General features: G+C 42.3%; 1 protein-coding gene across 1 annotated transcript; it reads left to right on the forward strand.

Annotated features, from left to right (window-relative positions):
- Positions 1-9,867: 9,867 nt before the first annotated feature.
- On the forward strand, positions 9,868-121,393 carry LOC128643593 (integrator complex subunit 6-like; the record flags this gene model as incomplete). Its single annotated transcript, XM_053696438.1, has 4 exons — positions 9,868-10,112; positions 23,152-23,304; positions 86,439-86,571; positions 121,299-121,393. Coding segments are annotated over exons 1-4 (597 nt in total), but the record flags the coding sequence as incomplete, so codon positions are not given.
- Between the last annotated feature and the right edge of the window lie 17,027 nt (positions 121,394-138,420).

A 138,420-nucleotide genomic window follows, 5' to 3' on the forward strand; every position in this document is an offset into this window, starting at 1 on the left:
TTGCCATTTCCTGTTGGGGAAGAGAATATCCCACAAGTAAGGATGACGCCGTGGACCGGACACACCGTTGGAGAAAGTAATTTATCAGGTAAGCATAAATTCTGTTATTTCTACATTTAAATTTAAGCTTGAAAACCCTGGCGTGTTACTTAGGGAGGTTTTAGCTGATCTGAATGACTGTGATACCATTGCAGTGCCAGAGAAATTTTGTAGACTGGATAAATGCTTTGCAGTGCCGGTGTGTACTGATGTTTTTCCAATACCTAAAAGGTTTACAGAAATTATTAATAAGAAATGGGATAGACCAGGTGTGCCGTTCTCTTCCCCTCCTATTTTTAGAAAAATGTTTTCCAATAGACGCCACCACACGGGACTTATGGCAGACAGTCCCTAAGGTGGAGGGAGCAGTTTCTACTCTAGCAAAGCGTACTACTATCCCTGTCGAGGACAGTTGTGCTTTTTTAGATCCAATGGATAAAAAATTAGAAGGTTACCTTAAGAAAATATTTATTCAACAAGGTTTTATCCTACAGCCCATTGCATGCATTGCCCCTGTCACTGCTGCTGCGGCGTACTGGTTTGAGTCTCTGGAAGAGGCTTTACAGGTAGCGACTCCATTGGATGACATATTTGGCAAACTTAGAGCACTTAAGCTAGCCAATTATTTTATTTCTGATGCCATTGTTCATTTGAATAAACTAACGGCTAAGAATTCTGGTTTTGCTATACAGGCGCGCAGAGCGCTATGGCTTAAATCATGGTCAGCTGACGTGACTTTTAAAATCTAAGCTACTTAACATTCCCTTCAAGGGGCAGACCCTATTCGGGCCTGGTTTGAAGGAGATTATTGCTGATATCACGGAAGGAAAAGGTTGTGCCCTTCCTCAGGACAGGTCCAAATCTAGGGCCAAACAGTCTAATTTTCGTGCCTTTCGAAACTTCAAGGCAGGTGCGGCATCAACTTCCTCTAATAATAAACAAGAGGGAACTTTTGCTCAATCCAAGACGGTCTGGAGACCAAACCAGACCTGGAAAAAAGGTAAGCAGGTCAAAAAGCCTGCTGCTGCCTCTAAGACAGCATGAAGGAACGACCCCCTATCCGGTAACGGATCTAGTAAGGGGCAGACTTTCACTCTTCGCCCAGGCGTGGGCAAGAGATGTTCAGGATCCCTAGGCGTTGGAAATTATATCCCAGGGATATCTTTTGGACTTCAAAGCTTCCCCCCCAAAAGGGAGATTTCACCTTTCACAATTATCTGCAAACCAGATAAAGAGAGAGGCATTCTTACACTGTGTACGAGACCTCCTAGTTATGGGAGTGATCCATCCAGTTCCAAAGGAGGAACAGGAACAGGGTTTTTACTCAAATCTCTTTGTGGTTCCCAAAAAAGAGGGAACCTTCAGACCGATTTTGGATCTAAAGATCTTAAACAAATTTCTCAAAGTTCCGTCGTTCAAGATGGAAACTATTCGTACCATCCTACCACTGATCCAGAAGGGTCAATATATGACTGCAGTGGATCTAAAGGATGCTTATCTTCACATTCCGATACACAAAGATCATCATCGGTTTCTCAGGTTTGCCTTTCAAGACAGGCATTACCAGTTGTAGCTCTTCCTTTTGGATTAGCTACAGCCCCAAGAATCTTTACAAAGGTTCTAGGGTCGCTTTTGGCGGTCCTAAGGCCGCGGGGCATAGCAGTATCCCCTTATTTTGACGACATCCTGATACAGGCGTCAAACTTCCAAATTGCCAAGTCTCATACGGACGTAGTACTGACATTTCTGAGGTTGCATGGGTGGAAAGTGAACGAGGAAAAGTGTTCTCTATCCCCACTCACAAGAGTTTCCTTTCTAGGGACTCTGATAGATTCTGTAGAAATGAAAATTTACCTTGACGGAGTCCAGGTTATCAAAGCTTCTAAATTCCTGTCGGGTTCTTCATTCCATTCCCTTTGGTGGCTCAGTGTATGGAAGTAATCGGCTTAATGGTAGCGGCAATGGACATAGTGCCGTTTGCACGCTTACATCTCAGACCGGTGCAACTATGCAGGCTCAGTCAGTGGAGCGGGGATTACACAGATTTGGCCCCTCAACTGAATCTGGACCAAGAGACCAGGGATCCTCTTCCCTGATGGCTATCTCGGGTCCATCTGTCCAAAGGTATGACCTTCGCAGGCCAGATTGGACTATTGTAACAACAAATGCCAGCCTTCTAGGTTGGGGTGCAGTCTGGAACTCCCTGAAGGCTCAGGGATCGTGGACTCAGGAGGAGTCTCTCCTTCCAATAAATATTGTGGAACTAAGAGCGATATTCAAGGCTCTTCAGGTTTGGCCTCAGTTAGCAACTCTGAGGTACATCAGATTTCAGTCGGTCAACATCACGACTGTAGCTTACATCAACCATCGAGGGGGAACAAGAAGTTCCCTAGAGATGTTAGAAGTTTCAAAAATAATTCACTGGGCAGAGATTCACTCTTGCCACCTACCAGCTATCCATATCCCAGGTGTAGAGCACTGGGAGGCTGATTTTCTAAGTTGTCAGACTTTTCATCCGGGAGAGTGGGAACTCCATCCGGAGGTATTTGCACAACTGATTCTCCGTTGGGGCAAACCAGAACTGGATCTCATGGCGTCTCGCCAGAACGCCAAGCTTCCGTGTTACGGATCAAGGTCCAGGGATACCAAGGCGACACTGATAGATACTCTAGCAGTGCCCTGGTCTTTCAACCTGTCTTATGTGTTTCCACCGTTTCCTCTGCTCCCTCGACTGATTGCCAAGATCAAGCAGGAGAGAGCATCGGTGATTCTGATAGCACCTGCGTGGCCACGCAGGACCTGGTATGCAGATCTAGTGGACATGTCATCCTTTCCACCATGATCTCTGCCTCTGAGACAGGACCTTCTACTTCAGGGTCCTTTCAACCATCCAAATCTAATTTCTCTGAGGCTGACTGCCTGGAGATTGAACGCTTGATTTTATCAAAGCGTGGCTTCTCCGAGTCAGTTATTGATACCTTAATACAGGCACGAAAGCCTGTCACCAGGAAAATTTCCCATAAGGTATGGCGTAGATATCTTTATTGGTGTGAATCCAAGGGTTACTCATGGAGTAAGGTCAGGATTCCTAGGATTTTATCTTTTCTCCAAGAAGGTTTGGAAAAAGGATTGTCAGCTAGTTTCTTAAAGGGACAGATTTTTGCTCTGTCTATTCTTTTGCACTAGCGTCTGGCATATGTTCCAGACGTTCAGGCATTTTGTCAGGCTTTAGTTTGAATCAAGCCTGTGTTTAAACCTGTTGCTCCACCATGGAGCTTAAACTTGGTTCTTAAGGTTCTTCAAGGAGTTCCGTTTGAACCTCTTCATTCCATAGATATCAAACTTTTATCTTGGAAAGTTCTTTTTTTTTTTGGTAGCTATTTCTTCGACTCGTAGAGTCTCTGAGCTATCTGCCTTACAATGTGATTCTCCTTATCTGATTTTTCATACCGATAAGGTAGTCCTGGGTACCAAACCTGGGTTCTTACCTAAGGTGGTATCTAACAAGAATATTAATCAAGAGATTGTGGTTCCATCCTTGTGTTACACAATCTGGATGTGGTCTGTGCTTTAAAGTTTTACTTACAAGCTACTAAAGATTTTCGTCAAACATCTGCTTTGTTTGTTGTCTACTCTGGACAGAGGAGAGGTCAAAAGGCTTTGGCAACCTCTTTTTCTTTTTGGCTAAGAAGCTTAATCCGCTTAGCCTATGAGACTGCTGGACAGCAGCCTCCTGAAAGGATTACAGCTCATTCCACTAGAGCTGTGGCTTCCACTTGGGCCTTTAAAAATGAGGCTTCTGTTGAACAGATTTGCAAGGCGGCGACTTGGTCTTCGCTTCATACTTTTTCAAAATTTTACAAATTTGATACTTTTGCTTCTTCGGAGGCTATATTTGGGAGAAAGGTTTTACAGGCAGTGGTTCCTGCCTTGTCCCTCCCTTCATCCGTGTTGGTTTGGTATTGGTATCCCACAAGTAATGGATGATCCGTGGACTGGATACACCTTACAAGAGAAAACGCAATTTATGCTTACCTGATAAATTTATTTCTCTTGTGGTGTATCCAGTCCACGGCCCGCCCTGTCATTTTAAGGCAGGTAATTTTTAAATTTAAACTACAGTAACCACTACACCCTATGGTTCCTCCTTTCTCGGCTTGTTTTCGGTCGAATGACTGGCTATGACAGTTAGGGGAGGAGCTATATTACAGCTCTGCTGTGGGTGTCCTCTTGCAACTTCCTGTTGGGAATGAGAATATCCCACAAGTAATGGATGATCCGTGGACTGGATACACCACAAGAGAAATAAATTTATCAGGTAAGCATAAATTGTGTTATTGTACCAAAATTCCATCAGATATATGTAGAAATATGAATTTATGAATACATAGAACATATTCTGCTATGTGAAGAACATTGGGATGTGAAATATTCATGACTTTCCCCTCCACTTTTTTTGCTCCATTGACTTCTGTGGAGGAATACGTTATGGCGCATGCAATATTCTAAGTTGGGCTTTTTACGTGCAACTGGTTAGCTTGATTAATTTGTAATACGAGCGCTACCCAGTGCACACAAAGAGCTTACTTCTATTAGAGTTAGTGCTCAAGTGGCAGCGTTAAATACCGATCCACTTGTAATCTGGCCCGGTATGGAGAATACAAGGAATATATGTGTAGCCACCAATTAGCAGCCATCTCCCAATTGCTGTTGCTAAATTTACCTAGATATGGTTTTCGAAAAAGGATAACTAATGAATGAAGTTGTTTAAAAGTGTGTGCTTTATCTGAATAAGGAAGTTTCATTTTGACTTTGTCCCTTTACATATCTAAACATCCTTCTGCACTCTTAGTTAAGTTTGATCAGTAATTGCGTAATTCTAAAAAACAAAACAAAAAATAATTCACCTGCCCTCCTATACACTAGGAAGAGGTGGCATGCTATACTAAAGTGTGTTAAAGCACACTCTGTGGGTATCTAGCACCCACTCTGGCATTAAAGTGGTACCAGCTGTCAGTAACCAGAACCCAGGCTTCACCAGAAGAGATGGCATAGTACATTTCAAATTTGGCTGAACTACAAGGTTCTTTTAGCATGAACAAACAATTTGATAAATACATATATAACCTCTCTTAAGTAACAAGAAAACAAAATGTATGCTTACCTGATAAATTATTTTCTTTCCTGGCATGGAGAGTCCACAAATCCATTCAATTACTAGTGGGAATTCAACTCCTGGCCACCAGGGGGAAGCAAAGAACAACCCAGCAGAGCTGTTAAGTATCTCTCCCACTTCCCATAGTGCCCAGTCATTCAGGGACATGGAAAGAGAAGATGACACAAGGGTATAGAGGTGCCTGAGGTTTAAAATAGAGAATCACTGTCTTAAAAATAAATTAAGGGCTGGTTGTTGACTCTCCATGCCAGGAAAGAAAATAATTTATCAGGTAAGCATACATTTCCAAAGGCATGGAGAGTCCACAAATCTATTCAATTACTAGTGGACACAGAATGGAAGGGAGGGCGAATACGACAGGCGTACCTAAACAGAAGATGAATAATGAAATCCGGGGAGTCAGTTGAGTATAAGTTAAAAATTCTTTATTTGATCTACAATTAAAAATACGCTGAACAGCGTTACCAAACATCCACTGATCCTAAAGCACCCGGATGGTGCCGGTAGCGTCACAGGTCAGCTGACGCGTTTCGGCCAATGTCCGTAGTCATAGCTGTATGACCTGCCTATCCAGAAGTTAATGCGAGAGGTTAAAATTGTAATGACTCTGCCGACCCAGCCCACTCCACTGGAATCCTCTGACAGTATGTTAATACCAATGAGCTTAAAGGGAAACTCAATCAAAATTAAACTTTCGTTATTCAGATAGAGCATGCCATTTTAAACAACTTTCCAATTTACTTCCATTAACAAAATGTGCACATTCTTTTTATATTTAAACTTTTTGAGTCACCAGCTACTACTGAGCATGTGCAAGAATAAGTATGTATGCATTTGTGAATGGCTGATGGCTGTCACATGGTACGTGTATGCATTTGTGAATGGCTGATGGCTGTCACATGGTACAGGGGGAGTGGAAAGACACTTAACTTTTAAAATTGTCAGAAAAAAAAATATACTCCTCATTTGAAGTTCAGACTAAGTGCTATTGCATTGTCTTGTTATATTGCATTTGTTGATTATGCAAATCTACTGTGTTGACTGGTCCTTACATTTAGTATTTGTATCATTAGACAATAGGGCTGGGAGCAAATTACTATCAGTGGATTACAATTTATATTCAAAAGCATGTAGAAAAACCTTTTGTTAATAAATTTGGAGAATGAGGTAATGTGAATATTTTATTATGCCAACGTTGTCAGTATGTTTTCAAAAAATCCTAATAACGCATATCAGCAAATATATCTCTATGATACGGTATACATAATGTTACCAGTCATCTATATTTTATAGGTCTTAATACATGGCAATGTATCTTTTCTGCTGACTGAGAACTAGTTGTAGTCAAATGTATTGATTAAATGTATTTATTAATTATTTCTAGGGGATACCTCACGTCGGATCGAACGTGAGGTATAATACAAACCAATCCAAAATGATGTGGGTGGATGTCACTTAATTCTTTCAAAACCAGAGATATGTCACAAGTTCAGAATGTATAATTCAGTATAAATTCCCAAATTTCATTTAAACTTATTAGAGTAGTTACTTTTTATTCAAACCATTAAAGGGACAGTATACACTCATTTTCATATAACTGTATGTAATAGACACTACTATAAAGAATAAGATGCACAGATACTGATATAAAAATCCAGTATAAAACTGTTTAAAAACTTACTTAGAAGCTCTCAGTTTAGCTCTGTTGAAAAGGTAGCTGGAAAGCCCACTGCAAGTGGGAAATAAGACACTCCCCCCTCCCCCTTCTTTTGCATATGAAAAGACCATTTACACAAGCAGGAGCAAGCTGGAGAAGGTAGCTGACAGTATTCACATAAAACTTTGGGGCTTGGTTAGGAGTATGAAAATCAGAGCAATGTTATTAAAAAATAAGCAAAACTATACATTTTTTTTTTAAAAAAAAAAACCTTTATGGGCTATATAAATAGATCATCTACAAAACATTTATGCAAAGAAAAAATTAGTGTATAATGTCCCTTTAATGCAATGTAAAAATGTAGTAATGTTCAAATGTATATGTATACATATTCAAAAGTGCTGGCTAAAATAAAGATACTTTGCTTCATTTACTAGCGCTGCGGAATCTGTTGGCGCTCTACAAATAACCAATAATTATAAATTTACTTGGTTTATGTTATTGCCAAAATTTCACTAAATCAAATTCCGAGATTAGTCCCTGGGGCATCCTAGTACCCAGCTTGAAAATCCAGAAGACTTTTCTTTTAGCAAGGACATAATCCAAGTCACCCCTCTGTTTTTGTCTAACTTTTTCTATCAGAGTCCATATCATTGTGTCTGGGGAGCTAAGATGTTTAATTTTAAAATGTTGAATCAAAGGTGTTGTAAGTTTGCCTGCCTCTATATTCGTTATGTGTTCACATATCCTCGTTCTTACTTCATTACTTCACGTGTAGTCAAGCCAGTATATTGTATCTGGCATTGGGTACTTTAGCAAATAAATTACATTGGTAGATCTACAATTCAAGACACTTCTTTGTATTCACATGTCATACCGGTTGCTTCACTTTTAAATTCTTTCTCTGGTGTTAGAAACTCGCATGCTTTGTATGTGCGGTTGCTGCACAGATATAACCTTGTGAGTCAACCATGACCCTCTAGTAGTCGTCTTATCCGGGAGTTCTGTAGGGGAAACAACATTTCCTGTAGTTTTAGCTTTTCTACTTGAGAATCTACACCCCTTAGAGATGGTGTTTACAATGTCATCATCCGCTGAGAGCAGGGGAAGGTGCCTTCTAATGATTCTGCAGATAAAATCGTACTGTTGGCTATAATTAGTCACGAACGTGACCCCTTCAAATTGTTGTTTCTTAGAGCTCTTTTTCTCTCTTAGAAGCTCATTTCTCTCTACTCTCATCACTTGTTCTGTCATATTATGTACCATTCTGGTGTCATAACATGTTGAAGGGTATACCTCTTATGACTGTTGTACCTAAACAGAAGGCACCACCGCTTGAACTTTCCTCTCAAAAGAAACCTCAGCTGAGTCAAAGAAAATATTGAATTTGGAAAGGAATGCAGCGAGGACCAAGTGGCCGCCTTGCAGATCTAATTCACAGAAGCCAGGTCTTTAAAGGCCCAGGAAGAAGAGACAGCCCTAATGAAAAGAGCTGTAATCCTCTTAGGAGGCTGTTGTTCAGCTGTCTCATAAGTCAACCAAATAAGACGTCTCACCCAAAAGGAAAGAGTTGAAGTGGCCTTCTTGCCCTTACAACCCTCTGCTCGAACATATAATGAGCAAAATTAAATATAAAAGGAACCCACAGCCCATTCCGGTTCAAAATAGACTAACCCCAGGGGTTTACACTGAGGCTAAAAATCAAATTTACATGTTGAATACAGACATCCTTGTTAAGATATATAGTCCCTTAAGAGGGAAATCAGACGTCATTGGGGTTATTAGCTGCTGAGCCCCTGCACAGTATTCTTAAAAAAAAAACACAAGTTCTTAATGCCCTGATACGCTGCCCAAAACTATATCCCCAATTTGAAGAGATATTAACATTGTACCATGACTCCACCAAAGAGGATTTTAACCCCCAAGTGTCACCCCCAAGTGTCACAGCCTTCTCATCTAGAATGTAAAAAGGCACTTACCTGTGGAGCTCAGCTGCAGGGCAGGAACAGCTTCTTATGTATGCCAGACTCTGACAACCTCTGACAGGGACCTGCAGATACAAGAAAACCAGTGTAACCAACCCTGGTTTTCTATATAGGGGTAGCATAAGTTCTGGAAGTTAAGCAAAGAATACCTTGCTGTCTTCCAACTACTAAAAGCCACCATTACTCTTATTAAAGAGATTAACATGGACACATCATTGCCCCAATCCTTGCTTGCAGGGAAAAGTACCCATTAAAGGATTAACAACTTGATTTTCTTCAGACACCATCTTCACACACCCCCTTATGATGTACGAAGCAAAGAATGACGGGAGTTATGGGAAGTGGGAGTGATACTTAACAGCTCTACTGGGGTGTTCTTTGCTTCCCCCTGGTGGCCAGGAGTTGAATTCCCACTAGTAATTGAATGGATTTGTGGACTCTCCATGCCAATGGAAAATAAATGTTTTGGTTTTTTTTTAAGTTTTTGCCACCCATTACCAAACCTATACATTCTCTGGTAATAAATTATCTATCTATAAATCTAATAGAAATCAAGTATGGCGCACAAATGAGCGAACAGTGAAATTAACACAAATAAAATATAGAAGTGGATTTAAGTTAAAAAGAAACAAACCAAAAAAAGCCATTTAAAATAGGATGCAGGTCTCTCAGACTCAATATGCTATATACCAATAACATGACTGATAGTAACATTAACCTTGTAATTCATTTAAAAATAATGACTTGGGGATTTCTGGTAAGTGAATGCATACATTGCCTGTCCTGATACATCTGAACAATATTTTAAACTGGTTATGAGTTTTTTTAAAAAATAGTTGTTCTTGTAAACAGTTGATTAAAAGGTTTACAGATTGCATATGACAAAAAACAAAATAATTAAGGGTGGATGTTGTTAAGCTCGCCTAGCTAGAAAACTGCTGATTCAAGCGATATATGCTTAATTTATTTATACTAAATGCTTTGTTGATTTGGAATAGTAAGATATTTTACAAATGGTAACCTTTAAAGATTAATGTAAATGTTGTTTTTTTCCTCAAGTAATTTTTCCTGTCCATTTTCAATCTCTGCAGATGGTCCTTTAGATGCACTGAGACCTGCCAATTCTTTTGCACCACAAGCATGGCATAGCTGTCACAAGCTTATCTATGTGCGACCTAATCCAAAAACTGGTGTTCCTGTGGGACATTGGCCAGTTCCTGAATCCTTTTGGCCTGATCAAAATTCCCCAACACTGGTAAGTTGATTTTCTTTTCTTTCTTTTTTTTTTTTTTTTAAGTCATTTTAAAGCTTTTAAAAACTTTGTTATTGTAGAGGCTAAATTGCTATGTATCTTAAATATGTTTTATTATGCATCTATAAAGAAAGGTAACCTACAAACAGCAAGGATCAGTATTTCAATACTTGCAGCACTGCACCTTTAAGGGTAATCTACTTGATTTTTTTTTATTGTTTAAATAGAGAGATAACACCTTTACTACCCATTCCAAGCTTTGCATAACCAACATTGTTATATTAATATGCTTTATAATATCTACGTTTACTTCGAAGTATGTCTTTTCAAAGCTATTTCTTAGTGTATGATGTGGAATAGTGGAAATTGCTCCCATTTTATAACTTATTTTATACATATTAGTGTTACTGAGTTCGATTCCCTTTAGGAAGGTTTTTTTTCTAAATCCTTATGTAAATGTATCCAACTCATGATTATATTTGCATATGTGTGTGTGTAGGTTTATTTGTATAACATTTTTAAAAAAATGCAACAAGGTTTGTGTTGCAAATGGTATTATGTGTGTGTGTGTGTGTATATATATATGTATGTGTGTATGTGTATATATATATATATATATATATATACATGTATATATATATATATATATATATATATCACATTCACACACACATGCACTAATTTCTAATGGCAGTGAGAGTCCACACAATCCATTAATGAAACCTATGGGAAATACTTCACCTAGCCACCATGTGGAGTCAAAAACTCCCCAAACAGAGCATTAAATACACACACCCCCAAGACACACACACTTTCCCTACCCTCCTAGTAGTTATTTGCCTCATTTCATGGAGGTAGGCAGAAAGAGGTGCTCTTCTGAAGGTTCTGATTTTTTTTTTTTTTGTCCTCAATGGATTGTTTCCTGTAAGAGAGGACAGGGGAGTTGTTGAAAGCCATATAATTATTTTGGTAGAGTTTTGGCGAATATTAGCTACTGGTGGTCACAGAGAAGTTCCTATGCCTCCCCCAGTTTTATTATGCTATGCTCCCTGTTAGGCAAACTATGTTAGTTACACTGATTTTCCACTTTGTGTTTCAGGACTCCTGCAGACTTAAGAAGTTGCCTAATGAGCTAGGGACAGTGAACAGAAATACAACTGCTGTTTTAGGACCCTAGATACTTAAAGGGACAGTAAAGTCCAAAAAAAACTTTCATGATTGAAATAGGGAATGTAATTTTAAACAACTTTCCAATTTACTTTTATCACCAATTTTGCTTTGTTCACTTGGTATTCTTAGTTGAAAGCTAAACCTAGGAGGTCCATATGCTAATTTCTTAGACTTTGAAGACTGCCTCTAATCTGAATGCATTTTGACCACTAGAGGGTATTAGTTCATGTGTTTCATATAGATAACATTGAGCTCATGCATGTGAAGTTACCCTGGAGTGAGCACTGATTGGCTAGAATGCAAGTCTGTCAAAAGAACTGAAATAAGGGGGCAGTTTGCAGAGGCAAGGTAATTACAGAGGTAAAAAGTATATTTCTATAACTGTGTTGGTTATGCAAAACTGGGGAATGGGTAATAAAGGGATTATCTTTCTTTTTAAATAACAAAAATTCTGGTGTTGACTGTCCCTTTAAGGAGGAATACAGAAAAAGCAGGCTGATACCGAGATACCACATGTACCCTAGAAGTTTTATTAGAGGGCACACAGACTAGTATCCTCAGGTTGAGGACAGGACTTCGCATAACTAGAGTGTCTGACACTACATAGACGGCACTGGGTCCTCCTACTGGACTTGTCGTCCAGACCCAGTACACACTACTGCTGTGTATTGCCATTCGGATGTAGGATGCTGTTAATGAGTGCTCCCATTTAACACAGCGACGTGAAAGAGCCGGGTGGACTGAAGGTGGTGAGATCCTCAAACAGAGCATTCAACACCAGAACTTGGGCATCTTGTTCTATGGGCTCTGTTGGAGTCTATACATTCTATTGATATTAAGTTACTTTCTTGGAAAGTTTCGTTTCTGTTAGCTATTTCATCTGCTCTTAGGGTGTCAGAATTGTCTGCCCTCTTGTGTGACCCGCCTTATCTAGTGTGCCATTTGGATAAGACTTGATATAAATAAAAATCCAAACTTTATTAGAATCCAAATCCATTAAAAGTTTGGGTACTGTATAAATGTGATCTATATTGCTAATAGCTTTAACTTGCAGCATGGATATAAACAATTCAGCCCAGTAGCTATTGAGTTGCTTTTTGTTCACATTATTTATATAAATTACTATATGCTCTGATGCTTATTTACTATTTTAACTAGCCTTCCACTAACTAGGATTATTTAAAGCATATTTCTTGAATTTAATTTAAATTTTTTTTTGTTTGTTTCATTTATGATAGTAAAATATTTATGCAGCTTAAAAGGTTAACTTTTGTTCTCTTGCAAAGGAGTGAAGGGGAAGGGTGTGTTATGTTTTAACCAATGGGGATCATTTTACCTTTGTAAATACACCTGTATGAATTTATGTCTATGATTACGGCTATACCTTGCCGAAACATGTAAGACTTATTCGTCTCTCCCCCTATCTTTGATGTTACTCCATACACTTTTAATGGATTTGGATTCTAATAAAGTTTGGATTTTTATTTATATCAAGTGGGAGCTTTCTGGACTTATTTTTTCTACTTATCGAGAAGGGTAAGGAGCCCTTCTGTCTAATAGTGCCCTGCAGCCGTGGGTTGTTGTATGCGCCCTGGGGGACGTTACGATGTGGAGGATGGTAATGTAGTAAGGATCGTTGTCTACAGCTGACGCCGGACTACGTCATCAGGAAGTGCCGGTGCGCTGAGTCATGCAGCCTCGAGGAGGGAGAAGGCACAGAACGCTGAACTGGCTTGCCGGTCAAGGAGTAATCCGGTTATTACTACCTGGAGCAGGACCGGCTGGATGCTACTGTTTCCTCGTCGAGCGCGTGCGCCTACATTCCTGTAAGTAGCGAGTTCCGTTTTTTGCCAGCATCAAGACACAGCAGTATTATTGCTACGATACCCTCCACTATTTGAGATATTACCCCCCAGGGTTTGTTTACTATATATGCATACAATTTTGTCTTTATACCCAGCACCATCATTTGTTTACTGGAGAACTTTGTACGTTTGTACCCTTTAATTTGGATAAGACTGTACTTCGGACAAAGACGGGATTTTTACCTAAGGTTGTGTCAACTCACAATATCAATCAGGAAATGTTTGTTCCGTCTTTGTCCTAATCCTTCCTCTACCAAGGAGAGATTATTGCATAATCTGGATGTCGTTAGAGCTTTAAAGTTTTATCTTCATGCTGCCAAGGAATTTCATCAATCATCTTTCTTGTTTATGCAGAAAGCAACAGCTGTTACCCTATCCTTCTGGTTCAGAACTTTGTTTCATATGGCTTATATAGAAATGGGTCAGCAGCCTCCATCACGGATTAAGGCACGATCTACTCGTGCGGTGTCTACTTCCTGGGCCTTCAAGAATGAGGCTCCAGTTTAACAGATATGTAAGGCTGCTACTTGGTCTTCATTATATACTTTCACAAAATTTTACTGACTTGATGTTTGTGAGAAAGGTTGTTCAAGCAGTGGTGCCAAGTACTCAGGGCTGTTTTCCCTTCCTTTCCCTCCCTATTTTTTTTGTGTGGACTCCACAGATTGGGTATTGATTTCCCATAGGTTGTGAATGTATTTTGCTGACTCCCTGCCATTAGAAAGAAATCAACTTTTTTATGTGTATTTGTGAAATGTTAATATGAGGACGTGAATATTGCATTAAACCAAGTAACCAATAAGGACTCAACTGGACATTTAAAAAGACAGATGATTCAACAGATGTTACACCTTGAAAAAGTCGACATAGAGAAACGTATGTTGGAGTGTTGATTCAAGGACTGACGTTACAGGAGGCGGGACTTTACAAGCTGTATTGCTCATGCCTGTTCCAAGATTGGTTTAGTTTGCCGTGTGTATGGTACAACTTCACCGTAGAACTTGCTTTGGAGTACTACTTAGTAGTCCTACTAACCCTTGTTTGTGTAACCTTGGTTTTTAAACAATAAATTGTTTTTATATTAAGACACAGTTGATGTCCATGGTGTTTTGCCACAGAATCTTTTGGTATAATCACACGCTGTCTTACCTGACAGCTCATTTATAGCACTATTCTATGTGAGTAAGGTTCTCCCTCATGCTGGTATTACCTATATGATACAAAACTTCACTATATACTATTTCTCTTTGAAGTCCGCAATCTAACACAGGATTGGAAGATATCAGTTTAAAGAGACTGTATGCTTTCAAGTTTTGAACACAGTGGAGTGTGCATTCATAATAATTTCTGACACAGTGTTTGCACTAATATATATTGTTTCTTTTTTGTTATAATCTCTACGTGTGCCCTTTTCTTAGCCCCTGCAGGCTGCCTATTATCTCAGTGCTTTTAATTTGCTTTTTAAATATTTTACAACAGCTAGACAGTGCTAGTTTGTGTGCAATATAGCTAACATTGTGCTCACTCCGTGGAGAATGATAATGGTTAGGCAAGAACCAGCACTGAGATAAGGGGCAATCTGTGAAGCTTAGATACATGTAATCATAGAGGTAAAAAGTATATTAATATAACAGTGTTGATTATACAGAATTGGTGATGTGCAATAAAAAGATGTCCTTCTTAATACAGGGAGAGTCCACAGCTGGATTCATTACTTGTGGGAAATACAGAAACTGGCCACCAGGAGGAGGCAAAGACACCACAGCCAAAAATACCTCCCCCACTTCCTTTATCCCCAGTCATTCTTTGCCTTTCGTCACAGGAGGTTGGCAGAGAAGTGTCAGAAGATTTCAGAGTAGTTCCTCAGGAAGGTTATCTACCCTTCGATATGGGACTGGAGTTTTAAATAGTCTTGTCAGCCTTCTCAGTGAGAGCATTGATGAAAGTTAGAGTCTGGAGATGCAGGGAGAGTCTTTCTGTGAACCCATCCAGACTCATGTTAACAGCTCCTAAGCAATCAGCGTTGATGAGTTTCGCTAACTGCTTTTCATCACTCAAGTCCATGCTACAGTCTGTCACACTTGAAGGACCGTGTTTCAGTTCCACGGCATAGATTCCGGTAAGATCGTTTAATTTTTTACACATCTGTTCACGCTAGAAGACAGGGTCACAGTGGGACTCCTTTTTATCTTTACGGAATCAAGGGTTAATATCTCATTAGGGGGATTGTTGAACAATGGGGTTTTATCATTTATTTATGTGATTTCTGCTGCTTTATGTGTGTGAAAAGTTTTTTGGGCTCATAGACTGATACGGAACGTACAGGTTGCCTTTTTTACTTAAGAGCTACACAGTTTTATTAGGCTTGGCGTGCTTTTTCCTTTAGCAGGGGCGGTCCTGCATGGCTCACTGTGTGACTGGGAGTGGTTACGGTTTCCATTTCCTATTTCCTTCCAACTACAGAGAGGAGCGAGTTTTCTCTATACTGTCTAGGTCATAGGAGGTGGTGAGTGCCCCAGCCATTGGGGGTCTAAGGTGCAGGTTGTTTTTCACTGTTAATTAGGGTTATCCAAGTTTATGGAGGATTCTGAATTTTTAGAGGGGGATTCCTCTACGATAGAATTCGATACCTGTGTATATTGTGAGGAGGCCGCAACAGGGTGTTTTCATCATCCAATGTTAAGATGCTAGATGCCACTGAGCCTTCCGCCTCTGAGGACTCTTCGTCCCGTGAGGCGTGTCCCCTAAAGTCATCTGATCCTACACATACAGCTTCCCCTGGTACCGCTAATCCTCTGCGGCCTTAGCGGTTTTGCCTCGTACTGCTATGCGCAAATGAAGGGTTAATCCATGCACTCCTGCCCAGGGAGCATCGTGTAAATTGTCGGTTGTATCTGATCAGTCATCTGGGGATGCAGGTCTTTCTGAGGCTTCAGAGGACAGACCTTCTTGGTCGGAGACTGCTGCTTCTATTCCTCCGGCAGAGGAGGATTTTGCCTTTTAGATTTAGAGTGGCACGCCTGCGCTTGCTTCTGAGAGAGGTTTTGGCGATTTTAGAGATTTCTAGGACTGATCTGCCAGTCGAATCTCAGATCTCTAAATCAGATAGCGAACTTGATTAAGACCGGTGGAGTAGGATGGGATCCTATTCCTTTTTTAGTCTGTTTCTTTTTTCTTTTCTTTTTTTAAGTATCCCAGTTCCGGGTTCTATGGGGGGTTGTGTTGTTGCACATTCCTAATTGGCTATCACTCTTTTTGTGCCCTTGCTTATTGCTTTTCCTATTCTGTTTTAAGGATAGTTATTCTTAGAGTTTTTGATTGAGGAAACTCTTTTTAGGACGATGTTTTCATCATATGGGATATTTATGTACTGAAGACTTAGGTTGTCGCAATTTCTGGAAACTTCCTGTTGAAGCATCTCTGTCTCGATTCGAGGTGATGTTTCCCTCGATATTTTCAAGAAGAAATTAAATCTTTAGATCTTATAATTCTTTATCTGGATTATTCGCGGACTTCTAGCCCCTAAAGTTGGGGCTTCAAGTTTTTTCCTTTTTTGTTTAGACCTTGAATCGCTCTTGACAGATATGACTCCTAAGTTCACTCTTTCCTTCTGCTTGAGAGAGAGTTAATTTGGTTCCGCTATTCTGTGGGTTTTACAGGTTTTTGATAACCTGAGCTATTCAGGTGGTTTGGGAACCAACTCAGTCCCGAAATAGATCCAGGCAGAGCAGGCCCATCTAACCTAGATGACAGGAGGGACCTGTGTCAGGTCCTACTTTGGATCGTGTTGGGGTCTGACTATAGCATTTTTTTGAGGCGCCTGATCAGGATCGTATAGGATCCAGTGGGGTTGTATCATTTATTTATGTGATTTCTGCTGCTTTATGTGTGTGAAAAGTTTTTTGGGCTCATAGTCTGTTACAGAACGTACAGGTTGCCTTTTTTACTTAAGAGCTGCGCAGTTTTATTAGGCTTGGCACGCTTTTTCCTTTAGCAGGGGCGGTCCTGTATGGCACACTGTTTTAACGGGAGTGGTCACGGTTTCCATTTCCTATTTCCTGACCGAGTAACTACGGAGAGGAGCGAGTTTTCTCTATACTGTCTGGGTCATAGGAGGTGGTGAGTGCCCCAGCCATTGGGGGTCTAAGGTGCCGGTTGCTTTTCTCTGTTAATTAGGGTTACCTAGTTTATGAAGGATTCTGAATTTTTAGAGGGGGATCCCTCTACGACAGAATTCGATACCTGTGTATATTGTGAGGAGGCCGCAACAGGGTGTTTTAATCATCCAATGTTGAGATGCTAGATGCCACTGAGCCTTCTGCCTCTGAGGACTCTTCGTCCGGTGAGGCGTGTCCCCTAAAGTCATCTGATCCTACACATGCAGCTTCCCCTGGTGCCGCTAATCCTCCACCTGGAGGGGGCCTTTTTCCACCAAACGTTACTGTGCAGTTCTGTATGACCATTTCTGCGGCCTTAGTGGTTTTGCCTCGTACTGCTACGCGCAAATGATGGGTTAATCCATGCACTCCTGCCCAGGGAGCATTGTGTAAATTGTCGGTTGTATCCGATCAGTCGTCTGGGGATGCGGTCTTTCTGAGGCTTCAGAGGACGGACCTCCTGGGTCGGAGACTGCTGCTTCTATTTCTTCGACAGAGAAGGATTTCACCTTTAGATTTAGAGTGGCACGCCTGCGCTTGCTTCTGAGAGAGGTTTTGGCGAATTTAGAGATTCCTAGGACTTATCTGCCAGTCGAATCTCTAAATCAAATAGCGAACTTGATTAAGACCGGTGGAGTAGGATGGGATCCTATTCCTTTTTCATCCATTTCCTTTTTTTTTTTTAAGTATCCCTGTTCCGGGCTCTACTATTCTGTTTTAAGGATATTTATTCTTAGAGCTCTTGATTATTGAGGAAACTCTTTTTAGGATGATGTTTTCGTCATATGGAATATTTATGTACTGAAGACTTAGGTTGTCGCAATTTCTGGAGAATTCCTGTTGAAGCATCTCTGTCTCGATTCGAGGTGATGGTTCCCTCAATATTTTCGAGAAGAAATAAAATCTTTAGAGCTTATAATTCTTTATCTGGATTATTCGCGGACTTCTAGCCCCTAAAGCTGGGGCTTCAAGTTTTTTCTTTTTTTGTTTAGACCTTGAATCGCTCTGACAGATATGACTCCTAAGTTCACTCTTTCCTTCTGTTTGAGAGAGAGCGTTAAATTGGTTCCGCTATTCTGTGGGTTTTTTTTTTTTGATGACCTGAGCTATTCAGGTGCTTGGGGAACCAACTCAGTCCCGGAATAGATCCAGGCAGAGCAGGCCCATCTAACCTAGATGACAGGAGGGACCTTTGTCAGGTTCTACTTTGGATCGTGTTGTGGTCTGACCCCCAAGGCAGAACATAGAGTGATCTGAGATGTCATCACAGAAAATGCAGCATGTCTGCAGAAAGAACAGGAGCTGTTAGCACTTTTCAGCGCTGCTCCACATTAGGCTGTTCTTTTAAAACAGAGCTGTTCTCTGGCTGCATTGTATAAGTTTTCCTTAACACAGTGCATCCAGAGCAAAGTACTGTTTGAAGACATCAATCAAATATGCAGTAGTGCTGCAAAACAGCAGTGCATTGATTGTTGTCTGGCTCTGAGATTTTTGCAAGCTTGTTCCCTAGCTTTTCACAGTCTGCAAGCTGTTTTTTTCTGAATGTAAGATGTTTGTATGAGCAATGCACCTTTTTATTACTACATTTCTGTTAAACTAAGAGAAAAGGAAACAAATTAATTCAAGAAACATTTTACAATTCCTTTTTTTGTCTGTAGCTAATATGCAATGCAATTTTCAACTACTGCACTAGATTATAAAACTTAAAATATTGCTTTATTATCCAGTTAACCAACACATTGCAATGGATCTGGTGCTTTAGTGTAAATGACAAATTTACAATTTAATTTAAAAATTGTCTGCAGAAAAAATTTCACAAAGAAAATCTCATCGCAGAAAGTGAAAAAAAGTTCTGTCTCTGGGGGTCTGACTATAGCCTTTTTTTCAGACGCCTGATCAGGATCGTATAGGATCCATGGGTCCTAGAGGTCAGAGCTAGGCTTCAAATCATGCCTTCCAGGACAGTTTTTCCTTCTCTTGATCCTGTCTTTCCGACAGAGAGAGGGAAGCCTTTTTCAAGTGGGTGCGGGTTTTTTGTTCTCTTTTGGAGTCATTGTTCCAGTGCCTATCGCAGTGTGAGGTTTGGGATACTACTAAAACTGCTGTCATTTCATGGTCCAATAGAGGGTGGGATATCCCGTCCTATTTGGATCCTATAGTACTTAAGCAAGGCTTATCAGGTCTCCTTGTTCCAGAGGGAGACTATAAGGTATACTCTACCTTTTGTACGGGAGGAACAGTGCAGGATCACTGTCGAGGAAGGATATCATACCTTTTTCATTCCTCCTTTGGGAACTTTCCTGTTTCTAAGGACCGGCTTTTCCAGTACTTTGGTTTTCAGTTTTCGCTACTGATTCTAATTATTTTCTTTTAGGATCTGGGGTTTTATTTTGGCAGTGGTAGTTTCCCTTGTATTGACGATTCTGGTTTCATTTCCATGGTCTCGTCTGATAGAAGGCTTTTAGAGACTTCATCTGTCTCCCTCGATCCTCAGAGATGGATCTAGACCAGAGTTTCTCTGATGTGGGCGCCAGGGTGGATTCCTGGATGCCAAGTTAGCTTTCTTAGCCAGGTAGATTTTTCTTGGGGTTAGCTTCTTCAGGTCGTGCACTCCAATCCTCCTTCAGGCCATCGCTGGCACTGTGTTCGGGGGTGATGACTTGTCATGGGGTCCATATTGGACTTCATTCCTTTTGCCAAGTCTCATCCCAACCGAGGTTCGGTGTGTGCTGAGGCAGTGGTAGGGAGCTGTTTCGACTCTGTATTTGCATATTTATCTGGACTACTGGTTGAGCGAATAGCTGTCCAGTGTCCTTGTCAAGATCTCCCTGTCCTGTGGGACATCCTTTTTTAAATCAACCGGGGTGGTTTTGACTTCGGTCGCAAGTCCGACAGTTTGGTGGGGGCGTGCCTAAGGGGGCCAGGAAACTCCAGAAAGTTTTCCCTCCCATTTATCTTTTTGGATCTTCAGGCAATCTTTTCTGCTCTCAGGATTTAGTCTACTGGGTTTGTCCCAGTGTAGGGATTCTAGTCGGTCTTACCTTTGCTGGCTTGGATCTCCTTTTGAGCACAAGAGACTCCCTATCGTTGAGGGTAGTATCTTGAGTTTGGTAGTTTGCAGAGGTTCACTGCTGCTCGCTGTCTGCGACCATCTCTCCGGGGGTGATCACCCGGGACGAATGTTATTTAGAGAAATTCCTTTTATCTGAATTGTAACTGGAAGGGGACGCCGAATGAGAATCTTGGGACGTCCCGTTTCTATTCCAGTTTACCCATTATGGGTCGTGGTTCAGGGATCCTCAGGCGGAGCTAATGGCTACATTGGCCGGTGCCTTGGAGGTTCATTACAATTTTTCCTTTCCTGCCATATCACTCCTTGAATGGTGGCTTGAATCTAGAAGAGACAGGCATCAATGATACTGCTTACTCCGTTGAGGCTGCATAGATCGTGGTCCCGGATTAGTGGTTTCGCCTCTATGAGGGTTACCTTGTCGCAGGGATCTGCTGGAACAAGGTCTTTTTGCTTCCTCAAATCTTTTTTCTCCGAGGCAGACTGTGATATGTCGCTTAGTCTTAACCGAAGAGACGTTTTTTTCTGAAGAGGTTATGGTCCTCTCATTAAAGCGTGTTGGCTGGTCCCTCGTCATCTATCATAGGTGTGGAGGACCCCTTCGGCTGTAAAGAGAGTGGTTCATCCTGGCACACTATTCAGTCCTGCCAGGATTCTTTTCTTCCTCCAGAATAATCTGGAGAAGGGCTTCTTAGCTAGTTCCTGGTTGGGACAGGTTTGGTCCTGTCTGTTTTTAGGTTCTAGAGGCTTGTTGTAGTTCTGGACACACAGTTTGGTTAGGGCTCTGACTGCGTTCAGGCTGGTGTGTAGTTCTGAGGCTCCGTCTTGGAGATTTTGATCTTGTTTTATGGTTTTGGCATCGGGCTACCTTTGCTCTTAGAAGACCCATTACGTCTAAATATTACTTTTGTGTGCAAAAAGTCTCTGAGTTTACGGACTTGCTATGCGACCCTCCTTATCGGGTGTTCCACGATAGTAAGGCTGTTTTGCGAACTTAGTTGGATTCCTCCTAAGGTTGTGTCAAATCGCACCTTCAGTCGAGAATTTGTGGTCCTTTTTATATCCTGTTCCTTCTTCGCAAAGGAAAGTTTACTACATTTTATGGAATCGTGCCTTAAGGTTTTATCTTCAGGCTATCTAAGAATAGACAGTTTTATCTGTTTACTATCTATCTGGGAAGCGTAAGGGTCAGAATACATCTTAGACTTCCTTATTTTTTAGTTGAGGAGTATTTTCCGCTTGGGACAAGCGTTAGCGGAACGTAAGCCTCCTCTGAGGTTTACGGCTCAGTTTTTTAAGCAGTGACAGTCTCTGGGGCCTCTAAAATGAGGCCTCTATGGATCAGTTTTGTTGGATGGATTACTTGGTCTTACATTCTTTTTCCAAACTTTGATTTTTTTTTTGCTTCTGTTGAAGCAGACTTCAGGAGAAAGGGTTTTGCAGGCTGTGTTGCCCTCAGATGGTGTCCGCCTCTTCTTTTTTTTGCCCTCTTGTTAGTATTCAGTGTCCTCTGTAGCTTGGATATAATTTCCCACAAGTAATGAATGCAGCTGTGGACTCTCCCTGTATTAAGAAGGAAAATATAAATTATGCTTACCAGATAATTTCCTTTTCTTCTGTACAGGGAGAGTCCACAGCTCCCGCCCGTGTTCTCCATTGGGCGACCCTAAATTTTAATTTGTTCTTCTGGCACCTTTTCACCCTGATATTTATCCTACTATTCCTTGTTCCCTAGACAGAATGACTGGGGGATAAGGGAAGTGGGGGAGGTATTTAAGCATTTGGCTGGGGTGTCTTTGCCTCCTCCTGGTGGCCAGGTTCTGTATTTCCCACAAGTAATGAATGCAGCTGTGGACTCTCCCTGTACAGATGGAAAGGAAAGTATCTGGTAAGCATAATTGTATGTTTTTCGCTCTTTTTTAAAAAAAAAATATATAAAAAATTGAAATTGACAGTAGTCTGTCCCTTTTAAAAGTCTTTTCACTTCCATAATCTATAAAGGTGTTTCTTTAAAATGTACCTGCCCCTCTCTATCCTGTAATTTTTCAGTTAAAAAAAAAAAAGATAACAAAAATTGTATGTTAGTTGAACTTCTATAAAATAATCAGTAAAAATGCACTTACTATCTTCATGTGGGGTAGTATGTTAAATGTGTCATTTTAATTGAAATAATGCGTCTTGTCACCCTTATAGCTAGCTAACACATACTTTGCAGCTGCGATTTAGTTATTTCAAAATAAAAAACTTTTTTTTTAACATCATGGTGTGTGCATCAACATATATACACAAATATATAAAACAAAGACAAATAATTGACTATAATGTACCTTTTAAACTATTTCTGCTTCCTTATAAATGTAGTTAGCATATTTTAAGAATTGCACATTTTAAAGGGACACTAAAGACCAAATTAAAGTTTCATGGTTCAGAAAGAGCATACAATTTTAAGCAACTTTCCAATTTACTGCTATTATCAAAAAGTGAACAATCTTTTTATATGCATGCTTTCTGAAGCACCAGCTTTTACTGAGCATCTGCAAGAGTTCACAGTATATACATATATGCATTTGTGATTGGCTGATGGCTTGCACATAATACATGGGGAGGGGAAATATAAGTAACTGATATCTGTAAGAAAAAAATCTTTTTCTCATTTGAAATTCAGACTGTTACTGATTTGTCTTTCTATTATACATTCATTGGTTATGCAATTCTACTGTACTTTCTGGTCCTTTTAAGCTAATTGTATATACTTGTACATTTTGTTTTCTATATTGAAGCCACCGCGCACTGCTCATCCTGTGGTGAGGTTCTCCTGTGTGGACTGTGAGCCGATGGTTATTGACAAGCTACCATTTGACAAATATGAGCTTGAACCATCTCCTTTAACACAGTACATCTTGGAACGGAAGTCTCCTCATACCTGCTGGCAGGTTTGTAACTAAGTTTTAATGTTAGAATGATAGTCCTGCTTACATTGTGACAAGTCAAAAGCACCAAGGAATTTATCCAAATGAAAAGCAAAACACACTATGTAAGTCTACAAATGACTACACGTGCAATTGGAGTCACAGTGAAAGGAGAAAATGGTGATATCCTTTTTCAATGTTATTTTTTATATTTATGGGATATTTATTGTTGTCTTCTTTTAAAATTCTACAGTATTATTTCTCTTGTAAGGTGTATCCAGTCCACGGATCATCCATTACTTGTGGGATATTCTCATTCCCAACAGGAAGTTGCAAGAGGACACCCACAGCAGAGCTGTAATATAGCTCCTCCCCTAACTGTCATAGCCAGTCATTCTCTTGCAACTCTCAACAAGCTAGGATGTTGTAGGAGAGAGTGGTTAAATATAGTTAGTTTATTTTCTTCAATCAAAAGTTTGTTATTTTTAAATAGTACCGGAGTTGTGCTATTTTATCTCAGGCAGTAAATAGAAGAAGAATCTGCCTGAGGTTTCTATGATCTTAGCAGGTTGTAACTAAGATCCATTGCTATTCTCACATATGTCTGAGGGGATTACACAGATGAGGTAACTTCAGCGAGAGAATGGCGTGCAGTTTATTCTGTTATCAGGTATGTGCAGTTATAATTTTTTCTAGAGATGGAAAACACTAGAAAATGCTGCTAATACCGGATTAATGTAAGTTAACCCTGAATACAGTGATTTAATAATGACTGGTATCATGCTTACTCCCAGGGGTAATACCCTTATGATATTGCAATATAAACGTTTGCTGGCATGTTTAATCGTTTTTATATATGCATTGGTGATAAAACTTTATTGGGGCCTAGTTTTTTCCACATGGCTGGCTTAAATTTTTGCTAGAAACAGTTTTACTGAGGCTTTCCACTGTTATAGTATAAAAGTTACAGTTGGTGCAGTTAAAATTACAAACTGTGACATCCAGCTTCCCTCAGGAGTCCCCTGTATGCTATAGGACATCTCTAAAGGGCTCAAAGGCTTTCCAAAGTCGTTTATTGGGGAAGGTAGGACCACAGCTTGCTGCGGCAGTTGGTTGTGACTGTTAAAAAACGTCTATTTCGTTTTTTTGATCCGTTTTTTGAACTAAGGGGTTAATCATCCATTTGCAAGTGGATGCAATGCTTTGCTAGCCTATTACATACGCTGTAAAAATTTCGTTTGATTTACTGCATTTTTTCACTGTTTTTCAAATTCTGACAAAATTTGTTTCTCTTAAAGGCACAGTACCGTTTTTTATATTTGCTTGTTAACTTGATTTAAAGTGTTTTCCAAGCTTGCTAGTCTCATTGCTAGTCTGTATAAACATGTCTGACATAGAAGAAACTCCTTGTTCATTATGTTTAAAAGCCATGGTGGAACCCCCTCTTAGAATGTGTACCAAATGTACTGATTTCATTTTATGCAATAAAGATCATATTCTGTTTTTAAAAAAATTATCACCAGAGGAATCTGACGAGGGGAAAGTTATGCCGACTAACTCTCCCCACGTGTCAGACCCTTTGACTCCCGCCCATGGGACTCACGCTCAAATGGCGCCAAGTACATCTAGGGCACCCATAGCGTTTACTTTACAAGACATGGCGGCAGTCATGGATAATACACTGTCAGCGGTATTAGCCAGACTACCTGAACTTAGAGGTTAGCGAGATAGCTCTGGGGTGAGACAAAATGCAGAGCATACTGACGCTTTAAGAACCATGTCTGATACTGCCTCACAATATGCAGAAGCTGAGGAAGGAGAGCTTCAGTCAGTGGGTGATGTTAATGACTCAGGAAAGATACCTGATTCTAATATTTCTACATTTAAATTTAAGCTTGAACACCTCCGCGTGTTACTTAGGGAGGTTTTAGTTGCTCTAAATGACTGTGATACCATTGCAGTGCTAAAGAAATTTTGTAGACTGGATAAATGCTTTGCAGTGCCGGTGTGTACTGATGTTTTTCCAATACCTAAAAGGTTTACAGAAATTATTAATAAGGAATGGGATAGACCAGGTGTGCCGTTCTCTTCCCCTCCTATTTTTAGAAAAATGTTTTCCAATAGACGCCACCACACGGGACTTATGGCAGACAGTCCCTAAGGTGGAGGGAGCAGTTTCTACTCTAGCAAAGCGTACTACTATCCCTGTCGAGGACAGTTGTGCTTTTTTAGAGCCAATGGATAAAAAATTAGAAGGTTACCTTAAGAAAATATTTATTCAACAAGGTTTTATCCTACAGCCCATTGCATGCATTGCCCCTGTCACTGCTGCTGCGGCGTACTGGTTTGAGTCTCTGGAAGAGGCTTTACAGGTAGAGACTCCATTGGATGACATACTTGGCAAACTTAGAGCACTTAAGCTAGCCAATTATTTTATTTCTGATGCCATTGTTCATTTGAATAAACTAACGGCTAAGAATTCTGGTTTTGCTATACAGGCGCGCAGAGCGCTATGGCTTAAATCATGGTCAGCTGACGTGACTTTAAAATCTAAGCTACTTAACATTCCCTTCAAGGGGCAGACCCTATTCGGGCCTGGTTTGAAGGAGATTATTGCTGATATCACGGGAGGAAAAGGTTGTGCCCTTCCTCAGGACAGGTCCAAATCTAGGGCCAAACAGTCTAATTTTCGTGCCTTTCGAAACTTCAAGGCAGGTGCGGCATCAACTTCCTCTAATAATAAACAAGAGGGAACTTTTGCTCAATCCAAGACGGTCTGGAGACCAAACCAGACCTGGAAAAAAGGTAAGCAGGTCAAAAAGCCTGCTGCTGCCTCTAAGACAGCATGAAGGAACGACCCCCTATCCGGTAACGGATCTAGTAGGGGGCAGACTTTCACTCTTCGCCCAGGCGTGGGCAAGAGATGTTCAGGATCCCTGGGCGTTGGAAATTATATCCCAGGGATATCTTCTGGACTTCAAAGCTTCCCCCCCCAAAAGGGAGATTTCACCTTTCACAATTATCTGCAAACCAGATAAAGAGTGAGGCATTCTTACACTGTGTACGAGACCTCCTAGTTATGGGAGTGATCCATCCAGTTCCAAAGGAGGAACAGGAACAGGGTTTTTACTCAAATCTGTTTGTGGTTCCCAAAAAAGAGGGAACCTTCAGACCGATTTTGGATCTAAAGATCTTAAACAAATTCCTCAAAGTTCTGTCGTTCAAGATGGAAACTATTCGTACCATCCTACCACTGATCCAGGAGGGTCAATATATGACTACAGTGGATCTAAAGGATGCTTATCTTCACATTCCGATACACAAAGATCATCATCTGTTTCTCAGGTTTGCCTTTCAAGACAGGCATTACCAGTTGTAGCTCTTCCCTTTGGATTAGCTACAGCCCCAAGAATCTTTACAAAGGTTCTAGGGTCGCTTTTGGCGGTCCTAAGGCCGCGGGGCATAGCAGTAGCCCCTTAATTTTTTTTTATTTTTTTTTTTATTGAGGTAATAATTTGGCATACAAACACGAAATTGCAGCAGTATACAATAGAAATCTAAATTTGCTTATAACAGGATACAATGTGTAGGTTACAGATTAATAATCATTACACGGGATCTCAGTTGCACTAAACAGAGCAAAAAACATAATCACCTGTTGCAAAAATAAAGGAGATAAAACAACAATTCAAGAAAATGCCAATAAAAGTTTTGAACCTTCTTGTTTATCTACGAGGCCACTCTTGGACCCCAGAACAAAAATAATAAACAACTATAGCAGAAGGTTTCCTCAAGGGTAAGAGGCCTCTCATGGACCTCATAATGAAAACCTCAGATTTTAATTTTATTGTGCTGTATATTTGTTAAATAGGGGAAAAATGAAATTTATTTTCAGTGGAGTGGGTTTACTATAAGAGCCTAGAATATAAGGACACAACTGAGCAGTATTGAGTCATAGATTGGAACATATGTCTCAGGACATGTAGGGTTATAATGATAAAGTGTTGAATAGTTAGCAGAGCCTGAAGGGCATACACCTGAGCATTGTAGTCTAGAAAGAAACAAATAAATAAATGTTTAGGGGCAATTGCTGTGGCCAATAATATAATTCACAATTTGTTGGTAGGAGTATCCCTAGTGGGGACAAAGGGAAAAAATACTTCACACTTAATGCTTACCCTAGTATTATTATTATTATACTAAGTTGAGGCTTCATGGTAAGTATCAATATTAAGACAACTATCAGATTGATATAAATCTAGACATGAAATATATATCACCCAAACAAATATGGGATCTCGCGATCTCGGCCGCAGACAGCGAGACCCAGAACCTTCTAATAGGTGAACATGAGATAGGTGCAACTCGGCAAACCAAAATAGGAGAGAACATTAGCAAAATTGGTACTTCAAGATGAAAGTACATATGTTTGACCAGCAAAACATAAATAGAAATAGGTTAAATTTCTGTATTTATATTTACCCCAGATATCCTTGGTTTGCTACTTTATTCACCTTTCAAAGCTTAATCTAGTAAATGCTATATAAATACATATATAGAGTCACAGCTATATTGAGCCTTCAGGGAGTGGATTAAATGCACATTCAACTTCTAATGTTATAAATTGAGCCTTCAGGGAGTGGATTAAATGCACATTCAACTTCTAATGTTATAACCAGCAGATCTGGGTAAGACAGTCCTCTTCAGTTTGTTGCTTTAAGTATTTTATAAGGACACAAACTAGTAAGCGCAAAATTGTTATAAAAGATGGAAACAGCAAAGTATATAAAATAGAGTCATGAGCTATGCATCATAACCATTATAGATATGTTCATTTGTCCCATAAATATATATTAGTTAAGTAACATGTAATACAGCAAGCGCCCTATATGTAAAAAATGCCTGTAGCAGCCTGAACTGACAGCCCTGATTGAGCTCTAACTAAGAGGTATACTGAAAATATCAGGATTGTGAACAACAAAACAAAAATGCAACTAGTGAAATATACACAAGACTTTACGGTATAGAGAACTTTTTTTTTTTTTTTTTTTTTTTAACTCAGCAATGTCCCGATCATGACCATACAAGTCCGGTTATCTACCTAGAGCCAATGCTCAACATCCCTGGCCATCTAGTGTCTAGCCCACACCTGATTTGCAAGACTCAAGTCCAAGGTGCTGTCTGTAGTGTTGGAAGCTGGCGTAGCCCAAGAGGCTAAGTCCAGAATGAAGTGGGAGTAGGGCCGGGATTGCGACCACCACGAGTGTATACCTCACGTCTTCCAGAAACATAATGCAGCAGGACTGGGGATATAGATCTCCACAGAAGTCCAACCAAGCTTGACCGTACCTCTGAAAGAGTCTCTTCGTGGTAGGCGGGTAGTACTCATAACAATGCAGGATCCCCGCTGTTTCGTTACTCTCAGTGAGCACTCGCCATTCTGCCCCTGAAGTCACTGTAACCAGCTGTAGGACTGCTGTAGAAAAGGGATTACGCTGGACCTCTTGGGTTTTCTGAGTATCTCGGCTCGCCGGTCTCATAGGAGTTGAATGTGGAGCAGGGAGGGAGTGGATTGCAGCGACAGAGTTAGTCCCGGTCTGAGCAAGACACTCAGCGTTATCTAGTGCTAGGACTCTCTCCCAGTGGCCCTTATCCATTTGTGATATCTCACTCTCTTTCACTAAAAGGTTCTCCTCCTTGAAAGGCTCCAGGCTGGGCACTACCTCATGAACTTTGTCCACATTTTGTTGCAGGACTGCTCCTCCATCGTGTCCCCATGCTGTAACTACGGCGCTTGTGAGCCGTGCAAAATGTGCCTCAAGAATGTCAGCGATCCGCTCTAGTGGTATAGCTTCTTCGAGCTCCATCTGGAATGCTTGATAGGTTCCCCCACTGTAATTGGGTAGGATCAGTACCCTCAGGGTACTTCTTAACGACAGAGGCCCGAAAGCGCTCCGCCGGGGGGTTAGTTGGGAGGCCTCAACCTCAAAAAAGTCTCCGGTTAACTGTAGCTGGCTCCGATCAGAATAATAATTGGTTCTAATTGAAGGGCTTTTTCAACTGAGTCTCTCAGGCTGTGTATAAATGAGCGATGAGAAGCTTAAAAGGTTGATTTTAGTTAGATTGGTGCAGAAACCTTTAGCAGCTAGCAATTAAGCAGCCTGTCATGGCCGCCGCCCGGAAGTTCCCCCCATAGCAGTAGCCCCTTATTTTGACGACATCCTGATACAGGAGTCAAACTTCCAAATTGCCAAGTCTCATACGGACGTAGTACTGGCATTTCTGAGGTCTCATGGGTGGAAAGTGAACGAGGAAAAGCGTTCTCTATCCCCACTCACAAGAGTTTCCTTTCTAGGGACTCTGATAGATTCTGTAGAAATGAAAATTTACCTTGACGGAGTCCAGGTTATCAAAGCTTCTAAATTCCTGTTGGGTTCTTCATTCCATTCCGCGCCCTTTGGTGGCTCAGTGTATGGAAGTAATCGGCTTAATGGTAGCGGCAATGGACATAGTGCCGTTTGCAACTATGCAGTCTCAGTCAGTGGAGCGGGGATTACACAGATTTGGCCCCTCAACTGAATCTGGACCAAGAGACCAGGGATCCTCTTCCCTGGTGGCTATCTCGGGTCCATCTGTCCAAAGGTATGACCTTCGCAGGCCAGATCGGACTATTGTAACAACAAATGCCAGCCTTCTAGGTTGGGGTGCAGTCTGGAACTCCCTGAAGGCTCAGGGATTGTGGACTCAGGAGGAGTCTCTCCTTCCAATAAATATTCTGGAACTAAGAGCGATATTCAAGGCTCTTCAGGTTTGGCCTCAGTTAGCAACTCTGAGGTACATCAGATTTCAGTCGGTCAACATCACGACTGTAGCTTACATCAACCATCGAGGGGGAACAAGAAGTTCCCTAGAGATGTTAGAAGTTTCAAAAATAATTCACTGGGCAGAGATTCACTCTTGCCACCTATCATCTATCCATATCCCAGGTGTAGAGCACTGGGAGGCGGATTTTCTAAGTCGTCAGACTTTTCATCCGGGAGAGTGGGAACTCCATCCGGAGGTATTTGCACAACTGATTCTCCGTTGGGGCAAACCAGAACTGGATCTCATGGCGTCTCGCCAGAACGCCAAGCTTCCGTGTTACGGATCCAGGTCCAGGGATCCCAAGGCGACACTGATAGATACTCTAGCAGCGCCCTGGTCTTTCAACCTGTCTTATGTGTTTCCACCGTTTCCTCTGCTCCCTCGACTGATTGCCAAGATCAAGCAGGAGAGAGCATCGGTGATTCTGATAGCACCTGCGTGGCCACGCAGGACCTGGTATGCAGATCTAGTGGACATGTCATCCTTTCCACCATGGTCTCTGCCTCTGAGACAGGACCTTCTACTTCAGGGTCCTTTCAACCATCCAAATCTAATTTCTTTGAGGCTGACTGCCTGGAGATTGAATGCTTGATTTTATCAAAGCATGGCTTCTCCGAGTCAGTTATTGATACCTTAATACAGGCACGAAAGCCTGTCACCAGGAAAATTTACCATAAGGTATGGCGTAGATATCTTTATTGGTGTGAATCCAAGGGTTACTCATGGAGTAAGGTCAGGATTCCTAGGATTTTATCTTTTCTCCAAGAAGGTTTGGAAAAAGGATTGTCAGCTAGTTTCTTAAAGGGACAGATTTTTGCTCTGTCTATTCTTTTGCACTAGCGTCTGGCAGATGTTCCAGACGTTCAGGCATTTTGTCAGGCTTTAGTTTGAATCAAGCCTGTGTTTAAACCTGTTGCTCCACCATGGAGCTTAAACTTGGTTCTTAAGGTTCTTCAAGGAGTTCCGTTTGAACCTCTTCATTCGATAGATAGATTTATCTTGGAAAGTTCTTTTTTTTTTTTTTTTTTTTTGGTAGCTATTTCCTCGGCTCGTAGAGTCTCTGAGCTATCTGCCTTACAATGTGATTCTCCTTATCTGATTTTTCATACGGATAAGGTAGTCCTGCGTACCAAACCTGGGTTCTTACCTAAGGTGGTATCTAACAAGAATATCAATCAAGAGATTGTGGTTCCATCCTTGTGTTACACAATCTGGACGTGGTCTGTGCTTTAAAGTTTTACTTACAAGCTACTAAAGATTTTCGTCAAACATCTGCTTTGTTTGTTGTCTACTCTGGACAGAGGAGAGGTCAAAAGGCTTTGGCAACCTCTTTTTCTTTTTGGCTAAGAAGCTTAATCCGCTTAGCCTATGAGATTGCTGGACAGCAGCCTCCTGAAAGGATTACAGCTCATTCCACTAGAGCTGTGGCTTCCACTTGGGCCTTTAAAAATGAGGCTTCTGTTGAACAGATTTGCAAGGCGGCGACTTGGTCTTCGCTTCATACTTTTTCAAAATTTTACAAATTTGATACTTTTGCTTCTTCGGAGGCTATATTTGGGAGAAAGGTTTTACAGGCAGTGGTTCCTTCCATTTAAGTTCCTGCCTTGTCCCTCCCTTCATCCGTGTACTTTAGCTTTGGTATTGGTATCCCACAAGTAATGGATGATCCGTGGACTGGATACACCTTACAAGAGAAAACACAATTTATGCTTACCTGATAAATTTATTTCTCTTGTGGTGTATCCAGTCCACGGCCCGCCCTGTCATTTTAAGGCAGGTCATTTTTAAATTTAAACTACAGTAACCACTACACCCTATGGTTCCTCCTTTCTCGGCTTGTTTTCGGTCGAATGACTGGCTATGACAGTTAGGGGAGGAGCTATATTACAGCTCTGCTGTGGGTGTCCTCTTGCAACTTCCTGTTGGGAATGAGAATATCCCACAAGTAATGGATGATCCGTGGACTGGATACACCACAAAAGAAATAAATTTATCAGGTAAGCATAAATTGTGTTTTTAATTCACCCTATAGCATTAAATAATAAAGAGGGCTGGATTCAATTTCAGATCCTAAAACCTCATGTATTCAGATGAGTATACAACTCTTCCCTTTGCTGCCACATACTAACTTTATTGGCCCTTTAAAAAAATTGCAAATAACTAGATTAAAAATGCATTAATGACTGAAGAATAAAAAAACAGCAACGGATACAAACTTGACATGAGATATTTAAAAGACTTAATGCAGTGGAAAGTAATTATCCTATTGATTATTTCACAAGCTGCAGTTTTGGATGTCTGTTTCGGGGGGGGGGGGGGTAGGTTCAGTATAGAGAAATTTTTTAATTTTTAAGACTACACGCATTATTAACTTATAACTTATATTGTAGGCTCTTTCTAGGGACACTGAATACTGTAATTTACATTTGAAACAGCAGTACGCTGTTGTCTGGTAACTAAAGATATATACTATATGGCTAAAAATATGTTGATACCCCTATTAATTGAGTTAGGTTTTTCGCCCACATCCTTACTGCCTTGGAAGCAATATCAGCACAAGATCTGTGGATCTGGAGCTTCATGTAATGGTTTCCATGGCTGCACAGCTGTACATAAACCTCACACCAGCATGCAAAATTCGAAATTTAATCTGGAGTGGTGTAAAGCAGTGTTTCTCAACCTCGGTCCTCAAGTATTATAGCTGAACCAGTGCACAGGGGAAGTAATCAGATGATCAGTAACACCATGGTTACTAACCAGCTCTCACCCATCAGATGATTATTTCACCTGTGCACTGGTTCAGCTATAATGAAAACCTGGCCTGTTGGGGGTACGTGAGGACCGCAGTTGAGAAACAATGGTGTAAAGCACACCACCACTGGACTCTGGAGCAGTGAAAACATGTTCTCTAGAGTGAGTAATCACACTTCACTGTCTGGCAATCTAAAGGAAGAATCTGCCTGTAGCAAATGCCAGTATAATGCTGCCTACCAGAATGCATAGTGCATACTGTAAAGTTTGGTGACGGAGAGATAATGCTCTGGGGCTGTTTGGTTTGATGAATTTGGTGCAGAGGAACTCGAGTGGCCTGCACAGATCTCTGAGCTCAACCCTATTGAACACTTTTGGGAATCATTTGGATTGTCGCTTTTGAGCCAAACCACCTCATCCAACATTAGTGCCTGACCTCACAAATGCTCTTTTGGCTGAATAGGCATAAATTCCCATAAAGACAACAAAATATTGTGGAAATAAGATGTCCAAAAAGCTCAGATGTCCTCCTTTTGGCCATATAGTATATGTTCCCATTGCATAGCACTTTATTTGCAGAATGCAAAGAAAGTTATATCAGTTACTTACCACTGTAACATGATAATATAAATACATTATGCACAGATTTCTACAGCTTCATGATTGGCTTAAATGTGATGAAAAAGTAACCACACAGCGAGTAATATCATGAATACTCAGCAGAAATATTGTTGCTACAAGAAGGGGAATTGGTGTCAATAAGGATGTAAAGACGCACAATATGGCTTATACAGCATACAGGCAGAAGACTTCCCACAGACCCAACACACACACACTGCTGACAAATGAAAACCCACTGTTCCTGTACACAGACTATGCAGGGAGCAGATGACTTTGTATTGGTAGTGGCTTACGGTTCTCCCTACAGCACCACTGCCATCAGCTCCTGTTAACCTCTAGAGCTGGCATGTTTTCAGTACAGGGTCACTCCCAATCAAGTTTCCTGACAAAAGGGCTCAGTCACTTTCTTCTGGGGAATTACACAATAAAGCCTAAGGTTATGGAGAATTTTCCTTCCTAAGATAGGCTTCATTCCTTACTGTTGGGAAATACAACACCTGGCCACCAGGAGGAGGCAAAGACACCCCAGCCAAAGGCTTAAATATTCCTCCCACTTCCTCATTACCCCAGTCATTCTGTGCCTTTCGTCACGTTAGGAGGTGGCAGAGAAGTTTCAGAAGAGGATTTTCTCAGCAGGCAATCCTTCCATCCAGGGGAATGGTCTCTCCATCCCGAGGTGTTTGCAGTGATATGCACAAGTGGGGGACGCCAGAGATAGATCTCATGGCGTCCCGTCTCAATACCAAGCTACCCAAGTACAGGTTGAGGGATCCCCAAGTGGATCCAATAGATGCACTAGCAGTGCCCTGGAGGTTCAAACTCATATCTTTTTCCTCCATTACCTCTTCTTCCTCGAGTAGTGGCCCACATCAAGCAGGAGCGGGTATCCGTAATCCTGATTGCTCCATCGTGGCTGCAAAGGCCATGTTTCGCGGATCTAGTGGGGATGTCCTCATCTCCTCTGTAGAAGTTACCTTGTCGCAGAGATCTGCTGATACAAGGTCCATTTGTTCATCAAAATCTAGATTCTCTGAGGCTGACAGCGTAGCGCCTGAACGCTTACAGGTCTATTTAACAAGGGCCGAATGACCCCGTTCTCCTTGTTTCCGCGCGATGCTTCAGGCTCGCCAGAAACAGGAGTTAAGAAGCAGCGGTCTTAAGACCGCTGCTCCTAAACTCATACGCCGTCTCTGAGGCTGCGTATAGCAATCTGTACGATCAGGCTGATTGACACCCCATGCTAGCGGCCGATTGGCCGCAAATCTGTAGGTGGCGGTATTGCACCAGCAGTTTACAAGAACTGCTGGTGCAATGATAAATGCCGACAGTGTCTGCTATCGGCATTTATCGATTAGCGGCGGACATGGTTTGCTATAGCAGATCATGTCTGTCCGCACATATATAAATAGACCCCATAGTCTTAGCCAAGAGAGGTTTCTCGGAGAGTGTCATTGATACTCTTAATCAAGCTCATAAACCAGTTACTCTGCGTATCTACCACAAGGTGTGGAGGACCTACTTATTTTGGTGTGAACAGCGTGGTTTTTCCTGGCACAGAATTAAGGTTGCCAGGATCTTATATTTTCTCCAGGTTGGGCTGGAGAAGGGCCTTTCTGCTAGTTCCCTGAGGGGATTTTGGCCCTGTCGGTTTTATTGCACAAGAGACTGGCTGAGCTTCCAGTTGTGCAGTCCTTTGTTAAAGCTCTGATTAGGATCAGACCTGTGTTTGGATCTGGGGCTCCTACTTGGAGCCTAAATCTTGTTCTTCGGGTTTTGCAACAGGGTCCGTTTGAGCTTCTGCATTGTCGCTGCCCTTCTATTCCTTTAACTATGCTGCATGGATGCAGGGTAGAGCAGAATGGATTAATGTCCTGCAAGTGGGAGAGGTGTGAGTTATAGCCGCACTTCTGAAAGTTGCTTCTGCCGACTATCTCCCTTTCCGTGTGCTTTTATCTCCCCAGCATGTCAGTGAAGTGTAGCGGGAGCAGGGGGGGGGGGGGGGTTGGGGTCTGGTCTTTAACCCTGATTTCAGCAAGATCTTAGAGAGTTCTGATTTGTTTAAAATTTATTTTCTGTGACCTCTGTGTCCCTCAGACAGGCAGACGGTATTTTGTTCAACAGTTAACCCTTCTTACATAAAACTTTTGATGCTGTAAGACTCAGGAGTTTGATATAGAGCACCAACTTCAAAGCAAATATTTAGATGTGTTCTAATAATTTGTATTAAAAAAAAAATAGTGACTGTTGCCCTGTATTTTCAGAGGAGTTTTGGTTTTAGTCACAGCTTTACTGAAACAGTTTTCATTAAAAGGCAGACAAGCTGTAAATCAGTCCCTTCTAGTCTTGTATTCATGAATGTTAACCCCTGCATGGAAAGCAGGATTTGTTGCTTTTTGTTCCCTCCCGTTATTCATTCAGTGTCCTCTGGAGCTTGGTTATAGTTTTCCCAACAGTAAGGAATGAAGCCGTGGACTCTCCCTATCTTAGGAAGGAAAACATAATATATGCTTACCAGATAAATTCCTTTCCTCACGGATAGGGAAAGTCCACGGCCCCTGCCCATTTCTCCAACATAGGTGTGTCCGGTCCACGGCGTCATCCTTACTTGTGGGATATTCTCTTCCCCAACAGGAAATGGCAAAGAGCCCAGCAAAGCTGGTCATATGATCCCTCCTAGGCTCCGCCTACCCTAGTCATTCTCTTTGCCGTTGCACAGGCAACATCTCCACGGAGATGGCTAAGAGTTTTTTGGTGTTTAAATGTAGTTTTTATTCTTCAATCAAGTGTTTGTTATTTTAAAATAGTGCTGGTATGTACTATTTACTCTGAAACAGAAAAGAGAAGAAGATTTCTGTTTGTGAGAGGAAAATGATTTTAGCAAACGTTACTAAAATCGATTGCTGTTTCCACACAGGACTGTTGAGATGAAGTAACTTCAGTTGGGGGAAGCAGTTGGCAGACTTTTCTGCCTGAGGTATGATGGCCACATTTCTAACACGACTTGGTAATGCTGGAAGGCTGTCATTTTCCCTATGGGGACCGGTAAGCCATTTTCTTAGATTAAGTATAAGAATAAGGGCTTTATAAGGGCTTAAAAAACTGGTAGACATTTTTCTGGGCTAAAACGATTACTTGCTAAGCATATTTGACAGATTATAGCGCTTTATAGTTATTATAATCTTGGGGATTGTTGTTAAAAAACGGCAGGCACTGTATGGACACCTTTTTCAGATGGGGGCCTTCTCTAGTCATAGGCAGAGCCTCATTTTCGCGCCACTAATGCGCAGTTGTTTTTGGAAGGCAAGGCATGCAGATGCATGTGTGAGGAGCTAAGATCCACTGAAAAAGCTTATAGAAGGCGTCATTTGGTATCGTATTCCCCTCTGGGCTTGGTTGGGTCTCAGCAAAGCAGATTCCTGGGACTGTATAGGGGTTAAATGTAAAAACGGCTCCGGTTCCGTTATTTTAAGGGTTAAAGCTTTCAAATTTGGTGTGCAATACTTTTAAGGCTTTAAGACACTGTGGTGAAATTTTGGTGAATTTTGAACAATTGCTTCATATTTTTTCGCATATTCAGTAATAAAGTGTGTTCTGTTTAAAATTTAAAGTGACAGTAACGGTTTTATTTTAAAACGTTTTTTGTGCTTTGTTGACAAGTTTAAGCCTGTTTAACATGTCTGAACCATCAGATAAACGATGTTCTATATGTATGAAAGCCAATGTGTCTCCCCATTTAAATATATGTGATAATTGTGACATGGTGTCCAAACAAAGTAGGGACAATGATGCCACAGATAATAATAGTGCCCAAGATGATTCTTCAGATGAGGGGAGTAAGCATGGTACTGCATCACCCCCTTCTGTGTCTACACCAGTTTTGCCCACACAAGAGGCCCCTAGTACATCTAGTGCGCCAATACTTATTACTATGCAACAATTAACGGCTGTTATGGATAATTCTATTGCAAATATTTTATCTAAAATGCCTACTTATCAAAGAAAGCGCGATTGCTCTGTTTTAAACACTGAGGAGCAAGAGGACGCTGATGATAACGCTTCTGACATACCCTCACACCAATCTGAAGGGGCCAGGAGGGAGGTTTTGTCTGAGGGAGAAATTTCAGATTCAGGAAAAATTTCTCAACAAGCTGAACCTGATGTTGTAACATTTAAATTTAAATTAGAACATCTCCGCGCACTGCTTAAGGAGGTATTATCTACTCTGGATGATTGTGACAATTTGGTCATTCCAGAGAAATTATGTAAGATGGACAAGTTCCTAGAGGTTCCGGTGCCCCCCGATGTTTTTCCTATACCCAAGCGGGTGGCGGACATAGTAAACAAGGAATGGGAAAGGCCCGGCATACCTTTTGTGCCTCCCCCTATATTTAAGAAATTATTTCCTATAGTCGACCCCAGAAAGGACTTATGGCAGACAGTCCCTAAGGTCGAGGGGGCGGTCTCTACTCTAAACAAACGCACTACTATTCCCATAGAAGATAGTTGTGCTTTTAAAGATCCTATGGATAAAAAATTAGAGGGTTTGCTTAAAAAAATGTTTGTTCAGCAAGGTTACCTTCTTCAACCAATTTCATGCATTGTTCCTGTCACTACGGCAGCGTGTTTCTGGTTCGAAGAACTAGAAAAGTCGCTCAATAAAGAATCTTCGTATGAGGAGGTTATGGACAGAGTTCATGCACTTAAATTGGCTAACTCTTTTATTCTAGATGCCGCTTTGCAATTAGCGAGATTAGCGGCGAAAAATTCAGGGTTTGCTATCGTGGCGCGCAGAGCGCTCTGGCTAAAGTCTTGGTCAGCGGATGTGTCTTCCAAGACAAAATTGCTTAACATCCCTTTCAAGGGCAAAACACTGTTTGGTCCTGATTTGAAAGAGATTATTTCAGACATCACCGGAGGAAAGGGCCACGCCCTTCCTCAGGATAGGTCTTTTAAGGCTAGAAATAAGCCTAATTTTCGTCCCTTTCGCAGAAACGGACCAGCCTCTACTTCTACATCCTCTAAGCAAGAGGGTAATACTTCTCAACCCAAACCAGCCTGGAGACCGATGCAAGGCTGGAACAAGGGTAAGCAGGCCAAGAAGCCTGCCACTGCTACCAAAACAGCATGAAGGGATGGCCCCCGATCCGGGACCGGATCTGGTGGGGGGCAGACTTTCTGTCTTTGCTCAGGCCTGGGCAAGAGATGTTCAGGATCCTTGGGCACTAGAAATAGTTTCTCAAGGTTATCTCCTGGAATTCAAGGAACTACCCCCAAGGGGAAGGTCCCACAGGTCTCAATTATCTTCAAACCAAATAAAAAGACAGGCATTCTTACATTGTGTAGAAGACCTGTTAAGGATGGGAGTAATTCATCCAGTTCCAATAAGAGAACAAGGGATGGGGTTTTACTCCAACCTGTTCATAGTTCCCCAAAAAGAGGGAACATTCAGACCAATTCTAGATCTCAAGATCCTAAACAAATTTCTCAGGGTTCCATCGTTCAAAATGGAAACCATTCGAACGATCCTTCCTACCATCCAGGAAGGTCAATTTATGACCACGGTGGATTTAAAGGATGCGTACCTCCATATTCCTATCCACAAGGAACATCATCAGTTCCTAAGGTTCGCTTTTCTGGACAAGCATTACCAGTTTGTGGCACTTCCATTCGGATTAGCCACTGCTCCGAGAATTTTCACAAAGATACTAGGGTCCCTTCTAGCGGTTCTAAGACCAAGGGGCATTGCAGTAGTACCGTACTTGGACGACATCCTGATTCAAGCGTCGTCTCTGTCAAAAGCAAAGGCTCATACGGACATCGTCCTAGCCTTTCTCAGATCTCACGGATGGAAAGTAAACATAGAAAAAAGTTCTCTTTCCCCGTCAACAAGAGTTCCCTTCTTGGGAACAATAATAGACTCCTTAGAAATGAGAATTTTTCTGACAGAGGTCAGAAAATCAAAACTTCTAAGCTCTTGTCAAGTTCTTCATTCTGTTCTTCGTCCTTCCATAGCGCAGTGCATGGAAGTAATAGGATTGATGGTTGCAGCAATGGACATAGTTCCTTTTGCACGAATTCATGTAAGACCATTACAACTGTGCATGCTCAGACAGTGGAATGGGGATTATACAGACTTGTCTCCGACGATTCAAGTAGATCAAAGGACCAGAGATTCACTCCGTTGGTGGCTAATCCTGGACAACCTGTCACAGGGAATGAGCTTCCGCAGACCAGAGTGGGTCATTGTCACGACCGACGCCAGTCTGGTGGGCTGGGGCGCGGTCTGGGAACCCCTGAAAGCTCAGGGTCTATGGTCTCGGGAAGAATCTCTTCTCCCGATAAACATTCTGGAACTGAGAGCGATATTCAATGCTCTCAAAGCTTGGCCTCATCTAGCAAAGGCCAAATTCATAAGGTTTCAATCAGACAACATGACGACAGTTGCATATATCAACCATCAGGGGGGAACAAGGAGTTCCCTGGCGATGGAGGAAGTGACCAAGATAATTCAATGGGCGGAGGATCACTCCTGCCACTTGTCTGCAATCCACATCCCAGGAGTGGAAAATTGGGAAGCGGATTTTCTGAGTCGTCAGACATTCCATCCGGGGGAGTGGGAACTCCACCCAGAAATCTTTGCCCAAATAACTCAATTATGGGGCATTCCAGACATGGATCTGATGGCGTCTCGTCAGAACTTCAAGGTTCCTTGTTACGGGTCCAGATCCAGGGATCCCAAGGCGACCCTAGTAGATGCACTAGTAGCACCTTGGACCTTCAACCTAGCTTATGTTTTCCCACCGTTTCCTCTCATTCCCAGGCTGGTAGCCAGGATCAACCAGGAGAGGGCTTCAGTGATTTTGATAGCTCCTGCGTGGCCACGCAGGACTTGGTATGCAGACCTGGTGAATATGTCATCGGCTCCACCATGGAAGCTACCTTTGAGACAGGACCTTCTTGTTCAAGGTCCATTCGAACATCCGAATCTGGTTTCTCTCCAACTGACTGCTTGGAGATTGAACGCTTGATTTTATCAAAGCGTGGGTTTTCAGATTCTGTAATTGATACTCTGATTCAGGCTAGAAAGCCTGTGACTAGAAAAATTTACCATAAGATATGGAAAAAATATATCTGTTGGTGTGAATCTAAAGGATTCCCGTGGAACAAGATAAAAATTCCTAGTATTTTATCCTTTCTACAAGAGGGTTTGGAGAAGGGATTATCTGCAAGTTCTCTGAAGGGACAGATTTCTGCGTTATCTGTTTTACTTCACAAAAGGCTGGCAGCTGTGCCAGACGTTCAAGCGTTTGTTCAGGCTCTGGTTAGAATCAAGCCTGTTTACAGACCTTTGACTCCTCCCTGGAGTCTTAATCTAGTTCTTTCAGTTCTTCAAGGGGTTCCGTTTGAACCCTTACATTCCGTAGATATTAAGTTATTATCTTGGAAAGTTTTGTTTTTGGTTGCAATTTCTTCTGCTAGAAGAGTTTCTGAGTTATCTGCGCTGCAGTGTTCTCCGCCCTATCTGGTGTTCCATGCAGATAAGGTGGTTTTACGTACTAAGCCTGGTTTTCTTCCGAAAGTTGTTTCCACCAAGAATATTAACCAGGAGATAGTTGTACCTTCTTTGTGCCCGAATCCAGTTTCAAAGAAGGAACGTTTGTTACACAATTTGGACGTAGTCCGTGCTCTAAAATTCTATTTAGAGGCCACTAAAGATTTCAGACAAACTTCTTCTTTGTTTGTTGTTTATTCTGGTAAAAGGAGAGGTCAAAAAGCAACTTCTACCTCTCTTTCCTTTTGGCTTAAAAGCATTATCCGTTTGGCTTATGAGACTGCCGGACGGCAGCCTCCTGAAAGAATCACAGCTCACTCCACTAGGGCTGTGGCTTCCACATGGGCCTTCAAGAACGAGGCTTCTGTTGACCAGATTTGTAAGGCAGCGACTTGGTCTTCACTGCACACTTTTGCCAAATTTTACAAATTTGATACTTTTGCTTCTTCAGAGGCTATTTTTGGGAGAAAGGTTTTGCAAGCCGTGGTGCCTTCCATTTAGGTGACCTGATTTGCTCCCTCCCTTCATCCGTGTCCTAAAGCTTTGGTATTGGTTCCCACAAGTAAGGATGACGCCGTGGACCGGACACACCTATGTTGGAGAAAACAGAATTTATGCTTACCTGATAAATTACTTTCTCCAACGGTGTGTCCGGTCCACGGCCCGCCCTGGTTTTTTTAATCAGGTCTGATGAATTATTTTCTCTAACTACAGTCACCACGGTATCATATGGTTTCTCCTATGCATATTTCCTCCTGTACGTCGGTCGAATGACTGGGGTAGGCGGAGCCTAGGAGGGATCATATGACCAGCTTTGCTGGGCTCTTTGCCATTTCCTGTTGGGGAAGAGAATATCCCACAAGTAAGGATGACGCCGTGGACCGGACACACCGTTGGAGAAAGTAATTTATCAGGTAAGCATAAATTCTGTTTTTTTTGCTTGTCTATGGGCGGTCCCCTATTATTTATTTTATTCTTCTGGCACAATTTATACCCTAATGTTTCTCCTACCTTTCCTTGTTCCCTCGGCAGAATGACTGGGGTAATGAGAAAGTGGGAGGGATATTTAAGCCTTTGGCTGGGGCCAGGTGTTGTATTTCCCAACATTAAGGAATGAAGCCGTGGACTCTCCCTATCCGGAAGGAAAGGAATTTATCTGGTAAGCATAAATTATGTTTTTGGCCTTAGTAGCCAATCAGGCAGTAGTTGCATTGCTCATAATATCTAGCCCAACTAGATACAGGCCGATATGAAGTCATTAGTTGCCAGGGGGTATAACTGAAAAATCAATGCATTGCAGACAGCAAAGAAGAAAGGAGCATGAGGTGCTGCACTTACAAGTAGCGCTTTGTAAGGCAGTCCCACAGTAAGTGCTCAAGAGTTTGGGGCTGCTGTTATATTGATTCATATATATTTAAAAAGATTAAAGGGACATGATACCCTATTTTTTATTTTATTGTTATTAACCAAAAATCCAAGGTGTAAAGCTGTTTTGAAGTGAAATGTGTCTGGAAGTCGAAAAACTTGAAGAGCAAAACTGAAACTGCTAATGAAGTACAGAGACTATGATTCTGAACTTCTATTTCTTCTAGTTAAAGGGCCATAATATCTAAACATTGAATCATATGAAAGTGATGCAGCATAGCTGTAAAAAGCTGACTATGTAAAAAAGAAAGATATTTTACCTCAAAATGTCCTAAGTATTCACACCCCATTGTAAAGGACTTTATCGCAGCAAATCAGTATGCCTATCCCAGGACCTGCAAGGGAGCATGCTTCATGTTATGTCCCTATTCAGTTTAAGGAAGTTTACTATGAAAACTCATGAGAGTTAAGTGAAATCTCATGAGATCACAGTAAAAAATTCCATGACCTCAGCACTGCTGATGCTGATTGGCTGCTGTTCATTTCAGCTTTTTTTTTTTTTTTTACCTGCAGCTGGACAGCAACTGAAATATAACTTTCTCCTGTTAAGTGTAGTCAGTCCACTTATGGGATTATATCTCCTCCCTAACAGGAAGTGCAAGAGGATCACCCAAGCAGAGCTGCTATATAGCTCCTCCCCTCTACGTCATACCCAGTCATTCTCTTGCACCTAACTAATAGATAGGACGTGTGAGAGGACTGTGGTTATTAAAATTAGTTTTTATATCTTCAATCAAAAGTTTGTTATTTTAAACAGCACCTGAGTGTGTTGTTTTTTCTCAGGCAGCATTAGAAGAAGAATCTACCTGAGTTTGTGTATGATCTTAGCGGTCATAACTAAGATCCATTTGCTGTTCTCGGCCATTCTGAGGAGTGAGGTAACTTCAGAACAGGGGACAGCGGGCAGGGTTCACCTGCAAGGAGGTATGTTGCAGTATATTATTTTCTAAGGAATGGAATTGACTGAGAAAATACTGCTAATACCGATATAATGTAAGTGCAGCCTTAAATGCAGTAGTAGCGACTGGTATCAGGCTGATATGTATGTATGTTTACACTGAGGTATTTCTGGGGAATGGAACTTCACTAAGAAAATACTGTATACATTTAACTTTTATTTGAGCCCCCACTGCAGTGAAAGCGACTAGCAGCAGGCTTATTATTATCATTTCATAATTTTATTTTTAAAACGTTTACTGGCATGTTAATCGTTTTTCTCTGAGGTACTTGGTGATAAAACTTTTTGGGCATTATTTTTCCACATGGCTGTCGTTTATTTATGAATAAAATCAGTTTACTGAGCTTCCCCACTGTTATAATATGAGTGGGAGGGGCCTTTCTTGGCGCTTTATTGCGCAGTAAGAATTCAGTCACAGTCTTCCTATTTCTTCCTCCATGATCCAGGACGTCTCTACAGAGCCCAGGGGTCTCCAAAACTAGTTTTGAGGGAGGTAATCACTCACAGCAGACCTGTGAGACTGTGCTTTTGACTGTGATAAAACGTTTATATTATTCTGTTATCCGTTTTTTGGGTACTAAGGGGTTAATCATCCATTTGCTGGGGAGTGCAATCCTTTGCTAACTTAATGCATTTACTGTGAAAATTTGGTTGCTATAACTAATTTGGTTCATTGTTATTTCAACTGTGACAGTTTCTTTGTGCTTCTTAAAGGCACAGTAACGTTTTTTATATTGCTTGTAAATTTATTTTGAAAAGTATTTTCCAAGCTTGCTAGTTTCATTGCTAGTTTGTTTAAACATGTCTGACACAGAGGAAACTCTTTGTGCAATATGTTTAAAGGCCAATGTGGAGCCCAATAGAAATTTGTGTACTAATTGCATTGATGCTACTTTAAATAAAAGCCAATCTGTACATGTAAAGAAAATTTCACCAGACAACGAGGGGGAAGTTATGCCGACTAACTCTCCTCACGTGTCAGTACCTTCGTCTCCCGCTCAGGAGGTGCGTGATATTGTGGAGCCAAGTACATCAGGGCGGCCCATACAAATCACTTTGCAAGACATGGCTAATGTTATGACTGAAGTATTATCTAAATTGCCAGAATTTAGGGGTAAACGCAACCACTCTGGGGTGAGAACAGAGTGCGCTGATAATATTAGAGCCATGTCTGATACTGCGTCACAATTTGCAGAACATGAGGACGGAGAGCTTCATTCTGTGGGTGACGGATCTGATCCAAGTAAACTGGACTCAGACATTTCAAATTTTAAATTTAAGCTTGAGAACCTCCGTGTATTGCTAGGGGAGGTATTAGCGGCTCTGAATGATTGTAAAACGGTTGCAATTCCAGAGAAAATATGTAGGCTGGATAAATATTTTGCGGTACCGACGTGTACTGACGTTTTTCCTATTCCTAAAAGGCTTACAGATATTGTTAACAAGGAGTGGGATAGACCCGGTGTGCCTTTTTCACCCCCTCCTATATTTAGAAAAATGTTTCCAATAGACGCCACCACACGGGACTTATGGCAGACGGTCCCTAAGGTGGAGGGAGCAGTTTCTACTCTGGCTAAGCGCACCACTATCCCGGTGGAGGATAGCTCTGCTTTTTCAGATCCAATGGATAAAAAGTTAGAGGGTTACCTTAAGAAAATGTTTGTTCAACAAGGTTTTATATTACAACCCCTTGCATGCATTGCGCCTGTCACGGCTGCGGCGGCATTCTGGTTTGAGTCTCTGGAAGAGACCATTAGCTCAGCTACATTGGATGAGATTACAGACAAGCTTAGAGTCCTTAAGCTAGCTAATTCATTTATTTCCGATGCCGTAGTACACTTAACTAAACATACGGCTAAGAATTCCGGATTCGCCATTCAAGCGCGCAGAGCGCTGTGGCTTAAATCCTGGTCAGCCGATGTGACTTCTAAATCTAAATTGCTTAACATACCTTTCAAAGGGCAGACATTATTCGGGCCCGGGTTGAAAGAAATTATCGCTGACATTACTGGAGGTAAGGGCCATGCCCTGCCTCAAGACAGAGCCAAACCAAGGGCTAGACAGTCTAATTTTCGTGCCTTTCGTAACTTCAAGGCAGGAGCAGCATCAACTTCCTCAGCTCCAAAACAGGAAGGAACTGTTGCTCGCTACAGACAGGGCTGGAAACCTAACCAGTCCTGGAACAAGGGCAAGCAGGCCAGAAAGCCTGCTGCTGCCCCTAAGACAGCATGAAGTGAGGGCCCCCGATCCGGAAACGGATCTAGTGGGGGGCAGACTTTCTCTCTTCGCCCAGGCTTGGGCAAGAGATGTCCAGGATCCCTGGGCGTTAGAGATCATATCTCAGGGATATCTTCTGGACTTCAAAGCTTCTCCTCCAAAAGGGAGATTTCATCTTTCAAGGTTGTCAGCAAACCAGATAAAGAGAGAGGCGTTTCTACGCTGTGTACAAGACCTTTTACTAATGGGAGTGATCCATCCAGTTCCGCGGTCGGAACACGGACAAGGGTTTTACTCAAATCTGTTTGTGGTTCCCAAAAAAGAGGGAACCTTCAGACCAATTTTGGACTTAAAGATCCTAAACAAATTCCTAAGAGTTCCATCGTTCAAAATGGAAACTATTCGGACAATCTTACCTATGATCCAAAGGGGTCAATACATGACCACGGTGGATTTAAAGGATGCCTACCTTCACATACCGATTCACAAGGATCATTATCGGTACCTAAGGTTTGCCTTCCTAAACAGGAATTACCAGTTTGTAGCTCTTCCCTTCGGGTTAGCCATGGCTCCAAGAATCTTTACAAAGGTTCTGGGATCTCTTCTGGCGGTTCTAAGACCGCGAGGAATTTCGGTAGCTCCATACCTAGACGACATTCTGATACAAGCGTCAAGTTTCCAGACTGCCAAGTCTCATACAGAGTTGGTTCTGGCATTTCTAAGGTCGCATGGGTGGAAGGTGAACGTAGAAAAGAGTTCTCTATTGCCACTCACAAGAGTTCCCTTCTTGGGGACTCTTATAGATTCTGTAGAAATGAAAATTTACCTGACAGAAGACAGTTTAACAAAACTTCTAAATGCTTGCCGTGTCCTTCATTCCATTCAACACCCGTCAGTGGCTCAATGCATGGAGGTAATCGGCTTAATGGTAGCGGCAATGGACATAGTACCTTTTGCACGCCTGCATCTCAGACCACTACAATTGTGCATGCTAAGTCAGTGGAATGGGGATTACTCAGATTTGTCCCCTATGCTGAATCTGGATCAAGAGACCAGAGATTCTCTTCTATGGTGGCTTTCTCGGCCACATCTGTCCAGGGGGATGCCCTTCAGCAGGCCAGATTGGACGATTGTAACAACAGACGCCAGCCTACTAGGTTGGGGCGCTGTCTGGAATTCCCTGAAGGCTCAGGGATCATGGACTCAGGAGGAGAGTCTCCTTCCAATAAACATTCTGGAATTAAGAGCAGTTCTCAATGCTCTTCTGGCTTGGCCTCAGTTAGCAACTCTGAGGTTCATCAGGTTTCAGTCGGACAACATCACGACTGTGGCTTACATCAACCATCAGGGAGGGACAAGGAGTTCCCTAGCGATGATGGAAGTCTCAAAGATAATTCGCTGGGCAGAGTCTCACTCTTGCCACCTGTCAGCGATCCACATCCCAGGCGTGGAGAACTGGGAGGCGGATTTCCTAAGTCGCCAGACTTTTCTTCCGGGGGAGTGGGAACTTCACCCGGAGGTATTTGCACAACTGCTTCGGCGTTGGGGCAAACCAGATCTGGATCTCATGGCGTCTCGCCAGAACGCCAAGCTTCCTTGTTACGGATCCAGGTCCAGGGACCCGGAAGCGGTTCTGATAGATGCTCTGACAGCACCTTGGGTCTTCAACATGGCTTATGTGTTTCCACCCTTCCCGATACTTCCTCGACTGATTGCCAGGATCAAACAGGAGAGAGCATCGGTGATTCTACTAGCGCCTGCGTGGCCACGCAGGACCTGGTATGCAGATCTAGTGGACATGTCGTCCTGTCCACCATGGTCTCTGCCTCTGAGACAGGACCATCTGGTTCAGGGTCCTTTCAAACATCCAAATCTAATTTCTCTGAGGCTGACTGCATGGAGATTGAACGCTTGATTCTATCAAAGCGTGGATTCTCTGAGTTAGTGATTGATACCTTAATACAGGCTAGGAAACCTGTTACCAGGAATATTTACCATAAAATATGGTGTAAATACTTGCATTGGTGCGAATCCAAGAGTTACTCATGGAGTAAGGTTAGGATTCCTAGGATATTGTCTTTTCTACAAGAAGGCTTAGAAAAGGGCTTATCTGCTAGTTCGTTAAAGGGACAGATCTCAGCTCTGTCCATCCTTTTACACAAACGTCTGTCAGAAGTTCCAGACGTTCAGGCTTTTTGTCAGGCTTTGGCCAGGATTAAGCCTGTGTTTAAAACTGTTGCTCCGCCATGGAGCTTAAACTTAGTTCTTAACGTTTTACAGGGTGTTCCGTTTGAACCCCTTCATTCCATTGATATCAAGCTGTTATCTTGGAAAGTTCTGTTCTTAATGGCTATTTCCTCGGCTCGAAGAGTCTCTGAGTTATCGGCCTTACATTGTGATTCTCCTTATCTGATTTTTCATTCAGACAAGGTAGTTCTGCGTACTAAACCTGGGTTCTTACCTAAGGTAGTCACTAACAAGAATATCAATCAAGAGATTGTTGTTCCTTCATTGTGCCCTAATCCTTCCTCAAAGAAGGAACGACTTCTGCACAATCTGGACGTCGTCCGTGCCCTGAAATTCTATTTGCAGGCAACTAAAGATTTTCGACAAACTTCTTCCCTGTTTGTCGTTTATTCTGGACAAAGGAGAGGTCAAAAGGCTTCGGCTACCTCTCTCTCCTTCTGGCTTCGTAGCATAATACGTTTAGCCTATGAGACTGCTGGACAGCAGCCTCCTGAAAGAATTACAGCTCATTCTACCAGAGCTGTGGCTTCCACTTGGGCCTTTAAAAATGAGGCCTCTGTTGAACAGATTTGCAAGGCTGCAACTTGGTCTTCACTTCACACCTTTTCAAAATTTTACAAATTTGACACTTTTGCTTCTTCGGAGGCTGTTTTTGGGAGAAAGGTTCTTCAGGCAGTGGTTCCTTCCGTGTAAAGGTCCTGCCTGTCCCTCCCGTCATCCGTGTACTTTTAGCTTTGGTATTGGTATCCCATAAGTAATGGATGACCCGTGGACTGACTACACTTAGTAGTGTAGTCAGTCCACGGCCCGCCCTGTTTTTACGGCAGGTCTAAATTTTAAATTAAACTCCAGTCACCACTGCACCCTATAGTTTCTCCTTTCTCGTTTGGTTTCGGTCGAATGACTGGGTATGACGTAGAGGGGAGGAGCTATATAGCAGCTCTGCTTGGGTGATCCTCTTGCACTTCCTGTTAGGGAGGAGATATAATCCCATAAGTAATGGATGACCCGTGGACTGACTACACTACAGGAGAAAGGAATTTATCAGGTAAGCATAAATTATGTTTTTTACACAGCACTTACTCTGGTGAGCTGAGGAAATTGTGATGTAAAATATCTTCCCTTTTTACATAGAGATTCTCAGGTGATATTTTCCTGTCAGCTTTTTACAGTTATGCTGCATCACTTTTAAGTGATTTAGCATATGAGTAATATGTCCCTTTAAGAAACACTTTTCCCATTTTGAATGCTTCGAAAACATGGAACCTACATGCTCTTTGAACAGCATGGTAGCCCCAGATATTTGATTTGAAACCGGCATTGGCTACCTAATTTTACAACCATAAATCCCATATTGATTTAGTTGCTGAAATTCCTTTCACATTAAAGGACAGTAAAGTCAAAATGAAACTTTAATATTTTAGACATATAATAAAATTTCTAACAACTTTCTAGTTCATCTCAGTCTGTCGAGTAATTCATAAACCTGTTCCTCTGTTACTAAAAGCAGGTTCTACATGGGCGTTCCCACTTCTAAGAACTTGTGTGAGGCAGAAGTGGCTCTTCTGATTCCCAAATTTGTCTTATGTTTTCTGTGTCTAAATACAATTTCAGCTGCTAAGCTTTGTGTGTATTTTCTTATTATTTTTATCTTGATATAGCTTCACTGAAGAGTAGCAATAAGGTGAACCAAGAAACACAAAAATACATACTTAGCTTAGTTCTCATTTTTTTTTTTTAACTGATTTTTAACTAAGGATCTCTGGTAGTAAGGGGGGGGGGTGATGAATTTAGAGTTTAGATTTTTCTCTGACTCCCTATAAAAGGTGCAAGTTTTTGTTAGTGCTGGTTAGATAACTAAGCAGATATTATTTATATTAATCTTAAGCAAACGTTAAGCACAGTATGAAAAATATGCATCTAGAGAGACAGTAATGTTTTAATCTGAATTTGACAGTTACATTTTCTTCATTGTGAGGAATGAGTAAAAGGGGTATTATACTCAAAAATATAATTTTCTTCTTAAAACGGGGAGAGTCCACAGATGCATTCATTACTTTTGGGAAATACAGAACCTGGCCACCAGGAAGAGGCAAAGACACCCCAGCCAAAGGCTTAAATACCTGCCCTATTTCCCTCTTCCCCTAGTCATTCTTTGCCTTTCGTCACAGGAGGTTGGCAGAGAAGTGTCGGAAGATTACGGAGTAGTCTCTTATGGAGGTTAGTACTTTTCGAGATGGGACGGGAGTTTTTAGTAGTCCTGTCAGCCTCTCAGTGAGAGCATGGATGAAAGTTAGAGTCCGGAGATGCAGGTAGAGTCTTTCTGCGAAACGATCCCGACTCATATTAACAGCTCCATAAGCAATCAGCGTTGACGAGTTTCGCTACCAGCTTTCTTCTCTCAAGTCCATGTCAGAAGCGACGCTACTATCTGTCAAACTTGAAGGACCGCTTTGTTCCACGGCATAGATTCCGGTAAGATCGTTTCATTTTTCTTTCTCTGTGGGAATATAATGTAATGATAGAACACAGGGTCTCAGTGGGACTCCTTTATCTTTATGGAATCTAGGGTTAATATCTCCTGAGGGGCGTTATTGAACAATGGGTAACTTTAATTATTTTTATGTGATTCTGTCTGCTTATGTGTAGTGATATTGGGGCTCATGGCCTTTACGGAACATATAGGTTTTTAGAACTATGCAGTTCTTGATGGGACTGGCACGCTTTTCCTTGGCCTGTGGGTTGCACCTCGTGGCCGGGAGTGGTCATGTTTTTGTTTTCCATTTCCGTATTCTTGCCAGAGTGTTGGTAGAGAGGGTCTGTTCTCTACTTGTCTGGGTCGTAGGAGGTGGTGAGTGCCCCAGCCATTGGGGGGTGTAAGGTGCCAGTTGTTTTTGTCCAAATTTGAACGGTCAAGTTATGGAGGATTCTGATTTCTCCTACATTGGTGTGTCCGGTCCACGGCTTCATCCTTACTTGTGGGATATTCTCATTCCCTACAGGAAATGGCAAAGAGAGCACAACAGCAGAGCTGTCCATATAGCTCCCCCTCTAGCTCCGCCCCCCAGTCATTCTTTTTGCCGCTCTGTACAAGTAGCATCTCCACGGGGATGGTAAAGAGTATGTGGTGTTAGTTGTAGTTTTTTATTTCTTCTATCAAGAGTTTGTTATTTTAAAATAGTGCCGGTTTGTACTATTTACTCTGCAACAGAAAATGAAGAAGATTTCTGTTCATGAGGAATATGATTTTAGCACCAGTAACTAAAATCCTTTGCTGTTCCCACCTAGGATTGTTGAACCAGAGAACTTTCAAGGGGGAACAGTTTGCAGGCTTATCTGCTTCAGGTATGATCAGTCACTATTCTAACAAGACCAAGTAATGCTAGAAGACTGTCAGTTATCCCTTAGGGGATAGGTAAGCCATTTTCTTAGACTCAGTAACAGAATTAAGGCTTATAACTAGGGCTCTATGCTGGTTGACACTATTGTGGGCTAAGTCGTTTGCTTTTTATACATGTTTAAGTGACTTTAAGTGTTTTTTCAAACTTTAAAACACTTTTTGGGTATGTTAGTTGTGCCTGGCAGCCATTTAGACACCTATTTTGGTCAGAAAGGCCCCTTCACTCTGGATGACAGTGGGAGGAAGCCTCATTTTCGCGCCTCAGTTGCACAGTTGACTTTCAGCAGAAGGTTCATGCAGCTTCACGTGGGAAGTCAAGAGGCTTAGAAAAGGATTTATAAGAGGTTTATTCGTTTTTTCATAACCCATAAGGAAGGTAAAAGCTGCGGTGGAGACTGTGGCAGGGGACTGTAGTGTATTAACCGGTTGATTGCTGCTATCAGCTCCGGTTTGGGCATTTAAGGGTCAATTGTTATAAAACTTGGTGTGCAATACTTTCATAGCTTTAAGACACTACGGTGAAAATTTCAGAAAAATTGGATATTGCTTTGTTGTTTTTCTGACGTTTCAGTAATAAAGTGTGCTCCTTTATTATTTAAAGAGACAGTAACGTTTTTGTCTAAAATTTTTTTTTTTTCATTAAAAAAGCTGCCTAGGTTTGTCATGTCTGTGCCTTCAGATAGCCTATGTTCTGTGTGCATGGAGGATAAGGTGGTTCCACCATTAAATGTTTGTGCAAATTGTGCCATAGGGTCCAAACAAATAAAGGACAGTACTGTCACATTTAAAAATGTTGCCCAAGATGATTCTTGAAATGAAGGTAGTGGGGATGCCTGCGCCAGCGATACCTAGTACCTCTGACGCGCCTATGGCTGTTACTATGCAGCAATTAGCGGCAGTAATGAATAATTCTTTAGAAGTATTTTTATCCAAGCTGCCAGTTTATCCTAGAAAGCGTGATTGCTCAGTTTTATATACAGAGGATGAGCAAGCAGACGCAGGGGATAATTCATCTGTGGTACCCTCACATCAATCTGAGTTGGCGGTGAGGGAGGGCCTTTCTGAGTGAGAAATTTCTGACACAGGAAAGGTTTCTCAGCAGGCAGAGACTGATACCATTGCATTTAAATTTAAACTAGAACACCTCCGCACCCTACTTAAGGAGGTGCTAACTACTCTGGATGATTGTGATCCTTTGGTGATTCCAGAAAAATTGTGCAAAATGGACAAATTTTTAGAAGTTCCAGTGCAGTCTGAGGCGTTTCCGATACCCAAGAGGGTGGCAGATATAGTGACTAAGGAGTGGGAGAAGCCAGGTGTACCATTTGTTCCCCCTCCTATATTTAAGAAAATGTTCCCCATTGTTGACCCCAGAAGGGATGCATGGCAGACGGTCCCTAAGGTAGAGGGGGCAGTTTCTACATTAGCTAAGCGCACAACTATACCAATAGAGGACAGTTGCGCTTTCAAAGATCCTATGGATAAAAAACTAGAAGGTTTACTTAAGAAAATGTTTGTTCAGCAAGGTTACCTTCTGCAACCAATTTCATGCATTATTCCTGTCACCACGGCGGCGTCTTTTTGGTTCGATGAACTAGAAAATTTGCTTCAGAAAGAGACTCCTTATGAGGAGGTAATGGACAGAATTCATGCACTGAAGTTGGCTAATTCCTTTATTTTAGATGCCGCTTTTCAATTAGCGAAATTAGCGGCGAGGTTTTGCAATAGTGGCGCGCAGAGCGCTTTGGCTAAAATCTTGGTCGGCGGACGTGTCGTCCAAAAATAAATTACTTAATATTCCTTTCAAGGGTAATTGAAAGAGATTATTTCAGACATCACTGGGGGAAAGGGCCACGCCCTTCCACAGGATAGACCTTTCAAAGCAAAAAATAAGTCTAATTTTCGTTCCTTTCGCAATTTCAGGAACGGACCGGCTTCTAGCTCTACAGCCTCTAGACAAGAGGGTAACACATCCCAGTCCAAACCAGCATGGAAACCATTGCATGGCAGGAACAAGGGAAAACAGGCCAAGAAGCCTGCTGCTCCAACCAAGTCAGCTTGAAAGGATAGCCCCCGATCCGGGACCGGATCTGGTGGGGGGCAGACTCTCTCTCTTTGTTCAGGCTTGGACAAGAGATGTTCGAGACCCCTGGGCTTTAGAGATTGTCTCTCAGGGGTATCTCCTAGAATTCAAGGACCTTCCACCAAAGGGAAGGTTTCATCTTTCTCGCTTGTCTTCAGTCCAGACAAAGAAACAGGCATTCTTAAATTGCGTAGAAGACTTTATCAAAATGGGAGTGATTCACCCAGTTCCAAAAGCAGAACAAGGACTGGGTTTTTACTCAAACCTGTTTGTAGTTCCCAAAAAGGAGGGAATGTTCAGGCCAATTCTGGACTTAAAAATCCTAAACAAATTTCTCAGAGTTCCATCATTCAAGATGGAAACAATTCGAACAATTCTGCCTATGATCCAGGAAGGTCAATATATGACTACTGTGGACCTAAAGGATGCATACCTGCATATTCCAATCCACAAAAATCACCATCAGTTCCTAAGATTCGCCTTTCTGGACAAGCATTACCAGTTTGTGGCCCTTCCCTTCGGGTTGGCCACCGCTCCAAGAATTTTCACAAAGGTGCTAGGGTCACTTCTAGCGGTACTAAGACCGCGGGGCATTGCAGTAGCACCTTACCTAGACGACATCTTAATACAGGCGTCGTCTCTTCCCAGAGCCAAGGCTCACACGGATATTGTTCTAGCCTTTCTAAGGTCTCACGGGTGGAAGGTGAACGTAGAAAAAAGTTCTCTGTCCCCGGTCACAAGGGTTCCCTTCCTGGGAACAATAATAGATTCGGCAGAAATGAAAATCTTTCTGACGGACTCTCAAAAGCTTGTCGAGTTCTTCATGCCATTGCTCAGCCGTCTGTGGCGCAGTGGTTGGATCAGGATCACCTGTCGCAGGGAATGAGTTTCCGCAGACCAGAGTGGATCATTGTCACGACCGACGCCAGTCTCCTAGGCTGGGGCGCGGTGTGGGACTCCCTGAAAGCTCAGGGTCTATGGTCTCGGGAAGAATCTCTTCTCCCGATAAACATTTTGGAACACTCCTGGCTTGGCCTCAACTATCGAAGGCCAAGTTCATAAGATTTCAGTCGGACAACATGACGACTGTAGCGTACATCAATCATCAGGGAGGAACGAAGAGTTCCCTGGCGATGAGAGAAGTATCCAAGATCATCAAATGGGCTGAGGATCACTCCTGCCATCTATCTGCAATTCACATCCCAGGAGTAGACAACTGGGAGGCGGATTATTTGAGTCGTCAGACTTTCCATCCGGGGGAGTGGGAACTTCACCCGGAGGTCTTTGCCCAGCTAACTCAACTATGGGGCATTCCAGATCTGGATCTGATGGCGTCTCGTCAGAACTCCAAAGTTCCACGCTACGGGTCCAGGTCCAGGGATCCCAAGGCGACATTGGTGGATGCATTGGTGGCGCCTTGGTCATTCAATCTAGCGTATGTCTTTCCACCGTTTCCTCTACTCCCCAGGCTAGTAGCCAGGATCAAACAGGAGAAGGCTTCGGTGATTCTAATAGCTCCTGCGTGGCCACGCAGGACTTGGTATGCAGACCTGGTGAATATGTCATCGGTTCCACCATGGAAGCTACCATTGAGACAGGACCATCTAGTGCAAGGCCCATTCGAACATCCAAACCTAGTTTCTCTGCAACTGACTGCTTGGAGATTGAACGCTTGATTCTATCTAAGCGCGGGTTTTCGGAATCAGTTATAGATACTCTTGTCCAGGCTAGAAAGCCTGTAACCAGGAGAATTTACCATAAGATATGGCAGAAATATCTCTATTGGTGTGAATCCAAGGGTTACTCATGGAGTAATATTAGAATTCCAAGGATTCTTTCCTTTCTCCAAGAAGGTTTGGAGAAAGGTCTGTCAGCTAGTTCTTTAAAAGGACAGATATCTGCTCTGTCTGTCTTGTTACATAAACGTCTGGCAGCTGTGCCAGATGTTCAGGCGTTCGTACAGGCATTGGTCAGAATCAAGCCTGTCTACAGACCTGTGACTCCTCCATGGAGTCTAAATCTAGTTCTTTCTGTTCTTCAAGGGGTTCCGTTTGATCCTTTACATTCCATAGATATTAAGTTACTATCTTGGAAAGTTTTGTTTTTGGTTGCTATTTCTTCTGCTAGAAGAGTTTCTGAATTGTCTGCTTTGCAGTGTTCTTTCTGTTCTTCAAGGGGTTCCGTTTGAACCTTTACATTCCATAGATATTAAGTTACTATCTTGGAAAGTTTTGTTTTTGGTTGCTATTTCTTCTGCTAGAAGAGTTTCTGAATTGTCTGCTTTGCAGTGTAATTCACCCTATCTGGTGTTCCATACAGATAAGGTTGTTTTTCGTACAAAACCTGGTTTTCTTCCAAAAGTGGTTTCCAATAGGAATATTAACCAGGAGATAGTTTTTCCTTCTCTGTGTCCTAATCCAGTTTCTAAAAAGGAACGCTTGTTACACAATCTAGATGTGGTTCGTGCTTTAAAATTCTATTTAGAAGCAACAAAAGATTTTAGACAGACATCTTCATTGTTTGTCGTCTATTCTGGTAAGAGGAGAGGTCAGAAAGCTACTGCTACCTCTCTTTCCTTCTGGTTAAAAAGCATCATCCGATTGGCTTATGAGACTGCCGGACGGCAGCCTCCTGAACGAATTACTGCTCATTCTACTAGAGCTGTGGCTTCCACATGGGCCTTCAAGAACGAGGCTTCTGTTGAACAGATCTGTAAGGCAGCGACTTGGTCTTCTCTGCATACTTTTGCCAAATTTTACAAATTCGATACTTATGCTTCTTCGGAGGCTATTTTTGGGAGAAAGGTTTTACAAGCAGTGGTGCCTTCCGTTTAGGTTACCTGACTTGTTCCCTCCCTTCATCCGTGTTCTAAAGCTTTGGTATTGGTTCCCACAAGTAAGGATGAAGCCGTGGACCGGACACACCAATGTAGGAGAAAACAGAATTTATGTTTACCTGATAAATTTCTTTCTCCTACGGTGTGTCCGGTCCACGGCCCGCCCTGGCTTTTAGTCAGGTTCATAATTTTTGTTTTTTATACACTACAGTCACCACTGCACCCTATGGTTCTCCTTTTTCTCCTGACCGTCGGTCGAATGACTGGGGGGCAGAGCTAGAGGGGGAGCTATATGGACAGCTCTGCTGTTGTGCTCTCTTTGCCATTTCCTGTAGGGAATGAGAATATCCCACAAGTAAGGATGAAGCCGTGGACCGGACACACCGTAGGAGAAAGAAATTTATCAGGTAAACATAAATTCTGTTTTTTCTGAGGAGGATTTCTCCGATTCAGATTCTGTTACCTGCTTAGATTGCACGAAGGCCGGGTAATCCGGCCCAATCATTTATGTTCCGTATGCTGTAATAGAGCGCTCTTCTTGGAGACCACTGAGCCATCCGCCTCTGAGGAGTCTGTGTTCCGTGAGGTGTGTTCCCTGTTTTTTTCTGTTCCTACACAGGCAGTTGTCCCAAATGCCGTTACCCCTTCTCGGGAAGGAGGTTTCTTTCAACCAGAGGTTGCTGCACGTTTGCGCATAGCCATATTGGTGGCGTTGGCGCATTTATAGCTTCTTGAGGGCCAGCGTAGAGGTTATCCGTGTCCTCTTTTACTGGGGGGTGCCAGGTGAGACGGGCCTTTACTCTGGGGGAGCGGTTACCTCTGGGGCTTCAGGGGTATGGCCGTCAGGATCGGGGCCCTCAGATGTCCCGCCGAGGATGAATTTTGCCTTAAGAGTCAGTGTGACGTGCCTGCGTGTACTGCTGAGGCAGGTTCTGGAGGCTTTGGTGGACTTCAGTCTTCATTTGCCGCCGGATCCTCAATTTTCTGATTCTGATGGCGAACAGCGCTAGACGAGTGGAGGAATGTGGATCATACTCCTAATAGTCTTAGTTGTGTATTTGTTCCCAGTTATGAGCTCTTGAGGAATCAGGTCTCTGAAAGGCTGACCCTGTTAGTGTTTCTATTCCTTCTCTTGGCATTCACCTGCAGGTGCAGCCTTACTTCTTTTGATCCAGTTCGGATGTGTTTCTTTTATTTCCAGAGCTCAAGACTGTTGTACCTTTCCTTTACGGAAACTTTTTCTTTTCTGGGATTTTGATACTAGCGTTGTATGGTCGCGATGGTTAGTGCTCCGGGTGGAAGTCACAAAAAGCCAATAATTAAATAAAAATGTTAAGACAGTGTTTGAGCCTTTAGAGCTTTTATTGTCTGCTGTTTGACTGTTTGTTTAGTTGAGACCTGCTAAGGTTTAGAACTTTCGGTTAACCCGTGAACAGTTTGTTTGTACCCTAGTCAGCAGGCTGGTCCTGGTTCACTCTGTTCGTTGAGGTTCTATCAGACATTTTGTATCCTTGACACAGGCTGGCCCTGTTTGGGTACTAACACCTAGATTTAGAGTTCTGCGTTAGCCGTCAAAAGCAGCGTTAAGGGGTCCTAACGCTGCTTTTGGCCGCCCGCTGGTATTTAGTGTCAGACAGGAAAGGGTCTAACGCTCACTTCCTCACCGCGACTCTATGCTACCGCAGATCCCCTTACGCCAATTGCGTATCCTATCTTTTCAATGGGATCTGCCTAACGCCGGTATTTGGAGTCTTGGGAGAAGTGAGCGGTAGACCCTCTACCGACAAGACTCCAGCCGCAAAAAAAAAGTCAGTAGTTAAGAGCTTTATGGGCTAACGTGTGAATATAAAGCTCTTTACTACTGTGCTACAAAGTACACTAACACCCATAAACTACCTATGTACCCCTAAACCGAGGCCCCCCCACATCGCCGCCACTCTAAAAAAAATTTTTAACCCCTAATCTGCCAACCGGACACCGCCGCCACCTACATTATACCTATAAACACCTAATCTGCTGCCCCTAACATCGCCGACCCCTATATTATATTTATTAACCCCTAATCTGTCCCCCCCAACGTCGCCGCTACCTTACCTACACTTATTAACCCCTAATCTGCCGACTGGAACTCGCCACCACTATAATAAATGTATTAACCCCTAAACCGCCGCACTCCCACCTCGCAAACACTATAATAAATGTTATTAACCCCTAATCTGCTCTCCCTAACATCGCCGCCACCTACCTACAATTATTAACCCCTAATCTCCCGCCTGCACCGTCGCCGCTACTATAATAAAGTTATTAATCCCTAAACCTAACTCTAACCCTAACCGCCCCCTAACATAAATATAATTTAAATGAAACAAAATAATATTCCTAAAATTAACTAAATTAATCCTATTTAAAACTAAATACCTATAATATAAACTCTAATATAGCTACAATATAACTAATGGTTACATTGTAGCTATTTTAGGATTTATATTTATTTTACAGGCAACTTTGTATTTATTTTAACTAGGTACAATAGCTATTAAATAGTTAATAACTATTTAATAGCTTCCTAGTTAAAATAAGTACAAAATTACCTGTAAAATAAATCCTAACCTAAGTTACAAATACACCTAACACTACACTATCAATAAATTAATTAAATAAATTACCTACAATTAGCTAAATTAAAATACAATAAAATAAACTATTCTATAATACAAAAAAAAAAAACACTAAATTACAAAAAATAGAAAAGAATTACAGGAAGTTTAAACTAATTACACCTAATCTAAGCCCCCTAATAAAATAAAAAATCCCCCCAAAATAAAAAAATGCCCTACCCTATTCTAAACTACCAAAGTAATCCGCTCTATTACCAGCCCTTAAAAGGGCTTTTTGCGGGGCATTGCCCCAAAGTAATCAGCTCTTTTACCTGAAAATAAAAATACAATACCCCCCCAACATTACAACCCACCACCCACATACCCCTACTCTAACCCACCCAAACCCCCCTTTAAAAAACCTATCGCTAACCCCCTGAAGATCATCCTACCTTGAGTCGTCTTCATCTAAGGTGCGCAGAGGAAGTCCTTGATCCGGTAGAAGTCTTCATCCAAGCGGGGCAAGAAGAGGTCCTCCATCCGGTAGAAGTGTTCATCCAGGCGGCGTCTTCAATCTTCATCCATCCGGAACGGAGCCATCTTCAAAGGAGCCGACGCGGAGCCATCCTCTTCAACCGACGACTTCCCGACGAATGAAGGTTCCTTTAAGGGACGTCATCCAAGATGGCGTCCCTTCAATTCTGATTGACTGATAGAATTCTATCAGCCAATCGGAATTAAGGTTGAAAAAAATCTGATTGGCTGATGCAATCAGCCAATCAGATTGAAGTTCAATCCGATTGGCTGATTGGATCAGCCAATCGGATTTAACTTCAATCTGATTGGCTGATTGCATCAGCCAATCAGATTTTTTCTACCTTAATTCCGATTGGCTGATAGAATTCTATCAGCCAATCGTAATTGAAGGGCGCCATCTTGGATGACGTCCCTTAAAGGAACCTTCATTCGTCGGGAAGTCGTCGGTTGAAGAGGATGGCTCCGCGTTGACTCATTTGAAGATGGCTCCGCTCCGGATGGATGAAGATTGAAGACGCCGCCTGAATGAACACTTCTACCGGATGGAGGACCTCTTCTTGCCGCTTGGATGAAGACTTCTACCGGATCAAGGACTTCCTCTGCGCACCTTGGATGAAGAATTCGGCTCGGCTGGGTGAAGACGACTCAAAGTAGGATGATCTTCAGGGGGTTAGCGATAGTTTTTTTTTTAAGGGGGGTTTGGGTGGGTTAGAGTAGGGGTATGTGGGTGGTGGGTTGTAATGTTGGGGGGGGGTATTGTATTTTTATTTTCAGGTAAAAGAGCTGATTACTTTGGGGCAATGCCCCGCAAAAAGCCCTTTTAAGGGCTGGTAATAGAGCTGATTACTTTGGTAGTTTAGAATAGGGTAGGGCATTTTTTTATTTTGGGGGGATTTTTTATTTTATTTGGGGGTCTTAGATTAGGTGTAATTAGTTTAAACTTCTTGTAATTCTTTTTTATTTTTTGTAATTTAGTGGGGTTTTTTGTATTATAGAATAGTTTATTTTATTGTATTTTAATTTAGCTAATTGTAGGTAATTTATTTAATTAATTTATTGATAGTGTAGTGTTAGGTGTATTTGTAACTTAGGTTAGGATTTATTTTACAGGTAATTTTGTACTTATTTTAACTAGGTAGCTATTAAATAGTTATTAACTATTTAATAGCTATTGTACCTAGTTAAAATAAATACAAAGTTGCCTATAAAATAAATATAAATCCTAAAATAGCTACAATGTAACTATTAGTTATATTGTAGCTATATTAGGGTTTATTTTATAGGTAAGTATTTAGTTTTAATTAGGATTAATTTAGTTAATTTTAGGAATATTATTTAGTTTAATTTAAATTATATTTATGTTAGGGGGGTTAGGGTTAGAGTTAGGTTTAGGGGTTAATAACTTTATTATAGTAGCGGCGACGGTGCGGGCGGGAGATTATGGGTTAATAATTGTAGGTAGGTGGCAGCGATGTTAGGGAGGGCAGATTAGGAGTTAATAACATTTATTATAGTGTTTGCGAGGCGGGAGTGCGGCGGTTTAGGGGTTAATACATTTATTATAGTGGCGGTGAGGTCCGATCGGCAGATTAGGGGTTAATAAGTGTAGGTAAGGTAGCGGCGACGTTGGGGGGGCAGATTAGGGGTTAATAAATATAATATAGGGGTCGGCGGTGTTAGAGGCAGCAGATTAGGGGTTCATAGGGATAATGTAGATTGCGGCGGTGTCCGGAGCGGCAGATTAGGGGTTAATAGTTTAATGCAGGTGTCAGCGATAGCGGGGGCGGCAGATTAGGGGTTAATAAGTGTAAGGTTAGGGGTGTTTAGACTCGGGTTCACGTTAGGGTGTTAGGTGCAGACTTAGAGAGTGTTTCCCCATAGGAAACAATGGGGCTGCGTTAGGAGCTGAACGCTGCTTTTTTGCAGGTGTTAGGTTTCAAACTGCCCCATTGTTTCCTATGGGGATATCATGCACGAGCACGTTTTTCCAGCTTACCGCTACTGTAAGCAACGCTGGTATTGAGGGTTGATGTGGAGCCAAATTCTGCTCAACGCTCCCTTTTCTGAGCCTAACGCAGCCACTCAGACAACCAGACAACTCTAAATACCAGCGTTGTCTTAAGGGTGCACTGGGAAAAAAAGCAGCGTTAGCTACGCGGGTCTTTACCGACAAAACTCGAAATCTAGTCGTAAGTTTGCTTACCTCTAGTTCCGAGGTTGTTTTTTTCTTGTTTACTACAAGTTATTGGGGGCCCTTCTATCCTTGATATCAGGCTGGTCCTACTTTATATCATCTTGATGGGGCAGTCCCTGCATTACTTGCGTGGTTTTTTGGAGTTAGGAATTCTGCTATGGCAGTACGTTTGTAGTTCCTGAAGTCATTGGGGAGGATCAGATGACTGCATGGAGATCTCCAGTACCTGGTGTAGGGGGCGATTATTCCCCCCCCTAGGGGTACTCCGTGTTAATTGGATTGTCTGATTTTCAAATCTCTTTCGCCAGTGTTTCTCTCCTCTTTTTTTGAGGATGGCTATGCTTTTCATTTCCCCTTGCCTTTTGAGCAGAGACTAGATTCTTAGGGACCGTTTTTTGTCCTTGCTGTATCCCCCTTTTGAAGGGGATGTGAGGATGGTTCTGCAGTCTCTCTTGCCGTCTACCGATAAGAGTTCACCGTTAATTCCTTGAGCTGTAGGTTTTCTAAAGGGTTGATCCAGACGTGAGCTTTCGAGACTCATATCTCTCAAATCTTGGAGTTCTGATCTTCCGGAACCAAAGCTACCGGAGGAACTTTCGTTGCTTAAACTGGATAGGGTTTATGAAACCTCTTAAAGGCCCTCTGTGGCCCGGTATATGGAGGTAATTGGATTCATGGTGTCCAGCATATACATCCTTCCATTTGCCAGGTTCCATCTCAGGCCTTTTCAGCTGTGCATGCTGAGCCAGTGGAACGGCTACCACTCGGATCTGTCACAACAGATTTCTCTGGACAACCGGTCGAGAGAATCGCTCTCTTGGTGGCTCTGTCCAGATCACCTGTCCCAAGGGACATCCTTCTTTAGACCATCCTGTGAGATTGTGACTACGGACGCAAATCTATCAGGATGGGGAGCTGTTTGGGGTGCCAGGAAGTTACAGGGCCTGTTGACTCGAGAGGAATCTCTCCTCCCGATCAACATTTTTGAACTTCGAGCGATCTTCAATGCTCTGAAGGCTTGGTCTCTTCTGGGTGCTTCCCAGTTTATCAGATTCCAATCAGAGAACATAACCTCGGTGGCTTACATCAACCATCAGGAGGGAAACAGGAGCACCCTAGCAATGAGGGAAGTATCTCGGATTCTGGCCCACAACTGCTCGCTGTCAGCGATCCACATTCCGGGTGTGGACAACTGGGAAACGGATTTTCTCAGCAGACAATCCTTTCATCTGGGGGAATGATCTCTCCATCCCGAGGTGTTTGCAGAGATTTGCAACAGATGGGGGACGCCGGAGATAAATCTCTTGGCGTCCCGACTCAATACCAAGCTATCCAGATACGGGTCGCGGTCCAGGGATCCTCAGGCAGAGCTGATATATGCATTAGCAGTGCCTTGAAGGTTCAGTCTAGTTTACATTTTTACACCGTTACCACTTCTCCCTCGGGTAGTGGCCCGCATCAAGCAGGAGCAAGCTTCGGCAATACTAATTGCTCCATCGTGGCTGCGAAGGATGTGGTTTGTGGACCTGGTGGGGATGTCCTCATCTCCTCCATGGAGGTTACCTTGTTGCAGGGATCTGCTGGAACAGAGTCCTTTTGTTGATCAAAATCTAAAGTCTCTGAGGCTGACTGCGTGGAGATTGAACGCCTAGTCCTAGCCAAGAGGGGTTTTTCTGAGAGAGTGATTGATACTCTCATTCAAGCTCGAAAGCCAGTCACTTGTCTCATCTATCATAAGGTGTGGAGGAACTACTTATTCTTGTGTGAAGAGTGTGGATTCCCCTGGCATAAGGTCAAGGTTTCCAGGATTCTTTCCTTTCTCCAGGATAGTATGGAGAAGGGCCTTTCTGCAAGTTCCCTAAGGGGACAGATTTCAGCTCTATCTGTGTTATTGCACAAGAGGCTCGCTGAGCTTCTTGATGTGCGGTCTTTTGTTCAGGCTTTTTCTAGAATCAGGCCTGTGTTTAGACCTACCGCTCCTCCTTGGAGTTTAAATCTAGTTCTTAAAGTTTTGCAGAGGGCTCTGTTTGGGCCTATGCATTCGATTGACATTAAATTACTATCTTGGAAGGTTCTTTTTCTACTGGCTATTGCTTCGGCACGCAGAGTTTCTGAGATGGCAGCCTTGCAATGTGAGCCTCCTTACCTTGTTTTTTTATGCTGATAAGGCTGTTCGTTGTACTGGGTTGGGTTTTCTTTCTAAGGTTGTTTCTGATCGTAACATCAATCAGGAGATTGTGGTTCCTTCCTTGTGTCCTAATCCTTCTTCGCCGACGGAACGGTTACTTCATAATTTGCATGTGGTTCGGGCTTTGAAATTCTATCTTCAAGCTACGAAAGATTTTAGACAGACTTCTTCCTTGTTTGTTGTCTATTCTGGAAAGCGTAGAGGGCAGAAGGCCTCTTCCACTTCCTTATCTTTTTTGTTTGAGGAGTATTATTCGCTTGGCATATGAGACAGCGGGACATAAGCCTCCTCAGAGGATTAGGGCTCATTCAACTAGAGCTGTGACTTCATCCTAGGCCTTTAAGAATGAGGCCTCTATGGAGCAGATATGTAGGGTGGCTACCTGGTCCTCCTTACATACCTTTTCAAATTTTTACTAATTTGACGTTTTTGCTTCTGCTGTAGCAGCTTTTGGGAGAGGTTTTTTTTTTTTTTAAATAATTTTTTTTTTTTAATTGAGATTCGTTAAAAGGCATACAGGCAAACATGTCAATAAAGGTTTTACAAACAGATTAGTTCAACATTGTTCAACTAATAATTGCTAGGTTATTCAAACAAGGTGCGGTTATATGCCTTTACAAACACAGATTAGGTAACAAAATTGGTGCCAATAAAGCTCTTTACCTTCAAAATAACCGAAAAGGCCACTCTTGGGCCCCTTATGACACTGTAAACATAACTAAAGAAGGTAACTTCTGAAAATATGGAGACCACTTTTGGGACTCCAATAAAGAATCTCTGTTTTCTGATTTTATAGGGTTTAGGTCAATTGGATAAACTTAGACTGAAAGACTGATATAAACCCTTAAAATTGATGATGATATTTTCCTTTCTAAATCATGGTTTACTAATGAGAAGTTCCTCCTAGTTATAAGTGTGTGGGAAGGGGAGAGAATAGTAGGGCCTCTTATGGACCCATTATTTACATTTTCTTTCAAATGAATAGCTATATTGATGTTGATAAAGGAACCGTTGTTACAAATATTTCAGAGAAGGTAGTTAAGGGGAGTAACTACAGTGGAACTTCATTGCAAGGTACAGAGAGATGGAAAAAAAATAACAACTATAATCAAATATGTCTATCTAAGGTCGGCATATGAGCAAGTCTCAACACAGATATATTAAGGTAGGTAGTTTCTGAGTGTCTAAATGTGAACAGTCTTATTATAGAGATATTAGAAAGCGTAAGGACTCAAAAGAATATACACCCTTATATACAAGTAGAATAAAATTTTGATGTGCCATCTCGGCTGCAGACAACCCACCATTGAGACAAGGTAAGTTAGACCAGCCCCCAGTAAATCAATATACACAATACTTAGAAATCAAGAGCCCATTATATAGTAGAGCACTATATGCAATCTATACTTGCTCAGGGTTAAGTTTGGGCTGCTCCAAAGCCTCCTTCTGTTCCTATATATTTCAGAGTGAAGATGAGATATAGTAAGGAACTGTAATAATCTATTAGAGGTTTAACCATTTACATGGCTCATTGTTGGTTGGCATTTAGGTGTGGAACCCCATCAAGCCTTACTTATAAAAGGATACCCATTCAATACTATGGGTGCAGTGAGCAGTTATTGCTATGAGAATGTGTTAATGTACTCAGCTAAGTTTAATTGGTATTAATGGGACATAAGGGTATAATTATTTAGCTGGGAAACCACCTCACAACAGTATGCTATACCCATAAGTCAGAGCTAGCTTGAGTTTAGATTAGGCAATAAATAGGAATCATAGGTAACATAAACGACAGGAGAACAGCATAACTGGAACAACAAAAAAAAAAAAATATAAGTGGCATACAAAACTTTAAACCCACTAAGTCCAATATGTACAAGTAGTATGTTGAAGTAAAATAGTTAAGTGGGACAGTTGGACAATGCATATCAGTCGTTCATGACTCAAACATAAAATCAGCTTATGTATAACAGTTTTTTACCATGCACCCAGACCTGATCTAGTTGTGATATCATGCAAAAATAGTAGGGATTTGCCCCAGCTTCTGTCCAGCCTAGCAGTCCCGAGCATGAGTCTCGTATCTGGGGCTTCAGTTCCCCCTCAGCCCACTCCGTGTCGGTCATCTTATGAATGGCTCGTTCGGGTGTGAAATCCTATTTGACCTCCTGCTCCAGTCACAATTAGAGGTGGATGGATAAGAGGTAACAGGTTGGGGTTTTCAAATGAGATAGATCTGATGCGGGCCCATCTCTGCTTCTTGGCCTCATCCTCCAGTATTACTCGGGCGTTATTCGGATACATGATTTCCTCTTTGAGCGCATAGAACGCTTCCACCGGCATCTCATATGCGGTTCCGATCGGCAGCTCAGGTTTAAGTTTCCGCTGGGCATCTGTTTGACTGTGAGGGTTGGAAGTCTCTTCGCTAGCCAGGTCTGACCAGGGAGACATAGTTTCATTGCCACTTTCATCTAGGGGGACTGCTGCAGCTGCGGATCTCAAGAGGAGTCCACATAACTCTTCCTCTAAGCTCCGGAAATGATCTTTTATGAGCTGCGTCATCTCTCATTCCCACTTGTTTAGGGCCTCCATTATTCAAAACAATACAGTACTTGTATAGCTCCTCTTCAGACACACCTACAGGTGGATGAATTATCCTGAAAGATGGTTCCCTTCTTCTGGTATAATAGGCAGTCAACTGAGGACTGCTATACCCCGGCTTCCGGGGGTGGTGGGTGTTGAATCCTACTGTAAGGCCGCCTCCCAAGAACTCAACGGGCCAGATCTGGGCCCTATAGGTCATAAACTCTGCAAATTTAGTATAAATCAATACTGCTCTTCTCTATCTAGTTAAAGATGAGATGGATGCTATTAGATTTTTCCGATTCACTGCTTAAATCGGCGGATTAAGCAGATTACTTTAGGAGCAACAGATATTGCGACCTTTCATAGCCGCTGCCTAGCCATGCCCCCGGGAGAAAGGTTTTGCATGCTGTGGTGCCCTCAGAATAAAGGTCGGCCTCTCTTTTCCCTCCCGTTTTCATTCAGTGTCATTTAGAGCTTGGGTACATATTTCCCACTAGTAATGAATGAAGCTGTGCACTCTCCTCATATTAAGAAGGAAAACATAAATTATGCTTATCAAATAATTTCCTTTCCTTCTGTATGAGGAGAGTCCACGGCCTCCGCCCGTTTTTCACCGTTGGGCGGACCTAAATTTTTGTTTTTTCTTCTGGCACCCTTTATACCCTGATATTTCTCCTACTGTTCCTTGTTCCCTTTGCAGAATGACTGGGATATGAGAGAAGTGGGGGCTGTATTTAAAGGGACAGTGAAGTCCAAAAAAAACTTTCATGTTTCAAATAGGGCATGTAATTTTGAACAACTTTCAATTTACTTTTATCACCAATTTCTTTTGCAAGATGTACCGAGTCCACGTATTCATCCTAACTTGTGGGATATTGTCCTTCCTGACAGGAAGTAGCAAAGAGAGCACCACAAAAGAAAGAACAACACGGAAGGGGCGCCAATGGTGCAGATCAATGGAGATTCTGAAGGTGTACCAATATAATATGATCACAGGGTACTCACAATAGGTGAAGGCATTCAATTATGCCAACAGAGGCGGGCTGGATTTTGGCAGCAATCCAGCTGGCTGAGCGAAACGGCAGCTCTCTATCAGCATCCAAACGGAGAGAAACTAAAAATGTAAAACAAAGTATAGAGGCGCCAATGGTGCAGATCAATGGTGATTGAGAACACCACAATACCCCAATATACACAGGATACTCACATGTGGTGAAGGCAATCAATTATGCCCATAGAGACAGGCTGGATTTCACAGCAATCCAGCTCGCTGTTCCAAGGTAGAGTAACGGAAGGGTGGGTGTCAGAGTATTAGTACTCTAAAGTAGCATAGCAAAAGGAAATACCATACATAACACTAGGAGTGGATTTGGTAAAAAAGTAAATTTATTAAAAAATATAAAAAGTAGTACCACTCATCTCAGTGTTAAAAAAGTATAATATACATAAGGAATACATGCGACGCGTTTCTCAGATATACTGTTTCCTCAGGCATGTTTTTACACAGTACTTAACCTCCTTATATAGGGCTATGCTACTGGGAATACACCCACAACCCACCCCCAACATTTGTCAAATTTCAAACCAATCAAAGGCAATCATTAGCAATGACGCCGCCCCTGTTACAATATAATACATATATTTTCTATGTATGCTCTAGTAATCTCCCAAATGAATAAATAAACTAAATGTTTCTAGATTAGTGTTTTTATGTCTTAATATTTTGCAGGGACCTAACATTTTTATAATGGTCATTTAGCAATCTAAGGTATTCGTAATTCCTATACTCTCATTGGGTAACTAAGCCATCAATCATTCTATAGTGGATAGCTCACAAAGTGTACTCGCTAATACGTCTATATGGATCAAAATGGGATTTTCGCGCTAAATCTCCTGCTGTCATTCTCACTGCACTATCACTCGGAGTGTACACATTCTCAAAGTACTGACTGGTGGCGCGCCTCCATTACCAAAGCGCATGTACCGTGATCGACATACACTGTAGTTTGGAGGTGTATGTTACTTGATCACCGACAATAGTAAACAAAGCTTCCCATTGGTCCTGCCTGTAATCACATGGGGGGGGCCGCGCCTCTGCTACTGATATTACAGGCTGTCATTGAGACTTAAAAAGGCGTCATGATTGGTGGCGGCCAACAGTAAACAAAGCCTCCCATTGGTCAAGCCTATGTTATTGTTGGACGGGTTGCTACTATTGGTCCGTGGGGGGAGACAAAACAAGGAGTGTGCCGTTACTGAACCCGATTATTCTAGATGCAGTAACTCCGCAAAATGATGTTATTGCAATCATGAGAGCAGATTACATAGTGAAGCACCAATGTAAGCAATGGCATAATGTGAACTACTGATTCCTTAATAAACAAAGGATTTACCATATTAACAAATATCAGTTGTATTAGGTGTATTTATATATGACAGTGAATATATGTATATATATAAACACTGGTGGTGCTATAAAAACATATATAATATAGTGAAATCAAGAGTGTTAGAAAAATATATTAATAATAAGTAAAATAATACAAAGATAATAGTGTAAGTCTAGAGCCCAATTTCCAATGCAATAAAGAGAAATACACAGGGATGTGTAGGGGAGTGCAGATTATGTAATGATTGTAATATAGTCAATGAGAAGACGCAGGGATGTGTGGGGAAGTGCAGAATATGTACTAATTGTAATATAGTCAGTGAGAAGACGCTAGTGAATGATATGTTCCCTATTTATAGGGACAATATGACCCACTATGTCGGGGATGTGAGGATGCTTGGCATTACTACACAGTGACTCCCTTTTCTGGAATATTAGTGTATGTCTAAAACGATAAAAACAATAACTCACTTATCTGGAGTATTGGTGTGTGACAATATGACCCACTATGTGGGGGATGTGAGGATGCTTTGCATTACTACACAGTGACTCCCTTTTCTGGAATAATAGTGTATGTCTAAAATTATAATAACAATAACTCACTTATCTGGAGTTTTGGTGTGTGTCAAAACTAATAATGAACCAAAAAATTAACAAGTGATATTGATACTAGTACGCGGTGTAGGAATATTAAAAGATATATTACAGGGGATAGACTAAGATAACTACGTGGAGTGAGCTAAACCCTTCTAAGGACAACTAGGAAAAAGAGTTACAATTACACCTTGTAAAGGCCATATACTGGGGTCCCCAATGAAACAGATGGGAAGTGGAATAAAAATACACATAAAACATAAAGTGCAACTAAACAAATGCTATGGAGTCAATGACTTCATTAAGCCCCGTAGGAAACAGTGTTTGAAATTTAAATATCCAGTACGTTTCCCTTTGTCTCAGACGGGTGAATCTGTTGTAATGATGACTAGTTGGGATGCTTTCTAAAGGTGTGATACTGAATTGGCATCCACCTTGTATGGTTTTAGTGCACTTATGTCTGGAGACACTATGTTTAGTCAAGTTTTTGGTTATATTCCTTTTATGTTCCCCCCATCTCAGTCTCACCTTCCTGGAGGTACGTCCAATATACTGGACCCCACATGCACATGTAAGTGCGTAAATGACATAACCAGAATTACATGTAAGATGTTCAGTAATCTGGTGTTCTTCTCCTGTTGTATATGATACTATGGATTTTTTTCCATGTGTAATAAATTTGCACATATGGCACCGTCTATGTCCACATCTATATGTCCCAATGTTGTTATCATTCCTTCCTATCCTATGATCAGAATTCCTGGACCCATTTTTATTATATTTGATGTATTTTTTAGTCATAACCACCTTACTGGGTGCCAACTTTTGTTTCAACGTTGGCGCCCTCCTATACACAACCTTGGGTTGAGGGGCCAACACTTTCTTTAGTATGGGATCCCTAAGTAGAGTAGTCTATTCTACTTAGGGATCCCATACTAAAGAAAGTGTAGTTTACTATTGTCGGTGATCAAGTAACATACACCTCCAAACTACAGTGTATGTCGATCACGGTACATGCGCTTTGGTAATGGAGGCGCGCCACCAGTCAGTACTTTGAGAATGTGTACACTCCGAGTGATAGTGCAGTGAGAATGACAGCAGGAGATTTAGCGCGAAAATCCCATTTTGATTGACAGCCATATAGACGTATTAGCGAGTACACTTTATGAGCTATCCACTATAGAATGATTGATGGCTTAGTTACCCAATGAGAGTATAGGAATTACGAATACCTTAGATTGCTAAATGACCATTATAAAAATGTTAGGTCCCTGCAAAATATTAAGACATAAAAACACTAATCTAGAAACATTTAGTTTATTTATTCATTTGGGAGATTACTAGAGCATACATAGAAAATATATGTATTATATTGTAACAGGGGCGGCGTCATTGCTAATGATGGCCTTTGATTGGTTTGAAATTTGACAAATGTTGGGGGTGGGTTGTGGGTGTATTCCCAGTAGCATAGCCCTATATAAGGAGGTTAAGTACTGTGTAAAAACATGCCTGAGGAAACAGTATATCTGAGAAACGCGTCGCATGTATTCCTTATGTATATTATACTTTTTTAACACTGAGATGAGTGGTACTACTTTTTATATTTTTTAATAAATTTACTTTTTTACCAAATCCACTCCTAGTGTTATGTATGGCATTTCCTTTTGCTATGCTACTTTAGAGTACTAATACTCTGACACCCACCCTTCCGTTACTCTACCTTGGAACAGCGAGCTGGATTGCTGTGAAATCCAGCCTGTCTCTATGGGCATAATTGATTGCCTTCACCACATGTGAGTATCCTGTGTATATTGGGGTATTGTGGTGTTCTCAATCACCATTGATCTGCACCATTGGCGCCTCTATACTTTGTTTTACAATTTAAGAGAGCGCCACAGCAGAACTGTCTCTATAGCTAGTTAGTTTTATTTTATCTTCAATCAAGTGTTTGTTATTTTTAAATGGTACCGGTGTTGTAGTATTTACTCTCAGGCAGGACATAGATGAAGATTTCTGCCTGGAGGATGATGATCTTAGCATTTGTAACTAAGGTCCACTGCTGTTCCCACATGAGCTGAGGAGTACAGGAGAACTTCAGTGTGAGGAACGGTTTCTTGCTATACAGAGACTGTGTTAACTCAGAAAGGCTGACAGTGTCCCCATTAGGGGAACGGTAAGCAGTAATCCTAGTGTTATCAGAGGTTTTTACTAGCTTGCATAAAGGGTTAATTTTTTGTGAAGGCCCCAGCAACATCGAGTGAGGTGGGCGGGCCTACATTTACAAGCAGCAAGCAACTTCTCCTGAGGTCCTGAGATTCTTCTGAGGGACTAATTGAAGCTTTAAACCCCATATTATCGCTTCCTAAGGGCAGGTAGGGCCACAGCAGAGCTGTGGCAAGGTGCTTTAGTTTTTTTTTTACCGGTTTTAGACAATTATCAATCCGTTTTTTTCATTTGGGGGTCTATTGCTTTTTTACTTGTGGTGCAATCCTTCTAAAGCTTAGTGGGTAAACTGTTAAAATTTCTGAATTTTTGAAGCAATTTTAACTTGTTTTGCAGTTTGTTTATGCCTTTTTTTCTCTTAAAGGTACATTACCGTTTTTGTAAATTGTGTTTTTTTCATTAAATAAAGTGTTTTCCAAGCTTGCTTGCTTCATTACTAGCCTGTTAAACATGTCTGACACTGAGGAAACTCATTGTTCAATTTGTTTAGAAGCCATTGTGGAACCCCCTCTAAGAATGTGTCCCAATTGTACTGATATGTCTATAAATTGCAAACAGCATATTTTGACTTATAAGAATTTGGCATTAAATAATTCTCAGACAGAAGTAAATCGGGTTTCGCCATCTAGTTCTCCCCAAGTGTCACAACCAGTTACGCCCACACAAGCGACGTCAAGTACTTCTAGTGCGTCTAATTCTTTCACCTTGCAAGATATGGCTTCAGTTATGAATACTACTCTCGCAGAGGTTTTATCTAAACTGCCAGGGTTGCAAGGGAAGCGCAGTAGCTATGGGTTAAGAAAAAATGCTGAACCTTCTGACGCTTTAGTAGCCGTATCCAATATTCCCTCACAATGTTCTGATGTAGGGAGGAGGGATTTGCTGTCTGAGGGAGAGATTTCTGATTCAGGAAAGATGTTCCCTCAGACAGATTCAGATATGACGGCATTTAAATTTAAGCTAGGGCACCTCCGTTTATTGCTCAGGGAGGTTTTAGCTACTCTGGATGATTGTGACCCTATTGTCATTCCAGAGAAATTGTGTAAAATGGACATATATTTAGAGGTTCCTGTTTACACTGATGTTTTCTTTCATGTAATTAGCAAGAGTCCATGAGCTAGTGACGTATGGGATATACATTCCTACCAGGAGGGGCAAAGTTTCCCAAACCTCAAAATGCCTATAAATACACCCCTCACCACACCCACAATTCAGTTTTACAAACTTTGCCTCCCGTGGAGGTGGTGAAGTAAGTTTGTGCTAGATTCTTCGTTGATATGCGCTTCGCAGCAGGCTGGAGCCCGGTTTTCCTTTCAGAGTGCAGTGAATGTCAGAGGGATGTGAAGAGAGTATTGCCTATTTGAATTCAATGGTCTACTTCTACGGGATCTATTTCATAGGTTCTCTGTTATCGGTCGTAGAGATTCATCTCTTACCTCCCTTTTCCGATCGACGATATACTCTTATATACCATTACCTCTACTGATTCTCGTTTCAGTACTGGTTTGGCTATCTACTATATGTAGATGAGTGTCCTGGGGTAAGTAAGTCTTATTTTTTGTTACACTCTAAGCTATGGTTGGGCACTTTATATATAAAGTTCTAAATATATGTCTTTAAACTTATATTTGCCTTGATTCAGGATGATCAATATTCCTTATTTCACACAGTCAGTTTCATTATTTGGGTTAATGCATATGAATATTCAATTTTTTTCTTACCTTAAAAATTGTTTTCAAATTGATTTTTTTTCCCTGTGGGCTGTTAGGCTCGCGGGGGCTGAAAATGCTTCAATTTATTGCGTCATTCTTGGCGCGGATATTTTGGCGCAAATTTTTTTTTGTCATTTCCGGCGTCATACTTTACGCTGGAAGTTGTTCGTGATTACGTCATTTTTTTGCCGTTTTGCGCCAAAAATGTCGGCGTTCCGGATGTGGCGTCATTCTTGCCGCCAAAAATTTTTAGGCGCCAATAATGTGGCCGTCTTTTTTGGCGCTAAAAAATGTGGGCGTCATTTTTTGTCTCCACATTATTTCAGTCTCATTTTTCATTGCTTCTGGTTGCTAGAGGCTTGTTCATTGGCATTTTTTCCCATTCCTGAAACTGTCATTTAAGGAATTTGATAATTTTGCTTTATATGTTGTTTTTTCTATTACATATTGCAAGATGTCTCAGATTGACCCTGGATCAGAATCTACTTCTGGAAAGACGCTGCCTGATGCTGGTTCTACCAAAGTTAAGTGCATTTGTTGTAAACTTGTGGTAACTGTTCCTCCGGCTGTAGTTTGTGATGAATGTCATGATAAGCTTGCTAATGCAGATAGTATTTCCATTAGTAATATACCATTACCTGTTGCTGTTCCCTCAACATCTAATACTCAGGATGTTCCTGTTAATATAAGAGAATTTTGTTTCTAAATCTATTAGGAAGGCTATGTCTGTTATTCCTCCTTCCAATAAACGTAAAAGGTCTTTTAAAACTTCTCATTTTTCAGATGAAATTTTAAATGACCGTCATCATTCTGATTTGTCTGTTTCTGATGAGGATTTTTCTGGTTCAGAGGATTCTGTCTCAGATATTGACAGTGATAAATCTTCATATTTATTTAAGATGGAATTTATTCGCTCTTTACTTAAAGAAGTTTTAATCGCTTTAGAGATGGAGGAATCTAGTCCTCTTGATACTAAATCTGCTAAGCGTTTAAATTCGGTTTTTAAACCTCCTATGGTTATTCCAGAAGTTTTTCCTGTCCCTGATGCTATTTCTGAAGTAATTTCTAGGGAATGGAATAATATGGGTACTTCATTTACTCCTTCTCAAAGGTTTAAGAAATTGTATCCTGTGCCATCTGACAGATTAGAGTTTTGGGACAAAATCCCTAAAGTTGATGGGGCTATCTCTACTCTTGCTAAACGTACTACTATTCCTACGGCAGATAGTACTTCCTTTAAGGATCCTTTAGATAGGAAGATTGAATCCTTTCTAAGGAAAGCTTATTTATGTTCAGGTAATCTTCTTAGGCCTGCTATTTCTTTGGCTGATGTTGCTGCCGCTTCCACTTTTTGGTTGGAGGCTTTAGCACAACAAGTATCAGACCATAATACTCATAGCATTGTTAAACTCCTTCAACATGCTAATAACTTTATTTGTGATGCCATCTTTGATATCATTAGAGTTGATGTCAGGTATATGTCTTTAGCTATTTTAGCTAGAAGAGCTTTATGGCTTAAAACTTGGAATGCAGATATGTCTTCTAAGTCAACTTTGCTTTCTCTTTCTTTCCAAGGTAATACATTATTTGGTTCCCAGTTGGATTCTATTATTTCAACTGTTACTGGGGGGAAAGGAACTTTTTTGCCTCAGGACAAAAAATCTAAAGGTAAATACAGGGCTGCTAATCGTTTTCGTTCCTTTCGTCAGAATAAGGAACAGAAGCCTGACCCTTCCCCTAAAGGAACGGTTTCTGTCTGGAAACCTTCTCCAATCTGGAATAAAGCCAAGCCTTTTAGAAAGTCAAAACCAGCTCCCAAGTCCACATGAAGGTGCGGCCCTCATTCCAGCACAGTTGGTAGGGGGTAGGTTACGATTTTTCAAAGACATTTGGATCAATTCGATTCACAGTCTGTGGATTCAGAACATTGTTTCACAAGGGTACAGAATAGGTTTCAAGGTAAGGCCGCCTGCGAAGAGATTTTTTCTCTCTCGCATTCCAATAAACCCAGTGAAGGCTCAGGCATTTCTGAAATGTGTTTTAGATCTAGAGTTGACTGGAGTAATTGTGCCAGTTCCAGTTCTGGAATCGGGTCTGGGGTTTTACTCAAATCTCTTCATTGTACCAAAGAAGGAGAATTCCTTCAGACCAGTTCTGGATCTAAAGATATTGAATCGTTATGTAAGAATACCAACATTCAAAATGGCAACTATAAGGACTATTCTGCCTTTTGTTCAGCAAGGGCATTATATGTCCACAATAGATTTACAGGATGCATATCTTCATATTCCGATTCATCCAGATCACTTTCAGTTTCTGAGATTCTCTTTTCTAGACAAGCATTACCAGTTTGTGGCCCTTCCGTTTGGCCTAGCAACAGCTCCAAGGATCTTTTCAAAGGTTCTCGGTGCCCTTCTCTCTGTAATCAGAGAACAGGGTATTGCTGTATTTCCTTATTTGGACGATATCTTGGTACTTGCTCAATCTTTACATTCTGCAGAATCTCACATGAATCAACTTGTGTTGTTTCTTCAAAGACATGGTTGGAGGATCAATTTACCAAAGAGTTCGTTGATTCCTCAGACAAAGGTAACCTTTTTGGGTTTTCAAATAGATTCAGTGTCCATGACCTTGTCTCTAACAGAAAAGAGACGTCTGAAATTGGTTTCAGCCTGTCGAAACCTTCAGTCTCAATCATTCCCTTCGGTAGCTTTGTGCATGGAAATTCTAGGTCTCATGACTGCTGCATCGGACGCGATCCACTTTGCTCGTTTTCACATGCGACCTCTTCAGCTTTGTATGCTGAACCAGTGGTGCAGGGATTATACGAAGATATCACAATTAATATCCTTAAATTCCAATGTACGACACTCTCTGACGTGGTGGATAGATCACCATCGTTTAGTCCAAGGGGCTTCTTTTGTTCGTCCAACCTGGACTGTGATCTCAACAGATGCGAGTCTGTCAGGTTGGGGAGCTGTATGGGCATCTCTGACAGCGCAGGGGGTTTGGGAATCTCAGGAGGCGAGATTACCAATCAACATTTTGGAACGATTTTCAGAGCTCTTCAGTTCTAGCCTCTTCTGAAGAGAGAATCGTTTATTTGTTTTCAGACAGACAATGTCACAACCGTGGAATATGTCAATCATCAAGGTGGGACTCACAGTCCTCAGGCTATGAAAGAAGTATCTCGGATACTTGTATGGGCGGAATCCAGCTCCTGTCTAATCATTGCGGTTCACATCCCAGGTGTAGACAATTGGGAAGCGGATTATCTCAATCGCCAGACGTTACATCCGGGCGAATGGTCCCTTCACCCAGAGGTATTTCTTCAGATTGTTCAAATCTGGGGACTTCCAGAAATAGATCTGATGGCCTCTCATCTAAACAAGAAACTTCCCAAGTATCTGTCCAGATCCACGGACCCTCAGGCGGAGGCAGTGGACGCGTTGTCGCTTCCTTGGAATTATCATCCTGCCTATATCTTTCCGCCTCTAGTTCTTCTTCCAAAAGTGATTTCCAAAATTCTAATGGAACGTTTGTTTGTGCTGCTGGTGGCTCCAGCATGGCCTCACAGGTTTTGGTATGCAGATCTCATTCGGATGGCCAGTTGCCAACCTTGAACTCTTCCGTTAAGACCAGACCTTCTATCTCAAGGCCCTTTTTTCCATCAGGATCTCAAATCATTAAATTTGAAGGTATGGAAATTGAACGCTTGATTCTTAGTCATAGAGGTTTCTCTGACTCAGTAATTAATACTATGTTACAGGCTCGTAACTCTGTGTCTAGGAAGATTTATTATCGAGTCTGTAAGACTTACATTTCTTGGTGTTCTTCTCATAAATTCTCCTGGCATTCTTTCAGAATTCCTAGAATTTTACAGTTTCTTCAGGATGGTTTGGATAAAGGTTTGTCTGCAAGTTCCTTGAAAGGACAAATCTCTGCTCTTTCTGTTCTTTTTCACAGAAAGATTGCTATTCTTCCTGATATTCATTGTTTTGTATAGGCTTTGGTTCGTATCAAACCTGTCATTAAGTCAATCTCTCCTCCTTGGAGTCTTAATTTGGTTCTGAGGGCTTTACAAGCTCCTCCATTTGAACCTATGCATTCTCTGGACATTAAATTACTTTCTTGGAAAGTTCTGTTCCTTTTGGCCATCTCTTCTGCTAGAAGAGTTTCTGAGTTATCTGCTCTTTCTTGTGAATCTCCTTTTCTGATTTTTCATCAGGATAAGGCAGTGTTGCGGACTTCATTTAAATTTTTACCTAAGGTTGTGAATTCTAACAACATTAGTAGAGAAATTGTTGTTCCTTCATTGTGTCCTAATCCTAAGAATTCAAAGGAGAGATCTTTACATTCTTTGGATGTAGTAAGAGCTTTGAAATATTATGTTGAAGCTACTAAAGATTTTAGAAAGACTTCTAGTCTATTTGTTATCTTTTCTGGGTCCAGAAAAGGTCAGAAGGTCTCCGTCATTTCTTTGGCGTCTTGGTTAAAGTCTTTGATTCATCATGCTTATGTAGAGTCGGGTAAATCCCCGCCTCAAAGAATTACGGCTCATTCTACTAGGTCAGTTTCTACTTCCTGGGCGTTTAGGAATGAAGCTTCTGTTGATCAGATTTGCAAAGCAGCAACTTGGTCTTCTTTGCATACTTTTACTAAATTCTACCATTTTGATGTGTTTTCTTCTTCTGAAGCAGTTTTTGGTAGAAAAGTACTTCAGGCAGCTGTTTCAGTTTGATTCTTCTGCTTATAATTTCATTATTTGAGATTAAAAACTTTTGTTTTGGGTTGTGGATTATTATTATTTTTCAGCGGAATTGGCTGTCTTTATTTTATCCCTCCCTCTCTAGTGACTCTTGCGTGGAAGTTCCACATCTTGGGTATTTATTATCCCATACGTCACTAGCTCATGGACTCTTGCTAATTACATGAAAGAAAACATAATTTATGTATGAACTTGCCTGATAAATTCATTTCTTTCATATTAGCAAGAGTCCATGAGGCCCACCCTTTTTTGTGGTGGTTATGATTTTTTTGTATAAAGCACAATTATTCCAATTCCTTATTTTTTATGCTTTCGCACTTTTTTCTTATCACCCCACTTCTTGGCTATTCGTTAAACTGAATTGTGGGTGTGGTGAGGGGTGTATTTATAGGCATTTTGAGGTTTGGGAAACTTTGCCCCTCCTGGTAGGAATGTATATCCCATACGTCACTAGCTCATGGACTCTTGCTAATATGAAAGAAATGAATTTATCAGGTAAGTTCTTACATAAATTATGTTTTTCCGGTCCCTAAGAGGATTTCGGACATTGTTACTAAGGAGTGGGATAGACCAGGTATTCCGTTCACTCCCCCTCCTGTTTTTAAGAAAATGTTCCCCATTTCTGACACCATAAAATACTCATGGCAGACGGTCCCTAAGGTGGAGGGAGCTATTTCTACTCTGGCTAAGCGTACAACTATACCTATTGAAGACAGTTGTGCTTTCATTGATCCTATGGATAAAAAGTTACAGGGTCTCCTAAAGAAAATTTTTGTTCATCAGGGTTTTCTTCTTCAACCTATAGCGTGCGTTGTTCCGGTAACCACTGCAGCTGCTTTTTGGTTTGAGGCTCTAGAAGAGGCTCTTCAGATGGAGACCCCACTAGATGGTATTTTGGACAGAATTAAGGCCCTTAAGTTGGCTAATTCTTTTTTCATTTAAATATTTTTTATTGGGTGTAGCAATATAACAAAAGTACAAAATATCTTTTAACAACAGATTAAGCAATTGCATAAAAATATACCTTATATTGTAACAGTGACCCAGCATTTTCCAGGGTTACTGAAGGGGATGGGGGGGGGTGATTTGGGGACAAGGGAGGATGAAAAGAGGGAAGGGAATCCTATCACTTATACATCGTTTCAAGTCCAGAGTGTATCCTTGTTATGTCTGAGAAACAGATCAAAGCCAAACACATTTCTAAGAACACTACACACAGTTCTAGTCCTCTCTGTACATAAAATAAATGCCTAAAAGAATTACCACAATGTCAATTGACAGTATGAAGCCTTTGTTCCCATAGGAATAATATATTGGTTATGAAGTCTTGTTTACCTAAGTAAGAGTAATACATTCTTTCAAGAGCTATGACATGATCTACCTCTGAGATCCATTTGGGAATAGTGGGTACCTCTTGTGTCTTCCATAACCTGGGAATTAACCTCTTAGCGCATGTTAGCATTATAAGAAGCAATTTTTTATGGTAGGCGCAGGGAACCTGTGGTAAATGGTTTAGAAGAATGGCACATGAGTTCAGAGAAATGTTAGTGCCCAGAACATGATTTATGTTCTGCTCTATTTGTGGCCAGAAGTCAGCCAGAGCAGGGCAGGACCACCATATGTGGATCATAGAACCCACCTCTCCACATCTCCTCCAGCAACTGGAAGAGGCATTAGGGTAAATGACTCGCAGGCGCTGGGGTTTTAAGTACCAACGAGTTATAACTTTATAATTCACTTCGGCCATAATTAGAGAGGTGGAAGAGGAATGGGTAATACAGAAACAACGTTTCCAATATTCATAATCTAAGTCATGCAGTATTTCCTCATTCCACCTCGCCAAATATGTGGGTCGCTGTTCCGGGAAGGAACCTCTTAAGATATTGTATGTCCTAGAAAGATGTGCTTTTTTAATCTTAGGGTCGGTACATAGTTGTTCAAATTGTGTCAATGGCCTCTGTATATCTTGCTTATAAGGGCTGCTGTGGATGGCATGCCTGATTTGGAGATACTCATACCAGTTTTGGAAAGGAGGCCCTAGCTCTTCATTAAGTAAAGTTCTCTCTTTAACTCCAGTTGAGTTTGTGAGTAGATATATGGGAAGGTTCTGAAGCAGTTTATTTGTGTTAGTGTGTGTAAAGAGGTTAGGTTGTAAGAATAGTTGGTTACCTAGCAACGGCGTTAGAGGGGATGCTGAAGTGGATACTCCATTGACGTGGGTAATAACATAATCCCAAGTCTCAAGGGTGGCTTTAATATAGCTATTGCGTTGTAGTGTCTGAGATCTGGAATGTTTTGGGAGCCAAGCAATATCTCTCATATTTTTAACTTGGGAGAGGTGTCTCTCTATCTGTATCCATATCTTGTCAGGAGGGGAATGATTCCAGGAGATAACCCTTGTTAAGTGAGCTGCTCTATAATAATTAGTGAGATTAGGGATATTAAGACCTCCGTCTTCCTTGCTGAGATATAAAGTGCTTTGTGCTATTCTAGGTCTCATATACGACCAGATAAATGAATTTAACAATTTCTGCTGTGCCCTAAGATAGGTGTTGGGTAGGGCCATCGGTAAAGTCTGAAAAAGATATAAGTATTTGGGAATGATCATCATTTTGATCATGTTGATCCTGCCCAACCAGGATAGGTGTACCTGCCGGTGCCATGAATCTAATAGGCTTCTAACCTTAATTTGGAGGGATATGAAGTTATCCGAGAACAGTTTGTGAGTGTCTTTCGGAATTACTAAACCCAGGTATTTAAGTTTATCTGTGATAGTGAATTTCGTATAGCTCGTTATGGCTACTACCTCCTGTGGTGTTATATTAAGTGGCATTAGACCGGATTTTCCCATGTTAACGGAAAAGTTTGAGACCTGTTTATTTTCTTCTAATGTTTTAATTAATGCTGGTAATGTCGTCTTTGGGGATTGCAAAGTGAGGATCACATTGTCCGCAAGTTGGCTAATCCTTTTATTACAGACACCGCTTTTCATCTTGCTAAGTTAGCGGCAAAGAATTCAGGTTTTGCCATTTTAGCGCAAAGAGCGTTATGGCTTAAGTCCTGGTCAACTGATGTGTCATCTAAATCTAAGCTTTTGACCATTCCTTTCAAAGGTAAGACCCTATTCGGGCCTGCACTGAAAGAGATCATTTCAGGCATCACTGGAGGGAAGGGTCCTGCCCTCCCTCAAGATAAGTCAAATAAGACAAGGACCAAACAAAATAATTTTTGTTCCTTTCGAAACTTCAAGGGTGGTCTCGCTTCCTCTTCCCCTGCTGCAAAGCAAGAGAGGAACTTTGCTCAATCCAAGCCAACCTGGAGACCTAACCAGGCTTGGAACAAGGGTAAACAGGCCAAAAAGCCTGCTGCTGCCACTAAGACAGCATGAAGGGGTAGCCCCAGATCCGGGACCGGATCAAGTAGGGGGCAGACTTTCTTTCTTTGCTCAGGCCTGGGCAAGAGACGTTCAGGACTCCTGGGCCGTAGAAATTGTAACCCAGGGGTATCTCCTAGATTTCAAAGATTCTCCTCCAAGGGGGAGGTTCCATCTTTCTCAGTTGTCTGTAAACCAGACAAAAAGAGAGGCTTTCTTACGCTGTGTAGAAGACCTTTTTACCATGGGAGTGATCTGCCCAGTTCCGAAAACAGAACAGGGGCAGGCTTTCTACTCCAATCTGTTTGTGGTTCCCAAAAAAGAGGGAACATTCAGACCAATTCTAGATCTCAAGATCCTAAACCAATTCCTAAGAGTTCCATCCTTCAAGATGGAGACCATTCGGACTATTTTACCAATGATCCAGGAGGGTCAATATATGACTACCGTGGATCAAAAAGATGCGTATCTACACATTCCTATCCACAAAGATCATCACCAGTTCCTCAGGTTTGCCTTTCTGGACAGGCATTACCAGTTTGTGGCTCTTCCCTTCGGGTTGGCCACGGCACCAAGAATCTTCACAGAGGTGCTAGGGTCCTTTCTGGCGGTACTAAGGCCGAGGGGCATAGCAGTGGCGCCTTATCTAGACAACATCTTAATTCAAGCGTCGACTTTCCAACTTGCCAAGTCTCACACGGACTTAATGTTGGCCTTTCTAAGATCTCATGGGTGGAAGGTGAACGTGAAAAAGGGTTCTCTTATTCCTCTCACAAGAGTTCCATTCCTGGGAACTCTGATAGATTCGGTGGACATGAAAATATTTCTGACGGAGGTCAGGAAATCAAAGATTTTAACCACCTGCCGAGCTCTTCATTCCATTCCTCGGCCGTCAGTGGCTCAGTGTATGGAGGTAATCGGACTTATGGTAGCAGCAATGGACATAGTTCCGTTTGCTCGCTTGCATCTCAGACCACTGCAACTATGCATGCTCAAACAGTGAAATGGAGATTATGCAGATTTATCTCTTCACTCTCTTCTTTGGTGGTTGTCACAGGATCACCTTTCCAGGGGAATGTGTTTCCGCAGGCCAGCGTGGGTTATTGTGACGACGGACGCCAGCCTACTGGGCTGGGGTGCAGTCTGGAATTCCCTGAAAGCACAGGGTTTGTGGACTCGGGAGGAGGCCCTCCTACCGATAAATATTCTGGAATTAAGAGCGATATTCAATGCTCTTCAGGCGTGGCCTCAGCTGGCTTCGGCCGGATTCATCAGGTTTCAGTCGGACAATTTCACGACTGTAGCTAATATCAATCATCAGGGGGGGAACAAGGAGTTCCTTGGCGATGATAGAAGTTTCCAGGATAATCCGATGGGCAGAGATTCACTCTTGCCTTCTATCAGCGATCTATATCCCAGGGGTGGAGAACTGGGAGGCAGATTTTCTAAGTCGTTAGACTTTTCATCTGGGGGAGTGGGAGCGCCATCCGGAGGTGTTTGCTCAACTGGTTCGGCTATGGGGCACACCAGAATTGGATCTGATGGCGTCTCATCAGAACGCCGAACTTCCTCGTTACGGATCCAGGTCAAGGGATCCTCGGGCAGTACTGATAGATGCTCTAGCAGTACCCTGGTCGTTCAACCTGGCTTATGTGTTTCCACCATTCCCTCTCCTTCCGCGTCTGATTGCCAGAATCAAACAGGAGAGAACTTCTGTGATTTTGATAGCGCCTGCGTGGCCACGCAGGACTTGGTATGCAGACCTGGTGGACATGTCATCTCTGCCAACATGGACTCTGCCACTGAGACGGGACCTTTTGATTCAAGGTCCATTCAAGCATCCAAATCTAATTTCTCTGCAACTGACTGCTTGGAGATTGAACGCTTGATTTTATCAAAGCAGGGTTTCTCTGAGTCGGTCATAGATACCTTGATTCAGGCTTGAATGCCTGTCACCAGGAAGATCTATCATAAGATATGGCGTAAATATCTTTTTTGGTGTGAATCCAAAGGCTACTCATGGAGTAAGATCAGGGTTCCTAGGATTTTGTCTTTTCTCCAAGAAGGATTGGAGAAAGGATTGTCCGCTAGTTCCTTAAAGGGACAGATATCTGCTTTGTCTATTCTGTTGCACAAGCGTCTGGCAGATGTCCCAGACATTCAGGCTTTTTATCAGGCTTTAGTTAGAATTAAGCCTGTGTTTAAACCTGTTGCTCCGCCATGGAGTCTCAATTTAGTTCTTAAAGTTCTTCAGGGGGTTCCGTTTGAACCCATGCATTCCATAGATATTAAGCTTCTATCTTGGAAAGTTCTGTTTCTAGTTGCTATCTCTTCAGCTCGAAGAGTTTCTGAACTATCTGCATTACAATGTGACTCGCCTTATCTTGTTTTCCATGCTGATAAGGTGGTTTTGTGTACCAAACCTGGGTTCCTCCCTAAGGTTGTTTCTAACAGGAATATCAATCAGGAAATTGTTGTTCCTTCTCTGTGTCCTAATCCTTCTTCTAAGAAGGACCGTCTGTTGCACAACTTGGACGTGGTTCGTGCCTTGAAGTTTTATATGCAGGCAACCAAAGATTTTCGCCAATCATCTTCTTTGTTTATTGTCTATGCTGGAAAGCGTAGAGGTCAAAAGGCTACGGCTACCTCTCTTTCCTTTTGGCTGAAAAGCATCATCCGTTTGGCTTATGAGACTGCTGGAAAGCAGCCTCCTGAAAGAATTACAGCTCACTCCACTAGAGCGGTGGCTTCCACATGAGCTTTTAAAAATGATGCTTCTGTTGAACAGATTTATAAGGCTGCGACTTGGTCTTCGCTTCATACCTTTTCCAAATTTTACAAATTGATACTTTTGCTTCTTCGGAGGCTGTTTTTGGGAGAAAGGTTTTGCAAGCAGTGGTGCCTTCCATTTAGGTTCCTGTCTTGTCCCTTCATCCGTGTCCTAAGGCTTTGGTATTGGTATCCCACAAGTTAGGATGAATCCGTGGACTCGGTACATCTTGCAAAAGAAAACAGAATTTATGCTTACCTGATAAATTTCTTTCTTTTGCGATGCTATTCAAGACAGATAGTATTTTTTATGTAAACTTCTGTCATCTCTGCACCTTATAGTTTCTCCTTTTCTTCCTTGGCCTTCGGTCGAATGACTGGGGGGTGGAGTTAAGGGGGGAGCTATATAGACAGCTCTGCTGTGGTGCTCTCTTTGCTACTTCCTGTCAGTAGCAAAGTTAGGATGAATCCGTGGAAGAAAGAAATTTATCAGGTAAGCATAAATTCTGTTTTTGCTCTGTTCTCTTGGTATTCTTAGTTGAAAGCTAAACCTAGGAAGTTCATATGCTAATTTCTAAGATCTTGAAGGCCGCCTCCTATCATATGCTTTTTTATTTGCATTTCACACCAGGGTAAAGCTAGTTCATGTAAACCATATAGATAACATTGTGGTCATGCCCGTTGATTGTTGCAGACACTGCACTAATTGGCTAAAATGAAAGTCAATAGATAACAAATAAAATGTCATGTGATCAGGGGGCTGTCAGAAGATGCATAGATACAAGTTAATCACTGAGGTAAAAAGTATATTAATATAACAGTGTTGGTTATGCAAAACTAGGGAATGGGTAATAAAGGGATTATCTATCTTTTAAATCAACAAAAATTCTTGTGTTGACTGTCCCTTTAAGCCTTTGGCTGGGGTGTCTTTGCCTCCTCCTGGTGGCCAGGTTCTGTATTCCCACAAGTAATGAAGCAGTGGAATCTCCTCATACAGAAGGAAAGGAAATTATCTGGTAAGCATAATTTTATGTTTTTTTAAATCCCTCCCTTTGTTATTACTCTTAAGTATATATTTTTTCCTGCTCCATTTTTTGGCTCTTGCTCTTTTTCTTACCTCACTTTTGCTTGGCTATGTGTTAGACTGACATATGTATGAGGTGTGGGGGGGGGTTATTTAGAGTTCTTGCAGTTTGGGAATCTTTGGCTCCTCCAACTGATAGGGAAGGTAATTTCAATGAGTAATGGATCGTGGACTCTCACCACCATGAAAGAAATTAATTGATCAGTTAAGCATAAAAAAAAAATTTCATGCAAAAAAATATTTTCATGTTGATTTTTAACTATCCAGAAACATTCTGACCACACAGTTTAACCCAAGACGCACACTCCTGTGTCTGCTCCTGTAGATTATTTAGATAGTAAATGTACAGCGCATGCAGTCAGAAGCACAGTTCTCTTAGCTTCAGTGATGTGAACAGTGCACTTCTGATTGGCTGTACCACCCTCAGCCATAGGACTAAAGAAAACCTCAAGCGGGCGGGTGGCCAGCCAAAAGGGAAAATGAGCCTACAGACGGTATATTGAGAGGGATACTGTACTTTGTGGATTGCTTTGCTTGGATTACTGTGATGTATTTGCTGCAAGGATTAAAGGGACATGAAACCCAATTTTTTTCTTTCGTGATTTAGAAAGAGCATGTCATTTTAAACAACTTTCTAATTTACTTCTATTATCTAATTTGCTTCATTGTCTTGATATCACTTGCTGAAAAGCATATCTAGATATGCTCAGTAGCTGCTGATTGGTTGATGCACATAAAGGCCTTGTGTGATTGGCTCACACATGTGCATTGCTATTTCTTCAACAAAGGATATCTAAAGAATTGATCAAATTAGATAATAGAAGTAAATTGGAAAGTTGTTTAAAATTGCATGTCCTATCTGAATCATGAAAGTTTAATTTTGACTAGACTGTCCCTTTAAGGTACTGTAAAGAAAAGTTGTTTGTATAGAATCCCTTTAACCACATTTCTCAAACAACTTTCAGTGATAGCTGGCATTGCTCACTAGTGACAGGAACAAGCTTCCAAGCACCTGCGTAAGAAATTTCACATAAGGGGATTATATGTCACAAAACTAATGAGAATTTAGTTTCATTTAAAAGGCTGCTGCATATGTTTATAATATTAAAACCAACTTCTGGCAAGTGAAATACAAACACTGTCAGCTAAAAATAGGTCTGCATTATTAATAACAAGAACATTTGTTTCTCTAGGTATTTGTCAGCAGTAGTGCGAAATACAGCGAGATTGGACAGCCATTTGGTTATTTAAAAGCAAGCACCACCTTAACTTGTGTGAACCTCTTTGTCATGCCTTACAACTATCCTGTGCTACTACCCTTACTTGGTAAGTAATTCCTTTTACAAAAAATTATATCAAGGCATGCTGATAATTCTTCCAGGGATCTCAAGTTTTTCATTATTGATTGTTATACCAATGCATTATTTTGTTAATACTGAATACTTTTATCCCTCCTCTTACAAAACTCTGGCCTAATATTGAACATCATCTCCAAGCAGACATCAATTAGAAGGTTATGGTTTCTCATTGTGTGTTGTTTATACTGTTATATTGACTGTGTTCTTAGAGGGAAACTTCTGTCTCCTAAAATAGTATATACCTATCAACATAAAAAAGTATAGTAAATTTTTGGTACAGTGTATACGTTAATCTAGTGCTTAGAGAGAAATTGTCTGGAATTTTACATACAGCAGTTGATAGCATTGTTATGACTAGTCTAAATATGTTCATGTATGATTTAACTAAATGACTTAAGTATTAGGTTTAATATGAGCTATTGTTTCTCCTTTAAATATTGGGCTAGATTATTAGTGGCATGCTAACTGTTGTGCCCAAGCGAAAAGGGGTTTATCGCAGCTGTTTACACATGTCTAAAGTATTATGAGTAGAAAGTTAATGCATTCGCTTGAGGGCAATAGAATTTAACATGCTTCATGATAGCGCAATTTCAGAGTTCTTGTTTACTGTTACGCTAGACAAAAAAGTTGCACAAAATATACAAAAATACACTCATAATAGCACTATCTAGTTTTTTTTTTATTGCAATAAAAAGTTATTAAGGGATCAAAAATATGAGGTCTAAAGTGTTAAGAAAAAAAAAAGGATTGCAAGGGGGTTTAACATAGAGATATATATACATAAACATGTTTAAATGTGTGTGTGTGTGTATATATATATATATATATATATGTGTGTGCGTGTACATATGGATTTATGGATTTATATGTGTATATATGTATTTACAGACATATAAACTCACAAATGTATATGTACATACTTATGTAGACACATATAGAAGTGCATTGGAGCCCTTGGCAGTCCAGTAGATGAAAAATCATATTTATGCAATATTTATATTTAATAAAGTGTTAAACTGTGTATGCACTGTAAATATTTCACATTCCAATGTCCTTCACATTTTTAAATAGATAATATATCATCTATGTACACTCACCGGCCACTTCATTAAGTACACCTGTAAAATTGCTTGGTAACACAAATTGCTAATCAGCCAATCACATGGCAGCAACTCAATGCATATAGGCATGTAGACGTGGTGAAGACGACTTTCTGAAGTTCAAACCGAGCATAAGAAAGGGGATTTATGTGACTTTGAATGTTGCGATGCTACTATCCGTCACACTTGAAGGGCTGTGTTCCTGTTCCACGGCGTTGATTCCGGTAAGATCGTTTCATTTTACCGATGTACTGTAACGTGAATGTTTCCCGTGAGGCTATACTCCTCGCGGGTTTAACTTATAACATACGGTTCTCAGTGAGTCTCTATTAGTATCTTGGAATTGAGGGTTAATACCTCCTGAGGTGGGTTATTGGACAGGGTGGTATATAATCATGTTTGTTGTGTGATTCAACCTGCTTATGTGTGAGGTTTATGGGCTCGTGGTTTGGAACTTTGAGGCCTTTGGAAGTGACGCAGCCTGTTGGCTGAGCGCGCTTTTTGGACTATACGGTTCACCCTGTGTCCGGGCGTGGTTACGCTCGGTTTCCATTTCCGCATTCCCAACCATGTAGCGACTGAGATATTCTAGTCAGCGGGGGTCTGGTCATTGGAGGTGGTGAGTGCCCCAGCCATTGGTGGTGTCAGGTGCCGTTTTTTGTTTTTTTACTATTTGTAGTCCATATTGCTATGTCCTCTTTGCAGCTATGGGGGATTCTGATGCTGAGACTGTGCTCATTTCAGATTCAGTTACGGAGGATTCTGATTCCGACACAATTATAATATCTGATTTAGATTCTGTGTCCGGTGACGAATCCGGTTTAGCCTCGTTGACTCCTGTCAACCATTCTTGTTCCATATGCCATATGAGAGCACCCGGTTCCTCGGGCTCAGGGAATCAGGGATCTGCTGAGCCATCCCTCTCTTGGGGTCCTGTTTCCCAGGGAGCGAGTTCCCTGCCGAATCTTCCTCCTACACTTACCATAAACCCAGTATATGGTTTCTCCACGCGGGGTGGTATGTTCCCTCCAGAGCTTGCAGCACGTTTTCACTTTCAGATAATGTTGACGATTGCTCGTCTGCAGAACCCAGACGCTTTGATAATGTGCTCGTGCCCTATTATCCCGGGTATTCCGTCTTGGGGTGGGCCTGCACCGTACCTGAGGGTTCTGTTCCGGAGTGTTGTGCCTTTCGTTACCGGTTTGCGTGCCTTCGCATATTGCTCAGACATCTGTTTGAGTCGCTGAATGACCCTATAGTTCACAGATACAGGAATTTTCAGTCTGATAATACGAATGGTACAACTCGTTAGGCATGTGGGGATGAGGTAATCTCCTATTGTCTTTATTTTGAGTTCTTTCCCAGTTTTTGTGAGATGGGGCTCCGTTTGGCTACAGGTAGGCCCCTTTTTTGGGGCGTTAACCTTTGGGTTGCCTTGATTTTTATTTGTATCCGATGGGATGTCTTTTAATTTTGTTATGTTTTACTTCGGGAACTTTCTTGGATCGATACTCAATACTTCTTCGGAAGTTGTTTTGGACATTTTAGTCCTGTGTTAAAAAAAATTTTTTTTTTTTCTTCCCCTTTGAGGGAGGATTCATGCAGCCTGCCGGTTAGGACCCTGAGTGCAGGCTGGTCCTATTGGGTTCGTTCAGTTAAGGCACGTGGCTCAAATCTGCTTGCTGGTTTGGTAGAAGCGCAGGGTGCTCGGTTATCGTTTATTACATGTTAACTCAGCATTCGAGAGAACCTGTAGGTCCGTGAGGCAGGTAGGATTATTCTGTCCCGTTAGCCTTCGGTCATAGAGAACCGGTCAGGGAAGTTTCCGCTGCGTCACTCTATCTGACATCTGATTTCATCAGAACCTAGAGTTTCCTCCCCCATGCGGTGGAGGGCTAAGCGCCCTATTTCCACTTTTTGAACGGTTTCTGCCTTTTGTTTCAAGGCTCTGGATTGTCTTTTTAGGGCTTGATCCCACAGCTTTTATGGATAGCTGTCTAGCGATCAGATGGTTTGCAGTTTGCAGCCAGTTGCAGCTCTTGGCACCTTGGAGGTGTGCGCGTTGAATGTTGAGAGTGTCTCTAGATGCAGCTTTTACTCTTTGACATGAACTGTCTGAGTTTGAGACCTTTTGGTCTTCCTCTATTGTCTCCAGGTGAGTTAGATCTCCTTTTGGGAATCTACATTTTCTGGAGAATGGTTGATCCCTGAGGGGATTTTGTTCAGCTCGGGGTTCCCCGGAGCTGGGAACGCTTAGCGTTTTTCTCTTCCCTGTGTCCTCTGCCTGTGTGGAGGTGATGGGGAGACTAGCCCTGCTAGTAGGGTTTTCTCCAACATAGGTGTGTCCGGTCCACGGCGTCATCCTTACTTGTGGGATATTCTCTTCCCCAACAGGAAATGGCAAAGAGCCCAGCAAAGCTGGTCACATGATCCCTCCTAGGCTCCGCCTACCCCAGTCATTCTCTTTGCCGTTGTACAGGCAACATCTCCACGGAGATGGCTTAGAGTTTTTTAGTGTTTAACTGTAGTTTTTTATTATTCAATCAAGAGTTTGTTATTTTGAAATAGTGCTGGTATGTACTATTTACTCAGAAACAGAAAAGAGATGAAGATTTCTGTTTGTATGAGGAAAATGATTTTAGCAACCGTAACTAAAATCCATGGCTGTTCCACACAGGACTGTTGAGAGCAATTAACTTCAGTTGGGGGAACAGTGTGCAGTCTCTTGCTGCTTGAGGTATGACACATTCTAACAAGACGATGTAATGCTGGAAGCTGTCATTTTCCCTATGGGATCCGGTAAGCCATATTTATTACGATCGTAAATAAGGGCTTTACAAGGGCTTATTTAGACTGTAGACTTTTCTGGGCTAAATCGATTCATTATTAGCACATATTTAGCCTTGAGGAATCATTTTATCTGGGTATTTTGATATAATAATATCGGCAGGCACTGTATTAGACACCTTATTTCTTAGGGGCTTTCCCAAAGCATAAGCAGAGTCTCATTTTCGCGCCGTTGTGGCGCACTTGTTTTTGAGAGGCATGGCATGCAGTCGCATGTGAGAGGAGCTCTGATACTTAGAAAAGACTTTCTGAAGGCGTCATTTGGTATCGTATTCCCCTTTGGGCTTGGTTGGGTCTCAGCAAAGCAGATACCAGGGACTGTAAAGGGGTTAAAGCTTATAACGGCTCCGGTTCCGTTATTTTAAGGGTTAAAGCTTCCAAATTTGGTGTGCAATATTTTTAAGGCTTTAAGACACTGTGGTGAAAATTTGGTGATTTTTGAACAATTCCTTCATGTTTTTTCGCAATTGCAGTAACAAAGTGTGTTCAGTTTAAAATTTAAAGTGACAGTAACGGTTTTATTTTAAAACGTTTTTTGTACTTTCTTATCAAGTTTATGCCTGTTTAACATGTCTGAACTACCAGATAGACTGTGTTCTGAATGTGGGGAAGCCAGAATTCCTATTCATTTAAATAAATGTGATTTATGTGATAATGACAATGATGCCCAAGATGATTCCTCAAGTGAGGGGAGTAAGCATGGTACTGCATCATTCCCTCCTTCGTCTACACGAGTCTTGCCCACTCAGGAGGCCCCTAGTACATCTAGCGCGCCAATACTCCTTACTATGCAACAATTAACGGCTGTAATGGATAATTCTGTCAAAAACATTTTAGCCAAAATGAACCCTTGTCAGCGTAAGCGTGGCTGCTCTGTTTTAGTTACTGAAGAGCATGACGACGCTGATATTAATATCTCTGAAGGGCCCCTAATCCAGTTTGAGGGGGCCAGGGAGGTTTTGTCTGAGGGAGAAATTACTGATTCAGGGAACATTTCTCATCAGGCTGAATCTGATGTGATTACATTTAAATTTAAGTTGGAACATCTCCGCATTTTGCTTAAGGAGGTATTATCCACTCTGGATGATTGTGAAAAGTTGGTCATTCCAGAGAAACTATGTAAAATGGACAAGTTCCTAGAGGTGCCGGGGCTCCCAGAAGCTTTTCCTATACCCAAGCGGGTGGCGGACATTGTTAATAAAGAATGGGAAAGGCCCGGTATTCCTTTCGTCCCTCCCCCCATATTTAAAAAATTGTTTCCTATGGTCGACCCCAGAAAGGACTTATGGCAGTCAGTCCCCAAGGTCGAGGGAGCGGTTTCTACTTTAAACAAACGCACCACTATACCCATAGAGGATAGTTGTGCTTTCAAAGATCCTATGGATAAAAAATTAGAAGGTTTGCTTAAAAAGATGTTTGTTCAGCAGGGTTACCTTCTACAACCCATTTCATGCATTGTCCCTGTCACTACAGCTGCATATTTCTGGTTTGATGAACTGATTAAGGTGCTCGATAGTGATTCTCCTCCTTATGAGGAGATTATGGACAGAATCAATGCTCTCAAATTGGCTAATTCTTTCACTCTAGACGCCACTTTGCAAGTGGCTAGGTTAGCGGCTAAGAATTCTGGGTTTGCTATTGTGGCGCGCAGAGCGCTTTGGTTGAAATCTTGGTCGGCTGATGCGTCTTCCAAGAACAAGTTACTAAACATTCCTTTCAAGGGGAAAACGCTGTTTGGCCCTGACTTGAAAGAGATTATCTCTGATATCACTGGGGGTAAGGGCCACGCCCTTCCTCAGGATAGGTCTTTCAAGGCCAAAAATAAACCTAATTTTCGTCCCTTTCGTAAAAACGGACCAGCCCAAAGTGCTACGTCCTCTAAGCAAGAGGGTAATACTTCTCAAGCCAAGCCAGCTTGGAGACCAATGCAAGGCTGGAACAAGGGAAAGCAGGCCAAGAAACCTGTCACTGCTACCAAGACAGCATGAAATATTGGCCCCCGATCCGGGACCGGATCTGGTGGGGGGCAGACTCTCTCTCTTCGCTCAGGCTTGGGCAAGAGATGTTCTGGATCCTTGGGCGCTAGAAATAGTCTCCCAGGGTTATCTTCTGGAATTCAAGGGACTTCCCCCAAGGGGGAGGTTCCACAGGTCTCAGTTGTCTTCAGACCACATAAAAAGACAGGCGTTCTTACATTGTGTAGAAGACCTGTTAAAAATGGGAGTGATTCATCCTGTTCCATTAAGAGAACAAGGGATGGGGTTCTACTCCAATCTGTTCATAGTTCCCAAAAAAGAGGGAACGTTCAGACCAATCTTAGATCTCAAGATCTTAAACAAATTTCTCAAGGTCCCATCGTTCAAGATGGAAACCATTCGAACTATCCTTCCTTCCATCCAGGAAGGTCAATTCATGACCACGGTGGATTTAAAGGATGCGTATCTACATATTCCTATCCACAAGGAACATCATCGGTTCCTAAGGTTTGCATTCCTGGACAAACATTACCAGTTTGTGGCGCTTCCTTTCGGATTAGCCACTGCTCCAAGGATTTTCACAAAGGTACTAGGGTCCCTTCTAGCGGTACTAAGACCAAGGGGCATTGCAGTAGTACCTTACCTGGACGACATTCTGATTCAAGCGTCGTCCCTCCCTCGAGCAAAGGCTCACACGGACATCGTCCTGGCCTTTCTCAGATCTCACGGCTGGAAAGTGAACGTGGAAAAGAGTTCTCTATCCCCGTCAACAAGGGTTCCCTTCTTGGGAACAATTATAGACTCCTCAGAAATGAGGATTTTTCTAACAGAGGCCAGAAAGACAAAGCTTCTGGACTCTTGTCGGATACTTCATTCCGTTCCTCTTCCTTCCGTAGCTCAGTGCATGGAAGTGATCGGGTTGATGGTAGCGGCAATGGACATAGTTCCTTTTGCGCGCATTCATCTAAGACCATTACAACTGTGCATGCTCAGTCAGTGGAATGGGGACTATACAGACTTGTCTCCAAAGATACAAGTAAATCAGAGGACCAGAGACTCACTCCGTTGGTGGCTGTCCCTGGACAACCTGTCACGAGGGATGACATTCCGCAGACCAGAGTGGGTCATTGTCACGACCGACGCCAGTCTGATGGGCTGGGGCGCGGTCTGGGGATCCCTGAAAGCTCAGGGTCTTTGGTCTCGGGAAGAATCTCTTCTACCGATAAATATTCTGGAACTGAGAGCGATATTCAATGCTCTCAAGGCTTGGCCTCAGCTAGCGAGGACCAAGTTCATTCGGTTTCAATCAGACAACATGACGACTGTTGCGTACATCAACCATCAGGGGGGAACAAGGAGTTCCCTAGCGATGGAAGAAGTGACCAAGATCATTCTATGGGCGGAGTCTCACTCCTGCCACCTGTCTGCTATCCACATCCCGGGAGTGGAAAATTGGGAAGCGGATTTTCTGAGTCGTCAGACATTGCATCCGGGGGAGTGGGAACTCCATCCGGAAATCTTTGCCCAAGTCACTCAACTATGGGGCATTCCAGACATGGATCTGATGGCCTCTCGTCAGAACTTCAAAGTTCCTTGCTACGGGTCCAGATCCAGGGATCCCAAGGCGGCTCTAGTGGATGCACTAGTAGCACCTTGGACCTTCAAACTAGCTTATGTGTTCCCGCCGTTTCCTCTCATCCCCAGGCTGGTAGCCAGGATCAATCAGGAGAGGGCGTCGGTGATCTTGATAGCTCCTGCGTGGCCACGCAGGACTTGGTATGCAGATCTGGTGAATATGTCATCGGCTCCACCTTGGAAGCTACCTTTGAGACGAGACCTTCTTGTTCAGGGTCCGTTCGAACATCCGAATCTGGTTTCACTCCAGCTGACTGCTTGGAGATTGAACGCTTGATTTTATCGAAGCGAGGTTTCTCAGATTCTGTTATCGATACTCTTGTTCAGGCCAGAAAGCCTGTAACTAGAAAGATTTACCACAAAATTTGGAAAAAATATATCTGTTGGTGTGAATCTAAAGGATTCCCTTGGGACAAGGTTAAGATTCCTAGGATTCTATCCTTCCTTCAAGAAGGATTGGAAAAAGGATTATCGGCAAGTTCCCTGAAGGGACAGATTTCTGCCTTGTCGGTGTTACTTCACAAAAAACTGGCAGCTGTGCCAGATGTTCAAGCCTTTGTTCAGGCTCTGGTTAGAATCAAGCCTGTTTACAAACCTTTGACTCCTCCTTGGAGTCTCAATTTAGTTCTTTCAGTTCTTCAGGGGGTTCCGTTTGAACCCTTACATTCCGTTGATATTAAGTTATTATCTTGGAAAGTTTTGTTTTTAGTTGCAATTTCTTCTGCTAGAAGAGTTTCAGAATTATCTGCTCTGCAGTGTTCTCCTCCTTATCTGGTGTTCCATGCAGATAAGGTGGTTTTACGTACTAAACCTGGTTTTCTTCCAAAAGTTGTTTCTAACAAAAACATTAACCAGGAGATTATCGTACCTTCTCTGTGTCCGAAACCAGTTTCAAAGAAGGAACGCTTGTTGCACAATTTGGATGTTGTTCGCGCTCTAAAATTCTATTTAGATGCTACAAAGGATTTTAGACAAACATCTTCCTTGTTTGTTGTTTATTCAGGTAAAAGGAGAGGTCAAAAAGCAACTTCTACCTCTCTCTCTTTTTGGATTAAAAGCATCATCAGATTGGCTTACGAGACTGCCGGACGGCAGCCTCCCGAAAGAATCACAGCTCATTCCACTAGGGCTGTGGCTTCCACATGGGCCTTCAAGAACGAGGCTTCTGTTGATCAGATATGTAGGGCAGCGACTTGGTCTTCACTGCACACTTTTACCAAATTTTACAAGTTTGATACTTTTGCTTCTTCTGAGGCTATTTTTGGGAGAAAGGTTTTGCAAGCCGTGGTGCCTTCCATTTAGGTGACCTGATTTGCTCCCTCCCTTCATCCGTGTCCTAAAGCTTTGGTATTGGTTCCCACAAGTAAGGATGACGCCGTGGACCGGACACACCTATGTTGGAGAAAACAGAATTTATGTTTACCTGATAAATTTCTTTCTCCAACGGTGTGTCCGGTCCACGGCCCGCCCTGGTTTTTTAATCAGGTCTGATAATTTATTTTCTTTAACTACAGTCACCACGGTACCATATGGTTTCTCCTATGCTATTATTCCTCCTTAACGTCGGTCGAATGACTGGGGTAGGCGGAGCCTAGGAGGGATCATGTGACCAGCTTTGCTGGGCTCTTTGCCATTTCCTGTTGGGGAAGAGAATATCCCACAAGTAAGGATGACGCCGTGGACCGGACACACCGTTGGAGAAAGAAATTTATCAGGTAAACATAAATTCTGTTTTTTGGACCTCGAGGTATCCCTTCTGTTGTCCTGGGGCTTGAGAAGTTCTTTCATTCGACTTCTAGTCTGGCTCTTTGGAGCATGGCTAGGGGTGGTCCCTCCCTTTGGTTGGGGCTTTCGAGTTCCTCTTGCTATCCGGGTTCTCTGGATATGCATCCATTCCCTTGTCTGGCTTTTTGGCCAGTTGGGATGTGTAGTCTAGGGTATGGTTTTCCTGCACTATAGGTGCCCGGACCTGTCTTTACTCCCTGAGATTCCCGCTTTCTGGGGCTTCGCTCCTTTTCCTGACCAAGTTTTGGGTTGTTTTGGATTCCTGGATTTCAGGGCTGTTCGGGGTGTTCCATGATAGTGGGAACTTGGGCTGTGTCCTTGCTCCATCTACCTGACCTGGTCAGGGTTGGCCTGGTTTTCGGAGTATTTATTACTCCTTACTACTGAGTACCCCATGTCATCTTGGTGCCTGGGTGGCTTGCGCCTCAAGGGTGTGGGTTCATACCCAGATGCTGGCGTTTGGTTTTCCAATTTCTGGTGCACCTTTGGGTTGCATTCCCCTGGTCAGTTTGCCAATGTGCCCGTGGATTCTCTGCTCTGCAGGTATATGGGTTGGCTGGGCCTCTGTTTGGCGTGTGACTTGTAAGGGGGTCCTTTTTCTAGGACATTTGCGTTAGGGATTTTTCTTCCCACCTAGCCGGTGGCTTCGGGCCTTGAGGGCAATTGTTGTCCTTCCGGTCTTTCATAGGGAATATTCTCCTTCCTATGGAGGTTAAGTCCTTTTTTAGGACTTCTCCGGGTCAGGAGGTATAGGGTGGAAGTGGTTCCGCCTAGGGCCTTGCTGGCTCCAAGTCAGACTGTAGGGCCTTGTTTTGATAGATACTTAAGTCTATGGCCTTGTCTGTGGTCAGAGTCAGGTTGTACTAGTACTCTGGAGGGATGGCTATACCATCTTTTCGCTCGTTCCTGTGTCAGTTTCAGGATCCCTGTGGCTGGGTTGGTCCAACTGGGTATGGGTCTGCAGGTCAGACTGTCCGAGCGGTCTAGGGGTCACAGTATCCCTTGTATGTGAGAGCTTGTTGAGTCTAGCCTGATAGCTCAGTCTGCTGGGAGATGGTTTCTCCTTTCTCCTTGCTACTTCACAGGAGAGGGTTTACACTTCGTTCGGGTTCTGAGGGTATACTCTCCTTCTCGGGGGGCCTTGATGGAGGCTTGTGTTCCCCTTTTTAGGGACCTGAGTGTAGGTCCGGCGGCTTAGGTTGCCTGGAAAGTGCCCTCTGTTGAGGGACTGTTTCTTGTGGACTGCTTCTTTTTTTCCTTGCAAGCTTCTTTTGTGTCGTCCTGTTATGGACTCTGTGTTCTTAACCTTGAGGTTTTTGCCTTGGTCTATTACACACTTTCATGGTCGAACACTTTGGTATTCTATGGGCGGGCGCAGGGAGGACTTTGCTTCTTCGTTGTGTCCATGCTTGCAGGATGTTGGGGAGATGTTTTTCTGTGTCTTGTTTTATTCCGGTTATCGCTCGTATTGGCGTGGCCTCCTCTGTTTGGGTCCTTTTTAGACTTACGTGAGATGCGCCCACAAACAATTGGAGGTGTTCTTTTCGTATTACGGGAACCTTTTGGTTTCCTCGGTTCTCCTTTGCCTTGTCCTCTTGGGGGCTTTCGGCTGGTTTCACCTTCATCTGAGGGGTGATTGGTGGGGGAGAGGACTGTTGGCTCAGTCGAGTCTGTTTGCGGTCTCTTGTTTGGCTCTGGACTAGCTGAGAGTCGGTGTCACTGGTGCTTTTTCTTTCAAATATTTCTTGGCTTCGACGAAGCGGGATTTCTTTTTGGGATGTGGTTCAGGCCTGGTGCCCTCAGTTTGGGCCGCCTATTGTACCTTCCCTTCTTGGCATTCAGTGTCCTCTATAGCTTGGGTATTGGTTTCCCAAAAGTAATGAATGCAGCTGTGGACTCTTTCCATTTAAGAAGAACATAAATTATGCTTACATGATAATTTCCTTTTCTTCTGATGGAAAGAGTCCACAGCTCCCCACCCGTGATTTTATGTGGGGCATTCTTATATTCTTCTGGCACCTTTTCACCCTGATATTTCTTCTACTGTTCCTTGTTCCTCGGCAGAATGACTGGGGGATGAGGGGAGTGGGAGGAGTATTTAAGCCTTTGGCTGGGGTGTCTTTGCCTCCTCCTGGTGGCCAGGTTCTTATTTCCCAAAAGTAATGAATGCAGCTGTGGACTCTTTCCATCAGAAGAAAAGGAAATTATCAGGTAAGCATAATTTATGTTTTTATCATATAATTTTTAATCTTCTGATAAGATTTATATAGATACTTTAGTCTGTTTGGCGCTCCCTCTTTTTGTATTACTTTGCTTTGAAATGATAGAAAGGCAACAGTAACTCAAATAACCACTCGTTACAACCAAGTATGCAAAATACCATCTCTGAACGCAAAACACATCGAACCTTGAAGCAGATGGACTACAGCAGCAGAAGACCACACCGGGTGCCACTCCTGTCAACTAAGAACAGGAAACTGAGGCTACAATTCGCACAGGCTCACCAAATATTGACAATAGAAGCTTGGGAAAATGTTGCCTGGTCAATGAGTCTCGATTTCAACTGCGACATTCAGATGGTAGGGTCAGAATTTGGCGTAAACAACATGAAAGCATGGATCCATCCTATCAACGGTTCAGGCTGTTGATGGTGGTGTAATGGTGTGGGGGATATTTTCTTGGCACACTTTGGGCCCCTTAGTACTAATTGAGCATCGTTTAAATGCCACAGCCTACCTGAGTATTGTTGCTGACCATGTCCATCCCTTTATGACTACAGTGTACCCATCTTCTGATGGCTACTTCCAGCAGGATAATGCTCCATGTCACAAAGCTCCAAATCATCTCAAACTGGTTTCTTGAACATGACAATGAGTTCACTGTACTCCAGTGGCCTCCACAGTCACCAGATCTCAATCCAATAGAGCACCTTGGGATGTGGTGGAACGGGAGATTCACATCATGGATGTGCAGCCGACAAATCTGCAGCGTGATGTTATCATGTCAATATGGACCAAAAATGTCTGAGGAATGTTTCCAACACCTTGTTGAATCTATGCCACGAAGAATTAAGGCAGTTCTGAAGGCAAAAGGGGGTCCAACCCAGTACTAGCAAGGTGTACCTAATAATAAAGTGGCCGGTGAGTGTATATTGGTATATATATATTTTGCCAAAAAAAACATTATTCTTAAGAATGAATAGAACATATTTTATGTGAAGAACATTGGAATGGGAAATATTAATATTTCATGTCTGGTTAGTGCACTTGACAAAACACGGTTGGGTTACTTGCTAGGTGTTTTTTGTCTGCAGTTTTTGCACTCCTTTGAAATCTATGGGGGGATGTGTTAACATGGTTGCAATATTCGAAGATCGGCTTTTTTAGCGTGCCGGGTTAGTGCTTGTACAAAGACTTTTCTATCTAAAGGGGAGGAGAGTCCACGGCTTCATTCATTACTTTTGGGAAATTAGAACCTGGCCACCAGGAGGAGGCAAAGACACCCCAGCCAAAGGCTTAAATACCTCCCCCACTCCCCTCATCCCCCAGTCATTCCTTGCTTTTCATCACAGGAGGATAGCAGAGAAGTGCTGAAGATTCGGAGTAGTCTCTTATGGAGGGTAGTACTCTTCGAAATGGGACTGGAGTTTTAAGTAGTCCTGTCAGCCTCTCAGTGAGAGCCTGGATGAAAGTTAGAGTCCGGAGATGCTGGGAGAGTCTTTCAGCGTAACCATCCCAACTCATATTAACAGCTCCACAAGCAATCAGCGTTGACGATTGCATTGATTCTGGTAAGATCGTTTCATTTTTATACATAATGATAACACAGAAGACAGGGCCACAGTGTGGCGCCTTTTATCTTATGGATTCAAGGGTTAATATTCCTAGTGAGGGGATTATTGAACGGGGGGGGGGGGGTTATATAATATTGTTTGTTTTATTGCTGCATTATCTGCGAGATGTGGCTCTAGAAAATGGTGGAACTTCAGGTTGACTTCCGGGAGTATTTGCCCGGCCGATTTTGACGCGTTTTCTCCTTGGTGCAGGGGCGGTCCTGCGAGGCATCCCAGGTGACCGGGTGTGAGTTTTCACTTCCTCTGTTGATCAGCGGCATAGGAAACGAAGCGGTTTCTGTAGTCCGGGTCATAGGAGGTGGTGAGTGCCCCGGCCATTGGAGTATAAAGGTGCCTGTTTTTTAAGCTAGTCTAGTCCATAATAAAAGCGCAAGCTATGGAGGACTCTGACGTGTTAGAGGGTACTCCCTCTTTAACAAAGTCTCATTCCTGTGTTTATTGTGAGGAGGTTCTTGTAGATCAGCCTGCCCAACTATATTCTACATGCCTTGATAAAGTTGCAACATCTAAAACTAAAGGGATGTCTAGTACTACTGACCCGTTAAAAGCGGGGTAAGGGACAGAGTGCTAAATTAGCAAAGATACCAGAGGAGGGCAAGAGGATAAGAAACGTTATTTTGCAACGACCGTTGCTATTTTGTATCCAGCAGTACTTCTCTTCCACTTTCGGCAATCAGGTGACGTCACGAGTCACAGAGGATCAACAGATGCCGATAGAGCAAAACTTTTTTTCCACCTAACTGCCGTACTCCAGCATTCTGGAGAGACACTAGTGAAATCCAGGTATTGTTTTGTAAGGTACAAACAAGTCGACACCAGTGTGGAGCTGAGCCTGAAAGAAGGATTGTATAAAGGAGCTGAGAACCATAAGACTGGTAAGATTGCTGAACACATACAGCTTTCTATATACCTTCAAAGTGCTACCACGTTACATCAGTGCTATATACCTTTCTCATTGTTTAAATCAAGAAGCCTTAAATCCCTATAATTTTGTGTCCTTGCTAAATACTTATGAGCAAATAGAACTGCCATATACAGTATATACGAAGCACTAATTTTGAAAAAGTCTTTGAAAAAACGATTTAAGAGCAAATATAACTGCCATATATATATATATTGCTTTTGGAAAAAAAAGAGCCTTCTCAAGAAAAAACAAACGGATAAGTGTGTGGTGCATTCTATAGTCTGTATTAATCCACAAATAAGACTTTTTATTTATTTTTTATTTTTTCCGATTTGGGATGGCGTACTGAAATTCAAAGTGGTTACATCTTTGCACAAATGTTTTTACTGGAAATGTTCATTGCAATTATAGAAGTTTAATAATATACAAGTTGATACCAAAAGGGGTTAACTAAATCGTTTGTGCATACATCTTTTATTGGATTAACACATGTGATGTCCTGTTTTATATTTTAAGGGAGACGTCCCGATTTACTTATACAAATAAGATATATATATGTTTTAATATTTGAGACAGTGTTCTTTTATTGCTGAACATACGTTTTTGTATTATAAAGGTTTCTCTAGAAGTGATCCTTCAGAGTATATAACAATAAATTGTTTATATATATATATATATATATATATATATATATATATATATATATATATATACAATAGCGTCGTCCTGGTATCTTTGCTAATTTAGCGCTCTGTCCCTAACCCCCCTTTTAACTGTTTAATTTGTGTCTATCTGGGAAGAGATAGATTGGTATAGAGCTTAAGGTTACCTAATTTAATCGCTAGACCTATAATTTGTATACATATTTAGTACTACTGAGCCGTCCTCCTCTGAGGGCTCCCCGTCCCGGGAGGTGGTTTCCCTGCTTTCATCTCCGAGTGCACATGCAGCGCCCCAGGGTCCAACCATTACTCCTACGGGAGAGATTCGTTGGCCATCAGATTTTGCGGATCAAACTGCGGTATCGAATGTGATCCATGCCTTATCACGTTCTGCTAAGCGCAAGCATAGGGCGTATCATGGCGGCCCGACCCAGGGGTTGTCTACGCCTATAGAAATATCAGAGGCGTTATACGATGACAAGGCCCACACCGACTCTTCGGAGGAGGCTCCTTCTGGGTCGGAGTCCATGTCATCTCATCCTCCGGCTGCGGAGGAGCCTGACTTTAGGTTTAGGATGGAGAATTTGCGCTTTTTGCTGAAGCAAGTGCTTGCTACTCTAAAGTTTCCGGGACCGAAGCTTCCGGAGCAACCTTTGATTCCTAAGCTTGATGAGGTATACGAGGACAGGGTGGTGCCTCAGACCTTCCTGGTTCCTGTTAAGATGGCTAATATTATTAAGAATGAATGGGAGCGATTAGGTTCTTCCTTCTCCACTTCTTCCTTTAAGAAACTGTTCCCCGTTCCGGACTCTCAGCTCGAGCTGTGGGGGACTTGTCCCTTAGGTGGACGACTATTCCTCTCGAGGATAGTTTGTCGTTTAAAGAGCCCATGAATAAAAAGTTGGAAAACATGTTAAGGAAAATGTTTCAACGCACAGAGTTTGTTTTTCAACCGGCAGTGGCTGTAGCCGCAGTTTCCGGAGCTGCAACATATTGGTGTGAATCCCTGTGTGATATGGTGGAGAGGGAGACTTCCATCGAAGGGATACAGGATAGGAGTAAAGCGTTGAAGGTCGCCAATTCTTTAATTTGTGATGCCAATATGCAAATTATTCGCCTGAACGCAAAGGTTTCAGGATTCTCCGTTTCAGCTCGCAGGGCTCTGTGGCTAAAGTCTTGGTCTGCGGACATGACCTCTAAGTTGAGGCTGTTGTCCCTGCCTTTTCAAGAAAAGATTCTGTTCGGTCCAGGATTGGATTCGATCATATCCACAGTTACGGGAGGCAAGGGAGCTTTCCTACCGCAGGATAAGAAGGCAAAGCCTAAAGGATCTACTTTTCATCCCTTTCGCGTGGACAAGGTCCAGCGCCAGCAGCCCGCTGCAAACGCAGATCAGTCCAAGGGAACTTGGAAGCCTGCTCAGTCTTGGAACAAGTCCAAGCAGAACAAGAAGCCCACTGAGACTAAATCGACATGAAGGGGTGGCCCCTGACCGGTCTCCGGACCAAGTAGGGGGGCAGATTGTCTTTCTTCTCCGAAGCCTGGTTGCATTATGTTCAGGACCCTTGGGTTCTGGAGGTTGTCACCCAGGGTTACAGGATAGGGTTCAGGTCCCATTCGCCCAGGGGCAGATTCCTCCAGTCAAACCTGTCTTCAAGACCGGAAAAGAGAGAGGCCTTTCTAGATTGTGTGAGGGATCTCTCCTCTCTTGTTGTTATCGTACCAGTACCCCGAGCAGAAAGGAGTCTAGGGTACTTTTCATATCTCTTTTTGGTTCCAAAGAAGGAGGGCACGTTCCGCCCGATTCTGGACCTAAAGTGTTTAAACAAGTTTCTGGCTGTTCCATCGTTCAAAATGGAAACGATCAGATCTATTCTGCCCCTAGTTCAAGAGGGACAGTTCATGATGACAATAGACTTGAAGGATGCTTACCTTCATGTTCCAATTCACTGGAACCACTTCAAGTTCCTAAGATTTGCATTTCTGAACCAACACTTCCAGTTTGTGGCCCTTCCCTTCGCCATGGCCCGAGAGTCTTCACAAAGGTTCTGAGGGCGCTTCTTGCAGTGGCCAGATCCAGGGGCATTGCTGTGGCGCCCTATTTGGACGACATCCTAGTCCAGGCGCCGTCCTCCAGCCTTGCAGAGGATCATTCGAGGGCTCTTTTTTTATTGCTCCAATCTCACGGTTGAAAGATCAACTCAGGAAAGAGTTCCCTGGTTCCCAGCAACAGATTGGAGTTCCTGGGCACGATATTAGTCTCTATGTCCATGAAAATATTTCTCACAGATCAACGATGCAGGAAGATTGCGTCCACCTGTCTTGCCCTTCAGTCTTACTCAAGCTCAGTGTATGGAGATGATCGGGCTCATGGTTTCCAGCATAGACGTCATCCCTTTCGCCAGGTTCCATCTCAGACCTCTTCAGTTGTGCATGTTGAGACAGTGGAACGGCGATCATTCAGATCTATCACAGCAGATATCCATGGATGCTCGGACCAGGGACTCCCTATCTAGGTGGATCCGTTCCGGAGCATCTGTCCCTGGGGACATCCTTCCTGAGACCGTCCTGGGAGATTGTGACCACGGACGCGAGTCTGGCAGGATGGGGAGCTGTTTGGGGTGCCAGATTGGCACAAGGAAAATGAACCCGGGAGGAGTTTCTCCTTTCAATAAATATTCTGGAACTTCGAATAATCTAGAATGCTCTGAGGGCGTGGCCTCCTCTGGGGTCATTCAGCTTCATCAGATTCCAGACCGACAACATTACCTTGGTGGCTTTGAGGAGCTCCCTAGCAATGAGGGAGGTGTCTCGTATTTTGGAGTGGTTGGAGTCCCACAGCTGCTCGCTCTCAGCGATCCGCATTCCAGGTGTGGACAACTGGGAAGCGGACTTTCTCAGCAGGCAATCTTTCCATCCGGGGGAATGGTCTCTTCACCCCAAAGTGTTTGCAGAGATTTGCCTCAAATGGGCAACGCCAGAGAGAGATCTCATGGCGTCCAGACTCAATTACAAGCTACCCCGATACAGGTCAAGGGATCCCCAGGCAGAGCTGATAGATGCCTTAGTGGGGCCTTTGGGATTCAGCCTAGCTTACATTTTTCCACCGTTGCCACTTCTACCTCATGTAGTGGCACGTATCAAGCAGGAGCGAGCTTCGGCCATCCTGATTGCTCCTTCATGGCCACGGAGGACGTGGTTTGCGGATCTGGTGGGGATGTCATCCTCTCTGCCATGGAGGTTACCCTGTCGCAGGGATCTGCTGGAACAGGGTCCCTTTCAACATCAAAATCTCGTTTCTCTGAGGCTGACTACGTGGAGATTGAACGCTTAATTTTAGCCAAGAGAGGTTTTTCTGAAAGTGTGATTGACACTCTAGTTCAGGCAAGAAAGCCAGTCATTCGTCGCATCTACCATAAGGTTTGGAGGACTTACTTGTCCTGGTGTGAGAAACACGGATATCTTTGGCACAAGGTGAAGGTATCCAGGATTCTGTCTTTTCTCCAAGATGGTTTGGAGAAGGGTCTTGCCGCCAGTTCCTTAAAGGGACAGACTTCAGCTTGTTGCACAGGAGACTCACTGAGCTTCCTGAGAGTCAATCTTTTGTTCAGGCTCTGTCTAAGATCAATTATTTCTGTAAGATAAAGAAATTAATTTTTTATGAACCTAAACTGCAGAGGTAGTTTTAATGAGTTTTTTTTGTAGCAGTCTGTTTACTGAAAACGAACATCAATTACTCCCTTGAGTAATGTTTAATCTCCAAAAATCAGGTAGCGAGATTGTGAGGTTAGGTAAATGTGAAAACACTATGGCTGCCACCTGTGTTTGAACACCAAATAATTACAGCAGTGCTTTACATAATATGTAACCTTAGTATATATTTTTAAGTGCTTAAGCAAAGTTATGCGCATAAGAGATATCGATATTCCACTTAGACAATGTAAAAAAAGGATATAACTAGGTAAAATTAGCTTAAGGTAACATAACAAAATGAGTACTGGTTAGCGTACTATCTTACTTTGCACAGGAGTTCCTTCAGTCGTGCTCCGTGCAGATGGAAGGAAAGGAGAAGCGGTGGTGACAGGCAGCTGGAGGCTGCGTTCGATCTTCAGCATGTGACGTCACCGCTTGTCGGTGAAAGTTTCCGAAGTTGCAGACTAGCTGCACTCTGATGTATGGTGGTTCGTTAAGGAGTAAAGCTAACAGGTGAGACTGATAGCTGCAAACGGATCGAATCCGAAGTCACTCCAGAGAAGTCACGTTCTGGAGCAAGGTCTAAGAGGTGTTAGTTTAAATGGTAGTGGGAGAGTCAGGCTCAGGAAAGTCCTGCTTTAACTTGCAAGACACAATACCAAGCAAAGTATTATGTAGGAGGAACTGATTTATACAGGAAGTATCAGAGGAGCCTCTACCTACTATTTAAAGGCCAGTAGGATAATGACATGACAGTCTAGAATCAGACCTGTCTTTAGGCAGTCTGCTCCCCCATGGAGCTTAAACTTGGTCCTTAAGGTATTGCATAGGGTTCCGTTTGAGCTTATGCATTCTATTGACATTAAGATTCTGTCCTGGAAGGTTCTCTTTCTGTTGGCCGTTGCATCGGCACGCAGAGTATCTGAGCTGGCTGCCTTGCAATTCGAGCTTCCTTATCTGGTCTTTCATACGGATAAGGCTGTTCTTTGCACCGGTTTGGGGTTTCTTCCCAAAGTGGTGTCTAACCATTACATCAATCAGGAAATAATTGTTCCTTCTTTGTGTCCTAACCCTTCTTCTTCTAAGGAGAGGTTACTTCATAATCTGGATATGGTTCGGGCCTTAAAGTTCTATCTTCAGGCTACGAAGGATTTCAGACAGTCTACATTTCTTTGTGTGGTGTATTCCGGGAAGCGCAAAGGGCAGAGGGCCTCTTCTACTTCTTTGTCCTTTTGGTTGAGGAGCTTAATTCGCTTGGCCTATTAGACAGTGGGACATAAGCTTCCTCAGAGGATCACAGCTCATTCAACTAGAGCTGTGGCTTTGTCTTGGGCCTTCAAGAATGAGGCCTCTATGGAGCAAATTTGTAAGGCGGCTACCTGGTCCTCACACACATTTACAAAGTTTTACAAATGTGACGTTTTTTCTTCTGCGGAAGCTGTTTTTGGGAGAAGGGTTTTACAGGCTGTGGTGCCCTCAGATTAGGGTCCACCTTTTTACCCTATCAGGTAAGCATAATTTATGTTTTCCATCTAAAGGAGAGGAGAGTCCACGTCTTCATTCATTACTTTTGGTAAACATATACCCAAGCTTTAGAGGACACTGAATGAAACCATGGACTCTCCTCTCCTTTAGATGGAAAACATAAATTATGCTTACCTGATAATTTTATTTCCATCGTGGGGAGGAGAGTCCACGGCTCCCTCTCGTAACTCCGGTGGGCGGACCCAAATTTAATTTATCTTCTGGCATCATTTATACCCTGGGGGATGAGGGGAGTGGGGAAGGTATTTAAGCCTTTGGCTGGGGTGTCTTTGCCTCCTCCTGGTGGCCAGGTTCTTATGTCCCTAAAGTAATGAATGAAGCCGTGGACTCTCCTCCCCACGATGGAAATAAAATTATGAGGTAAGCATAATTTATGTTTTTACTTTGAACTTGTAATACGCACGCTACTGACACGTGCAAAAAGCTTACTTCTAGCGGAGTTAAAGCGGGAGCGATAAATGGTGCTCCACTCGTAATCTAGCCCAAAGTGTTTAGGATTATATTTATGAAAATGAGAAATGGTTAATTCTCAGTCCCTGTTCACAAAAATATGTTCTCCAAAATCAAATCCTGTTATTTATCAAAGTTCTTACCCTAAAATAAAAAGTAGATTTCATCTTTGATATTATATCAATTCCAATGAATTTGGCATTTCTCTAAGCATGGCAATCTATTGGTTCTGTGAAGGGTTCTGCACTTTGCTTTGTTTGTTAACCTATAATAAAATGTGTTAGGCCGATTTTTCCGGTTAGTCTGTCTGTTTCAGGACTCTGCTATGAGTTTTCTTTGTTATTTTTCTTTTTAATTGACATAATGCGGTTTTAAAAAACTCATTTCAGTTGATCCATTATTATACTATAAATTTCTATAATACTTGTTTCATCATTCTGGCCTATTCCTCAGATTGACTAGTAAGCTTAAATAAATCAAGATAATGGAGATATAAGGCCTTCATATTTATACTTGGTTATCTCTGTGAATCTGATATCCTATGAGCTCAGAACGAAAACTTTAAAGTTTTTAAAGCCAAAGCTTATCCTACCATGGCCTCCGACTTCATTATGGAATAGGTATAATGATGCTCCAGTTGATCAGTTGTGCAAAGCAGTTTATTCTACTTCCTTACATGCTTTCACCATGTTGGACCTCCTCAGTTTGTTTGTATTCCCACAAAAAGAATATTGAAGGAAATTCTTGCAAACTACTTTTCTTTCCAGTGGCATTGAGAGTCCACAAATCCATTCAATAACTAGTGGTAATTCAACTAGTGGCCACCAGGTGGAGACAAAGAACACCCCAGCAAAGCCTCAAGTATCCTCCCATTAACCACAATCCCCAGTCATTCTTTGCCTGCGTAACATTGTAGATGATGTGCGAAGAAGGTGTCTTAAGAAATCAAGTTGTTAATCCTTTAATGGGTACTTAAAGCAAGCAAGGATTGGGGTTATGCTGTGTCCATGTAATTCTCTTAAGTAAGAGTAATGGTGGCTTTTAGAAGTTGGAAGACGGCGAGGTGGTCTTTGCTTATCTTCCAATATTTTTGCTACCCCTATATAGAAAACCAGGGTTGGTTACTCTTTTTTTTCTTTATCTACAGGTCTATGTCGGTGAGGATTCTGTCACACCTGTTTGCTGTACCTACCCTACAGCGGATCCACAGGTAAGTGCTTTTACCTTCTAGGTGAGAAGGATGCAGCACTAAGGAGTTCCTTTTTTTGACAAAACAATAAAAAGGATACTTAAAAAACAAGGTGGATCCTTATGGGACTGAATATCCCTTTTAAAGGTTGGGGATTTATTGGGCAGCAGTTCAGGGCACTGTTCTGTCATGTGAAGGCTTTTTTGGTTTTGGCTGAGTCTCTCCAGTGTGGCTGGAGTGTGGAGGTGCAGGTTTCAATAATTATTTATCTATGCTTAGAATTGTATTCTATTTTTTCTATTGAAATTAGAGTATAGGGGAAATGAAGGGCTATTTTATTTACTATGGAAGCCGATCCCAAGCTTTTTCTGTCATTTAATAAATATCTTTATTGTGCTGATGCCCAGGTTATACCTCCTGTGTATTTTTTTTCTTTTGTCTTAAAGTTTTTATTATCTAAGGATAATGATTCCTTATCCGAGTCTTCTTTTTCTCAAGATAATGCTGTTCAGGAGTTGTCTCAGCTTTCTGCTAACATGTCCCAGTCTTTGACAGATTCACATAAAGTGCCCTGCGGTTCCTCTAAGTCAGTCTCTGAGAGTTTTTGTTTGCCTAAAGATTTGCTGCACAGTTGACTTCTGCAGTTTCTGCAGCCCTAAGTGCTTTCACTAGTTCTGGTAAAGGGAAGAGGAAATCTAAGTACATTTCTATGGGTTCTGATTCCGCCAAGACTGATTTGGTTAGTCTTGGTTATCTAGCGAGGATAATTCCTCTGCAGCTTCTGAGGGTGAGATCTCTGATTCAGAATCTGCAGTTTCTAGTACAATAGACTCTGAGGAGGTTAATTTTAATTTAAACTGGAGCATCTCCGTTTACTTTTGAAGGAGATTTTAGCTACTTTGGATAACTCTGAAACTGTTGCAGAGGCCCCTAAAAAGGCTAATAAACTGAATAGAGTTTTTTTATGTCAAACCTAAATCTGTGGAGGTTTTTCCTGTTCCAGATCACATGTCTGACATAATATCTCAGGAATGGGAGAAGCCAGGGTGTTCCTTTTAACCCGTCTCATGTGTTTTTTAAAAAGATGTTTCCTGTGGCTGATTCAGTGCGAGATCTGTGGCGCACTGTTCCTAGAGTGGAGGGCGCTATATCTACCTTAGCCAAGAGAACTACTATTCCTCTTGAGGATAGTTCCTCTTTTAGAGACCCTATGGATAAGAAACTGAAAAATGTTTCTGCATTTCTTCATCAGGGTTTGCAGTAGCAACTAGTTGCTAGTTTTTAGACATTTGCTGGTGCAGCCTCTTATTGGTGTGCCTCTTTGTATAATCTAGTTTCAGAAGAGACTACTATAGAGGAGATCCAGGATAGGATCAAGGCTCTAAAGCTGGCTAACACTTTTATCTGTGATGCAGTATGCAAGTTGGGAGCCAGCCCTTTGGTTAAGGTTTTGGTCTGCGGATGTGACTTCTAAATCCAAGCTTCTGTCTCTACCTTTTAAGGGTAAGACTTTATTTGGTCCTAGTCTGGCAGAGATAATTTCCATGGTTACTGGTGGAAAGGGAGTTTTTTTACCACAGGATAAGAAGAATAGACCCAAGGGTCATCAGACTTCTAATTTTTGTTGCTTTCGTAACATCAAGGGACAGAGATCTTCCTCGTCTTCTAAAACTGACCAGCCCTGGAACAAGGGTAAGCAATCCAGAAAGCCTTTCACTGAGGCTAAGTCAGCATGAAGGGGCCGCCCTTGATCCAGTTTTGGATCAAGTAGGGGGCAGGCTTTCCTTTTTTCAGCAGCCTTGGATTTGCGAAGCTCCAGATCCTTGGGCAGTGGCTTAAACTGTGTTAGGGATTTGTCCTTTCTGGGAGTGATTATCCCAATTCCTCTAGCAGAACAGGGTCAGGGATTGTGTTTGAATCTTTTTGTAGTTCCCAAAGAGGAGGGAACTTTTTGACCCATTATAGACTTAAAGGCTCTCAACAAGTTTCTCAAGGTCCCATCCTTCAAAATGGAGACTGTTCGTTCAAGTCTCCCTCTGGTTCAGGAGGGTCAGTTTATGACCACTATAGAACTAAATGATGCGTATCTTCATGTGCCTATCCACAGGGAACATTTCAAGTTCCTGAGGTACACTTTTTTGGATTGAGATCCAATTTCAGCCTCGCCGCTGCTCCTCAAATGTTTACAAAAGTTCTAGGGGCTCTTTTGGTTGTGGCCAGATCTCTAGGGATTGAGGCGGCTCCTTATCTGGACGATATCTTGGTCCAGGAACCATCTTTTCAGTTAGCAAGATCCCAATTTCAGCCTCGCCACTGCTCCTCAAATCTTTACAAAGGTTTTAGGGGCTCTTTTGGCTGGGGCCAGATCTCTAGGGATTGAGGTGGCTCCTTACCTCTGCGATATCTTGGTCCAGACGCCATCTTTTTAGTTGGCAAGATCCCGTACAGGTTCTCTGTTGGCTATTCTACGCTCTCACGAGTGGAAAGTGAATCTAGGAAAAAGTTCCTTGGTACCAAGTACCAGGGTATGTTTTCTGGTTATGTGCTTAGAATCGGTATATATGAAGATTTTTTTTTTGACGGAGATCAGAAAAGTCAAACCTCTGGAGGCCTGTAGTTCTCTTCAGTCCTCTGTTCGTCCATCAGTAGCTGTATGCATTGAAGTAATTGGTCTCATGGTGGCATCCATGGACATTATTCAGTTTGCCCGCTTCCATCTGAGACCTACAGTTATGTATGCTCAATCAATGGAACGGAGTCCACTCTGATCTCTCTCAGAGGATAGTTTTAGACTTTCAGACAAGGATGTCTCTGTCTTGGTGGATCTCCCAGGACCTTTTGTCTCAGGGCACTTGTTTCCTGAGACCTTGAGAGATTGTGACCAAGGATGCCAGCCTGTTAGGCTGGGGAGCAGTTTGGGGGTCCCTAAGAGCTCATGGACTTTTGGAATCAGAAGGAGTCTATAAATATCCTAGAATTGAGAGCAATTCTCTATGCTCTATCAGTTTGGCCTCAACTGAGTTTTAGTCTGGTTTATCAGATTTCAATTGGACAAATCTCTTTGGTGGCATATATCAACCACCAAGGAGGAACTCGGAGCATGTTAGCTATTAAGGAGGTGACGCGCATTCTTCAGTGGCCAGAGTCTCACAATTGTCATCTCTCTGCCATTCATATCCCAGGGGTGGACAACTGGGAAGCGGATTATCTGAGCAGGCAGACCTTTTATCCAGGGGAATGGGCTCTCCATCCGGATGTTTTTTTGATGTTAACCCTCTAGTAGGGAGTTCCGGAGCAGGATCTGATGGCATCTCATCTAAACGCCAAACTTCCAAGATACGGAGCAAGATCGGGAGATCCTTAAGCAGCTCTGGTAGATGCCCTGGCAGTGCCATGGGATTTCGGTCTAATTTATCTGGAAATCGCCTCTGAGGAAGGATCTACTTCAGGGTTCCTTCCTCCATCCAAACTTAGTTTCTCTGAAGCTGACTGCTTGGAGATTGAACGCTTAGTCTTGTTCAGACAAGGTTTTTCTGTGAAGGTTATTGAGACTATGTTTCAGACTCGTAAGCCTGTTTCTCGCAAGATTTATTATCAGGTATGGCGTAGATGTCCTTTCTGCACGAGGGCTTGCAGAAGAGTTTATCAGTCAGTACCCTAAAGGGTCAGATTTCGGCTCTGTCGATTCTTCTGCAGAAGCGTCTGGCAATTTTGCCAGATGTTCAATCTTTTGTCCAGGCTTTGGTTAGAATCAGGCCTGTGTTTAGGTCAATTGCTCCTCCTTGGAGTCTTAATCTGATTCTTAAAGTTCTGCAGCAGGGTCCATTTGAGCCTATACATTCTGTTGACATCAATTTATTGTCCTGGAAGGTTTTGTTTCTGCTTGCAATTTTCTCTGCCAGTACAGTTTTGGAGCTTTCACCTCTACAGTGTGATTCTCCTTATCTTATTCTTCATGCGGATAAGGCGGTTCTCTCTTCTAAATTATGTTTTATACCTAAGGTGATCTCGGAACGCAATATCAACCAAGAAATTGTTGTTCCTTCATTTTGTCCTAATCCTTCCTCTAAGATGGAGCGGTTATTGATCAATCTGGATGTTGTGCGTGCTTTAAAGTGAAGGTCAATTTTGACGAATTAGTGCCCGGTCTTTAATAATCCTATTAAAAACAAGAACACTTTAATTCATCAAAATTGATATTTCAAGCGGTTTCTTCAAAAACCTACCTTTTAATCCTGAAAGCCGCTGCAGCACTTCCTCCGCCTGTCGCAAGTCCTCTTCGCGGGTCCAAAATTATGAATCCGGCTTCATCCAATCATGGCATTCCCTCAGGCCATGATTCCCCCCCCCCCCCCCCCCCCGGGGAACGCTGTGATTAGAGGAAGCCGTATTCGTCATTTTTGATGTAAGCAGAGGCTTCCGACGGCCTGGGGAATCAATGGAGCAGCTTTCAGGATTAAAAGATAAGTTTTTGAAGAAAACGCTTGAAATGTCAATTTTGATGAGTTAAAGTGTTCTTGTTTTTAATAGGATTATTAAAGACCGGGCACTAATTCGTCAAAATTGACCTTCACTTTAAGGTTCTATTTACAGGCTACGAAAGATTTTAGTCAATCTTCTGCTCTTTTTGTTGTCTTTTCAGGTAAACAGAGGGGTCAGAAGAACACTTCTTCTACTCTCTCCTTCTGGTTGAGAAGTGTTATTCGATTGGCTTATGAGACAGCTGGACAGCAACCTCCAGAGAAAATTACATCTCACTCCTCTAGGGCTGTTGCTTCCTCTTGGGCCTTTAAAAATTATGCTTCTATGGAACAGATTTGCAAGGCGGCTACTTGGTCATCATTGCATACTTTTTCCAAATTTTATGTTTTTGCCTCAGCTGAGGCTTCTTTTGGGCGCAAAGTTCTTCAAGCGATGGTGCCTTCTGTTTAGGTTCGCCTGTCTTGTGTATTCTTCCTTTCCATTCTGTGGACTCTAGCTTTGGTATTGGTTCCCACTAGTAATTTAATGGATTTGTGGACTCTCCATGCCATTGGAAAGAAAACATAATTTATACTTACCTGATTTTTCTTTTCTGGGATGGAGAGTCCACGACCCGCCCTTATTTTTAAGACGGCTTTTTGGAATTTTTCTAGACCTCAGGCACCTCTATACCCTTTGAGTCTTCTCTTTCCATAATTCCTCGGCTGAATGACTTGGGGTTTGTGGGTAATGGGAGGATACTTAAGGTTTTGCTGGGGTGTTCTTTGCCTCCACCTAGTGGCCAGGAGTTGAATTCCCACTAGTAATTGAATGGATTCGTGGACTCTCCATGCCATGAAAAGAATTTATCAAGGAAGTATAAATTATGTTGTTTTTTTTGTAAACTAGGCAATGTTTTCATTTTTTCCTATGTATGCCCTCTTATGGTTATCTTAAGTACTGACCACACCACTATGCACACCCATAGGATATGGAAGGCAAAAAATACAATAAACCAGGGTCATTTGGAAACTTGCCTTTACATACACCTTTATATTGTCTACTGTCTGGCAATGTGGAAGGCCAAATATTAATGTATATTATCTAATGGACCTATAGTTCTAGTGTGTTACACAATATGATGGAGTTGCTGAACAGAGAGAGCTGATGAAATAAGATTATGTGCAAATAAAATAATAATTTTGATAAGGTTTAAAGGATTTAAAAGTTCAAAAACTAAATGTGTGTGATATTGCATGCATATAACCATGCTTAACCCCTGTAAAGGAGTTAAAGGCATATTTAACTTCAGCTCCAGAGCGTCTGAACTTCTGGGGACTAGGTAAAAACATATCATGAGCCAATGACAGGATGCATATGTGTATAGCCACCAATCACCAACTAGCTACGAAGAGTACATTGCTGCTCTGGAGCTGCCAGTTAGAGCATTTTGCTATTGTACTGTTGCTTGCATATAACACATTAGAGCATTTTATTTTTTGACTTTTATTCCCCTAAAGAAAAACTTTTTTACCTTTTTTAAATGTTTATCTTAAAGGAACAGTCTACTCCAGAGTTTTTGTTTAAAAATATAGATAATCCCTTTATTGCCCATTCCCCAGTTTTGCATAACCAACACTGTTATATTAATACACTTTTTACCTCTATGATTACCTTGTATCTAAGCCTCTTCAGTCTGCCCCCTTATCTCATTTCTTTTGACAGACTTGCATTTTAGCCAATCAGTGCCCTCTAACATGTAACTCCACGGGCCTGAGCACAATCTTATCCATATGGCACACATGAACGAACACCCTCTAGCTGTAAAAAACAATCAATTGCATTCAGATAAGAGGCAGCCTTCAAGGGCTTATAAATTAGTATATGTGCCTACCTAGATTTAGCTTTCAACAAAGAATAACAAGCTAATTTGATGATAAAAGTAAATTGGAAAGTTGTTTAAAAGTACATGCTATATTTGAATCATGAAAGTTTAATTTGGACTAGACTGTCCCTTTTAAAGGGACTTTACTTTAACCTGTGTAGAAAATTATTTAAAAGGACAGTCTACACCTTAGTCATCTTAAAGTCTTACCTTAGATTAAGCTGCAACTAGCCTCCTGCATTCCTTTCTATATCATGCAGCAGGAACGATAGTTATTTTAAAATTAATATTGTTTCTGGTCACTTTGAAATTGGCTTCCATGCTCCTCCTACTGTTATCATCACAATCTGGTCTGCATCTAGGCACTCTACTGAATATCTCTTCTAGCTGGAACCTGGTTTTATTGGGGTCGCCTTGTTTTGTTTCAGTTCTGGTTTCTTTTCCATAATTTTATCTACCCTCTTAGGGTCGGGCGCCGTCCGTGGGACCCTAGTTTCTGAATGTCATGGGTTGACAGTCTGTTGAATCCAACTAGTTAGCCTTTGTGATTGGACGCCATATGCAGCCCAGATCGTGATGTCATCAGTGTGCGGAGCTTGGCAGCCATTTCAAAGTGGCCAGAAACAATATTCATTTTAAAATTACTTTCTCTTGCTAGATGTATCGAGTCCACGGATTCATCCATACTTGTGGGATATTCTCCTTCCTAACAGGAAGTGGCAAAGAGAGCACCCACAGCAGAGCTGTCTATATAGCTCCTCACTTAGCTCCACCCCCCAGTCATTCTCTTTGCCTACTCTAAGTACTAGGAAGGGTAAAGTGAGTGTGGTGACAAAAATGTTAGTTTTTATTTTCTCAAGCAAAAGTTTGTTATTTTAAATGGTACCGGTGTGTACTATTCACACTCTGGCAGAAAAGGGATGAAGATTTCTGCAAGGAGGATGATGATCTTAGCACTTTGTAACTAAGATCCACTGCTGTTCCCACAGAGGCGGAGGAGTACAGGAAAACTTCAGTTGGGGGAACGGTTTGCATGCTAAGCTGCATTGAGGTATGTTCAGTCAATTTTTTTCTAGACAGACTGTGTTAATTCTAGAAAAGGCTGACAGTATCCCCATGAGGGAAGGGTAAGCTGTGTTCAGACATTTACTATGGAATCCCAGCTTGCATAAAGGGCTCAGTGGTTACTGGTGACACTTATAGAAATAACGCTTTTTAATTAAAAGATTAAAGTTTTGAGGGACTTTGAGGGGTCATTATGGCTTATTTAAGGGTTATTAACCCACATGGCTAGTTTAGAAACACTTTAGTGTGTTTCTTTTAGGCCCCACAAACATTGAGTGAGGTGGGAGGGGCCTATTTTCGCGCCTCAGTTGCGCAGTTTCTTTTTCTTACAAGTCTTCCAGCTGCTTCTCCAGAGAGTCCTGTTGTACTTGAGGGCCTAAAGGAAGCTTTTTCCTCACAAATTTATCCCTAAGGGCAGGTAGGCGCCACAGCAGAGCTGTGGCAAGGTGCTGAACGTTTAATATAACCGGTTTTTGACATTGTCAATCCGGTTTTTACATTAAAGGGTTAATCGTTTATTTGTTTGGTGGTGCAATATTACTAAGGCTTTATGATTCCACTGTAAAAATTTCGAAAAGTTTACTGCTTTTTACACTGTTTTGCAGAGTTTGTGCATCTTTTTTTTCTCTTAAAGGCACAGAACCGTTTTTTTTCTAAGTATTATGTACTTTGAATATAGTGTTTTTCCAAGCTTGCTTGTTTCATTACTAGCCTGTTTAACATGTCTGGCATCAAGGAAACTCCTTGTTCTGTGTGTTTAGAAGCCATTGTGGAACCCCCTCTTAGAATGTGTCCCACTTGCACTGATATGTCTATAAATTTTAATGAGCATATTATAGCACTTAAAAACATAGCAATAGATGATTCTCAGACAGAAGGAAATGAGGTTATGCCTTCTAGCTCTCCCCAAGTGTCACAACCAGTACGCCCGCACAAGTGACGCCAAGTGCCTCTAGTGCGTCGACTTAGTTTACTTTACAAGACATGGCCACAGTTATGAATACAACCCTCACAGAGGTTTTATCTAAACTGCCTGGGTTACAAGGAAAGCGTGACAGCTCTGGGTTAAGAACAAATGCTGAGCCTTCTGACGCTTTAGTAGCCGTATCCAATATACCCTCACAATGTTCTGAAGTAGGGGTAAGGGATTTGCTATCTGAGGGAAAGATTTCTGATTCAGGAAAGACGCTCCCTCAGACAGATTCTGATATGACGGCCTTTAAATTTAAGCTTGAACACCTCCGCTTGTTGCTCAGGGAGGTATTAGTGACTCTAGATGATTGTGACCCTATAGTGGTCCCAGAGAAATTGTGTAAAATGGACAAATATTTAGAGGTTCCTGTTTACACTGATGTTTTTTCCAGTCCCTAAGAGGATTGCGAATATTGTTACTAAGGAATGGGATAGACCAGGTATACCGTTCGCTCCCCCTCCTGTTTTTAAGAAAATGTTTCCCATATCTGACACCATGCGGGACTCGTGACAGACGGTTCCTAAGGTGGAGGGAGCTATTTCTACTCTCGCCAAGCGTACAACTATACCTATCGAAGACAGTTGTGCTTTCAAAGATCCTATGGATAAAAAATTAGAGGGTCTCCTAAAGAAAATTTTTGTTCATCAAGGTTTTCTTCTCCATCCTATTGCATGCATTGTTCCTGTAACTACTGCAGCTGCTTTCTGGTTCGAGGCTCTAGAAGAGGCTCTTCAGATGGAGACTCCATTAGAGGATATTATGGATAGAATTAAGGCCCTTAAGCTGGCTAATTCTTTCATTACAGACGGCGCTTTTCAAATGGCTAAATTAGCGGCAAAGAATTCAGGTTTTGCCATTTTAGCACGACATCACTGGAGGGAAAGGCCATGCCCTCCCTCAGGATAAAACAAATAAAATGAGGACCAAACAAAATAACTTTCGTTCCTTTTGGAACTTTAAGGGTGGTCCCGCTTCAGCTTCCCCTGCTGCAAAGCAAGAGGGGAATTTTGCCCAATCCAAGTCAGTCTGGAGACCTAACCAGGCTTGGAACAAGGGTAAACAGGCCAAGAAGCCTGCAGCTGCCTCCAAGACAGCATGAAGGGGTAGCCCCTGGTCCGGGACCGGATCTAGTAGGGGGCAGACTCTCTCTCTTCGCTCAGGCTTGAGCAAGAGATGTTCACGATTCCTGGGCTTTAGAAATTGTGTCCCAGGGATATCTTCTGGACTTCAAAGACTCCCCTCCAAGGGGGAGATTTCACATTTCTCAATTGTCTGCAAACCAGACAAAGAGAGAGGCGTTCTTACGCTGTGTAGAAGACCTACATACCATGGGAGTGATCCACCCAGTTCCAAAAGCGGAACAAGGGCTAGGGTTTTACTCAAACCTGTTTATGGTTCCCAAAAAAGAGGGAACTTTCAGACCAATTTTGGATCTCAAAATTTTAAACAAATTCCTCAGAGTACCATCATTCAAGATGGAGACTATTCGGACTATTCTGGCTCTGATCCAGGAGGGTCAATATATGACTACCGTGGACTTAAAGGATGCGTATCTGCACATCCCTATTCACAGAGATCATCATCAACTTCTCAGATTCGCTTTTCTGGACAGGCATTACCAGTTTGTGGCCCTTCCCTTCGGGTTGGCCACGGCTCCCAGAATTTTCACAAAGGTACTAGGGTCCCTTTTGGCGGTTCTAAGACCGCAGGGCATAGCAGTGGCGCCTTATCTAGATGACATCTTAATTCAAGCGTCGACTTTCCAGCTAACCAAGTCTCACACGGACATCGTGTTGGCTTTTCTGAGATCTCATGGGTGGAAGGTGAACATAAAAAAGAGTTCTCTCTTCCCTCTCACAAGAATTTCATTCCTAGGGACTCTGATAGACTCGGTAGAGATGAATATTTTTCTGACGGAGGTAAGAAAATCAAAACTCTTAACCACCTGTCGAGCTCTTCATTCCATTCCTCGGCCATCAGTGGCTCAGTGTATGGAGGTAATCGGACTTATGGTAGCGGCAATGGACATAGTTCCTTTTGCCCGCCTACACCTCAGACCTCTGCAACTATGCATGCTCGATCAGTGGAATGGGGATTATGCAGATTTATCTCCTCAAATACATCTGGATCAGGAGACCAGAGACTCTTCTCTGGTGGTTGTCTCAGGACCACCTGTCTCAGTGAATGTGTTTCCGCAGGCCAGAGTGGCTCATAGTAACGACATATGCCAGCCTGCTGGGCTGGGGTGCAGTCTGGAACTCCCTGAAAGCACAGGGCTTATGGTCTCGGGAGGAAACTCTCCACCCGATAAATATTCTAGAACTGAGAGCGATATTCAATGCGCTTCAGGCGTGGCCTCAGCTAGCTGCGGCCAAATTCATCAGATTTCAGTCGGACAACATCACGACTGTAGCTTATATCAATCATCAAGGAGGAACACAGAGTTCTCTAGCGATGATGGAGGTAACCAAAATAATCCGATGGGCGGAGACTCACTCTTGCCATCTTTCAGCAATCCATATCCCAGGGGTAGAGAACTGGGAGGCGGATTTCCTAAGTCGCCCGACTTTTCATCCGGGGGAGTGGGAGCTCCATCCGGAAGTATTTGCCCAGCTGACTCAGCTATGGGGCATACTAGAATTGGATCTGATGGCGTCCCGCCAGAACGCCAAACTTCCTTGTTACGGGTCCAGGTCCCGGGATCCCCAGGCAGTACTGATAGATGCTCTAGCAATGCCCTGGTCCTTCAACCTGGCCTATGTATTTCCACCGTTTCCTCTCCTTCCACGTCTGGTTGCCAGAATCAAGGAGGAGAGAGCTTCTGTGATTTTGATAGCACCTGCATGGCCGCGCAGGACTTGGTATGCAGACCTGGTGGACATGTCATCTGTTCCACTGTGGACTCTGCCGAAGAGGCAGGACCTTCTAATCCAAGGGCCATTCAAGCATCCAAATCTAATTTCTCTGCGTCTGACTGCTTGGAGATTGAACGCCTGATTTTATCAAAGCGTGGTTTTTCTGAGTCGGTCATTAATACCCTGATTCAGGCTAGAAAGCCTGTCACCAGGAAAATTTATCATAAGATATGGCGAAACTATCTTTATTGGTGTGAATCCAAGGGTTACTCATGGAGTAAGATTAGGATTCCTAGGATATTGTCTTTTCTCCAAGAAGGATTGGAGAAGGGATTATCGGCTAGTTCCTTAAAGGGACAGATATCTGCTTTGTCTATTCTTTTATATAAAAGTCTAGCAGATGTTCCAGACGTTCAGGCGTTTAGTCAGGCTTTAGTTAGATTCAAGCCTGTGTTTAAACCTGTTGCTCCGCCATGGAGTTTGAATTTAGTTCTTAAAGTTCTTCAAGGGATTCCGTTTGAACCCATGCATTCCATAGATATTAAGCTTCTATCTTGGAAAGTTCTGTTTCTAATTGCTATCTCTTCAGCTCGAAGAGTTTCTGAACTATCTGCTTATAATGTGACTCACCTTATCTTGTGTTCCATGCTGATAAGGTGGTTTTGCGTACCAAGCCTGGGTTCCTACCTAAGGTTGTTACTAACAGGAATATCAATCAGGAAATTGTTGTTCCTTCTCTGTGTCCTAATCCTTCTTCCAAGAAGTAACGTCTGTTGCACAATCTTGATTTGGTTCGTGCTTTAAAATTTTACTTACAAGCAACTAAAGATTTTCGTCAAACATCTTTGTTGTTTGTTGTCTATTCTGGTAAGTGGAGAGGTCAAAAGGCTATGGCTACCTCTCTTTCTTTTTGGCTGAAAAGCATCATCCGTTTGGCTTATGAGACTGTTGGCCAGCAGCCTCCTGAAAGGATTACTGCTCATTCTACTAGAGCAGTGGCTTCCACATGGGCTTTTAAAAATGAGGCTTCTGTTGAACAGATTTGTAAGGCGGCTACTTGGTCTTCGCTTCATACTTTTTCCAAATTTTACAAATTCAATACTTTTGCTTCTGCGGAGGCTATTTTTGGGAGAAAGGTTCTACAAGCAGTGGTGCCTTCCCTTTAAGGTACCTGTCTTGTCCCTCCCTTTGTCCCTCCCTTCATCCGTGTCCTAAAGCTTTGGTATTGGTATCCCACAAGTATGGATGAATCCGTGGACTCGATACATCTTGCAAGAGAAAACAGAATTTATGCTCACCTGATAAATTTCTTTCTCTTGCGATGTATCAAGTCCACGGCCCGCCCTGTCTATTTAAGACAGGTAGTATATTTTTATTTGAAAAACTTCAGTCACCTCTGCACCCTATAGTTTCTCCTTTTTCTTCCTAGCCTTCGGTCGAATGATTGGGGGTGGAGCTAAGGGAGGAGCTATATAGACAGCTCTGCTGTGGGTGCTCTCTTTGCCACTTCCTGTTAGGAAGGAGAATATCCCACAAGTATGGATGAATCCGTGGACTCGATACATCGCAAGAGAAAGAAATGTATCAGGTAAGCATAAATTCAGTTTTTTTACAGTTCCTACTGCATGGTATAGAAAGGGGTGCAGGAGGCTATTTCTGGCTTAATCTAAGGTAAGACTTTAAGATGACTAAGGTGTAGACTGATCATTTTAACGTGAAATTGCTCAAAATGAATTATATTATTTTTTTCACATCTAAGATGGTTTTAATACTATTAATAATTTTTGCAAATTACATTGTTTTTGTTCCTCTTGCAGATGACTTGTTCAAGGTGCACAAACTCAAGCCAACTCTGAAGTGGCGTCAGACTTTCGACAACTACTTAAAAACTATGCCCCCTTACTTTTTATTGGTATGTGTTTTTTATTTAAAATATGCCTTATCAGTTTGTCAAGTCATTTTTAAAAATACAAACGGCTAGATTACGAGTTTTGCATTATGAGGGGTGCGGTACTAACTTGCAAGTTATTGTCACCGCTCACTTACCTACAGCGCTGGTATTACAGGTTTTCATAAACCCAGCGTTATTAGGCAAGAAGTGAGCATAGAGCAAAATTGAGCTCCATACCGCATTCCAATACCAGCGCTGCTGAAAGCTGCGGTGATCTGGTTTTACGTGCTCGTGCACGATTTCCCCATAGACATCAATTGGGAGAGGCGGCTGAAAAAAGGTCTAACTCCTGCAATAAAGCAGCGTAAAGCTCCGTAACGCAGCCCGAAAATTTATGTTTACAACCTAACACCCTAACATAATTCCCCGAGTCTAAACACCCCTAAACTGCTGCCCCTGACATCGCCAACACCTTCATTATACTTATTAACCCGTAATCTGTCGCCCCCGACATCGCCGACACCTAAATTACACTTATTAACCCCTAATCTGCTGCCCCCAATGTCGCCCACCACCTACATTATACTTATTAACCCCTAATCTGCTGCTCCGGACATCGCCGCCACTATAATAAACATATTAACCCCTAAACTGCCGCACTCCCGCATCACAAACACTAGTTAAATATTAATAACCCCTAATCTGCCGCCCCTAACTTCGCCACCACTATACTAAATTTATTAACCCCTAATCTGCCGCCCCCAACGTCGCCGCCACTATACTAAATTTATTAACCCCTAAGTCTCACCCTAACCCTAACACCCTCTAACTTAAATATAATTAAAATAAATCGAAATAAAACCTACTATTAATAACTAAATAATTCCTATTTAAAACTAAATACTTACCTATAAAATAAACCCTAATATAGCTAAAATATAACTAATAGTTACATTGTAGCTAGCTTAGGGTTTATTTTTATTTTACAGGCAAGTTTGTATTTATTTTAACTAGGTAGAATAGTTACTAAATAGTTATTAACTATTTACTAACTACCTAGCTAAAATAAATATAAATTTATCTGTAAATAAAACCTAACCTGTCTTACACTAACACCTAACATTGCACTACAATTAAACCAATTACATAAATTAAATACAATTACCTAAATTACAAAAACAAACACTAAATTACACAAAATAAAAAAGAAATTATCAGATATTTAAACTAATTACACCTAATCTAATAGCCCTATCAAAATAAAAAGCCCCCCAAAATAAAAATAAAAACCCCAGCCTAAACTACCAATAGCCCTTAAAAGGGCCTTTTGCGGGGCATTGCCCCGCAGAAATCAGCTCTTTTACCTGTAAAAAAAAATACAAACAACCCCCCAACAGTAAAACCCACCACCCACACAACCAACCCCCCAAATAAAAACCTAACTAAAAAAACCTAAGCTCCCCATTGCCCTGAAAAGGACATTTGGATGGGCATTGCCCCTTAAAGGGCCTTTAGCTCTTTTTCAAGTGCCCAAACCCCTAATCTAAAAATAAAACCCACCCAATTAACCCTTAAAAAAACCTAACACTAACCCCCGAAGATCCACTTACAGTTTTGAAGACCGGACATCCATTCTCAACGAAGCTGGGAGAAGTCTTCATCCAAGCGGCAAGAAGTCCTCAACGAAGCTGGGAGAAGTCTTCATCCAAGCCGGCAGAAGTGGTCCTCCAGACGGGCAGAAGTCTTCATCCAGACGGCATCTTCTATCTTCATCCATCCGGCGCGGAGCAGGTCCATCTTCAAGACATCCGGCGCGGAGCATCCTCTTCAATCAAAGTCTTCTTCTAGAATGAAGGTTCCTTTAAAAGACGTCATCCAAGATGGCTTCCCTTGAATTCCGATTGGCTGATAGAATGAAAAAAATCCTATTGGCTGATGCATCCGTCTGGAGAACCACTTCTGCCGGCTTGGATGAAGACTTCTCCCGGCTTCGTTGATGACTTCTTGCCGCTTGGATGAAGACTTCTCCCGGCTTCGTTGAGGATGGATGTCTGGTCTTCAAAACTGTCAGTGGATCTTCGGGGGTTAGTGTTAGTTTTTTTTAGGGTTTATTGGGTGGGTTTTATTTTTAGATTAGGGGTTTGGGCACTTGAAAAAGAGCTAAATGCCGTTTTAAGGGCAATGCCCATCCAAATGCCCTTTTCAGGGCAATGGGAGCTTAAGTTTTTTAGTTCGGTTTTTATTTGGGGGGGTTGGTTGTGTGGGTGGTGGGTTTTACTGTTGGAGGGTTGTTTGTATTTTTTTTTACAGGTAAAAGAGCTGATTTCTTTGGGGCAATGCCCCGCAAAAGGCCCTTTTAAGGGCTATTGGTAGTTTAGGCTAGGTTTTTTTTACCTGTAATGTAGGTTGCGGCGATGTTAGGGACATCAGATTAGGGGTTAATAATATTTAACTAGTGTTTACTATGTGGGAGTGCGGCGGTTTAGGGGTTAATATGTTTATTATAGTGGCAGCGATGTCGGGAGCGGCAGATTAGGGGTTAATAATTTTATTTTAGTGTTTGCGATGCGGGAGGGCCTCGGTTTAGGGGTTAATAGGTAGTTTATGGGTGTTAGTGTACTTTTTAGCACTTTAGTTATGAGTTTTATGTTACAGCTTTGTAGTGTAAAACTCATAACTACTGACTTTAGATTGCATTACAAATCTTGCAGGATAGACCACTTTCTCCAACATAGGTGTGTCCGGTCCACGGCGTCATCCTTACTTGTGGGATATTCTCTTCCCCAACAGGAAATGGCAAAGAGCCCAGCAAAGCTGGTCACATGATCCCTCCTAGGCTCCGCCTACCCCAGTCATTCTCTTTGCCGTTGTACAGGCAACATCTCCACGGAGATGGCTTAGAGTTTTTTAGTGTTTAACTGTAGTTTTTATTATTCAATCAAGAGTTTGTTATTTTAAAATAGTGCTGGTATGTACTATTTACTCAGAAACAGAAAAGAGATGAAGATTTCTGTTTGTATGAGGAAAATGATTTTAGCAACCGTCACTAAAATCCATGGCTGTTCCACACAGGACTGTTGAGAGCAATTAACTTCAGTTGGGGGAACAGTGAGCAGTCTCTTGCTGCTTGAGGTATGACACATTCTAACAAGACGATGTAATGCTGGAAGCTGTCATTTTCCCTATGGGATCCGGTAAGCCATGTTTATAAAGGCTTCACAAGGGCTTATTAAGACTGTAGACTTTTTCTGGGCTAAATCGATTCATTATTAACACATATTTAGCCTTGAGGAATCATTTTATCTGGGTATTTTGATATAATAATATCGGCAGGCACTGTTTTAGAAGGAGCTCTGATACTTAGAAAAGACTTTCTGAAGGCGTCATTTGGTATCGTATTCCCCTTTGGGCTTGGTTGGGTCTCAGCAAAGCAGATACCAGGGACTGTAAAGGGGTTAAAGTTAAAAACGGCTCCGGTTCCGTTATTTTAAGGGTTAAAGCTTCCAAATTTGGTGTGCAATACTTTTAAGGCTTTAAGACACTGTGGTGAAAATTTTGAACAATTCCTTCATGTTTTTTCGCAATTGCAGTAATAAAGTGTGTTCAGTTTAAAATTTAAAGTGACAGTAACGGTTTTATTTTAAAACGTTTTTTGTACTTTGTTATCAAGTTTATGCCTGTTTAACATGTCTGAACTACCAGATAGACTGTGTTCTGAATGTGGGGAAGCCAGGATTCCTATTCATTTAAATAAATGTGATTTATGTGACAATGACAATGATGCCCAAGATGATTCCTCAAGTGAGGGGAGTAAGCATGGTACTGCATCATTCCCTCCTTCGTCTACACGAGTCTTGCCCACTCAGGAGGCCCCTAGTACATCTAGCGCGCCAATACTCCTTACTATGCAACAATTAACGGCTGTAATGGATAATTCTGTCAAAAACATTTTAGCCAAAATGAACACTTACCAGCGTAAGCGTGACTGCTCTGTTTTAGATACTGAAGAGCATGACGACGCTGATAATAATGGTTCTGAAGGGCCCCTAACCCAGTCTGATGGGGCCAGGGAGGTTTTGTCTGAGGGAGAAATTACTGATTCAGGGAACATTTCTCAACAAGCTGAACCTGATGTGATTACGTTTAAATTTAAATTGGAACATCTCCGCATTCTGCTCAAGGAGGTATTATCCACTCTGGATGATTGTGACAAGTTGGTCATCCCAGAGAAACTATGTAAAATGGACAAGTTCCTAGAGGTCCCGGGACTCCCAGAAGCTTTTCCTATACCCAAGCGGGTGGCGGACATTGTTAATAAAGAATGGGAAAGGCCCGGTATTCCTTTCGTCCCTCCCCCCATATTTAAAAAATTGTTTCCTATGGTCGACCCCAGAAAGGACTTATGGCAGACAGTCCCCAAGGTCGAGGGAGCGGTTTCCACTTTAAACAAACGCACCACTATACCCATAGAGGATAGTTGTGCTTTTAAAGATCCTATGGATAAGAAATTAGAAGGTTTACTTAAAAAGATGTTTGTTCAGCAGGGTTACCTTCTACAACCTATTTCATGCATTGTCCCTGTAGCTACAGCCGCATGTTTCTGGTTCGATGAGCTGATAAAGGCGGTCGATAGTGATTCTCCCCCTTATGAGGAGATTATGGACAGAATCAATGCTCTCAAATTGGCTAATTCTTTCACCCTAGACGCCACTTTGCAATTGGCTAGGTTAGCGGCTAAGAATTCAGGGTTTGCTATTGTGGCGCGCAGAGCGCTTTGGTTGAAATCTTGGTCAGCTGATGCGTCTTCCAAGAACAAGCTACTTAACATTCCTTTCAAGGGGAAAACGCTGTTTGGCCCTGACTTGAAAGAGATTATCTCTGATATCACTGGGGGTAAGGGCCACGCCCTTCCTCAGGATCGGCCTTTCAAGGCAAAAAATAAACCTAATTTTCGTCCCTTTCGGAGAAACGGACCAGCCCAAAGTGCTACGTCCTCTAAGCAAGAGGGTAATACTTCTCAAGCCAAGCCAGCTTGGAGACCAATGCAAGGCTGGAACAAGGGAAAGCAGGCCAAGAAACCTGCCACTGCTACCAAGACAGCATGAAATGTTGGCCCCCGATCCGGGACCGGATCTGGTGGGGGGCAGACTCTCTCTCTTCGCTCAGGCTTGGGCAAGAGATGTTCTGGATCCTTGGGCGCTAGAAATAGTCTCCCAAGGTTATCTTCTGGAATTCAAGGGGCTTCCCCCAAGGGGGAGGTTCCACAGGTCTCAGTTGTCTTCAGACCACATAAAAAGACAGGCATTCTTACATTGTGTAGAAGACCTGTTAAAAATGGGAGTGATTCATCCTGTTCCATTAAGAGAACAAGGGATGGGGTTCTACTCCAATCTGTTCATAGTTCCCAAAAAAGAGGGAACGTTCAGACCAATCTTAGATCTCAAGATCTTAAACAAGTTTCTCAAGGTTCCATCATTCAAGATGGAAACCATTCGAACTATTCTTCCTTCCATCCAGGAAGGTCAATTCATGACCACGGTGGATTTAAAGGATGCGTATCTACATATTCCTATCCACAAGGAACATCATCGGTTCCTAAGGTTCGCATTCCTGGACAAGCATTACCAGTTCGTGGCGCTTCCTTTCGGATTAGCCACTGCTCCAAGGATTTTCACAAAGGTACTAGGGTCCCTTCTAGCTGTGCTAAGACCAAGGGGCATTGCTGTAGTACCTTACTTGGACGACATTCTGATTCAAGCGTCGTCCCTTCCTCAAGCAAAGGCTCACACGGACATTGTCCTGGCCTTTCTCAGATCTCACGGATGGAAAGTGAACGTGGAAAAGAGTTCTCTTCTCCGTCAACAAGGGTTCCCTTCTTGGGAACAATAATAGACTCCTTAGAAATGAGGATTTTTCTGACAGAGGCCAGAAAAACAAAACTTCTAGACTCTTGTCGGATACTTCATTCCGTTCCTCTTCCTTCCATAGCGCAGTGCATGGAAGTGATCGGTTTGATGGTAGCGGCAATGGACATAGTTCCTTTTGCGCGCATTCATCTAAGACCATTACAACTGTGCATGCTCAGTCTGTGGAATGGGGACTATACAGACTTGTCTCCGAAGATACAAGTAAATCAGAGGACCAGAGACTCACTCCGTTGGTGGCTGTCCCTGGACAACCTGTCACAAGGGATGACATTCCGCAGACCGGAGTGGGTCATCGTCACGACCGACGCCAGTCTGATGGGCTGGGGCGCGGTCTGGGGATCCCTGAAAGCTCAGGGTCTTTGGTCTCGGGAAGAATCTCTTCTACCGATAAATATTCTGGAACTGAGAGCGATATTCAATGCTCTCAAGGCTTGGCCTCAGCTAGCGAGGGCCAAGTTCATACGGTTTCAATCAGACAACATGACAACTGTTGCGTACATCAACCATCAGGGGGGAACAAGGAGTTCCCTAGCGATGGAAGAAGTGACCAAAATCATTCTATGGGCGGAGTCTCACTCCTGCCACCTGTCTGCTATCCACATCCCAGGAGTGGAAAATTGGGAAGCGGATTTTCTGAGTCGTCAGACATTGCATCCGGGGGAGTGGGAACTCCATCCGGAAATCTTTGCCCAAGTCACTCAGCTGTGGGGCATTCCAGACATGGATCTGATGGCCTCTCGTCAGAACTTCAAAGTTCCTTGCTACGGGTCCAGATCCAGGGATCCCAAGGCGGCTCTAGTGGATGCACTAGTGGCACCTTGGACCTTCAAACTAGCTTATGTGTTCCCGCCATTTCCTCTCATCCCCAGGCTGGTAGCCAGGATCAATCAGGAGAGGGCGTCGGTGATCTTGATAGCTCCTGCGTGGCCACGCAGGACTTGGTATGCAGATCTGGTGAATATGTCATCGGCTCCACCTTGGAAGCTACCTTTGAGACGAGACCTTCTTGTTCAGGGTCCGTTCGAACATCCGAATCTGGTTTCACTCCAGCTGACTGCTTGGAGATTGAACGCTTGATCTTATCGAAGCGAGGGTTCTCAGATTCTGTTATCGATACTCTTGTTCAGGCCAGAAAGCCTGTAACTAGAAAGATTTACCACAAAATTTGGAAAAAATATATCTGTTGGTGTGAATCTAAAGGATTCCCTTGGGACAAGGTTAAGATTCCTAAGATTCTATCCTTCCTTCAAGAAGGATTGGAAAAAGGTTTATCTGCTAGTTCCCTGAAGGGACAGATTTCTGCCTTGTCTGTGTTACTTCACAAAAAGCTGGCAGCTGTGCCAGATGTTCAAGCCTTTGTTCAGGCTCTGGTTAGAATTAAGCCTGTTTACAAACCTTTGACTCCTCCTTGGAGTCTCAACTTAGTTCTTTCAGTTCTTCAGGGGGTTCCGTTTGAACCCCTACATTCCGTTGATATTAAGTTATTATCTTGGAAAGTTTTGTTTTTAGTTGCGATTTCTTCTGCTAGAAGAGTTTCAGAATTATCTGCTCTGCAGTGTTCTCCTCCTTATCTGGTGTTCCATGCAGATAAGGTGGTTTTACGTACTAAACCTGGTTTTCTTCCAAAAGTTGTTTCTAACAAAAACATTAACCAGGAGATTATCGTACCTTCTCTGTGTCCGAAACCAGTGTCAAAGAAGGAACGTTTGTTGCACAATCTGGATGTTGTTCGCGCTCTAAAATTCTATTTAGATGCTACAAAGGATTTTAGACAAACATCTTCCTTGTTTGTTGTTTATTCCGGTAAAAGGAGAGGTCAAAAAGCAACTTCTACCTCTCTCTCTTTTTGGATTAAAAGCATCATCAGATTGGCTTACGAGACTGCCGGACGGCAGCCTCCCGAAAGAATCACGGCTCATTCCACTAGGGCTGTGGCTTCCACATGGGCCTTCAAGAACGAGGCTTCTGTTGATCAGATATGTAGGGCAGCGACTTGGTCTTCACTGCACACTTTTACCAAATTTTACAAGTTTGATACTTTTGCTTCTTCTGAGGCTATTTTTGGGAGAAAGGTTTTGCAAGCCGTGGTGCCTTCCATTTAGGTGACCTGATTTGCTCCCTCCCTTCATCCGTGTCCTAAAGCTTTGGTATTGGTTCCCACAAGTAAGGATGACGCCGTGGACCGGACACACCTATGTTGGAGAAAACAGAATTTATGTTTACCTGATAAATTACTTTCTCCAACGGTGTGTCCGGTCCACGGCCCGCCCTGGTTTTTTTAATCAGGTCTGATAATTTATTTTCTTTAACTACAGTCACCACGGTACCATATGGTTTCTCCTATGCAAATATTCCTCCTTAACGTCGGTCGAATGACTGGGGTAGGCGGAGCCTAGGAGGGATCATGTGACCAGCTTTGCTGGGCTCTTTGCCATTTCCTGTTGGGGAAGAGAATATCCCACAAGTAAGGATGACGCCGTGGACCGGACACACCGTTGGAGAAAGTAATTTATCAGGTAAACATAAATTCTGTTTACTTTTTGGCCTCCCAGAAAAAGCTTGTAATATCGGCACTATGAAAGTCCCATTGAAAAAAGACTTTATGTAAATTGCGTAAGTTAATTTGCGTTAGGTGTGCGGTACACCTATTCTTACAAGACTCGTAATAGCAGCGGTAGTGAAAAAGCAGCGTTATAACCCATAACGCTGCTTTTTCACTCATAACGCAAAAATCGTAATCTAGCCGAAAGTTAGGTATACACAAACAGTGGGGTGTAGGGATTGCGCTAATTCTAAAAAAAAACAACTTCCTAGCCTTCCTTAATAATGTCCTAACACCTCCAGTTAGGATTAACAATAAGATAAAAGATACTAAAAAGAAATAAAGGAGGCGCTTAAAAATAAAGCCGGAAGTACACAGATATATTGTTGGTGTTATATAGTGAAAAATATAAATTCCTCTACAGTATTTCTGATTATATTAACCATGTGCGATATAGAATTCTTTGCAGAAAATTCTGGTGATTCTTAATAGAAGGTGACAAATATAATCTCCCAAAGCTGTAAAGCATGTAATCAACAATGCCTGGGAAAAACAGTTAATAATAGTGAACTGTTAATAATAATAAATTGCATATGTACAAATTGATGAAAAATAACTTTACTAAAAACAATATAATATTAAAGGGTTAAAAAGACTTTACAATAAGGGACGTCTCCCAATATATATATTAAATCCTGTTGGTTAGTGGAATAATAGACAGTACATTCTTATGCAGTGCACAAACAAAAAAGGAAAAAAAATTCTGACACAGTCAATATCCCAAGAAATATCGCTTGTATTTGTAATTTCAACTGTCAGAACTGTATTTGCTTGAGATGGGTGATATCCGTTATTTAAGGACAAAACATGCACTTAGCTCGCAATAGTTCCAAAATGCTGAATGATATGCCTCCCTGAGCCTTACCAAACTCATGGCTTTGCTCCTACCGTTTTCCGAGTGTCGGCTCTATCCTGGAGGGTTTTGTATATTCCTCTATATCCTGGTGGACCAAGCAGCTATATTTCTTACCGCTATCTTTGGATCTGTGATGACCGTTAGTGATGCCTACAAGAGGGGGAGATGCGAGGTTTAAAGTCTTACTGGTTTTACCGGACAAAAGCGTTAAATAAATTTCCTCTTATCTTTCCCCAGGATGCGGCGTCTTCGCTGAGTTCTAGGCAGCCTGCTCTTCAGTACGTAAGGCGTAAGCAGTGCGCTTGTAAATCAGCTGATGATGAAAGATGTAATAACTGCAGTTACCGTCCTTGCTGTACTGAAATCCACATCTACGCGTTTTGTCCTTAAACAGGACTTTCTCTTTACAAATACAAGCAATATTTCTTGGGATATTGACTCTGTCAGAAATTTCTTTCCTTTTTTGTTTGTGGACTGCCTAAGAATGTACTGTCTACCAACAGGATTTAAAAAAAAAAAAACATATATTGAGAGACGTCCCTTATTGTAAAGTCTTTTTAACCATTTAATATTATATCGTTTTTAGTAAAGTTATTTTTTCATCGATTTGTGCATATGCAATTTATTATTATTAACAGTTCACTATTATTAACTGTTTTTCCCAGGCATTGTTGATTACATGCTGTATATCTTTGGGCGATTATATTTGTCACTTTCTATTAAGAATCACCAGAATTTTCTGCAAAGAATTCTATATCACATATGATTAATATAATCAGAAATTCTGTAGAGGAATTTAAATTTTTCACTACATAACACCAACAATATATCTGTCTACTTCCGGCTTTATTTTTAAGCGCCTCCTTTTTTTCTTTTTAGTATATTTTATTTTTTAAAATACAGCAATGCATAAACTGAGACATTTTATCTATTGGGGCACTTGAAATATACGTGCATTTTTTTAAATTCTGTAACGTTTTTAATGTTATTCTAATGTGGCTCTCCTAAATTTGCCACAGTTTGTCACAATAGTTGCCTAAGGTCTCTTGGCTTGCTTCTCTTCTGTACTTAAAGGGACATTTAAGTATTTTTGTTAAATAAATACATAGTGTATGTATGTGTGTGTGTATATATATATATTTCATGTAAGTGCCAAGAGTCCTTGAGCGAGTGACGTATGGGATATACATTCCTACCAGGAGGGGGCAAAGTTTCCTAAATCTCAAAATGCCTATAAATATACCACCCACCTCACTCATACCTTAGTTTTACCAACTTTGCCTCTTATGGAGGTGGTGAAGCAAGTTGTGCTTGATTTCTTCTGTGACAGGCGCTTTTAAGCATGTTGAAGCCCAGTTTCTCTCAAAGTACAGTGTTTGAGGGATGTGAATGGAGTATTGCCTGATGATGCCATGTTTTCACCTATGGGAAATCTATTCAAAGGCTCTCTGTAAATCGGTCGCAGGGATTCATCTGCTGCCTCCCTTTACAGATCGACATTATACTCCTCTACCATTACCTCTGCTGATATATTTCAGTACTGGTTTGGCTGTCTGCTATATGTGGATGGCAGTCTTCTGGTAAGTATATATCATTTCTCCAACATAGGTGTGTCCGGTCCACGGCGTCATCCTTACTTGTGGGATATTCTCTTCCCCAACAGGAAATGGCAAAGAGCCCAGCAAAGCTGGTCACATGATCCCTCCTAGGCTCCGCCTACCCCAGTCATTCTCTTTGCCGTTGTACAGGCAACATCTCCACGGAGATGGCTTAGAGTTTTTTAGTGTTTAACTGTAGTTTTTATTATTCAATCAAGAGTTTGTTATTTTAAAATAGTGCTGGTATGTACTATTTACTCAGAAACAGAAAAGAGATGAAGATTTCTGTTTGTATGAGGAAAATGATTTTAGCAACCGTCACTAAAATCCATGGCTGTTCCACACAGGACTGTTGAGAGCAATTAACTTCAGTTGGGGGAACAGTGAGCAGTCTCTTGCTGCTTGAGGTATGACACATTCTAACAAGACGATGTAATGCTGGAAGCTGTCATTTTCCCTATGGGATCCGGTAAGCCATGTTTATAAAGATCGTAAATAAGGGCTTCACAAGGGCTTATTAAGACTGTAGACTTTTTCTGGGCTAAATCGATTCATTATTAACACATATTTAGCCTTGAGGAATCATTTTATCTGGGTATTTTGATATAATAATATCGGCAGGCACTGTTTTAGACTCCTTATTATTTAGGGGCTTTCCCAAATCATAGGCAGAGCCTCATTTTCGCGCCGGTGTTGCGCACTTGTTTTTGAGAGGCATGACATGCAGTCGCATGTGAGAGGAGCTCTGATACTTAGAAAAGACTTTCTGAAGGCGTCATTTGGTATCGTATTCCCCTTTGGGCTTGGTTGGGTCTCAGCAAAGCAGATACCAGGGACTGTAAAGGGGTTAAAGTTAAAAACGGCTCCGGTTCCGTTATTTTAAGGGTTAAAGCTTCCAAATTTGGTGTGCAATACTTTTAAGGCTTTAAGACACTGTGGTGAAAATTTGGTGAATTTTGAACAATTCCTTCATGTTTTTTCGCAATTGCAGTAATAAAGTGTGTTCAGTTTAAAATTTAAAGTGACAGTAACGGTTTTATTTTAAAACGTTTTTTGTACTTTGTTATCAAGTTTATGCCTGTTTAACATGTCTGAACTACCAGATAGACTGTGTTCTGAATGTGGGGAAGCCAGAATTCCTATTCATTTAAATAAATGTGATTTATGTGACAATGACAATGATGCCCAAGATGATTCCTCAAGTGAGGGGAGTAAGCATGGTACTGCATCATTCCCTCCTTCGTCTACACGAGTCTTGCCCACTCAGGAGGCCCCTAGTACATCTAGCGCGCCAATACTCCTTACTATGCAACAATTAACGGCTGTAATGGATAATTCTGTCAAAAACATTTTAGCCAAAATGAACACTTACCAGCGTAAGCGTGACTGCTCTGTTTTAGATACTGAAGAGCATGACGACGCTGATAATAATGGTTCTGAAGGGCCCCTAACCCAGTCTGATGGGGCCAGGGAGGTTTTGTCTGAGGGAGAAATTACTGATTCAGGGAACATTTCTCAACAAGCTGAACCTGATGTGATTACGTTTAAATTTAAGTTGGAACATCTCCGCATTCTGCTCAAGGAGGTATTATCCACTCTGGATGATTGTGACAAGTTGGTCATCCCAGAGAAACTATGTAAAATGGACAAGTTCCTAGAGGTCCCGGGACTCCCAGAAGCTTTTCCTATACCCAAGCGGGTGGCGGACATTGTTAATAAAGAATGGGAAAGGCCCGGTATTCCTTTCGTCCCTCCCCCCATATTTAAAAAATTGTTTCCTATGGTCGACCCCAGAAAGGACTTATGGCAGACAGTCCCCAAGGTCGAGGGAGCGGTTTCCACTTTAAACAAACGCACCACTATACCCATAGAGGATAGTTGTGCTTTTAAAGATCCTATGGATAAGAAATTAGAAGGTTTACTTAAAAAGATGTTTGTTCAGCAGGGTTACCTTCTACAACCTATTTCATGCATTGTCCCTGTAGCTACAGCCGCATGTTTCTGGTTCGATGAGCTGATAAAGGCGGTCGATAGTGATTCTCCCCCTTATGAGGAGATTATGGACAGAATCAATGCTCTCAAATTGGCTAATTCTTTCACCCTAGACGCCACTTTGCAATTGGCTAGGTTAGCGGCTAAGAATTCAGGGTTTGCTATTGTGGCGCGCGGAGCGCTTTGGTTGAAATCTTGGTCAGCTGATGCGTCTTCCAAGAACAAGCTACTTAACATTCCTTTCAAGGGGAAAACGCTGTTTGGCCCTGACTTGAAAGAGATTATCTCTGATATCACTGGGGGTAAGGGCCACGCCCTTCCTCAGGATCGGCCTTTCAAGGCAAAAAATAAACCTAATTTTCGTCCCTTTCGTAGAAACGGACCAGCCCAAAGTGCTACGTCCTCTAAGCAAGAGGGTAATACTTCTCAAGCCAAGCCAGCTTGGAGACCAATGCAAGGCTGGAACAAGGGAAAGCAGGCCAAGAAACCTGCCACTGCTACCAAGACAGCATGAAATGTTGGCCCCCGATCCGGGACCGGATCTGGTGGGGGGCAGACTCTCTCTCTTCGCTCAGGCTTGGGCAAGAGATGTTCTGGATCCTTGGGCGCTAGAAATAGTCTCCCAAGGTTATCTTCTGGAATTCAAGGGGCTTCCCCCAAGGGGGAGGTTCCACAGGTCTCAGTTGTCTTCAGACCACATAAAAAGACAGGCATTCTTACATTGTGTAGAAGACCTGTTAAAAATGGGAGTGATTCATCCTGTTCCATTAAGAGAACAAGGGATGGGGTTCTACTCCAATCTGTTCATAGTTCCCAAAAAAGAGGGAACGTTCAGACCAATCTTAGATCTCAAGATCTTAAACAAGTTTCTCAAGGTTCCATCGTTCAAGATGGAAACCATTCGAACTATTCTTCCTTCCATCCAGGAAGGTCAATTCATGACCACGGTGGATTTAAAGGATGCGTATCTACATATTCCTATCCACAAGGAACATCATCGGTTCCTAAGGTTCGCATTCCTGGACAAGCATTACCAGTTCGTGGCGCTTCCTTTCGGATTAGCCACTGCTCCAAGGATTTTCACAAAGGTACTAGGGTCCCTTCTAGCTGTGCTAAGACCAAAGGGCATTGCTGTAGTACCATACTTGGACGACATTCTGATTCAAGCGTCGTCCCTTCCTCAAGCAAAGGCTCACACGGACATTGTCCTGGCCTTTCTCAGATCTCACGGATGGAAAGTGAACGTGGAAAAGAGTTCTCTATCTACGTCAACAAGGGTTCCCTTCTTGGGAACAATAATAGACTCCTTAGAAATGAGGATTTTTCTGACAGAGGCCAGAAAAACAAAACTTCTAGACTCTTGTCGGATACTTCATTCCGTTCCTCTTCCTTCCATAGCGCAGTGCATGGAAGTGATCGGTTTGATGGTAGCGGCAATGGACATAGTTCCTTTTGCGCGCATTCATCTAAGACCATTACAACTGTGCATGCTCAGTCAGTGGAATGGGGACTATACAGACTTGTCTCCGAAGATACAAGTAAATCAGAGGACCAGAGACTCACTCCGTTGGTGGCTGTCCCTGGACAACCTGTCACAAGGGATGACATTCCGCAGACCGGAGTGGGTCATCGTCACGACCGACGCCAGTCTGATGGGCTGGGGCGCGGTCTGGGGATCCCTGAAAGCTCAGGGTCTTTGGTCTCGGGAAGAATCTCTTCTACCGATAAATATTCTGGAACTGAGAGCGATATTCAATGCTCTCAAGGCTTGGCCTCAGCTAGCGAGGGCCAAGTTCATACGGTTTCAATCAGACAACATGACAACTGTTGCGTACATCAACCATCAGGGGGGAACAAGGAGTTCCCTAGCGATGGAAGAAGTGACCAAAATCATTCTATGGGCGGAGTCTCACTCCTGCCACCTGTCTGCTATCCACATCCCAGGAGTGGAAAATTGGGAAGCGGATTTTCTGAGTCGTCAGACATTGCATCCGGGGGAGTGGGAACTCCATCCGGAAATCTTTGCCCAAGTCACTCAGCTGTGGGGCATTCCAGACATGGATCTGATGGCCTCTCGTCAGAACTTCAAAGTTCCTTGCTACGGGTCCAGATCCAGGGATCCCAAGGCGGCTCTAGTGGATGCACTAGTAGCACCTTGGACCTTCAAACTAGCTTATGTGTTCCCGCCGTTTCCTCTCATCCCCAGGCTGGTAGCCAGGATCAATCAGGAGAGGGCGTCGGTGATCTTGATAGCTCCTGCGTGGCCACGCAGGACTTGGTATGCAGATCTGATGAATATGTCATCGGCTCCACCTTGGAAGCTACCTTTGAGACGAGACCTTCTTGTTCAGGGTCCGTTCGAACATCCGAATCTGGTTTCACTCCAGCTGACTGCTTGGAGATTGAACGCTTGATCTTATCGAAGCGAGGGTTCTCAGATTCTGTTATCGATACTCTTGTTCAGGCCAGAAAGCCTGTAACTAGAAAGATTTACCACAAAATTTGGAAAAAATATATCTGTTGGTGTGAATCTAAAGGATTCCCTTGGGACAAGGTTAAGATTCCTAAGATTCTATCCTTCCTTCAAGAAGGATTGGAAAAAGGATTATCTGCTAGTTCCCTGAAGGGACAGATTTCTGCCTTGTCTGTGTTACTTCACAAAAAGCTGGCAGCTGTGCCAGATGTTCAAGCCTTTGTTCAGGCTCTGGTTAGAATTAAGCCTGTTTACAAACCTTTGACTCCTCCTTGGAGTCTCAACTTAGTTCTTTCAGTTCTTCAGGGGGTTCCGTTTGAACCCCTACATTCCGTTGATATTAAGTTATTATCTTGGAAAGTTTTGTTTTTAGTTGCGATTTCTTCTGCTAGAAGAGTTTCAGAATTATCTGCTCTGCAGTGTTCTCCTCCTTATCTGGTGTTCCATGCAGATAAGGTGGTTTTACGTACTAAACCTGGTTTTCTTCCAAAAGTTGTTTCTAACAAAAACATTAACCAGGAGATTATCGTACCTTCTCTGTGTCCGAAACCAGTGTCAAAGAAGGAACGTTTGTTGCACAATCTGGATGTTGTTCGCGCTCTAAAATTCTATTTAGATGCTACAAAGGATTTTAGACAAACATCTTCCTTGTTTGTTGTTTATTCCGGTAAAAGGAGAGGTCAAAAAGCAACTTCTACCTCTCTCTCTCTTTGGATTAAAAGCATCATCAGATTGGCTTACGAGACTGCCGGACGGCAGCCTCCCGAAAGAATCACGGCTCATTCCACTAGGGCTGTGGCTTCCACATGGGCCTTCAAGAACGAGGCTTCTGTTGATCAGATATGTAGGGCAGCGACTTGGTCTTCACTGCACACTTTTACCAAATTTTACAAGTTTGATACTTTTGCTTCTTCTGAGGCTATTTTTGGGAGAAAGGTTTTGCAAGCCGTGGTGCCTTCCATTTAGGTGACCTGATTTGCTCCCTCCCTTCATCCGTGTCCTAAAGCTTTGGTATTGGTTCCCACAAGTAAGGATGACGCCGTGGACCGGACACACCTATGTTGGAGAAAACAGAATTTATGTTTACCTGATAAATTACTTTCTCCAACGGTGTGTCCGGTCCACGGCCCGCCCTGGTTTTTTTTAATCAGGTCTGATAATTTATTTTCTTTAACTACAGTCACCACGGTACCATATGGTTTCTCCTATGCAAATATTCCTCCTTAACGTCGGTCGAATGACTGGGGTAGGCGGAGCCTAGGAGGGATCATGTGACCAGCTTTGCTGGGCTCTTTGCCATTTCCTGTTGGGGAAGAGAATATCCCACAAGTAAGGATGACGCCGTGGACCGGACACACCGTTGGAGAAAGTAATTTATCAGGTAAACATAAATTCTGTTTTTATAAGACACTCTCAGCTATGTTTGGCACTTTATCTTATAAAGTTTTAAATGTATATTGTATATATTTGCCATGAGTCAGGTCTGTGTATTTCCCTATGCAGTCTAACAGTTTCAGCATGGAAATTATGTTTATGGGAGTTTTTAGGTTTACCTGGGGTTCCAGTTAGTTGTAACTTGGAGTCTGTTTTTTTTTCTCAC

This window comes from Bombina bombina, unplaced genomic scaffold (genome assembly GCF_027579735.1).
Source record: "Bombina bombina isolate aBomBom1 unplaced genomic scaffold, aBomBom1.pri scaffold_837, whole genome shotgun sequence".
In the NCBI taxonomy this organism is placed as follows: Eukaryota; Metazoa; Chordata; class Amphibia; order Anura; family Bombinatoridae; genus Bombina; species Bombina bombina.